This window comes from Carcharhinus amblyrhynchos, chromosome 2 (genome assembly GCF_965287045.1).
Source record: "Carcharhinus amblyrhynchos chromosome 2, sCarAmb.v2.hapA, whole genome shotgun sequence".
Lineage (NCBI taxonomy): Eukaryota > Metazoa > Chordata > Chondrichthyes > Carcharhiniformes > Carcharhinidae > Carcharhinus > Carcharhinus amblyrhynchos.
Window position 1 is genome coordinate 60766629 of NC_137325.1, and position 144179 is coordinate 60910807.

A 144179-nucleotide genomic window follows, 5' to 3' on the forward strand; every position below is an offset into this window, starting at 1 on the left:
CACAGGACTGTTAACTAGCTTTAACAACAAGGAGAAGCATTAAACATGGAAAAATTAGATTATAACACAATACTCCTTTAATCCCCCCTTAGTTTCACAATTACACATAGATTTTAAGGTCATCATGGATGGCAAAGCATATCTTAAGCTACAACAGTCTGCGTAACACAATGTCCTTTTAAACACAATGTGGCTGTGGTCAAATACACAATCCACTCCGAATCTCAAGTGAATGGGCCTGATTTTACCATTTTCATTTTAAGTGCTGAATCTGGGTGTACAGATCCGACTTAGAAATGTACTTTCAGGTACCCCCATACGCACTTAGCCTGAAAAAGAAACTGTGGGTCTGAATTGCACTGTGGCGGGCGGGGGCGGGGGGGGGGGGGGCGGGGGGGGGCGGGGCGGGGTTTGGAGAGGGCGGTGCTTAGCACGCCCGAAATGATTGGAGCTCTGAACTCCGCATGCGCAGTTAGAAAAAATTTTGAGAAAGTGTACCTGTGTCAGATTGCTCTCAGGCTACAAAAGGTGGAGGAAGCGGCGCGGGAGCAAAAACGGAAGCAATGGCCCCCACAGATATCACTGTCCCCCTTATCCACCCCCCCCCCACTACCCAGACCGATCAGGACCCCCTGCTGCCTTGTCCCCCACCAATCGCCCTCAAAGTGGCAGCGGAACCCTCTGCCCCCCACCCCCCCCCGCTCCCTCACCAGAGATCCACCTGGCCTCTCCGCTCCCTCCACCAGTGAGTGATCGGGCCTCCCCCACCCCTTCCCACCAGAGATACATCTTATCTGCTTTCTCTTCCATTCCTCCTCCCCAAGTCACAGAATGGTCTGGCCCGCCTCTCCTCACCCCCACCAACCCCCAACCCCCACCACCCCCACCGATCTGAATCAGAGAGCCATTGAAAGCTCTGAACTTATCTCTTCAGCAGCTGTAGCACCGAAAACAGACTTTTATTCAGCGTGTCCATTTTGGTGCGATTCCACATTGGTGAACGCGGTGGTAAAGGGGGAAATGCTGATAAAGTTGGGTGGGCAGTCCATTAATTCAATTTAAATGCATTTAAGCTGCTGTTGCACCCGTTTCGGGCCTGAATCGGATCACAGCCATTTCTGGGCCTCAGTAAAGTGGCCATCTGTGCAGATGTGAGCGCAGATCATGTTAATGGCTTCACGCCCAACTTTACCACGTTTTAGCACCCAAAAACAGGCGCCACGCAATGTTAAAATCATGCCCAATGTCTGTGGATTTCTCCTCAGAAACCCCCCAGATGATGTCACATGAAGTTTCCAAACTCCACTCCTAAAAAACAGCTTTAAAATCTTTGTTCACAACAATACTTTCTATTCATGCTTTGCATTCCAAAATTCCGTCCCAGTTTTTCAAATTATTCATTTAAGGGAGAGGTGGTAGATTTAAAGCTGAAATGAAGAGGAACTGCTTATTGCACAGGGTGGTGAATTTGTGGAACTCGCTGCCCTGTAGCGTGGTGGAGTCTGAATTGTTGAATGGCTTCAAGAAGGAGATAGGTACATTTCTAATGAAAATGGGATAAAGAGATATGGGGAGCAGGTGGGAAGCTGGATTTGAACTCAGGAAGAAATCATCTATGATCTGATTGAAAGGCAGAGCAGGCTCAAAGGGCTGAATTTGCTTACCTCTGCTCCTAATTCCTATGTTCCCAAACAAAGCTTCTGTTTCATTTCTAACAGTGATCCCAGTTCAGGTGTTATATCACCCCCTTTAGGATTTCTTTGTCTTATCTATTCACAAATACTTGAACTCTAGATTTCTGAACTCAAGTAAAATGGCATTAACTGTTGGATTTACCTCTGAAATTTGCTTTGACTTTAAATTGGGTTACTGCAATTGTCTATTTAATTCAGAACACTTCGTTTACTCTTGAATTTTTCTGAAGAATGTATTCGTCTCTGTTCTCTTAACTTCAGCTATCTTAAGACATTCTTAGAGTGTAACCTATGGACCCACATCTAGAGTGTAAACAATTGACCCACACCTAGAGTGTAACCTACTGATCCACACCTAGAGTGTAACCTACTGATCCACAGCTAGAGTGTAACCCATTGACCCACATCTAGAGTGTAACTCACTGACCTACATCTAGAGTGTAAACACCTGACCCACATCTAGAGTGTAACTGACTGACCTACATCTAGAGTGTAAACACCTGACCCACATCTAGAGTGTAACTCACTGACCCACACCTCGAGTGTAACCTACAGACCTACATCTAGAGTGTAAACACCTGACCCACATCTAGAGTGTAACTCACTGACCTACATCTAGAGTGTAAACACCTGACCCACATCTAGAGTGTAACTCACTGACCCACACCTCGAGTGTAACCTACAGACCTACATCTAGAGTGTAAACAACTGACCTAACTCACTGACCCACACCTAGAGTGCAACCTATTGACCCACAGTTGGCTCTTAAGGATGTTTGTTTGATAATCCAAAGCCTACACCTCTCCTTATAACTGGCAATTTTGTTTTCAAACCAGATAAGTAAGAAACTTTGATTTGAAGGAACTTGGTGATGAGCGTGAAGGGAGAACCTTCCACATATCTGCAGCTCTATGGTGGAAGAAAACTTTAAACTTAGAACACTTCTTCTGGGTTGCAGTAACCCTCCTGTAATTCTGGATTCTAATTTGATTTGATTTATTATTATCACATGTATTAGCATACAGTGAAAAGTATTGTTTCTTGCTCACTACACAAACAAAGCATACTGTTCATAGAGAGGAAAACGAGAGAGTGCAGAACGTAGTGTTACAGTCACAGCTAGGGTGTAGAAAGATCAATTTAATGCATAGGTCCACTCAAAAGTCTGATGGCAGCAGCAAAGAAGTTGTTCTTGAGTTGGTTGATATGTGTCCTCAGATTTTGTATCTTTTTCCTGAAGGAGGAAGATGGAAGTGAGTATGTCTGGGGCGCGTGGGGTCCTTAATTCTGAAGGCAGCGAGAAGTGTAGACAGAGTCAATGGATGGGTGCAATTTTTGCAGGGTGCAGGAACCTCTGCACACCATTAAAACCAGCCTATAAAGAAGGAAGGAATATGGGGCAACAGAATAACACAGACTGATAGAGAGAGAGTAGTATCTGACTGCAGCATGGAGAAGAGAAACAATGCAATAAAAACAGAGTAAAGTATCAGAGATACAGGAAAAAAAGAGGCACACACCATTCTATCAACTCTATAAAGCATGCACTGTATTTCAGGATAAGGGGGTGCAGCACAGTTTTACCAGAATAATGTAGTCTTAAACAGTTGAATCATGACAACAGATTGCATCGACTAGTCTTGTATTCCTTGAGTATAGAAGATTAAGGGGTGACAAAATTGAATCATTAAAGACGATTGAAGGATTTGATACAGTAGAAACTAAGAAACTGTGGAAACCCAGGGGAGGCATAACCTTGAACGTTAAGCTGGGCCATTCAGGGTGATGCTGGGAAGAGCTATTCATTTAAAGGGTGCTGAAAATCTAGTTTTGCAAATTAAAGTTTTGCTCAAGTTTTTCAGGCAAACCCATTTCCATATTACTGAATGAAACATCTTCCATGAACCAGTGCAATCAGGCAGTGTTTTAAAATACAAAAAAATTATTCATTTAAAAATGTTCTTTGATACATTGAAGTGTGGTGCAGTTTAATCAATATACGTGAAACTCAGTTTCTCACAAAAAAGCTCCCATTTTAGGTAACTGGAAATAACTAAAAAAACCCACAGAGCCATTTGCTAGTTATATTAGTGTCTAGCATTCCGAGCTTTAATAACTGAAAAAGTAAAATTTAAAAGCTTTCAGAATCTTTTTAATAGCGATATTGCGCCTAAAAAACCCCAGCTTGTTTTTAAGAGTCTCATGAAAGCCCCATAAAAGAGTGCAGTTAACAAAAGTTCACAGTTGTGATTAATTCAATCTAGGGGCATATCCAATTTTGCGATGGGTTTGATGTTTTTTAAACTCGAGCAAAACATTGCGGACATTCAATTAATTCTAATTGTAGGTTGCTGTTAAAGCTCTTTGATCTTTTGCACTGAGATCTGACCAATTTTATGCTAGCAATAGCCCAGCAGAAATCTCAGGCTGTGATATTTTATCCTGTAGTGTACATCAGGGGAAGCTTCTGAATGAATTACATTGATTACAAATCACTTTATTCTTTGCCCAGCAGAAATTTCATTTCCTTTTTAAACATGTAAACAGCTGCTTCCAAAAACAAATGGGCATCAGCTTTCAGATCTCCATGTTTCTGCTTCTTTAATATGAAAACCTTATCCTGTACCTTTCATCAGTTGAACCATCCTGACTTCATTTAATCACTGATAAATATTGACATTTCCTGGCTCCTGAACAGCTTGCAAAGAACCAGGTTCACACAATCATTACGAGCAATTAGAGCCACTTATGCTGAATTGTTGGTCATCGTTCTCAGCAAATATTGACACCAAAGAAATTTAGTTTAGTTAGATTTTTGAGTGAAATACTTGGAGAAAATCTAAATTATTCAATTTAATTGATCACATCAGTAATTCTTGTGCCGTGTGGATGGACTGATTAACCTGTCTGCATGATATTGGAACAGAAAATTTAATTATATTAAATACTGAGTTAGCAGTTGTTTAGTCAATTTTATACAATGTTGACACAACAGATTGATGCCTTGGTCCATTTACCCTCCTTAAATGGCAAAATTGTGTTTTCTCAATACATACAGATTAACCTAGTCTGTTAGAAGCAGTAGTCTCCTCCTCCTCCTCCTCTGACAGTGTAGCAGGCTGACACTGAGAGGTGGTGAACCACATAGGCCATTTTGAAGTGAAATCAAATCAACTTTTGTTGCTGCTAATTATATTGCAGGAAAGACAAAATGCAAAAATTATCAGTTAAAACCTCCAGTGTGTGAAATAACAGTTAAAAAAAGGCTGCCAACTATGAGAGGAAAAAGCCTAACAAGCTTGGAAAATGAAGAAATTGGCTTGAATTTGTTTTAGGATTTTCTTACTTAGCACTCTTTTTGTATTGTGTAATGAGAGGGGAATAATTGGTCATCTAATTGTGCGAGGCCCTTTAGGGATGAGCGATCATAATATGATTGAAGTTTTCATCAAGATGGAAGGTGATGCAATTGATTCTGAGGCTCGGGTTCTGAGTCTAAATAAAGGAAACTATGATGGTGTGAGGCATGAGTTGGCTATGACAGATTGAGGAACATTACTTAAAGGAATGACGGTAGATAGGCAATGGCAAACATTCAAAGAGCACACGAGAGAACTGCAACAATTGCTCATTCCTGTCTGGTGCAAAAACAAAACAGGAAAGGTGGCCCAACCATGGCTGAGAAGGAAAATTAGGGGTATTAGATCCAAGGAAGAGGCATACAAATTGGCCAGTAAAAACAGCAGACCTGAGGATTAGGAGCTGTTTAAAATTCAACAAATGAGGACAAAGGGATTGATAAAGAAGAGGAAAGTAGAGTACAAGAGTAAGTTTGCAGGGAATATAAAAACTAACTGTAAGAACTTCTGTAGTGCCAAGAGACCTTTGAATGGACCTACCTCATATTAAGTGGATCTTTCTCTACATCCTAGCTATGACTGTAACACTACATTTTGCACCCACTCTTTTCTTCTCTATGAATGGTATGCTTTGTCTGTATAGTGCTGAAGAAACAATACTTTTCACTGTATATTAATATATGTGACAATAATAAATCAAATCAGAATGTTATACCTCCAAATTTGCTGAAGACACAAAGCTGGGTGAGAGACTGAGCTGTGAGGAGGATGCAGAGACGCTCCCGTGTGAAGTTGAGTGAGTGGGCAGATGCATGGCAGATGCAGTACAATGTGGATGAATGTGATGTTATTCACTTAGGTAGCAAGAACAGGAAGACACATTATTATTTGAATGGCTATAGATTGAGAGGCAAATACGTAATGGTACCTAGGTGTCCTTGTACACCAGTGGCTGAAAGTAAGCACACAGGTGCAGAAGGCGGTGACATAGGAAAATGATATGTTGGCCATTTAGCGGGCTCCCTGCTGCATGCCACGGTGTCTACAAGTCTCCGGGGCCAGGATTTATGGCATGGAACTGATTTAAATATTAAAATGACCATTTCCCTATCTTGAGCGGTCCCAGGAATGAAGTCTCTGGGCTCGCTAGCATGTGTCTCCCCCCCATTCCTCTATTCCCACCCCCACCCTCCCATCCCCACCAGGAGTGGTTCAATCCAGCAGGGTTTATAATTGCTCCCCACTAATAGGGAGCTGGTGACTAACTCCACTGGTGTGATGGGAGACAATTGAGGCCTCCCCAGGAGTCTGGGGCGGGTAAGGGGGGTGCTGCCTCCTGTCCCTGGAGGACACTGGGGCTGGCCTGGAGGCATCCGGGAGGGCACTGAATAGTTGGGGGGGGGGGGGGGGGTCACACGGCCAGCGATGCGGGGTTGTGGGGCTGGCCAGCGATCAGGGAGCTGGCAGTGTGGAATCACTGCGCATATGCTGATCTGCATATGCAGATTGACACATAAACAGTGGTCCTCTCAGAGTTATATTGCTGGCCTTGCCAGTAGGAGTAGGCCCCATCTCCAAATTTCCAGTATGAACCTCCCTGAGGCACTCTGCAGTGCACAGAATATGGGAAATTCATTTTTAAAATCCCACTAGAAAAGCCAACAGGTTTTACTCCAGTTCTCACATGAACTCGCCACTTAGAATTTTTTTGGGAGAATCCTGGCCATTGTGTGCAGTTTTGGTCTTCTTAACTGAGGAAGTGTGTTCTTGCTATGGAGGGACAGGTGCAAATGTTTATCAGACTGATTCCTGGGATGGCAGAACTAATTTATGAGGAGAGATTGAATCGGTTAGGATCGTATTCACTGGAGTTTAAAGAATGATGGGGGAATCTCATGGAAATGTATAAAATTCTACCGGGACTGGACAGAGTAGATGCAGGAAGGATGTTCTCAATGTCAGGGGAGTCCAGAACCAGGGGTCAAAGTCTGAGGATATGAGATAAACCATTTAGAACTGAGATGAGAAGAAATTTCTTCACCCAAAGAGGAGTGAGCCTATGGAATCCTTTACCCCAGAAAGCAGCTGAGGCCAAAATATTATTTGTTTTCAAGAAGAAGTTTGATATAGCCTTTGGGGTGAAGGGATCAAAGGATATTGGAGGAAAGCAGGAACTGTTCACTGAGTTGTATGATCAGCCATGATCATAGTGAATGGTGGGTTGGGCTCGAAGAGTTGAATGGCCTAATCCTGCTGTTATTTTCCATGTTTCTACATTGTTGTAGAGATCACTGTTGCAGCACATGTGGCACAAAACCTGGTCTTTGCCTTGTCATAAGTCAGACGGAAGTTGTTTTTTTCATGGAACAGCTATGACTGTTGATCTTGGGTGTATACCTATATTAATAATATACAATACGCTCAACTCCTGTTGAATGCTTCTTTTGTTCCATGTTGCCTAAATCTTACAACAGTATATTTAAAGGGAGTAATTCTGAAAATTGGAAAATCCTGGTGGATCTTTGCTTGCCAGGCAGAGAAAATCAGAAGCTGAGTTGCAAAGTGCCCGTGATGTTTTGCTTATTGATTGGGAAATCACAGACTATAAGTATTAAAATTCAGAATCTTGCTGGAGCAGGTGAAATCTCCATTGCCAATAAGTATCTGTAAAATTACTTTTAGTCATTTACCATTTAAAAAAAAATTATTTAATACCATTCCTCCCTTTGTTGCGGATCTTTTAGCTGCCCTTTTAGTTTTTTTCACTCTAGCCTCCTTCTTCCAGAATCCAATGTCTATAGTTGTCACCCAGGATATCAAAGTACCGCAGTTTACCTCTTTATCTTACTTCATGTTGGAAGTGCTTACAATAAATATTTCTTGCGACTGACTGTTTCATGCACTGATGGGATCGTGATTAATAGTTACCACATGCTGGTTTTTGAGACAGGCTCAAGGTATGGAAGAGAAAATCAGTGAAAATGTTATGATGTAGCAATGAATGTAATGTAGATAAACAATGTAATAATATCACGGTATTTACAGTCATCTCATTAAGCATATATGTGGTATCCTGTAAGTTGCAATGTTCAGGTTAATATTTTTAGTGGTTTTACAGTTCCAGCTTCTCCTTGGATAATCACATTGATGTTTTGGGGAGGCTTCTACACTTCAATGATCCTTTGTGAAATGTCATTGGAGCTCCTTGCTCCTGGTAGGGCACCCCATGGTGTCAAGTTCAGGGAGAGCTGGCAGACCAGATGTGGCCCAAAAATTCCTCAATTTCTCAAGAACAGCTGAAGGAAATGGATGTAAAGGCTGTTGTGCCATGGGGTGGCCCCAGTCACTGAGGTTTAATATATCAATGTCCCCACAATAAACAAAGTCATGGCAGGCTTCTACCAGCAGAGCAGGCTGGAAGGACTAAATGGCCTACTCCTGCTTTTAGTTTCTATATTTACCAGGATTCATTTGCCAAATCCTGTGGGTGATGGAGAGTTGGTGATAGTGACAGGGCTGTAAATCTGGGAGTCTCTAGCCTAGGATCTAAACACAGGCAACAGGTGCAAGAAGGCAACAAAACAGAAAATGCTGGAAATCTCAGCAGGTCAGGCAGCATCTCAGAAGAGAGAAATTAGAGCTAATGTTTTGAGTCTGGAGAGTCTTCAAGACACTTGAAACATTAGCTCTGTTCTCTGTCCACAAATGCTGTCAGACCTGCTTAGATTTTCCAGAATTTTCTGTTTTTGTTTCAGATTCCAGCAGCTGCAGCGATTTGCTTTTATCATAGATGCAAGAATATGTTGGGATAGAAGTGTCTTTAGCCAGCAGAATCTCAATCCGCTTTGGGATACTCTCTGCTCACTCCAAATGGGACAGTCTCGAAAAGGTGTCCTAAAACTAGATTGTCCCACTTTCTCCTGGCTAGGCAATTACACTGTGCGGGATTACCATCCGTGTGCTCAAAGAAATAGACATTTTGCAACTTGGAATGTTAAAGCACTCATGGATAATCTCAGGAATGACCGTCCAAAAGAAGAACTGTAATTGTATTACATGAACTATCAAGTCTCCAAACTGACAGTGAGACCTGCATTCCTGAGGAGGGGAACTGAAGCAGGGGGATAAACCATCTATTGGAAAGGAAAGGCTGATTGTAAATCTCATGTTCACAGAGTTGATTTTGCTATGCAGAATAGGACCTCAGATGCGTTATATATTTTACTAGTTGCATGATTGCATTAAGAGCCAGTCACATGATTTGATGATGATGTCATTAGGATGTTTTACAGGCTGCTGATTAGTTTCAGTTTGTACTCTGTGCAGGCAAGAACTCCTAAATATGTTGTTTTTAGTTTCAATTTACATGTGCAAATCACATATTTTCTTTTTTGTTTAAAAATCACAACCCTTAACTTAGGACATTACAGGATGCACTGCCAGAACTTCCCAATTTTATAATTTATATTGCACCTACAGCTTGGCCACAGCCCACATACCATTGTCATCAACGCTTATGCCTCAATTCTTTACTCTGATTAAGATGTTAAGGAAAATTTCTACTCTATCCTTGTTGAAGTCCTCCCTCCCATCCCCAAAGATGAAAAGATCATCTCTCTGTGACTTTAACGCAGGGTTGGCCATAGAGAGGAACCATTGGAAAAAATGGAGTGAAAAAAGCCAATGCAATTGGTGTCCTCCTTACCAATCCCAGTCTTAAAATTTCAATTGACACTGTATCCAGTCTTTTGTGGAAGAAAATTCTACATTTCCAACACACATTCTGTGACAAAAGTACTTCCTGAGTTCACTCTTAAATGGCCATACTCTAATTTTAAGAGTGTGGTTGCTTATTTTAATTGATAGCAGATTGATTTGTTGAATCCCTGTCCAAATCTCAAGTATATTTGAAGCTAATTGAAAAGAATATTGGGTGAGGTTTTTAAACAGGCAGCAAAGTAGCTATTTTATACCTACAAAAGTTAAAAGTCCCTCCCATTGAACATTAGATAATATCAGGGCAACACATTGGGGTATCAAAAAATACTCAATCCAGAATTTTTTTTTGCTGTTAAATACAATTACATCAAATGCCCACCCAGTGATTAGATCTTTGAAAAGTACTGTAGGCACACTGATTTATTTTCAGCTTCATTAATCAGGCTGCGGTGAAATCTGAGACTCATTTGCTTTAACCTGAAGACTGGGGCCAGTACACTTATGATGCAAAAGTGATGAATGTTTGGATTTGAATTTTCTGCTTTGTTCCTTTAGTAAACAGCGACATGTTGGTAACTGATTTATGAGGGCATAGACAGATGAAGCAGGCAGCACGTGGTGGACACAATTTAATGTAGAGAAGTGGACCGGAATCAAAGATTGACCAGAATTATACTGAACGAGCACTAGGCAGTCTTCAAGGCGAAGCTGGATCGGTTCTCATGAGGACAAAAGATGGGGCATCCAAAGGCCCCTGAACGACAAAGGAAATAAGATTAAAGTAAAATAGAAAAGGAGATTTATGACAAATATCAGGTACAGGATAGGTCAATAAATAGCAGAATTCCGAAAGTGTAGGGAAAATTAAAAAGGATGCAAGAAGAGCGAAAAGTGAGCGTGAGAAAAGAGCAATGAGTAACATAAAAGGAAACAAAAATCGTTTATAAACATGTAAGAAAAGGAGTGTTAAAAATTGTTCAGGCCAGCTAGGGAGAAGAAAGGGCATGTTTTTGTGGAGGCAGAAGATATGACTGAAGCACTGAGTGAGTAATTTGCGTTGGTCTTCACAAAAGATTTTTGCTAAGTTGGGATGATGAGGGAACAGTTTAAAAATGGCAGCAGAATCTGCTTCTGGGATTCCCAATCCCATTCCTGTTGTTCAGAGTTTCAAGAATGCCTTTTAAAGGTGTGGGCTGGTTCAGGTGGTGAGCCCACAGCTGGCATGGCCAACTGACCAGTTGCAGTGCAAGGATAGATATGTCCTAGATCTCAGCATAGGGATTTCATAGAGTTAGGCCAACTTTTCAAAGAGTTGTGGTTCATGGCGCCTCAGAATCCCTGACCAAACCTTTTGAAAGCTAAGTCCAAAAGATTTTCCTTGCTTCCTATGGCAGGCTATGCCTCTACATTCTCCTCAGAGCCCTTCATGCTCCAATGCCAAGTTATGGCACTTCCATGTCAATTGACCCGCTGTATACTGCACAGAACCACAGGGCCAATACGATGTGTAAATGCAAGCTATAGAGCAGTTATTTATTCATACTTTCAATGTTTAAAAAAAGTCTCTTTATCATAAGGCAATAAAAGTATCAATCATCCATACAGTTTAACATATCAATAGCCAAAACTGCAAACACTTGAAATCTCTTAACTTTGTTTAAATAAACACCATGCAATTGACAGTGGAGATCAGAGAGTCAGAACTGTCAACCAGACAATATTTTCCATGGGGCTCAAGTATTTTATCAGAATACTGAACTTTTGGGTCTCAGCCAAATCTTATTAAGCATTAATGGCATGGAAGTGCCGTAGCTTGGTATGGGGGCGAGATGTTGCATGGATGAGGCATTGAGAGCGTATGTGTTGTCGGGGGGGAGGTAAAGAGCTATGAGGGGTGAGGACTTAGGGAGCTGAAGTCCCACAGAACTGAGGCATGCCTTTTAAATTGCCAGCCTTGGCACCTGGCAGCCCCTGTGACTGTCTTTGATGTCTTTCCCAGGTTGCTTGGCTAAATTGTAGCATGCACCTATGGCAATGACAATCTCATCCTTGAGTATTTTCTCCAGAGGTGAGTGTGTGAAGTCAGGAATTATTCTGATTCCCATGACAAAAAACAGACCAATGTCACAGTAAGGAAGGGGTGGGGGGAAGTTAGTGGTGGCATTGGATATGGTAAAAATGAAAAGGGGCAGCTAAATAGCTTGCCATCCCTACAAGTTTTTAATGTTGCTCCATCTGATATGTCCTAAATTTCTGTGGGAACCTAGAATGAAGACTGTAGAAGCTCTAACTGCAATCTTTCAATCCTTCTCAGTTATAAAAGAATCTGGTGTTGTGAGACTTCTTATTATGGAAGAAGTGGCAGAGGACTGAAGGATTGCAAATGTTACACCATTGTTCAAAATGGACAGAGATAATGGTAACCACAAGCCAATCAGTCCAACATCAGTGATAGGAAAACTACTGGAGTCATTTCACTTGGAGAGTCATAAGGAGACAGTCAGCATTGATTTGTTAAAGGCAACGCCTTCCTGACTAACATTATTATGTTCTTCAATAAAGTAACAGAGATGAAGGTAATGCAGCCAATATGTATATCGATTTTCAAAATGCATTTCATTAAGTACCACTGAACTGAAAATAAATGCTGTTTATGAGATAATGGCAATTTGGGATTGCAATTAGCTAAGGAATAGGAGATAGATAATGTTTGATGGAAGTTTATCTAATAGTGGGGTCTGCCAGGAGTTGGTATTAGCTTCATCACTTTTCTTGTTTTATAGAATTGATCTGGATCTTGGAGTAGGGAGTATAATTTCCATTTCAAACTGTGGTGATGATACGAAAGTTGCCATCGTAGCAAACAGTAAACAGAATGGCTGCAGATGTCCAAAGGACAGTCAGGCTGGTAAAATGAGCAGATTTGTGGCAAATGCAATTGAATGCAGATAACTAAATAAAGTGAAACACTTTGAGAGAGGAGAGGCAACGTGGAGTGGCAGTATGATTGAAATGATACAATTTTGAGGACGTGCACAAGAGCAGGGCGACCTATGGGAACATATTCACAAATCTATGTGTGTGTGGCTAGGTAAGTTGATAAGGGAGTTAATTAAACATATGGGATACTTGGCTTTGTAGATTGTGGCATGGAATCTAAAAGTCATGCTAAGCCTGTAAAAACCTCAGCAAGGTCTTGGAAGGGGTTCAGTAGAGGGGGTTGGTGGATTTACCAGGATGACACCTGGGATGGGATATTTTTATATAGTGAGTTTGTAGGAACTGCGTTAGTTCTCCTCATTGCATGGGAAGTAAAGGTTAACCTACTAGGTTCAAATTCATTCAAAATATTAAATGAATTTAACAAACCAAGAAGAGAAATTGTTTCCTTTGGCAATGACATAGCCAGTGGTTATAAATTGTTTTAAAAAGTTTAGAGGGGAAATGAAAATAGTTGTTTCACACACATTTCAAATGCACCTTCTGAAAAGGAGGTGACATCAGATTCATAGGAATTTTCAAAAGAAAATTGGACATGAACTTGAAGATAACATATTCCCACAACCCAGCTTTTCTATAAGTTTGAGCACAGGTACCATGGATTGGATAATGTCTGGCTGTAAAAGTCTTGTAAGTGCAAGGTGACTTCTCTTGTTATGAATGAGGATAGGCAACATTTGAAAATGGGAACAATTTTAAAGGGGATTTAAAAATAAAGATTTTTGGGTGCATACAAACAAATCTTTGAAGGTGTTATCCAAAACCGTTTCCAATCCTTGGCTGTATGAACAGAGGTATAGATCACAAAAGCTAGGGAGTTATGATAAACTTTTATAAAATACTTGTTAAGTCCATGCTGCTGTATTGTGGTCAATTATGAACATTTCACTTTGGCAAGGAAGTGAAGGTTTTAGGGCGTGTGCTGAGATTTACTAGACTGCTACAGCCCAAGCCAAAATGATGTAATCTGAAGTTGGCCATCTCACCCTGGAACTGCCCAAAGTCCTCTTAATGGTAATCTCCAGGGGAAGCACCTCTTAGGAGCACCAAGATAAGGAGATATGGCATTCACATGAGGGGTGCATAAGGCTTTGTGCATGCAGTCAATGACACCTTGGAGCATGAGGAAACCTCAGATACACTATTCCTGTTTCTCATTGGCAACAGGGAAGATCAACTATTTTACTGGTATACAGAGCTTCAGTTATTTCCCTGATACATCAGTGCCCTGAGCTGTAAAATGCTGCTAATGTCACCTGCTGCAGCCTGAAAGTAGCTGATTTAATTGAGATTTGAGAACACTGTTAACCTGGAAAGCTGCAGGCAGTACTCTGCAGCCCTTGCTTTGTGACTGCAGCAGTTATTTCTTAGTAACAATCTCTATAGCAAAGATGCTTTTTACATTGCTCATCACCAAGTTTGAGGTAGAAGGGCTCCCTGAATACTTGCTGTTAATATGGCCTCCTGCTCCTCTTCCTTGCTATATGGTGTCTCCCTTCTTGCTCCTCACCTGGTGTGGGGGTTGGAAGGAAGACAGAGGACATCCTCGTGAACCTGCTCCTGGGATTGGCCAGACTCACCATAAACAGGCCCAGGCAGCAGGCAATCCAAGGGGTCATCCAATCTGACTGTTTGCCCCTCTACCATAGCTACATTTGTGGCTGGGTGTCTCTGGAGAGGAAGTATACAGAATCCACTGGCACCATTTAGGCCTTCTGTGTCTGTTGGGATCTGCAGGGACTGGGATGTATTATTGATTCTCTTAATCACTTCTTGATTTGATGCTTTAAGTTTCCTTTACACATTGGTTTATTTTGCTTCGGGCACGGTTTGTCCTCTTTTTAAGGGACGGCCCCTTTTACTTTGCCCTTCAGTTTATTTGATTTAGTTCATTTCGTTTGTCAAAAAGATGCCTTATGAACCCTATCATAATTCTGTTATTATCATTGTGGGTCTTAGATGGGTCTGGATTTAGAGATAACCTACGTGTATAAACTGGACTTTATCAGCTCTTTCCTCCACAAGAGTTTTTTTTTGCCTTGAATAAAGATTTTGTTTTGCTTTCTCTTTTCTGCCTGTCTTCTTAGCTGCAATCTTTGATGGGGTCAAATCTTTCCTTGATTGCAAAAAATCTAAATGTCTCTGAGACTCTCACAACAGTGTGATCCTAAATTAATTCATCTTGCATGGCTCAATATTCACAATTTTCTAATTGATATAGTTCATTCATAAACTATGAAGAGTTTGAGGAAGAGTTCTTGGAATGTTGCCAGGATAGTTTCCTTGAACAGTGTATGCTGGAGCCGACGAGGGAGCGAGCTATCTTAGATCTGGTGTTATGTAATGAGGCAGGTAGAATTAGGGACCTTGTTGTGAAGGATCCTCTTGGGAAGAGTGATCATTGTATGGTGGAGTTTCTGATGCAGATGGAGGGGGAGAAAGTAGGATCCCGGACCTGTGTCCTTTGTTTGAACAGAGGGGAGTACGATAGGATGAGAGAGGAATTGGCAAATGTAGATTGGGGGTGCAGATTGGGAGGTAGGTCTGCTGAGGAACAGTGGAGGATCTTTAAGATCTTTCTTGGTGCTCAGCAGAAATTTATTCCGATGGTAAAAAAGGATCATAGGAAAAGAGATAATCAGCCATGGATAACAAAGGAGATAAAGGAGAGTATTAAATTAAAAGCTGATGCGTTTAGAGTCACTAAGAGTAGTGGGCAAGAAGAGGATTGGGAGAGGTTTAAATATCAACAAAGAATGACAAAGAAGTTGATAAAGAAAGGAAGGATAAACTATGAATCTAGGCTAGCGCTAAATATAAAAAAGGATAGTAAGAGTTTTTATAGATATATAAAAAGGAGGAGGCTGGCTAGGGTGAATGTTGGACCCTTAGAGGATGAGAGGGGGGATTTAGTGGTGGGGGATGAGGAAATGGCTGAGACCTTGAATAACTTTTTTGCTTTGGTCTTCACGGAGGAGGACGTGAATAGTTTGCCGGGTGTTAACGATGGAAAGATGGTAGGAGTGGAGGGCCTGAATGAGATCATTGTTACTAGAGAGGCAGTGCTTGACAGACTAGAGGGACTGATGGTGGACAAGTCCCCAGGACCGGATGGAATGCATCCAAGGGTTCTGAAGGAAATGACAGAGGTGATAGTGGATGCCTTGGTGATTATTTTCCAAACCTCGCTGGATTCCGGGGAAGTGCCGGAAGATTGGAAAATGGCTAATGTTACGCCGTTGTTTAAAAAGGGTAGCAGGCAAAAGGCAGGGAATTATAGGCCGGTTAGTTTAACGTCTGTTGTAGGAAAAATGCTTGAATCCATAATCAAGGAGAAAATAGCGAGGCATCTTGAGAAGAATTGTTTGATAATGAAACCGTGCTGCGTCTGCTCTAAGGGGAAGTCATGTCTGATGAATTTATTGGAATTCTATGAGGATGTGTCTAGTGTGGTGGATAGAGGGGAACTGGTGGATGTGGTGTTTCTCGATTTTCAGAAGGCGTTTGATAAGGTGTCGCACAAAAGGTTGTTACAGGAGGTTAGGGGGCATGGAGTTGGGGGTAGGGTGTTAGCGTGGATAGGGGATTGGCTGTCAAATAGGAGGCAGAGAGTGGGTGTCAATGGGAGCTATTCGGATTGGCGGTTGGTGACTAGTGGAGTGCCCCAGGGATTGGTGCTGGGGCCTCAGCTATTTACCATTTATATAGATGATCTGGAGGAGGGAGCCGAGTGTAAGGTGTCGAAATTTGCTGATGACACAAAGATAAGTGGAACAGCAAATTGTGCAGAGGGTGTGGAAAGTCTGCAGAAGGATCTAGATAGGCTGTGAGTGGGCGAGGACCTGGCAGATGGAATACAATGTTGGCAAGTGTGAGGCTATCCACTTTGGTAGGAATAATGGTAGGAAGGACTACTACTTACAGGGCGAAAAGCTGCAGCATGCTACGGTGCAGAGGGACCTGGGGGTCCTTGTGCATGAGTCGCAAAAACCCAGCCTACAGCTGTAGCAGGTGGTCAGGAAGGCAAATGGGATGCTGGCCTTCATAGCGAGGGGGATTGAATATAAAAGTAGGGAGGTCTTGCTGCAACTGTACAGGGCACTGGTGAGGCCGCAGCTGGGGTATTGTGTGCAGTTTTGGTCGCCGCACCTGCACAAGGATATTTTGGCCTTGGAGGGAGTGCAGAGGAGGTTCACTAGGCTGATACCGGAGTTGAGGGGGTTGAGCTATGAGGAGAGGCTGAATAGACTGGGCTTGTACTCATTAGAGTTTAGAAGGACGAGGGGAGATCTCATTGAGACGTATAAGATGATGAAAGGGATGGATAGGGTAGAGGAGGAGAGGTTCTTCCCGCTCAGAAAGGACAGCAGGACTAGAGGGCACAGCCTCAAGATAAGGTGGGGGGGGGGGGAGGGGTGCAGTTTAGAACAGAGTTGAGGAGGAACTTCTTCACTCAAAGGGTGGTGAATCTCTGGAAATCTCTGCCCGTTGAAGTGGTGGAGGCTACCTCGCCACATATATTTAAGACACGGGTTGATAAGTTTTTGGTAGGCAAGGGGATTAAGGGTTATGGGGAGAAAGCGGGAAAGTGGAACTGAGCCACTTCAGATCAACCATGATCTAGTTGAATGGCGGGGCAGGCTCGAAGGGCTAGATGGCCTACTCCTGCTCCTATTTCTTATGTTCTTATTAAAGGAATCTATGCTCTGTCCTGGTCTTTAGGTGCACCCATTAAACTTTGCTCTCTCTCTCTATAATGGTGTTTTTGCAATGACTAAAATATGTATCAAAGGTTTTGGCAACATTTTTATATGTCAGTGCTTGGTTATGTCCTGTCTGACCATTACATCATCTATACCCTACTGCCTATAATGTAGAGTAAGGTACTAACCTGCTCCTCGCTTAACTTTTCTGCTAGCTCCAATGCTGTTCTGCAGCTGGTCAACTTGCAATACGAGTTCTGCCAATTTTCAGTTTGATCTGGGTCTTCTATTTGGTTGAAACACTGTTAAACGTGGAAATTTTCCACCTTTTTTTCATTGTTGCCTTCTCAGAAATTTGGTTGAAGATTTTCCTATGCTGTCCTTGTCCTGGAGTCTTTTCTCTTGCTGCTTCTAATGGTTGCTGGGCTCTTCACTTATTGCTCCTTTTATCATGTTTTTCCACCATCTGTTATTATCATTGTGGGTCTTAGATGGGGGAAGCATGGGTATAGACTTATAGATAATGCTTGAGGCAAAGCTGCTGCTAAACTCTACCTTTTATTGAACATTATACTATGTACAATTCAGCCTCAGCATGAAGCGACACATAGAACGTGGAGTGAGTTCCGTTGTTGTGAGCTCACATCATTGTAGCCTTTGGGCGAGATCTTACTGGCTGTTCATGCCATGCCCCTGCAGCATGGTCACAGAATCTGGCAGCTAGCCAAATCTCCGTTCGCTGCAGCAGAATGAGGAAATCCTGCCAGCATGAACAGTAACAAGATTCTGCTCTATATAAAGTTATCATTAGCCCTCTATACAACAATGCTCTATTTCGAGAGGTAGCCCTGCCAGGCCTCCAGAGTCCGAAAGTGAATAATTATGAAGGACGTAACAGCAACAGCAAGAAAAACCAGACTATTCTCCATTTGATAATTAAACTTCTAAATATCTACAATTTGACCAGCAACTAAAAATAATTCAACAATTTACCACTGGCTCCTGCATAATCCCTTTAAATACCATTAGAGTGGTATTCATTCATGGTATTAAGCATCATGTTCTGATGAATCATAAGCACAGAACACCCAGTTAACTGGTGCCATCCAAAATAACAATTGCAGTCTTAGTTAATAATTGTTCACCTCATGTTGCTGCATGTTCAATTTTTAAATTGTGAATACTCCATTGTTGTCAATATTTAAGGCCGAGTTAGATAGTTCTTTGGTTTCAATACATGGACAGCCAGCAAGGTGGAGATGAAAATCAGGTTTAATCAAATTGAATGGTGCAGCAGGCTCAAAAAGCTGTACGGTCCACTTCAGCTACCATTTCCTTTGCTCTTATGTCCCTCGTGCTCGATAGGTACACAGATGCTGAACTGTACAAAAGAAATGAGCAATATGTAGCCCAATTTAACTCGTAGTTATTAGTAGTGTTAATTATATTAGGATAGACACGTGGAGGGCATTGTTTAATTAGGTACATAGAGACCAGCCAGAACAGTTAGTGTAGGTGAGGAGAGCGAAGAGGCTGAATAAGAGCAATAAACTGTCTCAGCAAAGAAAAACTCTAGATCTTTGTTTTGACTTCACCTTAGGATCTGTTAATAGTGGTCTCTGAATTTTTTTTTGTTATCAGAATGAATCAGCAGGATCATTGGTAAAATGGTTTTGTCTTTACAAAAACCATTACACCAATTATTACATTTATTTATTACATCATTCAAAAGCATATATAAATGAGAAGAAGTTCAGTGGAAAAATGATTTTAAGATGCAGTTTTTTTTAAGTAAAATAAAAATTAGAAAAGACTATAAATACTCAACTGGTCAGGCAGAACAAAGTTGACATTTCAGCTCAAATGTCCTTTCTTCAGAACCAGAAGATGCATTATGACATATTTTCTAAAGTCTAGCAATTAGTTATGACTGCATATCTATGGAGTTCCTGTATCTTTTCAGTATCAATAAAGTGTGCAATATTTTTATACTATCCCATTGAGATATTTTGCTTTGGAAGCTTTGCTGTATCTGAGAGATGGGCAAATTGCCATCACAAATACAAGAACAGCAGGACTGCAATGAATATCACAGACCACATTGCTGACACTGGAGAGACCCACAGTGTTAAAGAGTTATTTATTTTTAAATTATGTCTAAATGTTGCTACAATCTTTAGTTAAAGTTGTATTATAACTGGTTTTATCAGTCTTTGAAATGGCATCAGTCACACAAAATAACTGCAAATGAAGTCTGTCTTTCACAACTGTTGTAAAAAGTGGGATAAAACATTATCAACTTAAGTTCCTGCAAAATAGAAATACAATTTATTTTAAATCCATTCCATCTTTGAAAACATAATTGAATATTAATTTATTACATTTTACTTATTGCAACACAATCAATATATAGGCCAGGATTTTTTTTATATTTCAAAATTCAACTGTAGTATAGACCATATATTCTGGATCTCGGCTTTGATTTATTATCGAAGAGATTAAGCAACAGCTACAGAGGAAACTTATATTTTGAGAAAGTGGAGTGCGATTCTAAATGCCTGAGGATGACAAACAGAATTAACATTTCAGGTTGATGGCCATTGGATGACTTGACAAAAGCTCATTAACTTGAAAGGCCCATTTCTCTTTCCTGATACTGCCTGCCCTGCTGAGTATTTCCAGCATTTTCTGATTTCATTTCAGCATCTACAGTATTTTGCTTTTGCATCCCACACCAAACTGCAGCTACAGCACTGGCATCTATCAAATAATGTGGAAAATTGACCTATTATTACTTCTGCACAAAATACAAGTGCCAACCAAATATCCCACATTCTTAATCATCAATAAAGTGATGAGAGAAGCTGTCAACAGTGCTACAAGTAGCACTTACTCATCAATAACCAGCTCACCATTACACAGCTCAGGTTCTTCCAGATTTATTATTTCCAATGCTCATTACAGCCTCACACTTTTTGGTATTAAAATTCAATTTCTGTTGTTCACTACAGCCTCACATTTTTCTGTTCAAAGTGTGAACTCTTATTTGTCTGCCCATTCTGCCAGCTTATTTCCTGTTGCAGTTGATTGTATAATTCTCACCATTTGCCACACCTTCAAGCTTGGCGGCAATGGTAAATTTCAAAATTTAACTCCCTACTCCAATATCAATGTATATTAAGTCAATTATATACATCAGAAAAAGGCAGTGTTCCTACCACTGACTTCACTGGCTACCATTTATTGCAACTTGCTGTTTTTCCATCCTTTAGCAGATTTTTACTCCAAGTTGATACTGACCCACCTCTCACTTTTCTCTGCCAAAGGCAGATCTGACCCACAGTGCCATGCCCTCCTTCACCATGGGTGTGGGAAGGAGGCAGGTCCCAAATCCACTCCAGCCACAATGGGAATCAACACCCATGCTGCTGGTTCCAAAAACTGATCCAATTGAGATAACTGATCACCCAAGGAGTCCAAGTTGCAGTGGCAACGTGTACTTTTCCAGGCAAGTTATAATTTGGAACTATGAGTAGTGATTGCAAAGCCTCAATTTTTTTCTTCAAAACACTGACCAGGAATTTGCCCCACTCTATAGACTGCCGGTGGCTTTGTAGTGGAAGGACATGCAGCAAATATTCAACCTATTTGGCCACATTATGAACACACCTTCCTTTGCCCTCAAGTCCTGTATGGGACTTCAACCCAGAACTTCTGACTCAGAAGCAGGGTGCTAGACATTGCACCATAAAAACTCCCTTCTATTCCATGAAACATAATTTTGTTAACTGTTTGTGGTAGTTCATCAAATGCTTTTTTTAAAATCTACCACATACCTCCTCAACCTTCTGTTACTTCATCAAAAAATTCAATTAGTCAACTGTTCTTTACAGTCTCCTTAAATCAAACCTCTTCAAATTGTTTAACTCTTCCTTGTATTGTTGTTTCCTTAACCTTACCTGCCACTGAAACTGACCAGGATGTAATTACTAGAGATTTCCTTACACTTCCTTGAGCAAGGGGATCACATTTACCACTTTCTAATCTTCTGGCATCACCTCTCTATCTAGGGAAGTTCGGAAAATGACAAGCCATCCGTTATCTGCATCCCCATTGCAACTTGGGAAGCAAATCACCTGGACCAAGTAACTCAATTATGTTAAGCATAGCCAGCCTTTTCAGCACATCCATTACCATCTCTACTTCTACCACTATTTTATCAGCATCCTCTTCCACAGTGAACGCCATTGCAAAGTACTTTGTCAAATGCTTTTTTAAAAATCCTCTTCCTCTTCAGTTTGGGAGTAAGTCACTTTCTTGTCCCCAACAGACTTCAGCCCAGTTACCTTCATTCCTTTAGATTCAAGGGAATGTAAGCTCATTTTACCTGATCTCTCCTTATTGGACAACGCTCTCACTACATCAACCTAGCGCACCCCTCCAAGGTAAGCATACCCTTCTACAAAAGCAACATACTGGGATGGTGGAAATCTGAAAGAGAAACAAAAAAAAATGCTAGAAATACTTTGCAGACCTGGCAAATTTGCAAAGTGAGAAACTGTTCCAGGTTCATGACTTGGGTGGAAATTAATTGGGTTGTTTCTTTAGGAAGCCTGGTATAATTACTGGGTAATCACTTACTTTAATAACAAAGATCTCAATCAATTAAGGTCCCAATAGGGAAGAAAGCCTGTCCACAAAAGCTGGTGGCCAGCCTCTCTGCAGTGCCAAAAGGAGTTGTGGTCACTGCAGGTACTGCACTCAGGCCTGCAAGACAGATTGGCCATGTACCCAGACAGGAGATTATGGGCAAGATGGGTCTAGTGGGAGGCGAGATTTGGGGGAGGGGGAGGGGTAAGGGGTCCAGAGGGCAGGGGATTAATGTTGGCTTCCTTGAATAGTCATGAAGTGCCAGAACATGGAGATCATCCACCCCCAGGTAGGGCACTAGTAAACCTAAACAGATATACTGTAAAACACACTACGTGGTGATTCCCGTGTTCATCTCTAGGTGAATTAAAGCAATGTTACATTAGGTAGCTACTGAAAAGGCCTCAATCAGTCTCCAGCTGGGAAGGCTGCCACTGAACATGTCCAGAGCTTGATTGGGTCAGCAAATTGGCAGAGTCCCAACCTTACAACACACCCATCTGATCAAGTGGCACTCCCACCTATGAGTGCACCTCGGGGCTGCGTTAAGTTCTGCTCCTCTCTTTTGACAGAAGGACACCTAACATGACATCAGCTCCAGGGAAGGAACTGGGAATTTTTACTTGACTGGTCCTGGATCTAGACTCTAGTTTGTCAGTTTAAATAGTGATCTTATGGTCACATATCTGGGCACCTCAGTCCTGTTGAATACATGTCATACACCCTGTGGGAATGCCAGGATGTGTACGTAAGGTGCCACCAACTGAAGAAGTTCAGACTCCAGATCTTTACCAGCTGCTGCCATCACCGCAGGGCATCCATGAGACCAAGAACAGATAGCAAGGTTCAGAAGATGGTCATTTGGAAGCTTAATTAACAAGCAGAAAGGGAACGTGTGCTACCAACAGATAATGCAGGAATCCACAGTACATCTAGTTCTCTAAATTGGTATGTACTTCTGAATTACAGTTGATAGTAATTATCATGAGCTGAGACAAAGAAAATTCAGCTGTGAACTACGTAACTTAAGCAGTTAAGGTGGATGAAATGGACAGGAAGTTTCAGCAGTTAAAATGGACTGCAAGTTATAGGTTAGACAAGGATCCAATACAGTTCAAATCTTAAAGTTGCAAAGGAATTTGTATTTATGTTCAAGTTGGCCAAACTAAAATCTTAGGAAGGTATCACAAATCAAGAGACCAGGTTCAAGCGATCAAGAAAAGACCCCAGAAGTCCTGAAGTTTATGGGAAAGACAGATTAACCCATAATATATCGTACCATGCCTTTTCAGTATCAATCTTTATTATCCAGTAAACCTCGTTCATATTCTAAATGAATTGGTCCTTTTTAACCATATGGTTATTCCTTGAGTCTAAATTGAAGAGCAAATATCTGTGGCAACAAATGAGATCCCAGGATGGTATCTTGCCTCGCTGCTGTCAGAATTGAGGATACATCTGAGGTGCTACAGAACAATGAGGGGGGAAGGCAAATAGCCGCAGTTGTGGTCTGTATCCATCCCAATGATATAGGTAGAAAGAGGCACAAGATGCTGCAAGCAGATGTAGGGGGCTAGCAGACTATTGGAAAAAAATGAGGGACAAGGTCAGTTATTTATAAAATTGTGGATTTCTCAAAGATAGTCAGCATGGCTTTGTTTAAGAAAGGTCAAATCCTACCAATTCAATTAATTTTTTTGAAGCGTTATCAAGTAACATTAGCACCTTTGATGTAGCAAGACTTTTGAGAAAGCCCCCGCCACCCCCCATCATACTGGGCTCGTTGGATCCAAGGGCAAGACAGACCCAAAATGGGCTCAGCCAAAGATATTTTTTTGTCTCTTGGTGGGGTCCCTTAGGACTAAATCAACTGATTTTTATGGTGCATATATATTAATAATTTAGACTTAGAGGGCATGATCAGCAAAGTTGCAGATGATATGAAAATTTGTTGCATAATTGAAAGAGGAAAAAAGCTGCAGACTGCAGAAAGATATCAATGGCTGGTCAAGTGGGTACAAAAGTGGCAAATGGAATTCTGTCTAGAGAAGTGTATGGTAATGCATTTGGGCAGGGCAAATTAAGCCAGGGAATACAAAAAAAACATAGGCAAGATACTGATTAGCATAGAGGAACTGAGTAGAGAACTTGGAGTGCATGTCAAAGATCTCAGTATGTAGCAAGATAGTTAGACAAGGAAATTAAGGTGTCATACAGGATACGTTTATTAGCCAACACATTTAATACAAGAGCAGAGAGATTATGTTGGAACTGTATAAAACATTACTTATGCCACAGCTAGAATATTACATAGTTATTATGGCCACATTGCAGGAGGGGTGTGATTACATCAGGAGTAGGTACAGAGATGAGTGATCAGGATATTGCCACTACTGGAAAATCTTTGCAATTAGGAATGCCTGGGTAGACTAAAATTGGTTTTCTTTGGAAAAGAGGAAAATTTAAATGAACGTTGAGAGGTTTAGATAATGGATAAGAAAGATAAATTTCAAATTAGTGCAGAGGTCAATAAGCTGGGAGCATAGATTTAAAATAACTGGCAGAAGGATTAGAAAGAAGTTGATGGGAAATTATTTCGCTCAGATGGTGGAGTGTGTCTGGAACTAAAGGCCCATAAAGATAGTTGGGGCAGAGACATTTGAAAAACACATGGGTAGGCACTTGAAGTGTTGCAATCTACATGGCTTTGGAACAAGAGCTGGAAAGTGGCATTAGTTTTTTTTATTGTCCAACAGACCCAATGGGCAAAATGGCCTCCTACATTGCTCCAAATTTCTATGATTCTCATATTCTATTTCTCCTTCTTATCAATTTCTTGGTTATCCTTTGTCAATTTGAGAAACACTTCCAAATTCTTAGGCTTACTAGTCTTTTGGCAATATTTTAAGCTTCTTTTAATCTAATATCATCCTCAACTTCTAATTGTTTTATCACTTTTCCAGTGAAGTTTTTAGTCTTCAAGGAAATGTACATTTATCAATAATTATTTCTGTAAATGTCTGCCTTTGTTACCTGCTGTCACATCTTTTAATTTCCAATCCACTTCTTCTATTTTGTTCCTTATAATTGTTTAAATTCAAAGCTTATTCACATCACTTGAAAACATACAAAGTTCTTGCATCTTAGTCATTCTTCGCCACAAAATTCTTTACTATAACATTGCTAATTAACTCCATCTTATTTCAAAATCAAGGAACAATGAGTCATTCAAAAGAACAAAAATGTTACACTGCATTGAGGTGTCTTGAGTGTTGGTATCTATCAGTTTTGATCATTATTTCATCAAAATAATTTCCAATGTTAGTCAGTCAAAGGTAACTCTTCCCCAACAGGCAACAGAGTGGAGGGGAGAAGTTAAAGCCATTGCAAAACACATATACACAACAGTTGATTTGCAGAATTTGTGCAGCATATGAACAGATAGTTTCCTATTTCTCTGCTATTGATTGGAGAATAATGGATGATAATCCATTTAGGTTCATAGACATAATTTTAACCAACCCACCCAACAGGACTAGGCCAGCTACACAGTCAAAATTGCCTCTGAAACTGTATTCCGTTTTATTCATGTCTTCAGGGGGAGGGGGGAGGCAGGGAGAGAAGAAGAAATTGTCCACCACTGCCAATCTATTTAGTGAAACCTGGTCCATAAGGCAAGGGAGCTGTGAGGATACAAGAATTATTCTTCTGGAGCACTCCTGCAACTCCATAAAGTCTGGGCCATTGTCCAGACTCTAATCTTTTTCCATCCATGAAATCCTTCTGAAACTTCCCGCCTGAAATTTATAGGAGCGCCAGCTGACCTGCAGCTGCAGACACTCATTTGTTTCAACCTGTTGAATACTCGAGGATTAAAACAGCCTTGGACCTTAAATTGATTATCAGGGGAGGGAATGTGACATTTACCCTGTTCTCTACCAAATCAACTCTTAGTAAAACCTCCCAATCATCTTTTATTTATGGTTGCCCAGATTAAGTTAATACACTGCTAGCTTTGATGTTAAGGAGAATGTAGCAAATACTTGGGAGATGGGAAAAATAGAAGAACAAACAATTTTTCTATCTTTGGTAGCCAGTTCATATGAACAAAAAGGTGGGAATCCGTTCTCTTCAGTTAACAATTAGATAGATGTACTTTGAGACAATGGAAAAGCTGTAAAACAACAGATTTAAGGAAGGCTCTGAATAATATTTGCTTCTAATTATAAAATTAAGACATTTTTGAAATTGAGAGTACTTTGAATGCTATTAAAGAAATTCAACACTTGGCTATTAACATTTTTCAGATCATGAGTATCAGGGTCCTTCATTAGACATGTCTGGTTGTGGCAAATCAGGTCCTCCTTACATGAATGTGATTTTAGATCCAATGTTGGTGTTAAAAGCCAATGTATTTCAATCCATTAAAAATGAAATGAAATTCAGAGCTCAAGTAACCAATGCTGTATCACTTGTGCTACAATGTATTTTTTAGAATTTTAAATATCTCAAATCAGCAGCCAAAGCTACAGAAGCAAATAAAGTAAATCCTGGAAATTATCAACTGAATAGGAAACACGGTCTGAAAGGGAACAACTATCTGTAAATAAGAGCATCCATGTTCCATATGCCATTTCTTTTAAAAAAGTTTTTAGCTACTATAAAACATATATTTCCTGCAACCAGAGATTCTAATTATTTCCACTCTATGCTTGAGGTTGGACTTTCATTTTCTGCTTGGTTTCCTCTGGTTTCATTCTGAGAGAGATTCCAAATAGCTCCAGGCAGACAACAACTCTGAGGGAATCACTTGAGAATCATTTCAGAACCTGGGTGATCTTCAGCTGGTATAGTCAATGAAAGTATTCAAGAGGTGCAACAGGGCAGCTCCAGCAAGTCTGGTTTTGGCTTCCTGAGATATTAATATAATTTATGTACATAAAAAATTGCACAGCTGGGCAAGTAAGCTTAGATTGAGTCTCAGTGTGCAGGAGATAAACATACTTGTGTTGATTTTTCCAATTCAATGAAAAAACATTAATTGCATAATATGCATTTAAAATATTAAGCTGCTAAAAGACTCGCGTCTAAGCATGACTTTAAACTTTCTTAATTATAAACATGACCCATCGGTAACTGTCTATAACTTGACAGGTCAAATCTTATTGTCCGAATATAGCTTATTTACATTACTATAAATATAAGCAGCATGCATCTCATGCTTACATGTGTTTATTTCTCTTTCTATGGAAGGGTAAAGCGATGGTTGGAAGCTTGAACTTGTAGATGAATCGCCAAAAAATATTAACTTTGATTGCTGGGCATGCTTCCAACTATGTCAGCAGACAGTAATACCTGATATAAATGTAAAAAGTACCACAGCTGAATCCAATTTTGATCATACCCAATGTCGGCAGACATGCATTTTCTAGCAGGGATTACAAGATAGCAAGCAGGTGCCAAACTCTGGCTAATTTTCCTCTTGCCTGCCTCATGAGATATCATGGTCTCCTGTCACTTGCCCACTGACATCAGTCATCTTAGCATCAATTTGTATTGAGCTCGTCATCTTCTGATTTGTAACGGCATAATGTTATACCAATTGTTGCATTTATATATTGCTAGGTTGTTGGAGCAGCAATTCTAAAGCCAGGGAGCGAACTGGGGTGAGGACATTGATTTGTTGGTCAGTTAGCTGCCTTCTTCATATTTACATCTAGGTGCACTACACCTCAATGCTCATTTCCAAATCTGATTCCATAAACTCTTAGTCAGCTTTGGGATATGCACATCAATATACATGTGTGAAAAGTTATTTTGAATCAATACAGGAAACATACCAATCCTTTACTTGTACAACTAAAAGTCGCAGAAGCTCAATCATTTACTGTTTTGATTAGGTCTTTGTCAACTTAATGCACACAGTCATACGAAAACATCTAGTGACAGCAGGAACTCCACACTGCTTTGTACAAAAACTGAACATCCCCATCCATTGCCACAAACAGGTTTCATTCATGGACAAACCAAAACTAAATAAAATCTATTGTGATTTTTCAACTATTGCTCATTAAATAAAGATTCATGATCAGTGTTTTTAATTACAATATGTGGTATCCGACAAACTGACATTCTAAGATCAATTTTCCAAAGAAAACGGTAGTAATTACAGTGGTTACAGACCAGTGGCTGTACAACTTTGGTAGAGATCAACATTCTTTGAATTTGTAATATGAAAAGGGGCCAATGATGTCTTAACAATAACTGATGGAACTTAAAAAGTATTTTGAACAGCTCATCCGTAAGTCCTAATATTGTCTAAAGTCTTAACAAAACATCAAAATTAAGATGCAATCTGAGAATTCTCTGCATCAAAAAAAAGCAGCCATAGATATTTTAATACAATACTCTCATCTGACTAAAGCATGACCACTGATACAACTGTGTTTTGAAACAGGTAATTGTAAAATTTGAAACCATCAGGGGCTTAAAGCCCTCAATTTGTTTTAAAGGTTACATGTTTGATCATTTTGTAAATTTTAAGCAGGACCTAATGCTGTATAATATTAAAGTAAAAAAAAACTGCCCTATTACATAACCCACAAAATACACTGAATTGAGACTTTAAATTCAAATAAGGCAAAACAGTCACTTAAAAGAATTTTGGGTTTCACTCCCACACTCCCTGCAAAATAAAACCTGTTCCCTGTAATTACAAATATTCTGCCAATTCGTTCCTTATTCCCTGAATAAAGACAATTCCGTTGTATCTGGTCATCATTCTACTCAGGTTTTAAAAAATGCTGCAAGTCTCTAGCATGTTTTTCCCTTACATTTTTCAACAGTTTCAACCCTTGCAAGTTGGCTGACATTACAAGCATTTTCAAACTTTGACCATACACAGTGAACACAGACAACTAAAACTTAAACCAGCAAAGAGGTATCACTTAATATTTCAGTAACAAATCTGGATCGTGTGTGACCCATCACGTCATATTCTTCAACCTTTTCCACGTGAATTTCCTATCTACTGTCAGATATCAATAGTTTATTGTTTAAGCTACAATAACAAAGCTCATCAAGAGTTCTGACTAGACTTATGCAAATAAAAGACTGTTGCATTTAAAACCTGTTATAGGAATGCTTGTCCTATTCCCCTCCCATCCCCTCCACCCCAACCCATTCCCCTTTCAATTCAACGAGAAGCAGCTCATTTCCATCGGAGACAAATGTCGGTAGGACTGGTAACCATCCAGTTTATGTGGCGTATTTCTTGGTCCACTGTCTTGCTATTTTGTCATGTTCAGCCCTGTTAGTCATATACTGCGTGGCTATGCTCCCAACCAGAGGGTCCGCTGCATTGAAACAGAAAATATTGATTACCAATTTACTGTTGGATAAGATACAAGTTTTAACCATTCCAGTTTCTTTTTCTCTAGTTCCCATTTGTCTTGCCACAATCACAGTCTTGAAGTAGTAGCTTGCAGCTGAGCAAATCCACATGGCAATGAATGTGATCATACTTCATTTACTGGCCTCACATTTGATTGCTGATTGCCTATTTAACTGTGTGACCAATCATAAAGTTCTGTGTCCTCATTTAAAGACCATAGCGTTACACATTCACAGATAATACTGCATAGTAACCCAGAGCAGAAATCTCAACTGATACTATCTTTTGACAAAGGATGGGGGGGAGCGAGGGAGGGAGAGAGAGGGGGAGAGAGGAGGGGAAGAGAGAGAGAGAGAGAGAGAGAGCGCACTGCCATGTTGTCACAGCTATCTCAACTTAGATGGCAAATTTACAGCAGCTAAATGTGATTATGTAGATTAAACAAATGGCATAATATTCTACAAGTATAATTGATAGCTAGAGTTTTTAATACTTGTTTAAGACTCACTTAATAAAAATTGTCAACACTTTAAACAAGCTACAAATCCTAACATCATCATATATGTCAATGTGATAAAGTATCTTTTATAAACACTAACGAGATATTTAGAAGAACTCAATCCTTATTTTGTTGCTGTATGTTTTTGATTATTTTACTTTCCTTTCCAAAGTCTCCTTCTAGTACAAACCCCGACACACAGACTCAGAAGAGATCTGTTTCTCAGACATCTGGCAATACTGTGCCTTGAATAATCCAGGACTTTCCAATTATCTTTTTCTACCCTTACCTGTTTCTTTAGGCAATTGTACAGGAAATCAGTTGTGAACCTGCAAAACAGCACCCTCCCCTTCACAGGTGCACACACACACAACACTGGAGCACACTTCCCTTCTCAGCAGCTATCATCGTTCGCTGGAGCGAGCAGACAGAAGGTTGCACAGAATAAAGTTAAGGGGAGTTGGGGGGGGAGGAGGAGATCGGGACGGGGGGGGCGGAGGAGGAGATCGGGACGGGGGATGGGGAGGAAGGAGGAGGGGGCAGAGGTGAGTGGGGGGGGGGGGGGGGGGACCCAAAGGCCTCAGCCCCTAGCCCCTGAATCTGCACAACAGGTTTGAGGTTCTTGCTCCCAGTGTGGCCAAGAACGAGGGCTACAAAATTGACGAGCAAATTGCCCACGGAACAGTGGTGCAGACACAGGACAGAGAAATGTCGTGGTAATTGGGGATAGTGTAGTTAGGGGTATGGACACTGTCCTTTGTGACAAGGATAAAGAATTCAGAAGGGTGTGTTGTCTGCCTAGTGCTAGGGTCCAGGATGTCTCATCTGGGCTGCAGAGGAACCTGGAGTGGGAGGGTGAGAATCCGGTCGTTGTGGTACACGTGGATGGCAACGACGTAGGCAAAATGGGAACTAAGGATCTGCAGAGGGAGTATGCAAAGCTGGGAATCAAATTAAAAAGCAGGACCGACAAGGTGGTTATCTCTGGATTACCACCTGAACCATGTGCATATGGGCGCAGGCTATATAGGATTAAGGAGATGAAAGGGTGGCTCAGGGATTGGTGTGGGAGGAATGGGTTTGAATTTATGGGGCATTGGCACCAGTATTGGGGCAGATGGGATGGTCTTAGTCTGAACCATGCCGGGACCAGAGTTCTGGCGAATTGTATAACTAGGACTGTAGACAGGGCTTTAAACTAATTAGGGGGGTGGGGGAAGGGGGGAGAGGGTGCAGGGGTGGAAGAAATCACAAAATCTAAAGTAAAGGAGACGGTACGGGCGCGGGAAAATGTTGAGGATGTCCTAATAATGAAAAAGGAGTAGGGGGGCATGAGAGAGGTTAATAGCGTTCCTTCGAATAAGGTCCAGATGAAGGCTGGTATAAAGACACTTTTACCTGAATGCACAAAGTATTTGAACCAAAGTGAATGAGCTGATGGCGCAAATCAGCACAAATGGGTATGATCTAGTGGCCATTACGGAAACGTGGTTGCAAGGTGACAGGGACTGGGAGCTGAATGTCCAGGGGTATCAAGTGTTTAGGAAGGATAGGCGGGAGAAAAAGGGGGTGGGGTAGCTCTGTTCAGGATAATATCAGGGCAGTAGTAAGGGAAGATGTAGGCTCCAAAGAGCAAAACGTGGAATTGTTGTGGGTGGAGATAAGGAATAGTCGGGAGGAACACACTGGTGGGTGTGGTCTTTAGGCACCCAAATAATAACTTAGAGGTGGGGCGGGCTACAAACAAGCAAATAAATGATGCGTGCAGAAATGGAATGGTGATAGTTATGGGGGATTTTAATCTGCATATTGATTGGATGACCCAAGTCGGATGCGGTGGGCTTGAGGAAGAGTTCTTGGAATGCTGTTGGGATAGTTTCCTTGAACAGTATGTGATGGAACCTACGAGGGACCGAGCGAGCTATCTTAGATCTGATGTTGTGTAACGAGGCAGGTAGAATTAGGGATCCTCTTGTGAGGGATCCTCTTGGGATGAGTGATCATAGTATGGTTGATTTTTTGATGCAGATGGAGGATGGGAAAGTAGGGTCCCAAACCTGTGTCCCCTGAACAGAGGGGAGTATGATAGGATGAGAGCGGAATTGGCGAATGTAGATTGGGGGCGCAGATTGGTTGGTAGGACGGCTGAGGAACAGTGGAGGATTTTTAAGGAGATTTTTTTGGTACTCAGCAGAAATATATTCCTATGGTAAAGAAGGAATGTAGGAGGAGGGATAACCAGCTGTGGTTACCTAAGGAAATAAAGGAGAGTATTAAATTAAAAGCTGATATGTTCAGAGTGGCTAAAAGTAGTGGGCGATTAGAAGATTGGGAAAAATTTAAAAATCAACAAAGAATGACTAAGAAGGTGATAAAGAAAGGAAAGATAGACTATGAAGCTAAACTAGCACTAAATATAAAAAAGGACAGTAAAAGTTTTTACAAATATATAAAGAGAAGGCTGGCTACAGTGAATGTTGGACCCTCAGAGGATGAGAGGGGGGAATTTAGCGGTGGGAGATGAGGAAATGGCTGAGGCTTTAAGTAAGTTTTTTGCCTCAGTCTTCATGGAGGAGGACACAAATAGTTCGCCAGATCTTAAAGATAGAAGGATGGTAGGACTTGAGGGCCTGAATGCGATTACTGTCACTAGAGAGATAGTGCTCGATAGACTAATGGGACGGAAGGTGGACAAGTCCCCAGGACCGGATGGAGTGCATCCCAGGGTTCTGAAAGAAATGGCAGCGGTGACAGTGGATGCCTTAGTAATTATTTACCAAAATGCGCTGGATTCCGGGGAAGTGCCGGAAGATTGGAAAATGGCTAATGTTATGCCGCTGTTTAAAAACGGTAGCAGACAAAAGGCAGGGAATTATAGGCCGGTTAGTTTAACGTCTGTAGTTGGAAAAATGCTACAAATCTGTCATCAAAGAAGAAATAGCGAGGCACCTAGAAAAGAATGGTTTGATTGAGCAGACGCAGCACGGATTCGTTAAGGGGAAGTCGTCTTTGACGAATTTATTGGATTTCTATGAGGATGTGACTAGTGCGGTAGACAGGGGAACCAGTGGATGTGGTGTTTTTAGATTTCCAAAAGGCGTTTGATAAGGTGCCTCATAAAAGGCTGCTACAGAAGGTTAGGGTGCACGGAGTTGGGGGTAAGGTGTTACTGTGGATAGAGGATTGGCTGTCTAATAGGAAGCAGAGAGTTGGTATCAATGGGTGCTATTCTGATTGGCGGTTGGTCACTAGTGGAGTGCCGCAGGGATCGGTGCTGGGGCCTCAGCTATTTACCATTTATATAGATGATCTGGAGGAGGGGGCTGAGTGTAGGGTGACGAAATTTGCTGATGACACGAAGATGAGTGGAAAAGCAAATTGCGTGGACAGTGTGGAAAGTCTGCAGAGGGATCTGGATAGGCAAAGTGAGTGGGCGAGGACCTGGCAGATGGAGTATAATGTTAGCAAGTGTGAGGTTATCCACTTTGGCAGAAATAATAGGAGGGATTACTATTTAAAGGGTGAAAAGCTGCAGCATGCTACAGTGCAGAGGGACCTGGGGGTCCTTGTGCACGAGTCGCAAAAACCCAGTCTGCAGGTGATCAAGAAGGCAAATGGAATGTTGGCCTTTATAATGAGGGGGATAGAATATAAAAGTAGGGAGGTCTTGCTGCAACTGTACAGGGTACTGGTGAGGCTGCAGCTGCAGTAGTGTGCGCAGTTTTGGTTGCTGCACTTGCGCAAGGATATATTGGCCTTGGAGGGAGTGCAGAGGAGGTTCACTAGGCTGATACTGGAGATGACAGGGTTGGGTTATGAAGAGAGACCAAATAGACTGGGTCTGTACTTGGAGTTTAGAAGGATGAGGGGGGATCTTATAGAGATGTATAAGATAATGAAGGGGATGGATAGGGTACAGGTAGAGAGATTCTTCCCGCTTAGAAAGGATAGCAGGACTCGAGGGCACAGCCTCAAGATAAGAGGGGGGGGAGCAGTTTACGTCAGAGTTGAGGAGGAACTTCTTCACTCAAAGGATAGTGAATCTCTGGAATTCTCTGCCTGTTGAAGTGGTGGAGGCTACCTCGCTAAATATATTTAAGTCACGGGTAGATAGGTTTTTGATAGGCAAGGGAATTAAGGGTTATGGGGAGAAAGCAGGAAAGTGGCACTTCAGATCAGCCATGATCTTATTAAATGGCGGAGCAGGCTCGAAGGGCTAGATGGCCTACTCCTGCTCCAATGTTCTTATCTGGTACTGTATTGTTCAGTATTCACAAAAACTGAAGCAGAACAATATGCTTGCATTTTTCTTGATTGATTTTGGAGATTAAGAAATTAAAAACTTCCCCTGAAGAGATCAATTAAGTGGGATAGAGTCTGACAGAATTGACTGTATGTGCTGCACGGTCACAGTAAGAAGTCTCACAGCACCAGGTTAAAGTCCAGGTTTATTTGGAATCACAAGCTTTCAGAGTGCTGCTCCTTCATTAGGTGAGTCTAATGTTGTAAGACTTCTTACTGTGCCCACACCAGTCCAATGCTGGCATCTCCACATCATGCTACATGAAGAATGACTTCTGATGGATCAAGTGGCTTTTCCTCCTAGTGGTGCCTGACACCTAATGACATTATGTCTTTCCCCACTCCCCTCCTCCCATTATGAATGGCTCACAATCACTCGTGACCAGGCCATAATAGGAATTGATGAAATTAGATGAGATTATAGACGATATGTCCTCTTACCAGGATTGCAATCTGTAAGAAGAGAACAAATTGACAGAAGAACCTTGGAGATGGTCAGTGCTGGGCTCCAGTTATCCTTCAGGATATCCAGACAGATTACTCCTTGACTGTTGATATTGCAGTGATAGATCCTTGTTCGGAAAGTCACCTGTCAATTTTAATTAAAAATTAACTTGCTAGTCGAGAAATGAGAAAGCCTGATCCATTTAATATACTCCTAATAATATAGTCTAGAAGCATACTCAAACAAAGAACAGTAAAACAGTAGTTTTATGTGCCTTAGCTTATAAATAATTGAATTGACAGACAGGAATTCACTCATGATAATACCCTCATTTGTGTGAACTCTAGTTAGTGGACATATCAATATTTCCCATTGAAATGTGCAATGATCACAGATCAAAACCAACCCTATAAAATGCAGCTAATGATCATTCATGATTTGATTATGCATTCAGCTACTCTGACAGCCTGTGAACTGACATAGTAAATCACACTACAAAGTGTGCAATTATGTATAACAACCCATTAAAAATAGAGCAGCACTCCTAAACCCTGTAAATCGCAATGTCACTATAGTTTGTTTTTGGGATGTCAGTATTACTTCCATTTCATGATCACAATAGCCATGAAGCCTTTCTCTTTATTTCCAATGTTACAATAATATGCATTTGCTATGATTGACAGTTTATAATTCATCCAACTGGTTTAATGAGACTTTGGCACCCCTCCCCGTTATTTGTTGATTCCAGAAGCCAAATGCTAACAGTACAAGATGGATAATGGAACAATGTAAATAAATCTTTAAGTTGGTCAGGCATTTTGGAAAGTCCAAGTTTGATTTTCAGCATCTGAAATGAACCTCAATTTTGTAACTCCCAAAATCATGAAATACTGCAGGCAATTTACACAAACGTGGTCACAGTCCAAATTTCAACAATGCTGCACCAAGATGTAATACAGCCTTATTAAAATAGCACTTGGGAAACATTTAGTCTTAGGCAGCATTATGAGCATCTCGGTTACTGAGACTGACATTATCATATCCTGTTCCCTCAAGAGCAGTGCTTAAATTTAGTTTCAAATTGATGCTAGGCTATTTCAATTATTCTGATCCTACTGTACTTCAAAAAAAATTCTGTATCCATAATCTTCAGAGCATGTTCAAATCAGAGTAACTTCAAAAACAAAAGGGCCCAATTGCAGTGATAAACTTTAAACCATTTTAAGCATCATAACCAGGTTTCAATCATTAGAATCACCCTATTTGATTTTAGTGGTGAGGGTGTTTGGGGGGGGGGGGGGGGGGGTGGCGTGGGGGAAAGCACAAATGAACCTCAGAACACAACATTGTAACCATGTTGTTTTGTGTTTGTTACTTTTATATTGAACAGTATCTAGTCACTTATAGTCCTACACTTTTATTTTAGTCAGAAATTAGGTGTGACTGATGTCCTTCAAATGTCTGATAACATTTGCAAATATAGGAAAATGAAGTTGCCTCTTGATTTAAAATATGAATTTCATTGGTTATTCTTTCTCAAAGGTGAATATAATTTTATAGCCCAACATCTTATTCTCATCTGCATCAAGTTTTCACAACTTCCAGAGAGCAATGAAACTATTAACTGCCTGCCGATAATGTCCATTTTTAAGTTCATCTGTGGGGGAAGTGGTGAAAGAATTTCTATAATAAGTCATTGAAGTGCATTGTGAACAGTACTTCCTGGCCAACAGGTCATAGCATTGGACTTGAACCTAGAGCTTCTGGTTCAGCAGTAGTGTGCTACCACTGCACACCAAGACCTCCCCACAGTGTCCATTCACCTCAGAATCCAACTACAGCTTTCAGCCAAATCAAACCATGGTGAACAACCTCCAGCTGCTCAGCAACAGAGTTGCAAGGCAGGTCAACTTAAACCAATTGTAAGTTACTACCAGTGATACAAGCAGGTGTCAGAAACTTTAAAATGGCACTTCATTTACCAGTATCTCTGTCGTTTTATTAGCTGCAGTTTTTCACTTTGAGATCGAAATCTTCTTCACACAACATAAATCCAATTTGCATTCAAAAGGCATTTCAGTTTTTATTTTTTTTCCAAAGTGCAAAGTAAATGTCAGTCATTTTCTTGTTATTACCCTCATACAGGTTTCAGTACAATCCTTCATGGCAGCAATTCTGAACCATTTAGAAAATATATCCATAGGTCAGTCAGATATAGCAAAAAAAAACAAATGTAATCAAAACACAGCACTGTATCCAATCAATATAGTTTCATGTGTCAACATTTACACTGATTAGAAGTGGCAATGCAATATCAGCTACCAAAGTAGAGTCCAAGATATTTTTCAATTACATTACACCCTCTCATTATCCAAATGCAATCGCATTAAATGGGAGTGAAAAAACTAATATCTGGGATGACTATGGCGGGTAGAATAATGTCATGGCGGGGGGGGGGGGGGGGGGGGGGCGGTTGGTGACATTAAAACAAAAACTAACCAGAATTTCCAATTCTCCAACTTGAAAGGAGTGTGAGAGACAAATGTATCAGGCTCGGCCATGATGTCCTCCTACAATCTAATAATTTCTAGGCATCACTACTTAAGACTCTGTACATGGTTGTGGCAGGAGGCAAATGCTCACTATATGCTGAATCATACCTCAGGGTGTACCTTCACGACAGGAGGGGAAGCAACAAAGAAAAAGCAAAATAATTACTGAACATTGGAAACTTCATTCTATGATGAGTTACCTTTTCAGGTATTTGTAAGTATAGGAGTTTAGACAAAGGATTACGGGTATGTGTGTTTATAAATGAAACGGTACAACTAGACTTGGACCGGAAATGAGGCTAAACAAATGTTAACTGGTGAGTTGTAAAAGAATTTTTCCCATCCCAAATTAATGATACTTGGATTTTGGAGTGCAGAGTAAAATTCCAAAATTGCCTATGCAAGCAAACATGGCAAAGTTTAGGATAGTGCCAATTAACTTGTAACAGCACCTAATAAGCTAGCAGAATGGGCAGACAGCAGGTGGAATTCAATACACGTCTAAGTGACATGATGCATTTTGGCAGAAGAAATAGGGGAGAAAATGTAGACTTAATTCTAAAAAGTGTGCAGGGACCTGCACGTTTGGGTGCATAGATCTCTGAAGTCAGCAGAATATATAGAGAGTAATTAGAAAGGCATATCAGATTCTGAGCTTCATTAAAAAAAAGTACAAAAGCAGAGAATTTAGGTTGAATCTTTATAAAGCTCTGCTTAGGCCACTGCTGGAGTATTGCATCCTGTTCTAGTCACCACACTTTAGGAAGCATGCAAAGGGTCCTTGAGATTTACCAAGACTATGGGATACAGTTTGATAATAACCTAGAATTCACTGCCCATGAAGGTGGAGGAAGAGCAGACTATCAACGATTTTCAAAAGGAAAATGGATGGACATGACAAAAATAAGCTTGCAGGGCTATGGGGGTAGTGTTATGAAAAACGGGACTAAGTGGATTTTGTACCAGGAGCTGCAATGACATGGGCTGAATGGCCTCCTCTCTGCCATCATGGCTCTGATTTTAATTTTAGTTCTGGTCATTCTTTTCACAGCATGCAATGTGCTTATTACAATAAAACAATAAAAAAGTCTTGACCAAAAACATTTCCATTTTTTCTACAAATAAAAGTTGACTTTAATCTAAGTTTTTTTTAAAAAGGCAGATTGGCGTTCAGACTTAGAAGTGCTATAAATGTGGAGGAATCATGCATGTGAGGAAGAAAAGTTAGCCCTCGACATAGCCCTCGAATATCAATGGTGAACACTACACCCATTTCTAATGGTTTACAAAGCACTTTGAAGCAAAGCACTGAGAAACCCTGGAATATTACTACCACAACAATAGCACACTAAATTGAACTTTTACCCTTCTCCTAGGCTCCTTGGGTGGAGCAGAATCCTTTCTTGGTAAGAGAAACTGATGTAAGCAGCAACATTGCTGCTGCATTTTATATATACTTAGAGCCCATCTGTATCACCCAGTGTGAGCAGTGGTAGAACTCTATCCCAAACTGGCACTAGTAAAACCTCAACACTTATGAATCACATCTCAAATACTCCGAAGTGACTGTTATAACACAGCTTTCAGAAACAAGCACAGACTAATGTTGAACTATTATGGCAATAAGTTATAAATAAGTTAGTCATATGGTTGCATTATAAACACACTCAAACATACGAAACGCACTGTGAAAAAAGTCCCCTTACCTTGGGTGGTTTGAAAGGATATTCCGCTGAAAACACAATGTCAAGGAAGAACACACCACCTTCATAAACTGACCCAGGGGGCCCCAGAATCGTTGACCTCCATTCATAAACATTATCGCCTTTTGGTCCAGCACTGAAAAGTAAAAAGGAAACTGAAATAAATTTTAAAAAGAAGATTAATACTGGAAAAAAGCCCACAAACAATGCATGTCTTAATGCATGCTTTATAAGAGATCATTGGTTATTTTTGTTTTGCAGAAACAGGAGCCACTTTATTCCTTATGGCTAGAGCATTCAATAAGACTATCTAGGGGAAAGAAGCTTGTAAGTTTTAGAACACCATGTGGCAGACAGACAGGAACAGGGTGGGGAGGGGGTTAGGGTGGGCAGGAGTGGGATGCAGACAGAACCAGTTAGAGAGGAAGACAGACAGGATTTATTTAAGCTACAAGCTGTAGACAAGTGACCTTTCTAAAATATGAAGATCCAAAGTTTCTACCCCTCATAACAATCCAATAGAATTTCAGAATATTAATGACAAAATCTACATATTACACTTTGATATTTCCACAAGGGCAACATCACTGACAAAAAAAGTTGATCATCTAAGTTTATATTTGTCCCATTAATTTTCAATGATGTTCTTAACCAGATATTTATGCAACTCTTTTAAAAAAAAATCAATGAGATGTAGCCACTAGTGTGGAGGGAATGATCTATTAATTGTATTTTGTACTATGTCATCTAGTTCTGTAATCACATAAATTAAACAACCTACATTGTCTGCATTGATGAATCAGAACGTGACTGGGATCACAGAATCAAAAAAACATCAAGCAGTCATGATAACACTGGTGCTGGAGAATCAAAGCAAAGTCTTGACATGATGGCAAGTATCATTAGAACATAGACCTAAAATTGTTCAAAATCTGCTTTGACGGTGGATCCCTATTCCAAAATGGATGGCAGGGTCTTAAAGCACAGAAGGAAACACTATGTATATATCTATATCTATCTAAAGTTGTTTGAATAATGAAAATGAGCCAACAAATTGAAACCAGAGAACATGCACTATTACTTTATTTTGTTGTTTGTTGTACAGGTAATTACAATTATAAATCTATTTTTGCCCTCGGAGGAGCTCTATTATTAGAATCATGTAGGTTTAAGGTTTAAAATTGAATGACTAGCCCAAGGAGGTCAAAATTTTATAATATTTTCTTCAACAATAGGATGTTGAATTCTTGATATCTTTTTCACAATTTAATCAAAAGAATATTTATCCCAGTATACCCTTGCCCTGTTCATGAGATCACAATGGATTAAGACAACCATCCAGGCCATTTTAATTTATGCTGCCAGTAAAAATCCTGAAATCTCTCTCTGCAGCCAGCATCCAATTTTTAAGTTATCCCAGGTTTTCATACAGGGGCTTTATTCATAAAATCAACAGCTAAACATTCCTGGAAAATGTAGAAGTAGTCTGACCTCTGCAGTTTACAAAATTGTTTGGCTAGTGATTCGAGAAAACAACATTAAATAATCAACGACTTCCATTAAAAAAAAAGTGAAAAGCTGGACATAAACAGAAGATTAGATATCTTTGAGGGGGAGAAAAATGGTTTTCCTGTTAGCAGATGCTGACTGGCCAGGTAAGTAGCTGTAATTCAGATTTTCAGTATTCACAACTTTTTATTAATCAATGACCTCCATGTTTTCCCTTGAAGACCAGACAGCAACTTGGCTGCACATTCACATGCAAGACTTTGACCTCATTACTTAATGTCTGGCTTTGACAATTATCAATTCCTTTTTTAAAGAAGAACTCATCATAGATTTTTTTCCTCCAGAATGCAAAAGTTTGTTTTGGAACCTTAGCGTTTACATTTGACCAAAGTATACAAGAGAAGCATGAAAATAATTTCCATTTTAACCTGCATTCCTGACGTTTCAATTTTTTGCTCTGTATATTCCTGAGAAGCTGAAATATCTATTTAAAACTGCATTAATGATGGCTTGCAACTGTAACAGAAGATGTCAACAACAGGCAGGTGTTTTGGTCTCCTTACTTGAGAAAAGGATATACTAGCACTGGAGGGGGTGCAGAGAAGATTCACTAGGTTAATTCCGGAGTTGAGAGAGTTGGCTTATGGAGGAAGACTGAGTAGACTGGGGCTATACTCACTGGAATTCAGAAGAATGAGGGGAGATCTTATAGAAACATAAGATAGTGACGATATGAAGCAAGGAAGTTGTTTCCACTGGCAGGTGAAACTGGAACTAGGGGGCATAGCCTCAAAATAAGGGGAAGCAGATTTAGGACTGATTCAAGGAGGTTTTTTCTTCACACAAAGGGTACTGAGTCTGTAGAATTCCCTGCCCAGTGAAGCAGTTGAGGCTACCTCATTGAATGTTCCTAAGGCAAGGATATATAAATTTTTGAAAAGTAAAGGAATTAAGGGTTATGGTGAGTGGGCGGATAATTGGAGCTGAGTCCACAAAAAGATCAGCCATGATCTTACCGAATGGCGGAGCAGGCTCGAGGGGGCCAGATGGCCTACTCCTGCTCCTAGTTTTTACGTTCTTATGAAGCATTTTTTATTTGGAGAAAATCTGACTGAGGATTTTAAAAAAAAGACAATTGTTACAGACTGATTTCTGCTTATATTTTGCAGTAGTTTCACTCTAAACTTTCCCAAACACTCCCAGCGTTCCTTTGTACTTTCTCACTGATACCCAAAAAAGATAAAGTCAAGCAGGGTTAACACAGGTAAAAGTCAAGCAGGGTTAAAAAGGTGGAGAATAAGGAAAGCAAAATGGGACGGCAGAAGCAATAGAAAAGGGAAAATGAGGGGACAGCAATGCTGAAAGAAGGAGAATTCAAATCAGCAAGGGTAGAAGAATTGAGGCATGGACCTGGTTGAGTTTGTGCGGAAGGTATGGAATTATAGTTCGGGCAAGGGTTTAAGTAAAAGGGAAAATTAAGATAGGGGATAACATGTGAGGGGCAATGTGTGAGTTCAGGTGGGAAAAGAACTCTTGCTCAGGGGATGGGTACTGGTCTACGTTGGCTCAATGTAGGGGGTACCCTCCCCACTCATTTTTTAAAAAACTTTTCTATTTTTCTGTAGGGCCTCCGTTTCTTGCTCAAAAAGAGCTTCAGGACCAAACTTTCCTTGGGTAAAGGAGTGGGTAGAACTACAATCTTGAGTAATTCACAATTTCTCAATGGACAATGGTTTCATGGTCATCATAAATCTTTTAAATTTTAGATTTTATTTAGTGAATCTCAAACTTCACAATCTACCACGGTGGGATTTAAATCCAGGTCCCCAGAGCATCACCCTGGGTCTCTGGATTACTAGTCCAGTGGAATTCTACTACACCACTACCTCCCCTAAATTAGGGATTGTCATATTATTTTGGTTTCCAGATTTGTTGTAATCAATTGTTTTTTTAACAACACCTGCTTGTCAACACATTCAGACAGTGTCCCTTTTAACATCTTATAAATATAACAATGTTACTAAGTGAACAATTATAGAAAATATAAAGAGGCATGGAGCAGATTCCTGAGTAATGGCTTTTGACATATAGTACTGCCTACCTGTCCCAGAAACTGAAAACTTGTGATCCTTTCAGTTGTAAGGCACTCCCCTGGCCCCGATTTGACTAATTAGACAGGAGACAACAGCCACAATGCACACATCTATCTTTCCCCCTTCATAACCTGCTTTCAAGTCTGTCACTTTTCAAGTTCAGACTGAAGCCTTACTACATATTTTCTACAAGTATAACTCTATACTTTGAACTGAAAGGTAAACAGGGAAATTGTGCATTTGGAGTGAAATTTATTACATTGTTAAAACTGAACAAAAATTACTAGTTGAAACAAATCCTAGTAAGATTACCAATTCAAATTAGCTGTACAAGTTGATAATTTCATTCAATGCACACATGGTGCCTGTTAGGGATGCCCCCATCCCCATGTTGTTTTAAATTTATTAACTTTTAACAAGCAGAAATTTACATTCAAATTGGTAAAGGAAACGACGTGAATGCAAGTACAATCAAAACAGACACTCAGAATTTTATTATGCATGTTCCCCGTCCTGAATACTTCTCACTGAATCACACACCCGCCTTTCAAACTTCCATCAATAATAGCGTAAATTAGCCTCCAGGGAGCACACATATGTGGCCCTTTCCAAGACCCTGCCGCCTCAAAACAGAATTTAGTCAAATCACCTGCAGTGATCAAATGGAGAGGATAAAATCTAATTAGACAATTACTGTATCACTTAGCATGTGCATTTTCTACATCAGGTCAGCAAACCAGCAGCACGGGGAAAATCGCAGATGCAAAAATACATCCCACTACTTCACAGAATTCAAAGTTAATGCTCCATCTTTCCACTACTAAGATGCACATTTGTTTTAAAAAGAAAGCTTCTTTTAGGTGTTCTCACTTCTTGCAATTTGAACGTAACTTATGTAAAACACACTTCAGTAAGACGACTCATTGCCAAAATGAATCACCAGTGATTCAATGGATAGGATTAAACCTAATTAAACAATTCTCTGTCACACTTCTAGATTTCAAATATTTAGAACTTACATAAAAACTAAGCATCATTTAGTTCAACCAGAAGCATGCATCATTAAACCAATGATGCATCTCTTTAATGCTCTCAGTAAATGCGTATTCTTAATGCCAATTTATTTTGCCTGGCTGATATCCAGTATTGGATGAGCAGACATTGTCTTTGGCCCCAATGATGAAATCCATTCCCCAATCATCATTTGTATCCCTCTCCCTCCCAATCGCCTGAAGCTGAACCAGGACATATCCAATCTCAACTTCAAGATGAGCTTCTGTCCACTTATCTGCCCGATCAGCAAGACCATGTACTTCCACCTTTATAACATCACAACACCAGCTCTGCCTCAGCTCATCCGTTCTTGATACCCTCATTCTTGCCTTTGTTAACTCTAGGCATAAATATTCGAATGCACTCCTGGCTGGTTCCCCCTTCCACCCTTCATAAACTTGAGCATATCCAAAATTCTGCCTCTCTACCTTAACTCAGATTCTTGTTCAACTATTACCCATGCTTGGTGACCTATACTGGTTCACAGTACAACAAAATCTCAAATTTAAAGTAATTATCCTGGTTTTTAAACCACTCCATCACTGTAATTCTATCACCCTGTAATTGGAGCGAGGGGCGGATAATGGAAAGGTCAGTTGACCTTGGGTAGAATTTTCCGGTCTCGGGTTGAGTGACGCCGTAAAATCCTGCCCCATGGCTGGAACTCTACCACCTCGCCTGCCTTGGAATCAGCACAGGTAAGGATCCAACAAAGGCAATCACCATTGACCTCTGGCCGGAATTTCCAGTCTCACTCAAGTGAGGCCACAAAATCCTGCCCAATATTTCCAGCTAAGTCTCCAATATCTCTGCATTCCTCCAATTCTGGCATCTTGCACAATCATGATTTTGTAGTTGCTCCACCATCAGCATTTATGGTCTCCGCTGTCTTGGCCCTAAGCTCTGGAATTCACTTTTTAAATTCTCACCTCTCTTTCTTCCTTTTATGACGATCCTTAGATTCTTCCTATTTGACCAGGTTTTGATCAGCTGTCTTGATGACTTACTCTGTAACTCAATGTTAAATTTTGACGCTCTTGTTTAAGCATTTTGGAAGGTTTGCTACATTAGAAGCACAATATAAATCCAAGTTCTTGCTGATTAAGTTCACAATTACTTATGCTGCTGTGATTATCCAATTTGAAAATGACTGCATTGCTCAATTTTTAATTCACCTGTTAACTACTTTAGTTGGGTGCCTACTGCTTATAAGCAGAAAGCAGTTCTGGCCCGGATTTGGCCTCCAGGAAATTAGTTTAGAATGGGATGGTTTCAGCAAACCAGTTTGCTGGAAGCATGATATTAAACACCTGCCAGACAACATTCTTACCCTCACCTGGGCCCTGTTCAGTATCTGTCAATGGCAAAATCAAATAATATAGAAAATGTATTTATTTGAAAATGCCTAATCATCTTTCCATGCAGAAGTCATGGCTTCTATACGAGTCATATTCACTTTAAAAAATGGGCCATTCCCACATTGTGATTCCAGTGCCCTGGCTATTGGGCGATGTTATGGTTGACTTTAGTCTTACTTTTTTTCTCCTATTTATCATTCTCACCTGTTTCCCTGGCCACCCCCCCCATTTGCATTTTAATTTTAATTCAATATTTTTATCACAGCATAGAACTTTCAATTTCATCTGTTCATTTTGCACATTTACAGTTTTTAATCTCCGCATCAGTAGTTGAAGGATAGAAGGTCATTCCCATTATCCTTTTAGGATAGGTGTTTTGCTGTCTTTTCCAGAAAACTTTGAAACAAACTGGAAATTGAAAAGTCAAAGTCTTTATTGCAGACAAGTGCGGAGCCTGCACAAATGTGAGAGAAAAGGATAACCTGTGTAAAAATACCACATAGAACAGAATCCCTACAGTGCAGAGAGGCCATCTGGCATATTAAGATGCACCAACTCTCCGGTCGGATCCTACCCAGGCCTTGCCCTCTGCTCTATCCTTGTAACCCCATGCATTTATTATGGCAATCCTCCTAATCTACACATCTTTGAACATTAAGGGGCAATTCAGCATGGCCAATCTACCTAATCTGCACATCTATGAACTGTGGGAGGAAATTGGAGCACCCAGAGGAAACCCATGCAGACCCGGGGAGAATGTATAAACTCTGCAGAGTGACCCAAGGCCAGAATCGAACCCAGGTCCCTGGCACTGTGAAACAGCAGTGCCAACCACTGTGCCACCAGGGGAACAATATCAATTGTTTGTGGTTTTTTTATGTTTAAAAACATTATTAAGAGTCAATGTTCAAGTTGGAAGAACTCTTCTGAACGATTCTTGAGGCTTCATTGAAAAAATAAATTAGAAACAATAAATTTAGAGCATGTTATGGGATAATTTATTTGCTTGTGAAAATTTATTTTTCAAGGCTGCACAAGTTGATAATTTCATTCAATGCACACATGGTGCCTGTTAGGGATGCCCCCATCCCCACGTTGTTTTAAATTTATTAACTTTTAACAAGCAGAAATTTACATTCAACATTTCAAAATAAAAACTGAAGGCAGGAATTGAGGAAAGTGAAAGGGAATGTAAACAATATGCAGGAACACATGAGAAATGAAGCATAGTAGAATCAAGGAAAGTTTGGGTCCATTTTCCCGAAACTCTGTCCCCACAATACTGCAGACCCCAACAATGTCAATGTTTCAAGACCCCATCCCAAGGCCAGTTAGATTTCAAGAACGTTCTCCTCAGAGTTGCTGGGACAGCCCTCAGCCTCCATGACGAATGCACTCCAACCCTGCCATCTGCTCAATGCTTCAATTCCCGTAGCTCCCTCCAATATTCTAAGAACTCATTCCCAAGACTAACATCAGGAAATACTTCTTCATGCTGAGTGTGATCAACACTTGGAATGGTCTTCCAGGAAATGGGGGGGCGGAGGCACAAATCACTATACTGCCGTTGAAACATTTGCAAAAATGACTCGAATGTGAGAAGCAGCAAACAAAATCTTGTGTCTTTTAAAAGGTATCCTTTCCCATACCCACCTTATCCTTTTTTACTACAGCTGCTCAAACCCTGCCTCCCAGGGCACAAATTACACCAATACTATAAAAAAAGGGTTCTCAACTGGTGCCCGCTACAAGATTTCAAGGGACCCACTCAAAAAAAAAGGTTTGCGCCAATATAAGCTGCGGCTAAATATTGGCGACAAGACCCAGAATATTGCTGCTGCCAAGTGGATCCTTCCAGAAACACAGTGATTAGGGAACTAATGTTGAGCTATTCACTTAATCAGACACCCCTACCCCCGCTGTCACTGACTGTCCTTAGATTAAGCTCAGTTAAATATAATGTGATACTCAGGATAGCTTTATGCAAGAAAGGAAACACTGAGGAGGAGAGCGAGACAAGAAATTAAACTCCTTGGTTCTTTCTAGGAATGACTACAATTAAATATTTAGAGCTTGTGCTGGAGCAGAATAGGGAAACAGATAAACGAGAAAGCAATGTTTCCAATTAATCACTTTCAAGAGATAAATACAGGGTCCAGATATGTATTCCAAATGCTAATCCTTAAAGACCAATTCTATTGACCTGACTGCACATAGTTTAGGAGCATTTTATGCAATTTCCTCTGTTGCCAGATCTTGCCTTTATCGGCAATATGCACTCCCCGACCGGCAAGACACAGCCTTGATCGTGTGTGCAGCAAACGTGGATAAGCTGCTACTGAGGTCGCTGTCCTGTTCAGGACTGCTATCCATGTCCTTACAGCTGATGGCCCAATCAGAAAGCCAGAAGCTCAGCGGCACCTCCACTTATGCTGGCCACTGTTGAGGAACAAAGAAAAGTACAGCATAGGACCAGGCCTTTTGGCCCATCAAGGGTGGCACGGTAGCACAGTGCTTAGCACTGCTGCTTCAGAGCTCCAGGGACCTGGATTCGATTCCTGGCTTGGGTCACTGTTTGTGTGGAGTTTGCACATTCTTCTCTTGTCTGCGTGGGGTTCCTCCGGGTGCTCCGGTTTCCTTCTCCAGTCCAAAGATACGCGGGTTAGTTTGATTGGCCATGCTAAAATTGCCCCTTAGTATCCTGAGATGGTTAGGTTAGAGGGATTAGTGGGTAAATATGTAGGGATATGGGGCTAGGGCCTGGGTGGGATTGTGGTCAGTGTAGACTTGATGGGCCAAATGGACTCCTTCTGTACAATAGGGTTTCTATGGTTCTATGATGATTCTAAGTTTGTGCTGACACAGATGCCTCTAATTTAATATTTTCTTGCCTCCGTATGGTCCATTTCCCTCTTCGCGTATCTATCCAGATGCCTCTTGAATGTTGTTATAGAATCTGCTTCTACCATCTTCTCTGGCAGCATGTTCCAGGCATTCACCATCCTCAGAAAAACTTGCCCCTTAAATCTCTTAAAAAGTTTCCCCCTCTCACTTTCAACCTATGCCCCCAAGTAATTGACTCTTCAACCCTGGGAAAAAGACTTCAACTGTCCAGTCTATCCAAGATGTGGAAATGCTGGTGTTGGACTGGGGTGGGCACAGTAAGAGGTCTTGCAACACCCAGGTTCAAGTCCAACAGCTTTATTTGGAATCAGGAGCTTTCGGAGTGCTCTTCCTTCATCAGGTGAGTGGTTGATGAAGGAACAGTGTCCAAAAGCTCCTGATTCCAAATAAACCTGTTGGACTTGAACCTGGGTGTTGTGAGACCTCTTACTGTGCCCACTTCAGTTTAACGAATTTATTGGATTTCTATGAGGATGTCACTAGTGTGGTAGACAGAGGGGAACCGGTGGATGTGGTGTTTTTAGATTTTCAAAAGGCGTTTGATAAGGTGCCTCATAAAAGGCGCCTCATAAAAGGCTGCTACAGAAGGTTAGGGTACACGGAGTTGGGGATAAGGTATTAGTGTGGATGGAGGATTGGTTGTCTAATAGGAAGCAGAGAGTTGGTATCAATGGGTGCTATTCTGATTGGCGGTTGGTCACTAGTGGAGTGCCGCAGGGATCGGTGCCGGGTCCTCAGCTATTTACCATTTGTATAGATGATCTGGAGGAGGGGGCTGAGTGTAGGGTGATGAAATTTGCTGATGACACGAAGATGAGTGGAAAAGCAAATTGTGTGGACAGTGTGGAAAATCTGCAGAGGGATCTGGATAGGCTAAGCGAGTGAGTGAGGACCTGGCAGATGGAGTATAATGTTAGCAAGTGTGAGGTTATCCACTTTGGCAGAAATAATAGTAGGAGGGATTACTATTTAAAGGGCGAAAAGCTGCAACATGCTACGGTGCAGAGGGACCTGAGGGTCCTTGTGCACGAGTCGCAAAAACCCAGTCTGCAGGTGATCAAGAAGGCAAATGGAATGTTGGCCTTTATAGTGAGGGGGATAGAATATAAAAAGTAGGGAGGTCTTGCTGCAACTGTACAGGGTACTGGTGAGGCCGCAGCTGGAGTACTGTGTGCAGTTTTGGTCGCCGCACTTGCACAGGATATATTGGCCTTGGAGGGAGTGCAGAGGAGGTTCACTAGGCTGATACCGGAGATGAGGGGGTTGGCCTATGAAGAGAGACTAAATAGACTGGGTCTGTACTCGTTGGAGTTTAGAAGGATGAGGGGGGGATCTTATAGAGACGTATAAGATAATGAAAGGGATAGATAGGGTAGAAGTAGAGAGATTCTTCCCGCTGAGAAAGGATAGCAGGACTAGAGGGGACAGCCTCAAGATGGTTGGGGGGGGGGGGGGGGGGGGAAAGAGGAGGAGGAGTTTAGATCAGAGTTGAGGAGGAACTTCTTCACTCAAAGGGTGGTGAATCTCTGGAATTCTCTGCCCGTTGAAGTGGTGGAGGCTACCTTGCTAAATATATTTAAGTCACGGGTAGGTAGGTTTTTGATTGACAAGGGAATTAAGGATTATGGGGAGAAAGCGGGAAAGTGGAACTGATCCACTTCAGATCAGCAATGATCTTGCTGAACGGCGGCGCAGGCTCGAAGGGCTAGATGGCCTACTCCTGCTCCTATTTCTTACATTCTTATGTTATGTACTTGAACCTGGTGTTGTGAGACTTCTTACTGTGCCCACTCTATCCAAGCCTGTCATAATCGTGTAAATCTCTATCAGGTCCCCCCTTACCCTTGGATGCTCCAATGAAAACAATCCAAGTTTGTTCAATCTTCCTTCATAGTCCACACCCTCCAAATCGGGCAACATCCTAGGGGTAAATCTCTTCTACTTCCTTTCCAATGCATCAACTTCCTTCTGGTAGTTTGGCAACCAGAATTTACACCATATTCCAAATGCAGCCTAACCAAAGCTGACAGCAGATAGGCCAAAAGAATGTTAAAATACTTTATTACATTGATGGAGGGGAGCCAATTGCTGGTATTGGATGGGCTACCATCACTGCCCAAGGCCTCCTCTTTGAACAAATAAATACTTTGCCATATCACCCCCCCACAACCCCGGGCAACTGCCTTCACCACCTAACAAGGGTTTGATCAGCTTTTGATAAAACGCTGACAGCCTGTAAAGTGGTCCCATATTGGGCATTGTGGCAGGAAGCCATCAGTGGTTGGGGAGTTGATCCACAACACCTGCTCCCACCCCACTTTAACTATAAGGTAGGGTAACTTGCCTTCATTGCAGTGGGTGGGATTACACAGGGCCAATGGCAGGGTGTCAACCATCTTTATGTTCTCTATGTTTGAATCCAATACCATTTATCAAACTCATTCACTACCAACCAGAATTTGGGAAATACAGAACCTCATGTTCTGTTAACATATACCTAAAATTCTCTGCAGTTAGGTAAATAGAGACTGCTTGTCAGCAGCAGAGTTGGAATCAACATCTGGTTAGTCAATCAATGTTTGCTTTTACCCAACATCTTCACGCTGTGAAAAGAGTTCCTTTTTTTGCGTGACTTCTACGTCTACTTTGTTTGCGAATTAAGTAAATGCAAACTGAGGGAGCCTTTCTGCTGCATTGCTAGAATTTAGGAACTCAATGCTTTGAGAAATATTGCTGGTGCTAAACAACAATTCTATTTCACATTAAAACAAAAATCATATATTTAAATGAATAATTGCATTCTTTTTTATACTCAGAAGCGCTTTTGTTGTGTTACAGGAGTCTGTGCAATTTTTAAAACACGGGAAGGGGACCTTAAAGGCAAGAAGCTGAAAAAAAATCTCAAGACTGCTTCAACGTGTCCCATCTTTCTCTTATGAGTCTTTCAATTTCAGTCACGATAGGTACAAGCGTACACACACCATACTTTTAAAAATTTGATTTGGCTGTAAATAGCACCTTTTAAAAATCACATCAAGTTGTTGTTGTTCTGGTGTGGAGATGCCAGCGTTGGACTAGGGTAAGCACAGTAAGATGTCTCAGAACGCCAGGTTAAAGTCCAGCAGGTTTATTTGGAATCATGAGGTTTTGGAGCACAGCTCCTTCCTCAGGTGAATGAAGAAGTGGGTTCACAAACACAACATTACATAGACAGAGACACAATTACAAGATTGGAATGTGAGTCTTTACAGATAAAGGAGTCTTTACAGGTACATAAAGTGCAAGTGGAGAGGGGGATAATCACAGGTTAGAGAAGTATGAATCATCTCAAGCCAAGAGTTAGTAAGATTTTGCAAGCCCAGGCCAAATGATGGGGGTTGATGCTGTCCTCGTGTGCGGAATTTGGAAATGAATCATTATGATATTTTTAACGTTGCAGAAATTTTACTAAATGCTTCTTTCAAAAATATAATACTTTTCAAAAAAAAAACAAAAAACCTGAATTCCACCATGGCCCAAGATGAATGATTTTTCAAGCTCACTGCATTTATTGACTGTACATCTATTGACTGACCACCTCAAAGGCTGTGAAACTTGTGAAAAGGCACACTCCACTAGTGGTTAAATAGCCTGCGTTACAAAAATCATAGAGCAAGTAAAAAGAAATGGGTATTACATTTACATCATCTGCCATATTTTTCAACTTGCTCTTGATGTTGCTTCTAACCTAATTTCTAAAGATTTTCCTCATTGATTTGGTGGATAGCAAACAACACCCCCAAGAAAGAGGAGACAAAATAAAAGCCAGTCAAAATTTCAACCACTCGGTGCCATCAAGTGAAGTACGGTTATGTAGATGTGCAGAAGTTAGATAAGGATTTGATGGATTGCTTATCATAGAACACACTGATGAAGCTTACAAACTCAGATCACAAAGATAGAAGAACCTCCATTTACATATCATCTTTCCACAGACTCAAGATACCACAACATGGCTTATAGCCAAATAGCATGCAGTAACATTCTATAAACAGCAGTGGAATAAATGACCAGAAGTAAATTAAATACACAAACAGATCTTGGCACTGATTGAGGAATAAATATGGCCAGGACACCAGATGCTTTTCTTCAAATAGTGCAATGGAATCATTTTTCCACTTGAAAGGACAGACAGGGCCTAAGTTTAATGTCTCATTTCTGAGAGCACCTGACAGTCCTGGGAGGGTCAGTCTTGGTTATGTGCGCAAAGCACTGGAATGGAGCTGGAACGCATGACAATCTAATGCAGAAGTGAGAATACACTAACTGAGCTGACACACGAGGCAAAATACAGGACCTCAGCACCCTTGAAATTACCATGAGAAGGAGCCTCTACCTCCAACACAGCATGGTCAACTTAATTTAAGAAACTAAATTTTTAAAATATTCCAAGACAAATTCAAAATCTCATTTATTTTTAAGTTAATTCCTCCCACACGCCATCCCTCACCCCCGGCACCATCTTAAAAAAGAATATTTGGTTACACAATTTTTTGCCACTTTTCACAGTCAACAACAGCTTGCATTTGTATGGTGGCTTTAATGCAAGGCAGTTCATATGGGAATAGATTGCTCACTTGCACGGCAATAGATTTAGGAATACTGACCAAATGAGGATACCTTTAAAAAGGGTAGGAGGATAAAATGAAAAAAATAGTTTAGGAAGTTGCAGAAGACAGGGCCTAAACAGATTAGAATGACAAAAGTGAATGAAGAACGCTACTTCATAACTGCGACTGCTTTGACAAAATTATATTCTTAAACTGTACAGAGGAATTGCTGATAATATTACAATGCAAGACAAAAATACTTCCTACTACCCTTTCCACAGAATTTTAATAGGAGCATTGAGGTGCAAAGTTATCAGTGTTTCACAGTGAACTATTCCCAACTAGTCTAGAGTAAACTGTAAAGCAACTAGGGAACAATGTTCTCTTACAAGCCCTCAATTGTTTTAATATGTTCATTCATGGGATATGGGCATTGATGCTAAGACGAGCAATTATTATCCATCTCCAACTGCCCTCAAGATTGTGACAGCAAGCCACCCTCTTGAACTGCTGCAGGTTGTTGTACAGCTTTTGATACAGCTGAGGGGCTTGCTGGGTGATTCCATTAAGTCAAACATATTACTGTGTGACAGACTGGGAAAAGACAGCAAGTTTCCTTCCCTAAAGGACATTAGCCATTTGGGTTTTTATCACTTTTATTGATATTAAATTCTTATTACAAGTTTTTATTTAATAAACTGAATTTATATTCCTCTGGGATTTGGTAGAATTTGAACTCAAATCTCAGATTATTAGTCCAGGTCTCTGGATTATTAGTTCAGTGATATAACCACTGTACCACCGCATGTGCAGAGTGCTATCAGAGATGGAGCCGATTTCACGTACCCACTATTGAGTTTTGCTGAAATTCTAAAGAAAGGAGGAGAAATTTAGTTGTGTAAATGTGTTTCATATATCCATAATGATCCACATAAACCTTGAGCTGAATTATTGCATCTCACGTACATCTGTCAGATTCTGGACATCACACTTAGTTTAGATGCAAATTGACTTATGAAAAGTAACTGACCCAGTGCCTTAAATTAACAAGCACATTCCAACCTGCAATAAAACACTGCAGCTAAGTACAAAACTTCACTATATCACATGCCCATTCTTCAAGCAACAAATCATTAAATTTACTGTAAACAATTCTATAGAAAGTCCTCTCATTCTTCAGCAAATCATTTTTAATAACACCCAATGTGATTAAGATGTCACCATAGCCAAAAGGACCCCATTATCAAGACGTCTCACATACGTTTCAACCTTTTCAAATCTTGCATATTCTGAGAGTTTAGCATTGGCACAATGCTTGTGTTTTTAGTATGGTACATATTTAGGTATCATAAAAGCAGCTTAAATAAAACCAAATCAGTCTCCATTGAGAAATACTACTGAACTTCCTTTTATCTTAATGAAGTCTAACATGATGTTGAATATACTTCAATTTATGAGTGAAGAATTGTTTCTTTGTCAACAGAAGGCAAGAACCCAATGAAAAACTTAAAATTGCTATGGACCAGTGAATGATTAGTTCTGGCAAGTTTATTTTTCAAAACAGGTCAAAATTTCGGTTAAGTGGCAAAAAAGTTACAGTGGGCACGTGATGTTTATCTACAAAATTTTTCCCTTAAATTTAGAATTAACCTGATTTCCATTCTGTTAAAAAAACTGGGTGGGTTCTACAACGGGCAGGTAATCCATTCTGCCAACTTACCATCAGTGAAGTTAAAAGCTATTCACTGTGTGTAATGTATGAGAAATTAATTAAAATAAAAATATGGCATGCATTTTTAAATTACCACAGACAAGGACTGGCAATGTCAAGAGTAAATTCAAGGCTGTCCAACAACTTCAGTAAATAGTGTTATATTGTATTCTGTAGTCTGTCAACACCAATAAGTTTAATTACAGAAATTTCAATAGGTTAAATTTTTAAAAATTCAAGATGTACTTTGTGTCGATCCCATATACAATAGGTATCCACTAGAGTTATTTCGTTTAAGATAGCATTCAATAATTGTGCTGGGACCTTGCAAACTCAATTTCACCCGAGGCACTACAGTTAGAGATGCGCATCACTTGTAGTCTGCCTGTAGGGAACACAAGACAATTTATGAATTATTGTTTTGATAGTACATTTGATTTATAGCTGAAGATCAGGTTCACCAGTTTGCAACGGCTCAGTATCAATACAGCTATAAATATTTACATTTTTGTCATTTCAAGATGGAATATTATTCAATACTAACATGTGTCTCTAAACAAAAATTATACCTCTCTAATCATTCCTTTCTGATATAATTTACATTTCAAATGACAGTTTAATGATGAAAGCTTTAGAGTTTATCCATATGATTGTTTATTGCTTCATCAGCAATATAACAGTAGAATTTGGTTGTGTTGAATGATTTAGGGAGTTCTACGTTTTATTATTACAGCCAAGACCACTGACTTCATTTTAAAAGTATGGGACCCTGGCATTTTTATCCATTTTGAAGAATTTCATTCCATAAATCCATTTATTTTCAATATGAAAATTGCAAACCAACCAGCAGTTTTGTTTTCGTTGATCTCTACATACAAGGTGGGCATAAAAGGTTCAGTGATGTTTAAAGTGCTGGTAAATGAAGTTTATGGTGTTGAGTGTAGGGGTTCAGGATTTGAACTCAGGATGAAATCAATTCTGAGTTCCCTAAAAAGTGCAAGTGTTCAGATGTAATCTGTGCATCATTTCTGGCTGCTGAGGCCTAGCAACATAATCCACAAAGCCCGGCTGACAACTGTTCTTGGAGGCTGACAGCTCCCTCGGGAACTCCTCAAATTCTTAGTCATCCTTTCTCTTCTTCCACCGTTTTAAGCCTGAGCTAGAAATTAACTGCCAATTTAAGTTGCCAGTGTCCGCTGACAGAAGTTCTCACTCACTGAGTGCTGGATCTTTTCATAAATAGGCATCCAAATTCCAGGACTTTCCTGGACATCAAGACTAGACTTCTGCATTGAATAAAACTGGACTACATCACAAATTAAAGGAACTTAAATTACAACCCTTTGCTCACCATTGCTGTTAAGTGCTGAACTTATGACTAGTCGACTGGTCTTATTGGTTCTTCAGTTAATCTTTATTAATAAACAAACCCCATTTAATCCATTTAAGCAGCAAAAAAAAGGCTTGGAACCAGACAGCCTGGCAACAATAAAATCAAAAAGGCCTGCTTACAACTGCAGAGAACATGATTTAAATAAAAAACATTTTTAAAAAAGGTACACTGGCGTCACACATGTAATCTGACTTCAGATTTGGCCAAAGAGCAGCATTGCTACAAACAGCTATTCTATACTTCTACAAAATTCAAATTAGATAATTGGTCCCTAACCACTTGTATCTATATAGCACCTTTTAATGTAGTAAAAAAGGTCCCAAAATGCTTCAAAGGAGGATCAAACAACAGTTGACCCTGAACCACACAGGCAGACATTAGAGATGGCTTTAAAGAGCATTTTAAAGGATAAAGGCAAGATAGAGTTATGGAGTTTTCGGGAAACAATTCCAGAACTTAATGCTGTGGCAATTTTTATCAGTGAGGCCAACAATAGTGGAAAGGCTAAAATTGGAGCTGCACAGAAGACCAAACTTGGAGAAATGCAGATCTAGACAGCTGTAAGTCTGGAGGAGGTTGCAGAAATAAGGAGCAACAAAGCCATGGAAGGATCCAAAAATCCAAGTGAGAATTTTAACCATCAAAAAACTGCTTAACTGGAAGCTAATCTAAGTCAATGGGTATGTGATAATGAATGAATTGAGCCTCTCAGGTTTTGAATGATTTCAAGTATAGTGAGTGTCTAACATGAATGGCCAGCCAGGAGTGTATTGGAACAGTTAAGCGTGGAGTTAACAGTGGCATTGAACAAGGATTTCAGTTGCAGATGGGCTCTGGTGGGAAGAGCTGAGAGATATTTATGGATGTGGAAAGAGGTGGGCTTACTGGCACAGATACAAGGTTACAAGTGCATCTTGGAGGTTAAATAACACCAAAAGTGTTTAATGATCTGGTTCAGCCTCGGAGAGGAATGGAGTTGCCAGAGGGATTGGGTTGTGGCTTGAAGTCAATGGCTTCAACCTTCCCAATATTTAGTTGGAAGAAATATCTGCACGTGCAATACTGGATGTTATACGTGGAGTGTGACAATTTATAGACAGTGGAAGTGTCGACAGAAGTAGCGTTGAAGCAATGCTTCTGCTAAGCTGTACGGCTATGCAGCAATTCGAGTGACTGCACAGAAGTCAGCCCCTTTTAAGTTACTGCACGTGTAGTTGCTCTGTAAAATTTAAAGGACCTTTCACTTAAATTGTTTGTGCAGTTTAAAAATAACAATTAGAAGGTACATTGTAGTGAAAGAGTTGAGTGTTGTCACCATATATGTGGAAATTCACTAATTTTTCTTAAAAGGGTGCTGCCAAGGACCACCACGTAGATGAAAAATAAGAGGACACCGTGGAAAGACCCTTCAGGGACACCAAAAGTTAACAGTGCAGGAGCATTTGCAGAAACTATTGTAAGCAATATAAAAGCAAAATACTGCGGATGCTGGAATCTGAAACAAAAACAGAAAATGCTGGAAAATATCAAGCAGGTCTGACAGTATCTGTGGAGAAAGAACTGAGCCAATCTTTTCAGGCAGGATGGCCCTTCCGTCAGAGTTCAATTCTTTGGCTGTGACTGGATAGATAAGAATTGAAACAGAGTTGACTTCTCAGGTTAATGAGCTCACTCCCATGCTGACTTTTCTGTCCACGGCCTGTAATGGTGTTCCAGTGAAATTTCATGCAAACTTGAGGAACAGCACCTTATCTTTGGACTTGGCACTCAATATTGAGTTCAACAACTTTGGATCATAAACCTCTATCTTGTTCCATGTGTTTTTATTTTATTTATCTGAGTTGATCCTATCTTATTTCTTTCTTTAACATTTTTATGTTGCATTCACATTTTTTAAAAAACACAGCCATACAGACCTCATTTGGACACAACCTTTGTTTCTTTACTACATCCATTATCCCTCTCTTTGGCTATTGTATCATGAAGTTTTTTTGGTATTAATCTCCGCAACACAGACTTTTTGTTTATTAATTTAAATTTAATAATTTAACTTCTAATTTAAAAAAAAATTTAACAAATATGAATGTAATTAAAAAAGGTCAAAACAGCAGTTAACAAAGCATCCAATATCCTTGGCTTTAACAACACAAGAAGGTTATGTTGAGCTTGTATCAGTCACTGGTTTAGTCTCACCAGGAGTATTTAATCTAATTCTGAGAACTGCATTCAACCTAGATTCAATACCACTCCTTCATAAATTACCTTCCTCTCCATTCACTGTTCAAAAATTCGAATAACCAATCCAAGCCGATGACACACAGACAGGATTGCAGGATTTGATAACGAAAGCACATAAAACATCAAGCCAGCAAATTTCTCCTCTTTGTGAAGGTTTCTTACAAGAACATTCGTAAGAAATAGGTGCAGGAGTAGGCCAACTAGCCCCTCGAGCCTGCCCTGCCATTCAACAAGATCATGGCTGATCTGAAGTGGATCAGTTCCACTTTCCCGCTTTCTCCCCATAACTCCCTTGTCTATCAGAAACCTATCTACCCGTGACTTAAATATATTCAGTGAGGTAGCCTCCACCACTTCAATGGGCAGAGAATTCCAGAGACTAACCACCCTTTGAGTGAAGAAGTTCCTCCTCAACTCTGATCTAAACTGCCACCCCGCCCCCCCCCCCCGCCCCCCCACTTATTTTGAGGCTGTGCCCTCTAGTTCTGCTATCCTTTCTAAGCAGGAAGAATCTCCCTAACTCTACTCTATCTATCCCCTTCATTATCTTATATGTCTCTGTAAGATCCCCCCTCAGCCTTCTAAACTCCAACGAGTACACACCCAGTCTATTCAATCTCTCCTCATAGGCTAAGCCCTTCATCTCTGGTATTAGCCTAGTGAATCTTCTCTGCACTCCCTCCAAGGCCAATATATCCTTTCCCAAATGCGGTGACCAAAACTGCACACAGTACTCCAGTTGCGGCCTCACCAGTGCCCTGTACAGTTGCAGCAAGACCTCCTTGCTTCTTCTGTCAACCTTCCACCTGTTCCCTTCAGAAGGAATACAATCCTTGAACGGTTTGTTGATGCATGCAACCGAAAGTCTGAACTACGAACATCAGACTCCATTGTATAACTGCAGCGTGTGCATTATTTCTTCACAGGCACCACCCGATCTCAAATCGATTCCATGAGACCTAGACATTGTTCCACAGTAATAAGCTGCATTCTTTATGTTGGCTTATTCCACATATTATTTACTTCACTGAATCCTTGTCCATTCAACTACTGTTATGCACATGCGACGAGCTAATGAATCTGTCAGAAATAGTAAGGGCATTCAGCTACTTTCCTTCTCCACAATCACAAAGCTAACCTTCTCCTGCTCTAATCCTGTATCTTCCTTTAGTTTCTCTCCTAACTCTCTTTATGCCCTCTCCAAATAAATCTTGTCCACAAGAACCACCTCTTGCTCCCTCAATTCTGTTCCTACTATATCTAGACTTTCCTGGCTCTCATATTAATTGGTTTGTCAATGTTTCCTTCTCATCAATTTTTGTCCCCCTCCTCTCTGTTTCTGCCATTATAATCCTCTCAAAATAGACATCCGTGGCCCCTCTGCCCTTGCAAATATCCACTTCATATCCCTCCTTCCTTTCTTCTCCAAAGTTCTTGAATGTATTGTTGCCTCCCAAATCTATGTATATCTTTCCTTGAACTCCATGCTCGAGTCCCTCTATTCAAGTTTCCGCCTGTGCCACAGTATCAAAATGGCTCAAAGTCACAAGTGAATCCTATTTGATTGGGACAAAGGTTACAAAATTGTCTGCAGCCATCAATGCTGCTGACCACATCCTCCTCCTTCAAACCTGTCCTCCAGCATCCAGCTGGAAAGGATTGCACTTGTCTGCTTCCATTCTAATCTGTCCATCATAGCTTCAGAAATTAAAAGCAACTTACAAAGCAGATTTTAGTAGCTAAAGGAATACTTCTTTAATATGTACAAAAGTAGCAATTTAGCTTAGTTTGTTATGTATTCACTTTGAACATGTGGTGAACTCAAACCCCATTCTAGAAGTTTATACATCATCCAAGCTGACACAATGCAGTACACTACTGGGGGAATGCAGCACTGCCAGATTGAGACTTTCAACTAAGGCCCTGCCCACCTTTCTGATGCAAGGTATTGGCACTAACTGAAGACCAGAAAATTATCTCAGGGCCCTGGTCCATAAATGACTCTCATCAAACCATCATCACCTGCGCAAAGATATTTTGGCCTTGGAGGGAGTGCAGAGGAGGTTTACTAGGCTGATACTGGAGTTGAGGGGATTGAGCTATGAGGAGAGGCTGAATAAACTAGGCTTGTACTCGTTAGAGTTTAGAAGAATGAGGGGAGATCTCATTGAGACGTATAAGATGATGAATGGGATGGATAGGATAGAGGTGGAGAGACTCTTCCCACTCAAAGACAGTAGGACTAGGGGGCACAGCCTCAAGATAAAGGGGGGGTGGTTTAGAACGGAGTTGAGGAGGAACTTCTTCACTCAAAGGGTGGTGAATCTCTGGAATTCTCTGCCCGTTGAAGTGGTGGAGGCTGCCTCGCTAAATATTTTTAAGACGCGGGTTGATGGGTTTTTGATGAGACAGGGGATTAAGGGTTATGGGGAGAGGGCGGGAAAGTGGAACTGAGCCGCGACAGATCAGCCATGATCTTATTGAATGGCGGGGCAGGCTCGAAGGGCTAGATGGCCTACTCCTGCTCCTATTTCTTATGTTCTTCTGTTCTTATCACCAAACCAGATTAATGTATTGCTACTTGTTGGTGAATCTTATTATAAACAAAATGATTGCCACGTTTGGTTACATTGCACACTGAACTAATTCATTAAAAAAGTGCATTTCTCAGGTTGAAGAATGCCTTTGGAGTATTTGGCACCAACCAACCTGTAACACTGTCTATATTGTGCTCTACTATATTTGTGTCAATATATAGAGGAAGTAACCACAACACAGGATATGAACAAGATGTGTGGTGTTCAGTTGTGCAGTGGTTTGAATTCACTTAATACTTAGTGTGAAAAAATTAATTGGCATCTGCCTTTTTTTTTCCGATAACCTAATTCTGTATCTTTATAACCATATCTATAATAAAAATCATGAATTTAAGCAAAAACACTATCTTAAATAAGATCACAAAGGAAATGCTAAACATTTCCTCCTGCCTAGTTTTCCTCATCTCACCTACAGATCGTAAGATAGCTACAAGAAATCTTAAGACTTTTCTTTTTGAGCTGCAAAACACATTAAGGACACAGTCATAAGTAACCAATGTCTCTGATTGAGTTATTTTCTTTCACATTAGTATACGAGAGAAAGTCAACAGAACTGGAATTGCCTATTTTCTACTGAAATCATCAGCATAACGATCTTCTTGTAGATATAACAGATTTAATCAGTAACAGAAGTTTGGTTGTGGAATAGTAAGCGGTGTGATGGCAGGGGATAAAAATTGTGAAAAAAAAACAATTATCTTAAATACTATTTTAGATCAGACCTGGCCAGGAGGTCCCAGATATAATTTTTGGTCTGTGCTGAGTTTTCTAAACCAAGCAGTTTTGGTTACTACAAAAGACTGGAGCATCCTCTGGGCAAGAAGAAAACCAGGTCGAGTTCATTAACTCTACTTTAAATGCTGGATAAAGTTTATTCATTAATCACAAGTAGGTTTACATTAACACTGCAATGAAGTTGCTGTGAAAATCCCCTAGTTGCCACACTCCGGCGCCTGTTTGGTCAATGCACCTAACCAGCACATCTCAGAATGTGGGAGGAAACCCATGCAGACACGGGGGAACGCGCAGGCTCCACACAGACAGTGACCCAAGCTGGAATCGAACATGGGTCCCTGGCGTTGCGAGGCAGCAGTATTACAGAAAATCTGTCCAGTCTAATAGACTGAGTTTCTTCAGGGATATCTACATTTACATCCCATACTCATCCAATCTGAGGTTAACATGAATAGATCTAAAGGAAAGTTTATTTAATAGTGTCACAAGTAGGCTTATATTAACATTGCAACGTGGTTACTATGAAAATCCTCTAGTTGCTACACTCTGATGCCTTGACTGAAGGAGAATTTAGCACGGCCAATGCACCTAACCAGCTGTGGGAAAAAACTGCAGCACTTGGAGGAAACTCACGCAGACACAGGTAGAACATGCAAACTCCACACAGACAGTGACCCAAGCCAGGAACTGAACCCAGGTCCTTGCAATGTGAGGCAGCAATATACAATATATAGAATAAAGATAAATACTACATTAAAATTTATACGCCCGTCACAAGGCTTCCGTGGCCTGCACCTAAGCAGGCCAAGAAATGAAATGCTCAGACACTCCTGTGGAAACCAGGGGTTAAGAAAGAGTGTGTTTTATATCAGCAGAAACTGAAACCCAGGAATGGTAATTGAAGGGAAGTACCAGTTGGACACCCAGCGAATATTTTTTTTGAACAGTTTACTTCATTTTCCTCACCAGAGGCTTTAATTCCTGTTTGCTCATAAATTCATGCCTACTGAGCACTCTGATACCTTATCCAAGTAGCAATTTTTCATGTGTTAGCATAAACAGTGAATGTTGGCAAACAATTTGATCACGAGGGGCTGACAACAGAAACAGATCCCGTCTTTGCCCGATGCCTGCATTTACGCACTCTCTGGCAGGCATCACTGCAGCGAGACAGGAACTTGAACCCTAGCCAACACTCCTTGCTGCCAACTTAATTATGATCAGCTTACAGCAACGACTGGAATAGTATTTGGTGCTTATAAACCTTAATAACTTAATACATTAATGATTTGAAGAATTTATCTGGTGAATGCATAACTTTTTCTTCCTGCTTTTTGTTCTAAGCTTTCTACTAGAGCTGATTAATTTCCCATTCCCCAGAGTTCAAGCAAATCTTTCCTGAACTTAAGGCCTCAGGGGGATGGGTAGGCTTTACCAAGGTGCTCATTGCTGACTGGGGTAGGGGTTTAAGACTTTTGGGTTTGCCCTAAAAAAAAGGCCAACACCCACCTTATTACAGGTGGAGGCTGTAGTTGTAGCAATAATTAAATGACAATTAAGCCACGCCCCCAGCAAAGAGAAAGTACAACTGAAGGGGCCTTGCACTTGTAAAAACTCGAGTGTAAGCTCCACAGCCACCATCGCCACTTAAGGCTTGTGATCCCAAAATCTTAATCCAAACCCATGATTTGAAAGCCCCGTCTTGGTGCTTATGGTAGTGAACAAGCAACATAATAGGCCGAAACCTCACCGAATTTTCAGTTCCACGAGACACTCGGGAAAGGAAGTATAATAGGTAGACAATTTCACAATTACCAGTTTATCACCCATTCCTGAAAATTAATTCCCCATGCCCAATGTTACCTTGGCAGAATCCCCCTCCAGCAATGTTCTTGGAGTTACACCTCCGCGCCCCCCCCCTCCCCCCCGACCCCCACCCGGCTGCCCCGTGGTGTCTTTCAGAGTAAAGAAACTGGTAGCTTAAAAGTTTTCTTGAAGGTTATTTTTACTTTTTTTGGTAATGTAGTCACATATAAGTATCATCTATATTTGTGTTGAATTTTTTAAGTGTTTCTTTGAATATAAGATAGCTTCAATAGCAAATTGAATCTTTTGTTCATGAAAAATTCAAGAAGCCCACAGTAATTGTTCATGTACTCCAGAATTAGTATAATTAAAAATGAATGTAAAGGTAACAATCAATATTCTTCTAGATCTGTACCAGTACTACTTACTACTGTTTGTACCTACTTTATTGGTGTTTCCCAATTGCAATTTCTCTCAAATTTTGAATTTTTGATGGGCTATTTTGAACCTCTTGATGGTGAATTCATGTCCCCATTTACCTTGAGCCCTAATTATCACTGTCCTGAAACTCAGCTGGACCAGAGGTCAGAGGCTTGGAATTTTGTGGCAGTTAACTCACCCCCGACTGCTAAAGTCTATCGAAAGCACAAGTGTCTTCACTTGCCTGGATAAGTGTACACCAACAACACTTGAACAGTGACGAGCATCCTGGAGCTCATGGGCCACGTGTGGTCCATCAGGTTTCTGAGTGCAGTGTGTAAGATAATTTGTTGACTTGCCCTTGTGCAGGACTGCCAGATTACATTCATATTCTTCCGTGTATCTTTATTTCTGCCGAACGACTAGTGATATACACATAAAAGGGTATGGGAGGTGGGTGCCGATTTGACTGTGAAAGTTACGCGCCCTGCATCCAAAATACTTATTTTGTTTATACTAGTTCTATTAATATATGAATGATTAAATCATACAAAATCAGGGGTGAACTAGCCAGATGGATTCAGAATTGGTTTGGCCACAGAAGACAGAGGGTAGTGGTGGAAGGGTGTTTTTCTCAATGGAGCCTGTAAGTGGTGGTGTTCCGTAGGGATCAGTGCTGAGACCTCTGCTGTTTGTAATTATATATTGGAAGAAAATGTAGCTGGTCTGATTAGCAAGATGCGGATGATACTAAGATTGCTGAAATTGTAGATAGAGAATATAGCAGAAAACAGATAGGTTGGAAAATTGGACAGAGAAATGACAGATGGAATTTTATCTGAACAAATGCGAGGTCATGCATTTTGGTTGATCCAATTCAGGTAGGAGCTATAAAATAAGTGGTAGAAGCAACAGGGACATAGACACACAGATCTGGGCATGCAGGTCCACAAATCCTTAAAAGTAGCAGCACAGGTGAAAAGATGGTGAAAAAAGCATATGGCATGTTTGCCATCATTGGATGGGGCATCGAGTATAAAAGTTAGCAAATTATGTTACTTACATAAAACGTGAGTCAGGCCACATTTGGAATACTGCGTCCAATTCTGGTCATCACACTACCAGAAGAATGTGGAGGCTTTGGAGAGAGTGCAGAAAAGGTTTACCAGGATGTTACCTGGTTATGGAGGGCATTAACAATGAGGAGAGATTGAATAAACTGAGATTGTTCTCCCTGGAAAGATGGAGGCTAAGGGGAGGCCTGAAAGAAGTTTATAAAATTGAGAGGCATAGATAGGGTGACCAATGGGAAGCCTTTTCCCAGGGTGGGAATGACAATTACCCAACATGAGTGGGGATGTGTGTGTGTGTGTGTGTGTGTGTGTGTGTGTGTGTGTGTGTGTGTGTGCGCGCGTGCGCGCGAGTGGAGATGTACAGGGGGAAGTTTTTTTTTTAAAAAAAGTGTTGGGGACCAGGAATGCACTGCCAAGTGAAGTGATTGAGCCAGGTTTGCTAGCAACATTTAAGCCTTATCTGGACTATTTAAGACACATGAACAGTCAGGGAATAGAGGGATACCAGTGGTTGGTCTAGACAAGATAACATAATTGGAGCAGGCTTGGAGGGCTGAAGGGCTTGTTCCTGTGCTATACTGTTCTTTGTTAAGCCTTTTCTATAACTCATTATGAAATACTCATCAAGCGTTGAACGTTTTCAATCTTATTCATGGCGTCATGATTTGTGAACATGCCCAATTTCAATTTTATGGCCCGCTGAGATGAGGGAGGGCCACTCGTGGCCCACTTACTAGCCTAGGTTGCCTATCACCGCTCAAGAAATTCGATACTGTCCATGACAAAGCAACTCATTTAACTGGCAGCCTATCCACCATCTTAAACTTCATTCACTACTGACACAGTGACTCCAGTGTGCATCGTATCAATGATATCCTTACAGCAACTAACCTGGCTTCCTTCGAGAGCACCTTCTAAACCTTAACACCTCTGCCACCCAGAAGAACAAAGACAGCTGATGCCACTGACTGCAAGTTCCCACCCAGGCCATACACAATTCTGACACAGAAATACAAAGCCATCCCTTCATTATCACTGTGCCAAAATCCAGCAACACTTGTGGATTCTGTGCATGGTGGATGAGCCTGTAATCAGACAGACTGCAGTGGTTCAAGAATGAGTTCACCAGCAACTTTTCAAAGGCAATTAAGGATTGGCAACAAATGTTGGTCATGCCAGTGACACATACATTCCATATACAAGTACAAAAATGTCTCTGGGGAGGAAAGAAGAGGATGGGAGAAAATTGGCAAGAAATAATCACTTTAAACATTAAACACAAGCTGTTGGTCCATGCTGCAGGTTTATCTGGCTATTGGGGAACAACCATATATTATTTAACTCAGTTGCGTTACAACAAGGCCTTTTGGAGATATCATATGGCAAGTGTTTCAAATGCAAGTTATAATTTGAACATTCAAGCACAAACAAGTATGTAGCAAGAGATAGACTGGTAAGTAAGTTTGGCCAGCAATATGTATTTAAGAATTGTCATAGTCCCAGGTTGCTCTCTCTTTTGAGGTGGGGGAGCTGACTGATAGTGATTTAACTTGAGGATCACCACACCTCAGGCAAGGGGCAAGGATGAGATGGCGGTGCCTTCATAAATAACCTGTTTGACAGTCAACACTTTGTGACGTGCATACCTGGGCCATTTACAAGTTCTACCACGGCGGTTTTCTTAAGGTGTGTCTTTCTCCTATAACTGCTCTCCTCAGCCCTGTGGATAATGTACACAGCACTGACATTGAACACCACTTCCCATCAGGCATGTGGCACTGCTGTGAAATCTTGATGTTACAAGCTCAAGACAACTTAGGCTCAAGCAGTTCTCCATCCATCAGGAAGGAGTCTTTGATTCTGCATTGATCCATCACACACTTCACTTTCTGTCTCCACATTAACTTTATCATGAACTTGTTTACATCAGCAATTCAGTTTGCCCCCAATAAACATCTTATAATCCTAAGCAACAAATTAAATAGTTGCACTTTTTAAAGCTGCAACTCTTTTAAGATTGACAAATGAGGACTTTTCCTTGCTACTGATTATTTCATTAAAGAACAGTCAAGATCACCAGTTTGCAATCAGTGCATTCAATTTCACCAAAGTACAAGTCCAGCACTAACATCATTACATACACCTACACTCAGCTGAATGTATGGCAGGCAATATTAAAATAACCTTTGAGAAAAAGATTGCAGTTAATCATAGAAACATAGAAAATAGCGGCAGAGGAGCTGGGAAGTCAGTGCAGACCCGATGGGCCATATGGCCTCCTTCCACACTGCAGGGATTCAATGGATACCTCCAGAATCTGGAAATCTATCTCTTTCTCAAATATACCTAGTGGACTGGCCTCCAGGTAGAGAATTCCACAGGTTCATCATCCAAGTGAAGAAATTCTGCTCATCTCAGTCCGAAATGACTGATCCTGAGACTGTGAACCCCACCCTGTTTTAAACCCCTCCTGCCAGAGGAAACAACATCCCTGCATTCAGCCTATTCAGACCCATTGGAACTTTATACATTTCAATTAGATTCCTCCCATTCTTCTAAATTCCAGTCAATACAGGCCCAGTCAACCCAATCTTTCCTCATATGACAATCCTGCCATCCCAGGAATCAGTCTGGTGAACATTCACTGCACTCCCTCTACAGCAACAGTATCCTTTTTTAGATAAGGAAACCAAAACTGCACACAATACTCCAGATATGGTCTCAACATGGTGGCACAGTGGTCAGCACTGCTGCTTCACAGCTGCAGGGACCCGGGTTGAATTCCCGGCTTAGGTCACTGTCTGTGTGGAGTTTGCACCTTCTCCACACGTCTACGTGTGTTTCCTCTGGGTTCTTCCCATGGTGTGAAAGACATGCTGGTTAGGTGCATTGACCTGAACAGGCACCGGAATGTAGCGACGAGAGGAATTTCACAATAACTTCATTGCAGAGTTTATGTAAGCCTTACTTGTGGCTAATAGATAAAAACTTTACTTTACCAAGGCCCTGAACAGCTGCAGTAAGGGATCCTTGCTCCTGTACTCCAGTCTCCTTGCAATGAAGGCTAACATATTATTTGCCTTCCCAACTGCTGCTGTACCTGCATGCTTGCTTTCAATATGGGTGTACTAGGACACCCTAGTCCCTTTGTACGTCAATATTTGCCAATCACAATTTAAATAAAATTCTACCATTCTGTTTCTTCATTCAAAGTGGATAACTTCACATTTTAATTTATCATTGTCACATGTAATTCTGCATGTATTTGTTCACAATTTATCTAAGTCACTTTGAAGCCTCTTAACATCCTCCTCACCACTCACCTTCCCACCAAGTTTCATGTCATCGGCAAATTTGGAAACATTACTTTTGGTTCCCTTGTCCAAATCATAAATATTTATTGTGAATTGCTGGGGTTCAAGCACTGATCCATGCCGATCTGTTTATTCCTACTCTTGTTTTCTATCTGCTAACCAATTCTCAATCCATGCCCAAGTACTACACCCAATTCCACGTGCTTTAATTTTGCACTGACCTCTTGTGGGACTTCAAAATGTGCCTGAAAATCCAAATACGCCACATCCACTGGTTCACTCTATTCTAATGAGAAGGTTTGCCCAAGATTTCCCTTTCATAAATCCATTTTGGCTTTGTTGAACACATTGATATTTTCTATATATTTCTGCAGAAAAGTGTTTGCATTGTACAGCTTTGATTATTAATGAATTATCACTTTTAACTGCATCCTTCAATGTGTTAACTAATTTGACACTGCAGCTTTGTAAAAATTCTTTGATAATTGTGGGTATTACTGCTAAGGTTACATTTGTTAATCATCTCTAATTGCCTTGACAAAATGGTGGGAGGCGTGGGGGAAAACTGGCAAATGACGATGTTTCCATGTGTTTGCTCCCCATGTCCTTCTAGATGGAGGAGATGGCAGGTATGGAAGCTGCCATCAAGGAGCCTTTGAGAGTTGCTACAGTGCATGTTACATATAGTACACAATGTTCTGACTCAACATTCACTCCATCTATCATTGAAGTCAAGTGGTGAATGGGGTGCTATTGGGCTGCTTTTTCCTAGATGATGTTGAGCTTCTTGAGAATTGTGGGAGCAACACTCAACCAGGCAATGCTGAATATTCAATCACAGCAATTTGTGTCTTGTAGTGGATGGACAGACTTTGGAGACTCGAGAGGCAAGGTATTGGACTCAAAATTCCCAGTTTCTGAACTCTCTTGTAGCCACAGTATTATTGTAGCTGGTCCAGTTCAACTTCAGCTCAATAGTATCTCCAGTGTGTTGATAGTGAGGATTCAGTGATGGTAATGCCATTGAAGGTCATGGGGGAAATGGGTAGATGCTCTCTTGTTGGAGTCAAGAACATAAGAAATAAGAGGAGTAGCCATTTAGCCCCTTGAGCCCGTTCTGCCTTTCAGTAAAATTGTAGCTGATCTGTTTGCGGGCTTAGCATTCATTTATCTTTGTCTCCACAAACCCTTAAAACCCATATAGATTTATAATCTGCCTAACATTCAAAGACTCAGCCCCCTACTGTTTTCCAGGGTAAAGAATTCCAAAGGTTAACAAATCTTAATAAAATTTCTCATTATCTGTCTTAAATGGGACATCCTTATTTTGAAACTGTTTCTGCCCATCCCCCTGAAGAATACTAACTTATCAGCTGACAGTAGAGGCAATTAGTAGGTGGTTTCCTTGTCCATACTTGACCTAGTGCCATGAGACTTCATAGAGTAAGGAGTCAATGTTGCCAAGTCCCAGGACAACTCTCTTCCTATTATGTATCACTGTGCTGCTGCTTCCCTTGGATGGGACAGTACATTCCTAGGAATGGTTGTAACAGCACCTGGGACATTATCTGCAAGGTATAATTCTGAGTCTGTTGCTTGACCAGTCTGTGGGACAGCTCTCCCAATTAATGGTACAAGCCTCCAGATGTTAGTACGGACTATGCAGGATCTGGTGTGTTGTCATCTCTGATGGCTAAATCAATGCCAGGTGGTCTGTCCAATTTTATTCCTTTTTGACTTTTCTGTAGCAGTTTGGTACATTGAGTGGCTTGTTAGACCTTTTCCAAGGACAGTTAAAAGTCAACCACTTTGAAAGTGAAAATGATAATTAAGTATAAAATATTTTATTTTTCATTAATTAAGCTATCAAGGTTAAAATATGCTGTTGTTTTGCAAATGGACAGATCGATGCAAGTATTATTTCACCTTTTCCGGAAGGTGCAATACCTTAAAATGGGATTCTCAATTGAACTGATATTTAAAATAAATTGAAAACATACTGTGAAGTTGCCTGGCAGGCAGACAGTATATCAATTTATCCAGTTGGATCCCCAGGAGAAAAATCATTTTTTTCCCTTCTGTGATCCAACTTCAAGGTCTTATCCTGCAGGCAAGTCAAGACAGCAGGGAAATGGTTTAGCTCACGTTGGTTCTCCAGAATACACTCAAGAAGGATGAGATTTAAATCAGTTGCGTAAAATTGTAGCTGTTGTGATGTCTAAATGAGACAACGCAGAAAATGTTATTTCAATTTTATTTGAGCCAAAACACCAAAGATATTAGGGACTCCTAAGCCACACAAGTTTATTTTGGACATTTCAAGGTCAACTATACACAAAGAAGAAAACAATGTGAAACTGCTCATCATGAAAACAAAAGCTGGAATTTTACTGCCTCGCAGAAAGGAATTCTCCATTGGCCTCAGGTGGGATTTTACAAGCCTCGTCCGAGCAAGGTCGTAAAATCCCAGCCAAAATATTTACATTAAATTCGCAGGGAATCTTAACACTCTGATTTCATAGGGGGAAAAAAGTCAACTCTGATACAAAAGTGAGATACTGTGGATGCTGACGATTTGAAATAGAAAAAAACCCAGAAAATGCTGATAATAGTCTGCCGAATCTGAAGACAGAGTTAACATTTCAAGTGGATGAATATATTCTGTCTTAAAGTCAACCTGACATAGGCATGCAACACAAGATGCTTTGAAAATTTTCCTTCTCTACTTGTTATAGTAGTTCTTGAAATTGGTATGAACTTCCTGCTGAAGCCTGTAAGCTTCTTGCTAGGCTACTAGTTTGTTTTATAGATAATTCTTTGCAATCATCTGCCACTAGGTACTCAGAACAGTATCAGACCTGATCCAAAAAAAACCTCAGATTATTAAATGCAATACTGGTATGACTTGTGTTCAAGTCAATCTTGTGTAAAATTCGACCCCATGACATATCTAAAAAACTGAATTTTTCATCAGTTCGTTTTGTGATCAATTACTTAGGTCCATTAATTTAAATGTATATATAGGAACAAAATGATTTTCCTCTGTCAATTCCAGAGGAATGTTCCAGCCAATTGACTTGTGTCCATCAGGACTCAGCCAGCTCAGTGAGTACTGGTATTAGTGCTACTGAGTCACTTCAGGTGATGAACACTTAAGTCCCCTACTCAAGCGTACATATGCCCTTGCCACTCACAGTGCTTCTTCCAAGTGGTGTACAATATGGAGAAGTATCGACTCATCAGCTGAAGGAGGGCAGCTGGTGATAATCAGTAGGTTTCCTTGTCCATATTTGGCTTGATATTGAGAAACTTCATAAGGTCAATGTTGAGGAATCTCAGGGCAACTCCCTACCAATTATACACTATTGTGCCACAGCCTCCACTGGAACGGTTAGTGGGACAGGACGTACCCAGGGATGGTCATGGCAGCATCCAGGGCATAGTCATACTCACAGAATAATACCTTATATGCAATGTCAGGCTGTTGCCTGAGTAATCAGTGAGATGGCTCTTCCAATTTTGGCACACAATCCAGAGATGTTGGCAAGGAGGACTTTGCAGGATTGGATGTGTTGATGTTAATTCTGTTGCCTAAGTTATGCCACATGATCTATCACAATGCCTTCAAGAATGAACAATAAGGCAGCTCAATTTAAAGTGAAAACTGTAGCATTAGCTGAGAAGACTAATAACAGTTCAGCAGCAAGAGAGTTTAATGTTTGAGAGAATAGTTGGAGACAGACCAATAGAAAAAAATGCCAATGAGTAAACATGCCAGTGGAAAAGGACTGAACAAATAGAGAAAAGAAAGTGGCACAATGGGTTAACAATTATCAGCAAAATGGTATTATCATCCCTGGTACTATCAAATTCAACTCTTCAGTGAAGTGAAAAACAATGGCTTTCCAAAATTCAAGGCCAGTGCTGGATCATGCACAAGATGCATGAAAAGACACAATTTATTATTCTATCAGAAAGCAACAGCATCTGTCACCCAAACTCAAAAGTAAAACAATCAAGTTTCACATTTTGTCATCTGACATCAAGGAGAAGAACGTGAGATTGTGGAAATATGGATCTAACACGAATAAACTTCAACATTCCAGCAAAACAAGACCATACCAAATCCAGAGAAAAAGTATCCTAATAAAGACATGATTGACCACAAGATTCACAATAATTCCAACTTATACGGGATAAAACTAAAAACAGCAGTGATATTCTGGCACAAAGCTCCCAGAAGAGAAATTTCAGAAAGGCACTGTCGTCCTTTGTTTAAAAAATTTGATCCTGGGATGTGGACAGCACTGGCTAGGCTAGCGTTTATTGCCAACTCCAATCGCCCCTGTTTAGAGGGTATTTAAGAGTCAATGACATTGCTGTGGGTCTGGAGTCCAGCAAGGACTGCAGACATTAGAGAACCAGATGGGTTTTTACGACAATCAATAATGGTTTCATGGTCCTATTAGACTTTTCAATTCCCGAATTTTTACGGATTTCAATTTTCAGATCTGTGGTGGTGGGATTTGAACTTGGGTCACCAGAACATAATCCTGGGTCTCTAGGATATTAGGTCAATACAAATGCCCTACCACCTTCCCCTGAGCAGGGCTTCACATGCACATGAAAGGCTGGATGAATCACAGAATCCCAACAGTACAGAAGGAGGCCATTCAGCAATCGAGCCTGCACCGACAACAATCCGACCCAGGTCCCATCCCTGTAACCCCACATATATACCCATGTTAGCCTCCCTGACACTAAGGGCAAGTTTGCATGGCCAATTAACCTAACCAGCACATTTTTGGACTGTCGGAGGAAACCCACAGACATGGGGAGAATGTGCAAACTCCACACGGACAGTCACCCAAGGCTGGAATTGAACCCTGGTCCCTGGTGCTATGAGGCAGCAGTGCTAGCCACTGTGCCACCGTGCTGCCTCAAGAAAGATGGATAAACATGGCTACAAGAAATGGATCAAAGAAGTGTGGAATTTGAGACTAGGTAGATGATGCTCCTCTAGGATATGTTTAAATCCCATTTTGATGACACTGTAGTCTACGATGCAAGATCAACCAGTTGTTCCCTACGAGTGTTATTTAACCCCGCATGTGAGTATAAATAAATTTCTCAAGTACAGCATAGGAAAATGTGGAACAACTGGATGTTGGAAGGCAAAAAGCATTCACTATGGGCAGAATATGCAAGTACTCTCATGCGCAACATTGTGTCAAGGATCATCACTACGTGCAATAAACTTGATCCCAATACCATCAAAAGATGTTCTTGGGTGATGGATAAGAATAGATTGTCATATAGATCAGCAATATGTACTGGTTAGGATATGGTTACTATGGTTGAAGCAAATTCCAGGAAGAATAAATGGGGCCAACTTTCATATACCCGCTATAGTGTTTAGGTTGAAAAACATGGTAAAACGCAAACGATAATTTGAAAATTAAGTCCTGCTGGTTAGCTACTTAATCAATTTTTAAGCAGGCCTCAAAACACCTGGCCACCTTTCATGCCACAACAGGCTTCCTTCTGTATTTAAACTGGGGTCATGTGTCTATCTTAAGGACACCACCACGATTTTTAATGTACTAATGGGCTGACTAATTGTTGACATAAGTGACTCACCAGCAGTTCTTAAAAGGGGCAATTTAAATTTTATTTTTACATTTGTGGGATCAGAAGTAGGAGTTGTCTCACTGCATCACAAAAGTATTTCAGCCTGCTACCAGTTCCTATTCAGCATTTGAAAGGACAACTGCAAAAAAAAACATTCAGGGGCAAGGAAGAGAGCAAAGTTAAAAGGCACATTAGTTTCTTGGAAACTTTTAGAGCATTTTGTACTTTTATTTATTCATTGATGGAATGTGGACACCAGTGGCAAGGCCAGCAGTTATGTATTATCTGTAATAGATCCTAGAATTCAGCCTCCATTGCCCATTTTTCATCTTACAAAGAAAACAGTGTTCAATGAACCATTCTGTTACTGGTCGTAGGGGAAAAAAATGACTGAAATTAGTATACAAAATAACAGTTTTAAAGAGAAGTCTCTAAATCTAACCTCTATCTGATGGGAAGCTGAGCTGAACCGTGTTCAACCCAAAGTCCTATTTATACCTTCAGTACAAGGCCCATTTCTTTCAAAGGCCTTCAAAGTTCTTTGCATAGTTTGAAGCCTTCAGATGATGTTCTGTGCATCATTGTGCTGATCTAGGAAGATTTATAGTTTTACCCATAACTACCAGAGTTTATAAACACCGGCATACCCACAGGCACTGCCCCTCTATACTCTTTCACACTGTTCATACTGTTTAAAAGTCCTCGCGACCCCAATCCACCAACCACTGTGTGTATCATGAAACATATTAAAATAGCACTTTTGTTTACTGTTCTTTGATTTTCTGTGACCACTTCTAACCAAACTCAGAGCTGCTTGTACAAAATTTTCCGTTAAATAAATACAGCAATTGGTATTTGTAAAAAAAAAGGCAAGTCTTTGTGTGTGGAACTGTACTATTAATGTTGCTTTCATATCACTCATCAAAACCCTGCTTCAGGGCACCCTGTCTGAAAGCTAACCTCTGTTACAAAGGAGTTGGCAGTTAAATGGCTGGTACAGAAGAGGTTGTCCACTGCCATTTGTGAGTAATACTTATACCAAAATAGTCATTACTCGCGTTTTCAGAGCAAATACGGAAGCACCAACATACCATTGTAAGCTTTTAAAGCTTTAATATTTAACCAAGGAGAAACTACAGTTACCTTGGAATAGAGGTTAGTATGATGACAAATGGTGTGAAACTTCAAGCTGAAACATGGTTTAAAATGTCAGAAACATCTTACTCTTTGAAACTCACTAATGGATCCCAATCTACACATACAAATATACAAATTATGGAGTAGGCCTGAAACCTGTTCCACCATTTGAAAGAATTGTGGCTGGACTGATTGTGGCCTCCACCGTTCGATCCCTCGTGAGTCCAAATCGATCTAACTCAGCCATAAAAATATTTAATGGTCTCGTCTCCACTGCTCTCTGGGGAAGAGAATTCTGCAGACTAATGATCCTCAAAAGAAATTCTCATCTGTCTTAAGTAGGAGACTGCTTATTTTTAAACTGTGTCCCCAATTCTAGTCTCTCCAATCAGGGGAAATTAGCATTCACTCCAACTCACCGTTGGCTCTTATATGTTTCATCAGATCATCTCTTATTCTTGTCAACGCCAATGTTTACATTGCTTTACTTTTCCTCATGAGACAACTCCTTCCTTCATTCCAGGAAACAGTCAGGTGAACCTCCACTGCACTGCTTCTAATGCAATTATATCCTTTCTTAAATAAGGAGACCAAAACTATGTACAGTACTCCAGATTTGATCTCAATAATACCTTGTATAACTGAAGCAAAACTGCCTTACTCTTGTATTTCATTCCAATAAACACCAACATTCCATTTGCCTTCCTAATCACCTTGCCATACCTGCATACTAACTTTGTGATTCCTCCTGTCCCACAAAGTTTTGCAATCTTGCTCAATTTAAATAATATGCTGCTTTTCCATTCTTTCTGCCAAAGTGGACAAGTTCATTTTTTCCACATATTATACTCCATCTGCCAATTTTTTGCTAAATAATTAATATAAAAACTGTAAATAGTTGCAGCCCCAGCATTAATCCTGTGACACTCCACTGGTTATGATTATCACTGTACCTTTTTCATAGCGCCCCCCCCACCATTCTTTCTTCCTGTGTCTCCCACCCTATTGCGTAATTACTGCCAGCAGGCCTATAAACTATTCCCATACATGACTTCTCATCTGTGCTATTTCTTTTTGCCACTCACTGATTCTACATCTTAATCTTTACAATGAAGGTCACCTTTCAATTCTACTAATGCTGCCCTTAGTTAACAGAAGTACCCACCACCTTTTCCTAGCTTCCTGTGCTTCCAAAGTGCCAGGTACCCATGAATATGTAGCTCTCAGCTTTTACCAACTTTTAAATACATCTCTGTAATGGCCATTATGTCATTATTATTTACTTCTATTTGAGTTGACAATACTTCCTTTTTATTACAAATACTACATGTATTCAGATAAGGAGACTTTCATACAGGATAGGATTTTCTGGCCCCGCCCACCATCAGAATCACCCCATCCCGATGAAAGTCAATAGATTCTGCACGGGCCACCAACTCCCACCATAATGGTGCTGGAAAATCCTGGCCACTGTCTTTTTACTATTATTGCAGCCTCGGGTCTTTCTGCTGGTGAACTTAAGTTTGTACACATTGTCCCTTCTTCCCATGTTCTGATTATCATTACCCTTATTGCTAACTTGCTCTATGATCCTTTCCTCTCTCTTCAGTTTATCCCATCTTCCCTCACTTGATCCCTTGCTCCCTCTCTATCACTTAAATTATACAATTAGGGTCACTAGTCCCAGCTCAGATCAGGTGAAGGCCATCCACTGTAACAGCACCCACTTTCCCCAGTACTGGTGTCATTGCCCCAAGAATGAAAGCTGTTTTCCCATGCCAATTTGAGCTAAGCATTCAATTCCCCAAGATAAAAGCAAACTGCCACGAATACTGGAATCTGAAACAAACAGAAAATGCTGGAAAATCTCAGCAGGTCTGACAGCATTTTGAATCTACTCTCTAATCTTGTTTTCCCTAAACCAATTTCCTCAGGTAATTCAGAGATTATTACTTTTGAGGTTCTTATTTTTACTTTAGCCCCTCACTGCTCATACTCCCTCAGTGGAACCTATATCCTCATCCTACAAAGTCACTGGTGCCTACATGGACAATGTCAACTGAAACGTCCCCCTCCCATTTCAAATTCCATTCTAGCCCAGAGCAGATGTCCTGAGCCCTTGCCCTGGGCAGGCAACGCAGACTTTTTGGACTCTCAGCTGCACAGAACTGTGTCCCACCTTCTGTTCCCCTGTCCCCTCCCTTTCTCCCTCCATTAAGCGTCGCAGTATGTGAAGTTTGGATTCCGGCTAATTAGATCAGAGTCGAAGTTCAAGTTGCAGACGCTTACTGTAGATGTTTTCCCTGGGATCACAGTGGTGACCACAAGCTCCCACATACTTCAGCAACAGCACATCACCTGTCCTGCCATCTCCACACTTATTTAACAGATTAATTAACTTTACTACTTAAATTATAATTACTGACTTTTCTTTGGGTCTATTATTATTTCAACAAATATTATACTTTCCCCAATTAAATTTTCCAATTTTTGATGAGTAATTGAATATATTCAGTAGCCAAGCATCTACCTGTCCGTACTGTCACATCTTGATTTCACTTTCCAAACACGACCTCCAATTGGCTCCTGGTCCCAAAGTCTTACTGATCCCCTTCCTCCCAAAGTCTCGCTGCTTTATGTCCTCCTTCCTTCTGAAGTCTCACTGCTTTATAGAATCCCTACAGTGCAGATGACACCATTCAGCCCATCAAGTCTGCACCGACCACAATCCCACCTAGGCTCTTTTCCCATAACCCCATACATTTACCCTGCTAATCCACCTGACACTAGGGTTAAATTAGCATGGCCAATCCAGCTAACCTGTACATCTTTGGACTATGGGAGGAAACCAGAGCACCCGGAGGAAACCCACACAGACACGCGGGAAATGTGCAAACTCCACACAGTGACCCAAGGCCAGAATTGAACCCAGGTCCCTGGTGCCGTGAGGCAGAAATGCTAAACACTCTGCCACCACAATGTTCCCTTATGTTCCACACTTCTTGAAGCTTCGCTTTTTATGGAACTTTAAATGTTCTGATCATACGTCAAAGATTTGATAATCACAATAAACAATAACTGTGAAGGAAAGAAACAACTACAGAAACTAAGGCAAAATTGTTTCCTTTTCCCTCCTCTTGACCATGTAAAAAAGGTGCCAAGTGCCATCCCAAGAGTCATTCTTTATGAGAATCTGGATTGAGTACTGGCACATAATTTGTGTCACCTTCCTCCCGAAGCCTTGCTGTCTCCCTTCCTCCTGAACTGGTGCAGCAACAATGATCTCTCCCTCAATGTCAACAAAACGAAGGAGACTGTCCTCGACTTCAGGGAACGTAAAGGAGAATATGCCCCTTTCTAATCAATTGGGACAAAGTAAAAACGGTCAAGAGCTTCAAGTTTTTCGGTGTCCAGGTCACCAACAACCTGTCCTGGTCCTGCCATGCCGATGATATAGTTAAGAAAGCCCACCAAAACCTCTACTTTCTCAGAAGACTAAGGAAATTTGGTACGTCAGCTACGACTTGCAGTAACTTTCACAGATGCACATAGAAATCTTTCTGGTTGTATCACAGCTTGGAATGGCTCCTGTTTCGCCCAAGACAGCAAGGAACTACAAAAGGTTGTGAATATAGCCCAATCCAGCATGCAAACCAGCCTCCCTTCCATTCACACTGTCTACACTTCCCGCTGCCTCGGAAAAGCAGTCATAGTTAAGGACCCCACACACCCCAGACATCCATTTTCCTTCCGAAAAAGGATACAAAAGTCTGAGGTCACGTACCGACTGAAGAACAGCTTCTTCCCTGCTGCTCTCAGTCTTTTGAATGGATATTGCATTAAGTTGGATCTTACAGTCTTGCATTAAGTTGGATCTTTCTCTACAGCCTAGCTATGACTATAACACAATGTTCTGCACTCTCATTTCTTTCTCTATGAATTGACTATATAGCGCACAAGAAACAATACTTATCACTATATGTTAATACATGCGACAATAATAAATCAAATTAAATAATTTTTTTTAAACATGCTATTTTACGAGAAGGCATCAAAATGATCTCTAATCTTGGCTTCATGCGCATTTCAGGAAACAAACTCTCAAGTTCTTTTACAATATGAACCAGACATGCTTTATGACAATTCTAATGTTCCTGTTAGTTTCTTTGGTTATGAAATAAACGTAATACAACTCAACTTCTGAAGATTTAACTGTTAAAGTCTCGGAAATGTCCTTCTGCTGAGTGCTGGGGAAAAAACCATATTTTCTTGAAGCACAGAGGAAAAAATTCTGACAAAAACAAACCACAATTGAGGATCAGCCATTTTTAAAGTTTAAGTTTACAATTTTTGAACCCATAATTTCTGAAAATAATGGTGCTCACCATAGTCCATCACTTAGCCAGCCTCCCATTCACTGACACTGTCTAGGAAAAGCAGCCACATAATTAAGGACCCCATTCACCCTGGCCATTCTCTCTCCCACTTTCTTTGGGAAAAAGACACAGATGTCTGAGATCACGTACCAACCGACTCAAGAGCAGCTTCGTCCCTGCTGTCAGGCTTTTGAATAGAGTTATTTTGCATTAAGTTGATCTTTCTCTACACCCTAGCTATGATTGTAACTACATTCTGCATTTGCTCCTTTCCTTCTCTATGAATGGTATGTTATGTCTGTATAGTGCGCAAGAAACAATACTTTTCACTGTATATCAATACACGTGACAATGGCAAACCAAAAATCAAAAAATTCTAGCAAATTGAGGAATAAAACATTGCTGGTCGATTTGCAGCACTTTGTTGTTAGCATTGCCAATGCAGTTTTGTTTTTACAGTGAGATTCTCCATTGATCTTCGTGATGGTCAGGAAATTACTGTGACATTCTGAATTATTCTTGCTACAGCCATTTGGTAATTTGTGTCATAGAAGACCCAGTAATGTTGTGATTTATAATCCAGATATGTCACTCAAACCTGGAGGCCCATAAGGGAACCAATGAAGTTGCAGTCTTCCTTCAGCAAGTAACAAATTGTTCTTAGAACTTTGTTTTTTATTCCTTTTATCTATCTTGGCAGTCTTTATTTTACATCCTTGCTATTCCCACTCTTGCTAGTGTCAGAAGGGATTAACTTTCAGCTATTTTGACACACACAAAAAGGGCCAAGCATTCAAATGCAAACCAGATAAAATAAAATGGATAAAACTTGAAAATAACATTTGGAATAGAGTGAATAATCTGACATGCCATGCAGTGTCATGTTTGGAAAGAAAAAGAGTCCCACACCAATGGAGTGTTCCTGTCATCATTTGTGGGTCTATTGTCAACAGATTAAGAGATTTTGAATGCCGTGATTAGTCAATAACTCTATTACCATTGAATCATGCGACTAGCAGGATAACAGAAGATAAACTAGATGGACTTTGGTCTTTTTTCACCTATGCTCCTATGAAAGTATACAGTAAGTGTTCGCACTAGGTTTTCCATTGTTCCTGACCATAATGGACAGGGTCACTCAGTGGTTCTATATTTCAGAGGTCATGGACATCTGTACATTTTATACACAAATCCCACCATTAACCTCTCAAGGTCCAAGGCAGCAAATCAGAGACAACTGGGTTATAATATCCTTCTCATCTGCTTGCTCTTTTCAATTTTTTCTTATTTTTGATTGCTTTTTTTTTTAAAACCCTCTCAAAACCGCTTTTTTTCCTCCCCTCTTCATTTTTCTGCCTCTATATTTGATCCTAATTCATCCTAACTTCTGGCCCAAATGTACAAATAAGTATCCAGGCTGCACAAGATCCAAAATTCAGATTTTGAAACCCAAAACAATAATGAAGTTTTTATGGGTTAGTATAACTCCCAGTGGCGTGACAGAGAAACTATAGTTCAAGCCACAATATAGCTCTCATCAACCACCTGCTTGTTGGACATATAGTTCACCACATCACAATGATTTGGACAAAGGTAGTGGTGAGGGTTAGATAAGAACATTTATCAAGGCACTTATGGTCCTTTTGAATAGTTTATTATAGATTTGAACTGAATGTAATTGCTTTATTGATGACAAATACTGTTCATAGTAGGAAAATGTTCAAGTTGCTTACACATTTAATTGTTAACCAAATCCTAGGTGAAAAACCACAATCGTAGAATATAGAACACTACAGCGTAGTACAGGCCCTTCGGCCCATGTTGCGTCGACCAGTGGAACCAATCTAATGGCCCTCTAACCTAAACAATTCCGATATTATCCATATGCCTATCCAATGACCATTTTGAATGCCCTTAAAGTTGGCGAGTCTACAACTGTTGCAGACAGGGCATTCCATGCCCTATTACCCTCTGAGTAAACAACCTACTTCTGACATCCGTCCTATATTTATCACCCCTCAATTTAAAGCTATGCCCCCTCGTGTCAGCCATCACCATCTGAAGAAAAAGGCCCTCACTGTCCCGCCTATCTAATCCTCTGATCATCTTGTATGCCTCAATCAGGTCACCTCTTAACCCTCTTCTCTCTAACGAAAACAACCTCAGCCTTTCCTCATAAGGCCTTCCCACCATACCAGGCAACATCCTGGTAAACCTCCTCTGCACCTTTTCCAATGCTTCCACATCTTTCTTATAATGCTGCAACCAGAACTGTACGCAATACTCCAAGTGCAGCTGCACCAGGGTTTTGCACAGCTGCAACATGATCTCACGGCTCTGAAATTCAATCCCTCTACCAATAAAAGCAAACACACCATTCACCTTCTTAACAACCGTATCAACCTGGGTGCCAACTTTCAGGGATCTATGCACATGTACACCGTGATCTCTCTGCTCATCCACACTACCAAGAGTCCTTCCATTAGCCCAATACTCTGTAATCCTGTTACTCCTTCCAAAGTGAATCACCTCACACTTCTCCACATTAAACTCCATTTGCCACCTCTCAGCCCAGCTCTGCAGCTTATCTATGTCCCTCTGCAAACCGTAACATCCATCCTCACTATCTACAACTCCTCCGACTTTAGTGTCATCCGCAAATTTACTAACCCATCCTTCTACACCCTCATCTAGGTCATTTATAAAAATGACCAACAGCAGTGGCTCTAAAACAGATCCCTGTGGTACACCACTAGTAAATGAACTCCAGGTTGACACCACTAGTAACAGAACTCCAGGTTGAGGCATCTGGCAATAATGTGACTTCAGGTTTAAAAGAATTCCTTGCATAAAGGTTCAACTATATAGCTAGAAGTTCTTACAAGCAGCTGAGCAGTATTTTCATCATCACTAGCTGGTTAATTTGCAGGATATCAATGAAACCATAAAAAGGAATTACCAGTTAAACCTCCCGAACTACTATTTGTTATTCTTTACAACATAAATGATAAGTCATCAAAAAATTTTGAAAACAAAATAGTTTCAGAGCAAATTAAGTCATTTTTAAGAAAAGGTTGGTGTCACATCATGGAATTAGTCATTGATGACAATCAGCTTAAAAAAACATTGCCTTGTGTTTCCCTCCCTTGCCTAAAGGGCATGAAGACAATTGCAGCAGGCCTACAGCTTACTCAACACACACCAGGCTTTGAACCTGAGTTGGTATTTTTCGTGTGGTATGAATAATTTATGCAATTTACATTATAACCATATCAATTACTGCCATGATTAACTGCATCAAGAACTTATATGCATCACAGGCAACATAAATAATAATACATTTCAAAAAGCATAAACTGCATCCTCCCCACCCCCCGCCCCCACACACACTGTGGATTCTAGCCTCATTGTGACAAACTTGAGAGTCTATGATTTTATGTATTATAAATGGAGTGATCACCATATCCTTTACGAGCATAGGCTGCATCTAGCGGTGATTTAAAATGAGAATCACCACACCTCAGGCAAAGGGCAAAGTTGGGCAAATGAAAACAGGTCTTCATGCTCAATCTCAGCAGGTACAGGAATTGAACCCATATTGTTGGCATCATTCTGCATCACTTCCCACCTGTCCTGCCAACTGAGCTAAACCGACTCCAGTGTTTTTTAAAGGGGTAACCAAGATAGATGAGGGTAGTGCAGTTGATGTTGGACTTTAGCAAAACCTTCGACAAGGTACCACATGGCAGGTTGTTGCCTCAGCTTAAATCTCAAGGGATTCAGGGTGAGGTAGCCAAATAGTTACAAAATTGGCTTGAAGACAGGAGGAGGTTATAGAGGATTGTTTTTCAAACTGGAGGCCTGTGACCAGTGGTGTGCTTCAGAGACTGGTGCTGGGTCCACTTATGTGTCATTTATATTAATGATTTGGATCAGAATTTAGTAGACATGGATAGTAAGTTTGCAGATGACACCAAGATTGGTAGCATAGTGGACTGTGAAGGTTATCTAGGATTGCAATGGGATCTTGATCAATTGGACTGACGAATGGCAGTTGGAGTTTAATTTAGGTAAATGCGAGGTGATGCATTTTGATTGATCAAGCCAGGGCAGGACTTACTCAGTTGGGGTAGGGCGTTGGGGAGAGTTACAGAACAAAGAGATCTAGGGATACAGGTTCATAGTGGACTGACTGGTGAAGGCGGCATTTGGCATGCTTGATTTCATTGGTCAGAACATTGAATACAGGAATTGGGACATCTTGATGAAGTTGTACAAGACATTGACAAGGCCACACTTGGAATACTGTGTATGGTTCTGGTCACCCTATTACAGAAAGGATATTGTTAAACTAGAACAAGTGCAAAAAAGATTTACTAGGATGGCTCTGGGAGGTGATGGTTTTGAGTTATAAGGACACTGGATAGGTTGGGACCTTTTTCCTCTGGAGCGTAGGAGGCTTAGAAGTGATCTTACAGAGGGCCATAAAATAATGAGGGGGCATAGATCAGCTAGCTAGTCAATATCTTTTCCCAAAGGTAGGGGAGTCTAAAACTAGAGGGCATAGGTTTAAGGGGAGAGATACGAAAGAGTTCAGAGGAACAATTTTTTCATGCAGAGAGTGGTGAGTGTCTGGAACAAGCTGCCAGATGTAGTAGAGGCAGATACAATTTTGTCTTTTAAAAAGCATTTAGACAGTTACATGGATAAGATGGGTATAGAGGGATATGGGCCAAACGAGGGCAATTGAGACTAGCTCAGGGGTTAAAAAAGGGTGGCATGGACAACTTGGGTCAAAGGGCCTGTTGTAAACCTCTATGACTCTAAGACAGCTAGAGTGAGTTATGAGTCATTAATTCAATTGAATGGTTATAAAAACATGTAACTGCCAGAGATTCAATTGCTGCCTCAATCTTACTGTCAGCTACTATTATTGTTACTGAATTAGAAATCTTTTTTGAGCAATACAGAAAAGTATATCTTTCAAGGAGAAATGCAGATAGGAGCAAGAAAGGCAAAGAAACAAATAACTATCGATGGCATAGCATTTGAGATTCAAGGTGCAGTGCTACACATTACTTTGCCCCTCCAGCAATTAATTACTGAAAGTAACACAAGACCTGAAATTAATGCTACAAAACCACAAGATAGAAAGCTATAGCTGACGAGATTAGGGACCTGCAGTCATTGCTGCATTCATAGAAAACCATAAATTTATAATGCAGGCACACACACAGATATTTTCACAAGGACAGCTAAACCAATTTCTACATCTGATGGCAAATACACAGAATTTGTACTAGCAATTGGAATGCGCATTTTTTTTTGACTTAGCAACTCATTTTTAATAATGAGGCCCATCACCCCACTACAGTACAGAGACAGGAATAAATACCGCAGGGGAAAAAAGGTCCTCACTGTCAAAGTAATCCAACAGCCAATTTTCATCACTTTGAAACAATAAACATTGAAATAGACTGCCACTAGTAAAAACACAACTAAATCACCCTTTTCAATTAGCAGTAGCACAAAGACTTAATTTTATCCTTAGAAAAACACAAAGTGTATGCTATAACACGAACAAGATACAACACCAAAGGCTAGACAGCTGACTGTGGTGGTGACTTGTCATTATCACTATCATAGGAAACAGTAGAGGAGGTTTACATGGATGATTCTGGGTATAGAGGGACTACCGTATGGGGCAAGATTAAATAGGGTCTATACTCCTTGGAGTTCAAAAGAATGAGAGGTGATATGATAGAAAAATATAAGATTCTTAGGGGGTTAAACAGGGTAAACGTTGGGAGGATGATTAAACTCATGGGACAGTGTAAGGACAAGAGGGCATAATCACAGAATAAGGGGTTCCCATTTAAGATGGATTTGAGGAGAAATTTCTTCTCTCAGAGTAGCAAACCTTCGGAATTCTTTACCCCAGGAAACTGTGGGGGCGGAGTCCTTGAACATTTTCAAGGCAGAGATCGATAGGTTTTTAAATCAGCAGAGGAATTAAGCGTTACGGAATTAAGACAGGAAAGTGGACTTGAGTGTTAGATCAGCCACGATCTTATTAAATGGTGCGGCAGGCTTGTAGGATTAAATGCCTACTCCTATGGTCTTGTAACATGGGAAGAGGAGGAAGAGAAAAGAGGCAGGGGTAAAGAGAGTCTATTTCCATTAGCAGCTGCAAAAAGCAGCAGAGCAATAAGGTGTTTGTGGGTTGCGTGCAATATATGCAAACAGTGGGAGGTTGTTTCCATTTGTGATCGAGACCATGGATAAGGAGTGGTAATGTGACAGGGCAAGGTTGAAGAGATGACTATGGATATAGTTAAAAGCATTTATATGGAAGGAGGGGTTTAGAGACGATAGGATGGCAGTGAACTCTATGGACACTGGCCAAATGGGGCCAAGATGGAGATTCAAATCACTGGGCAGGGAAGAGGCGCTCAGTGGAGAGACACATGTAAATGAATGAACAGAACTGAGATGCTTGATGGAGACAAAATGATTTTGCGATAAGAAACGTACTACCACCACAGCAATAAACAGAGGGTGGTTTACATTGTTGTTACGGACTAAGGAAAACAGAGATGATAGCATGCATTTGATGACTACCTTGATTCCAGATATTATGTAGCACATGTTATTAAAATCTACTTCCTGGCTTAGGTGATGTGATGGATTCTAACAGATCAAAGCCTGATTTAGGAAGACACTGAGGTACATCTAATGTTATTGCTTTGAAATTAAGGTGAAAGTGCAAAAAATTGCTTACTTTAAATAACAAAGTGGGAAGCTGTTTTCTTCAAGAATTTGCAACATTCTAATCCACTGCTCATTCACTTGCAAAATTGTATGTGCGTTGCGTGCATGAGTAGATGTGGGGAGGGTATTGGAGAAACAAATCAAAATATTGTGCATAAATCACTTTAGTTAAAATTGTTTTGTGTTTCACCTTAGCGATTTAGGTTGGTTAAAAAAGGGCACAGCGGATAGAATTTTTTGAGGAATAATTAGTCATCAATAAAATAACAAGTTAGTTCTAAAAATCTTACCATCACATACCAGCGTAACGGATGAAGATTAAAAATCTATTTAACAGACTAATTTACACAGCGGCAATTTTCTTTTACATTACCATGTTGCTCATAAAATGGTAGACTGCTCTTTTTAGGGGAGGCAGTGGAGTCACGGAATTGTCACTGGACTAATATTCAGAGACCCAGGGCATTGCCCTGGGACCCAGATTTAAATCTCACTACGACAGAATTGAATAAGAATCTTGAATTAAAAGTCTATGACCCGAACAGACGCCAGAGTGTGGCGACTGGGGGAATTTCACAATAACTTCACTGCAGTGTTAATGTAAGCCTTACTTGTGACTAATAAATAAACTTCATCTTTAATGATAACCATGAAAACCATTGTCAATGTCCTTTAGGGAAGGAAATCTGCCGTCCTTACCTGGTCTGGCCTATATGTGACTCCAGACACACAACTATATGGTTGACTCTCAAATGCCGCCTCAGGGGCATTTAGAGATGGGTAATAAATGCTGTCTCAGCCAACAATGCACATGTCCCATGAAATTTAAAAATATTACATTGAACAATTCGTAGTTCAACAACTGCTGACCTGAATGTTTCTGCTTCAGAGTGTAAAATATAAAAGAGTACATCGGAAGAGATCTAATCCAACTAAATGGATTCTGAGCATTCTGGACTGTTAAGAAACTACTATCACTCTGCCAAACAAAAAGTATGAACTCAATAATTCACCAAAGACATACGAATATTGCATCTCAATTTTACAAAGAGCCAAATCCTCATTTGGTTAACGATTTTCTTCCCTTTTCCTCATCTGGCTGTTGGCAGCTCTGATGCTTTAAACGAAGCAGCATTCTTAAATGAGCAAGTTTATACAGCAGATGCTGACTGTGGCTGGATATTTGGTCATAGGAGCTTTGCAGGCAAGCAAATTCTATCCTATTCTATCTATCTTCTATCCAAATTTCCAGGAAGGAGTCATCGGGCAGTGATCGGGAGGGAAGTAAGTTTGACTGATTTTCTTCTTTCTATCACAGTTGTCAATTTCAAATGTGATGCATCCTTAGCTGGTATCAGCTAGTTCATTTGAGGACTGAGAATTAAATATTGTACTTTCCTAGGCTGCATGGCTCAGTTCAACAATAGATATGTATTTAGAGATATTCATAAGCTAATGAAAGATTAGTCATTTTTCAATTTCAGGGATAGGGTCTGAATTCCAACACAGATACTTCTATCAACAAGATGACTGCTAAGGAATTTCACGGAGTTTAGAATTTGTTCAGACTTAAAACTTGATGTATATAATTTGAAAAATGCTTCAGGATGCTTCCTGGTCTGTGTCAAGTTAGCTGAAGGCAGGTTTTGGGGTGTTACAATTAGCCTCAACAGATCTGTTCTACAGAGGAGTGAAAAAAAACCTTGTTCTGGTTCTTGGTCAGGATTCTGTGATCATCCTGGAAAATGCACTGATGAAATTTGGGCAAGGATAGGATTGACCTCAACTGCTGATAACCACCTATAGTCACAAGTGGCCAACATCACAGAGAAGCCAACAAGCAGTAAGTACATCAATATTTGATATGATTAACACATGCTATGCATCAATACTTGACTGCCCTGCAGCAAATTCTAGCAATCCTATCTTAATCTGATTTGCAGTTGATATGTCAGCCTCAGACTCAATTCTAGAACAATCAGAATTTCACCGAAAGAGCAATTAATTTCCACCATTTGCATTCACGACTGTTGTCAACAATATTCCTTTATGTAATGCTTATCACTGAATACATGGGTGTGTGCGCATATGAGTGCATGAGGGAGAATTAAAAATTTACGGCTACTTCGTGAATATAAACGTCAGTAGCACATCATACCTCAATACTGCATATTTAATCAGAAGTTAAGCCTAAAAAAAGCACAGTTTATGGCACAAACTAAAAACAAAATAGAGTTAGATGTGAAATTTCTAAACGAACTTGGAGCAAATGCAAACTTGAATCAACGTAAACTTAAAAGATGTTATTTTGAAGGCATATTAATCTGATCATACAGATAGAATTACATTATAGGTAATAACAGAACAAACTGTCCCCAACAAAGCACGCATCACACAATATTTTGCAACTCCAAAGAATTCCTCTACCTTCTGAGACTTACAATCTGTACAGTAAGTCAAGACAGAGATTGCAATTCTGCAAAAACTAGCCTCTGCACCAGTATGTCTACAGCGTAAAATTCAACTTCCCCATTCAGAAGATACAAAAAACCTTCAGATTTTTGTAATAAATACATTTTTCCTAATTTCTGCCACACCCTTGTCCTAAATAAAGCCCAAATGCATCAGTTGCGTCAGATAGGGTCATCTTTAGTAGCTTGTTACTAGTTTACTCAAACGCTGCAGTTTATGAAGAGTTTCTGTTATTAGCAAAGATAAACAGTGTACAGCAAAATGAATGGAACCACCAAGATTTCGTCTTCAGGACATGACATTAATGAATTATGATGGTGACATTTGAATTATAAACTGGACAACCTATGCACCACCAGTCATTTCATGTATTTTAAACCATATTCAGTAGAAAAATGAACTTCGCCCTTAAAAACTGTACTCATAGCATTTTCAGCAGACTTTCTTACTTACTTTGAATGAGGAATGGGCCAAAGAAAGCGGCAGTCAGATTTATAATATACACATTCCCATGATAAAAGACTCTAACCTTTTTAAATGGGTATCTGTTGTTCAGCTATATCAGGCATGAATGTTATTAAAGTAGCATACCCCAGGCATAGCATAACAGTTCTCATGAGGTCAAAACTTGTGTTGCAACAAAATGCACATTACAAACTTGCCATGTAATAATACAAAAGGAGCTAAAGATCCACACACCCTTATTTAATAACATTAGCATACAGCAAAGAAAAATAATTACTGGGTGGGACACCAGCCTCAATTAGCACTGTTTTCATTAGAATTGCAATGAATCCGCATCATTTTCAAAGTCAAATCATACCTAACAAAAATGTTTAGAATTGCTCATGTGAAGCTTCACTACTTCTTATTTTAATTGATCTGCCTACAACTAGCTGGGGTGGGGGTGGCTTCATGGATTTCCAAATCAAACAGCAGTAATTGTTCTTTGCTTGGGCTATAACATAACGGCAAGATAATGCTCATGTTTGACAGAAATACCCAGTTCAACATTTATATGCTGTTGCAAATATCAAAATTTCTTCTTGGGGACAAGGAAAAGAATTTAGCAGCATGGTGCTTGTAATTGGCCTTACTGTCTGCACAAATGTTAATTACAGGATATATTGATTCCTGCAATGTTATAACTGAAGACCTTGTAATTAGGGTTTCCAGTTTCCTACTCAACTCCACCCTGTGCCCTCAGCATTTGTTAATGGCCAAATTTGGGCAGCCCCATTTGAGACGCAAAGCTCAATTTTACTTTTCATGCCAATTCAATAATTAATGGTAAAATGTTCAAATGCTCATTTTCTTTGTCCACCAGCTTTGGTACTGACTTGAGGCAATTTGAATCACATTTCAAAACAAATTCATATGCAGCACTCGTTTTAACTCTCATCCTTCTAAGTTATTGTTTTGGAAGGATACAGTTAACAAGATTGTGCACAATTATTCCTGTGTGGATCATCAGTTTGTGATAAACTTGTGCAACTAAGTCATCAGAAAATCGATTTGCTATCCTCCCAAATAAAACTGAGTAAGTCATGTAGCAAACCACGTGTTACCCCCAACCTCTATAGTTTGTTGTTCGGTACAATGAAATCATCAGGAAACTGACGTTTATAGAACTCTGCAGTATCTATTACTCTTGCTCCCAAAGCATAGGCTCACCCATCACCCCAGGATTATGAGCTATTCCACTTTTAATTCATTGCGCACATTCAGTTCCATGCAAGTCTACTGGCTAAATATTTATTGTGTGGGTTGCATGCAAAATTCCTGCAGCTATCCAATTAGCTGTTTACAACTTCTCAAAGGATGTTAGTTTTTTTGTGAAAGGACTAGTTGTTTAAGTTAGCAAAAAGTATTTTGAAATGTTTATTAATAACCAGTTTAGAAAAACTTTCAAATCCCAATGCAATTTTGCTTATCAACATTTTTCCTGTTTGGCAAAGCTTATTTTAAACTGCTCTGCTTATTGATAAATCTAGGTACAAAAATGTTTAGGAACAAAAATATTTCCAAACCACAGTCATACAAAGCATCAGTTATATTTTTTAATGTTTCCAGTTTTCCACATGCCTTGTTCTCAAAACGTGTAACAAAATAAATTTGACTAATGTAGTGTCAAAAAGAAAAGCCCATCCAGTTTGACTTTGTTGGGGGTAGGGTATGTTCATGCTTTGTCAGAGAGGAGAAAAGAACAATTTTGCAGTTCAAGAAGTTCAGGAAAATTTTCTTCAATATAGAAATCTTTGTAAGTTGTGCTCGGGGCATCAGCTTCATTTCTGATTACAGAATGAAGCCTCTGACACCAGAAACATTTCAGCAGATGTGCCAATATTCAAGGTGGATGTTGCCCAAACAAGTTATTTCCAGAAATCATTTTAGGCCTTCCTCTTAACCCTACATCATCCTCTATTAGCATTTGCAAACATCTTACTCTCACTGAACTGAAAATGCAGCTGGATACAGACTTTGTGATCTGCCAATCAAAGCAACTGTACAACGCAATACTGGAATCAAATAATGACATGGTGAATTTGTTGCAAATCAATTAGAGAACAGAGGAAAATAGTGTAAATTGCTAGTATGTTAGAACTGAGAAAAGGCAAGAATACAAAACAAAGTACAAACTAGTGACGATTTAGCTTTTCATTCTAGAACATATATCTAAATGGTTGTCCAACTAGGCTTATGCCTTTAGCCACAGACCAGTTTAATTGCATTTCAAAAAAGTGTTTTTTTCAACTGTCTGACCTCTTGAAATTGGCCTTCAAGAAAGTAAAATTAGCAAACACAATTTGCACACATGAAAGAAAGGGTTTTAAAAAGAGCATCACCGATCAACATGTTATAAACTTGATAAAACAGTTGTAATAATCACTAACCTATGCAAAGTGGAATGCCTTTTACAACAGGCTTTATGTGGTGTGTACTACTGAGCACCATTTAGCAAAAACAGCAGTAGTGCACTTGAACCTTGGTGTGTTGAATTACCTGATCTCAGCTGAGTTCAGTACTACAACTTGCTCCAATGTCAACAGGCTAGGGTGGGTAGATTATCTGTTTGACTGGTTCTTTAACACTTAAATAATTTGCTGTACTAACTGTTTAGATATAACAGATGAGGTTTGGCCACTTAGTTGGGATGCTTAACAGTGGCTCAGCAAGAAATGACCATCAGAAGTGGGGGATGACAAGAAATATGCAAAAGGATTGTATTTTAATTAGTGCACTCTCCAAATCTAGAACCGATTTTCAGCATTTTTTGATCTGAAATCACAGAACCATAGAATCCCTACAGTGCAGAAAGAGGCCATTTGGCCCATCAAGTCTGCACCAACTCTCAGAAACAGCAGCCCACCCAGGCCCAATCCCCTGCCCTGATTATTTACTACAGCTAATCCACTAACCTACTCATTGTGGGAAGTAGTCAGAGCACCCGGAGAAAAACCATTCGGACACAGAGAGAACATGCAAACTCCAGTTACACAAGGCCAGAATCAAACCTAAGGCAGCAATGCTAACCACTGTGCCATGCAAATTCATAATCTTGTTTATTAAAGGAATCAAAATTTGGGGAATACAGAATACATTTTAAGAAAACATTGCTCCTGAACCATTTTCAATTGAAAATTATCTTTGGCAGAGCCTCAAGCTTAGTCTTATACAACTAAAATGCTCATTGGGTGGAATTATATCCCACCAAATTCAGATATTTGGTCACACATCTTTTCCACCCAATACCACTGCTAACAAAGTTACCTCAGGATTAGCCGCAAAAATTTGAGGAGATTTTCAACTCCTGATCTGGACAGCACTGTTCCTTAAATTATCTCTTGTACTTGTACCAAAGTCAAGGGATATAAAGAGCATCACTTTAATGAAAGGGACCCAGTACAGTATCATCATGTGAATATTACCTGATTCCAGAGACCAACTTCAAAGAAATAGCACTTGTAATTATTTTCCAACATAAAAATGCCTATAGCAAAAATAGCCAGAATTAAAAGCATCAGTGCATAAACACTTCATTTCCTGGCAAAATGTATTTATTAGAAGGTGAACAGGTCGCCAACAAATAAATGCTAATTCAGCACAATAGCCAATTTCGCAAGAGATGATATTCGGAAGGACTTTTTTAAAAAAAAGAGCCTTTATTGTCCAATGTTTGCCCTTCTCAAAAGTGCTGAGGTATAGTTTTCCTGGTGCCAACAGATCATAGCTACTTGACACAATTCAGCATTATTCAATTGTCATTGTGGACAATAAGTAGGTTATTTATGGCAACACAAACAAAATCCCATTCTGTTCTCACCTGACAACCACACAAGCACATGTTCCAGCAAGAATCACTAGACAATAATCAGAACAAGAGGCTTTATTAAATTTTTCCCTTTCAAAACTATAATGTTCCATTGCAAATCTGTTTTATTTCTGCTTTAAGTGCCTTATTTATCCTCACCAACTCTCAATTATGCTTCTTTGCCCCTTTCAGCAGATCTGCCTGATTTACAAGTGAAGATAGTCAGAAAATGTAACCCAGGTTTAAATTAATACTGCTGTTAAAGCATTATCGATTATGCAAGAATTTTCAAATTTGTTGCAAGATATTGTGCAATCCAATTTTCTCATAATTGACCATTAAGTTTTAAATCAAGCTTAAATTTGAATTATATACGAAGGAGAACGACGCTTAAAATAAAATTTGGAACAATAAAATTTATTCTTGAATTAGGATCAATGCAAAAGAATGAATGGAAAATCCCTAGGTACATTTAATTTTAAAAATTACACTTCAACCTTAAAGGTGAAAAATCAATCCATTATTAAAAGTAGCAGCTGTGTCTGTAATTTTGTTGTAGATGGAGCTTCCTTTCTGATCGACCTATTAATCAAGCTTGCTAATCACACTGCACCATAACAAAACAGACAGAATGTCCATCAATTTGGATATTTAACAGCGGTCATCAGGTACCAACCCAGCACCACCTTTGCCTTAAGGAGTATAATTAAGTCTGTATTTGAAAAATCTCTCAATTTGATGTATTTTATTCTACTTGATCAGAGCGCCAAAGATTATTAAATCAAGGCTACATGATAGTATATTGAGAAAAAAAATTGCACTTGATAGCACCAGACAAATTTGGCAATAAATCATACTGATATTATTGGTTTAAATCAAGTGTGCATGTGTGATCAGTGGCATTTCCCTTGGAGGCCACTACCTCAAGCTCCCCATTCATCCTCTGTATGTTTTTCCCATCTCCTGACACCACCCATAATCTGGAGGCACAACAAACAAATACTACTGTGACATCTCAAGGTCCATCACAATTTCAGCACAAACGAACTGAGATATCAACTGTATTTTAGTTTGAAGTTACTTGAAAACCAATCCCAAACCTAGTTTCCCCCCTTTAACCAACATGGAGCCAGACTTTCAAATTAAGTTCATTTTTTTAAAAAAACAGAACTTTTCCCAAGCAAATTGATGCATGGACAGGATAGCCTAATGTGCCTATTTGTTTGAGTCTCAGTAAATGGATCCAATTGAAATCATCACTTGACGACGCAGATGATTCCTAAAATATTGAGAATGAGAAGAATTGACTTTTGTAATGAATTATCTGGAGAACTTCTTCACAAAATGTAATGTCCTAGAAACGCACAATGTGCCAGACTGAAATGTGATTTATGGGCTTGCACACATGTATGCACACCATCAAATTCAAATTTGAAATTTTGCATTTGACCTATTTTAGATCAACCTAAGCCAGCCATGAAGTTAGTTCCAAACAAATTTTACTCTAATCAGCCAAGGTATTTTCAAGTAGGTACTGTATGGAATAAGGCCACAGCTAAATCCCCACTTTATCAGAGTTTGAATTAATATTGAATAAACCACATTTATCACATAAGCTTGAAGTGTCATCAATACTTCAATCCCCTCCAGTCTCATTTGCAACATTCAGTAGAATAGGAACTGCCCAAAGTCATTATGTCATTACTGTCTATCAATGACCAGAGACAGAACAAACATGCATTGCTCCACTGATTTATCCATGGTTAAAACTGTGAACTGAATATGCATGCTGAACTGTTTTGTAATTCAGCAATATGTTGTAATTAGCAATAGTATTGAACATAGCAAAATAAAAGCATACAAAGTGTACTTTACATTGCTAGGAGACTTGCTTAGATGGCCAAGATACAGTGAAACAATGTCATGAACCAAAACTACATTGTACTGCTTTTTTTTTAGCCACGGGAGTAAGCCATTCAGCCTCTCTAGCCTGGTCAGTTATTGATCAAGATCATGGCTGATCTGTATCTTAACTGCATTTATGTCACATTTCATGATGCCATTTAAACTGCTCTGTAGAAAAAAAAATAGCCTCATCTCAATCACAATAGTTATAACTGCTTATCCAATTGACACAATTCATTGTAAACAACTAATGCTGAGTAGTAAACAATCAACAGAAAAAGTACATCAAATTGTGTGCATCAACATCTTTTCCCAAAGATAGGGCAGTCTAAAACTAAGGGCATAGATTTAAGGTGAGAGGGGAAAATACACAAAAGGGTCAGGGGCAATTTTTTCACTCAGAGGGTGGTGAGTGTCATCTGGAACAAGCTGCCAGGGGCAGTAGTAGGAGGTGGGTACAATTTTGTCTTTTAAAAAGCATTCAGACAGTTACATGAGCAACAAGTGTAGGCAATTGAGACTAGCTTAGTGGTTAAAAACTGGGCGGCATGGACAAGTTGGGCCGAAGGGGCCATTTCCATGCTGTAAACCTCTGACTCCACAGAAAACATCAACTGCCTTTGAATATAATTTGCATACAGAACACAATCTCTTTTCTCTCAATAAACTAAACATTTCTTGCACAGAATCAAATGTTACTGAACTACACAATTATATCACTTCCTTCTAAACCAGCTATTACAGGTCCCTAATTTGGTGCTAACTTCAAGTAGTTTGTATCATATGTATTATATAGATCAACTCCATACAAGTGAACATTTATAAGTGAAAGCTTTTTTTTGAGAGGGTAAGAGGAAGGAAGATAAAGGGTATCTGTGGCAATAAAGTTGCATACACTGTAGTTGCCTGTGTGTATTCATAATGGTTCATTGTGGCATCACAAACTAGACAACTGAATTGACATTTTCTATCTAGTCATCATTGAAAGTTGCTTTTTTTTACTGGATTGGAGGGTGTTCATGCCCCTGATCTGAGTCATCAGCAATCCCAAAGTAAAGCTATGACAGGCTGCCACAAAGACCCACATAATAACAGGCAGTACCTGTATTCCACTGAGTCCAGTAATAACAACTTGAAGAAAAAGCTGTCTTAAGAAAGCTATTACTGCAGCTCTCTCCAGTTTTTGATATGTATGAATTAATAAACTGCATTTTGTAACTTGCAATAGGTTGACACTGGCTCAAAATTATACTGCAGTCAACAACTCTGTATATCACTTAAAATATCACCACTTTGATGCAGCCTTTGTTGGAAACCTGCCGATCAATGTTCCCTGCTGCATGGCTGCACAGCAACTGGGGGAGTGTGCCTCACAGTGAACAGACAGGCTGCGAACAAGCAAAGCTCCCTTTAAAATTCATGCAGATAGCCAACCAGGCACAGCAAAAAGAAGTTAAAGGGAATCATTGCTTCCACGAGTTTAGGAATAATAAATTTATAAAGAAATCTGTGCAGTACCATCTAGGATGACACTTATTATTGGGGTTAACAATCAATACAGCTAGTTTTATTTTAAAAATAGGACCATGCTTGAACATGGTCCTGAAATCCTTTGTATGAATAATCTGATTTTTTTAATGCAGTTAAAACATTTAGCAATATTTCAGGATCTATATTTCATGGTATTCTCCTTATAAAAAGGTACTAACTGTTATGCTACTGAGTGGGCCACTCTGACCAGAAAAGTCTTTTTAGTCAGTCCTAGTTAGATTTGGTCTTTGCTGTATTAGCTGATTTCAAGCAAAGGGAGGCTACTGTCAGTCTCAGTGACTTGGGTGAAGGAGGCTTCAAAGAAAAGTCAATGACACCTGCTAAAAAGCCAATGCTTCTGATGTGGACAGGATCAGACATTGCTGTGATTCTTTCTATAGAATAAGACCAACCTTCATTGCGAAACACAAAAAGAGTGGTTTTTTTGAGCGAGGCACCACACCCCATCATCAGTCATCACTTTCAGGGAGAAAATATAAACATTTGTTAACTACAAGACAGTAACTTTGAAAAACATCATTTTTCCCCCTAAAATAACAAGTTGGGAAGAAAATCTTAACAATTAAACCTCAAGTTTCAATTAAGCAATACCAGAAGCATATATTCACAGAGAAAAGAGTGATGTGTACAGTCACTACGATCTGGTGATAAGACTAAGTTATTAAAACATAACACTGCAAGCTATTGGAATTTATTTTCAGAAAAGATGCAACAACTTTTTAAACAAAACAGCAGGAAGACATTTCCAATATTTTCAAAACACATACACAAGCTCTGTGGTTGCAATATAGAACAGCCCACCCCAAAAGTACAAGATATAACAAAATAATTTACTGCAGTCAGACAGCAATTGCAAATTTCACATTTAATATAGCTTGTCCAAGATATGTAGACTTGCTTCAAACACCACCTCCCAATGGGCAGACGATAACAAAATAATACATCATTGTCCCAGCCACAATTGTGCCTCATGTTCTGGCACAGGAGGTACTTACAATGAAGCCAAAACAAAAAATGAATCACTGGAAGTACTCTGCTTCCTAACTAGTAATCCAACGCGAACAGTTCTTGCTAGTTTCAAGCACATCAACCTGTCCAGCTACACATAACTCCCAACAATGCAGAAAGCTAAAGATAACTCCAAAGAAAGTCCAACCATAGCATCTTTATCTGCACCCCTTTAATCTCCACTATCTCTGTAATCTGAAAGGAATCTGAAAAAGGTCATACAATAAGGCAAACTTCAGACAGTTAATATCCTCTTCCAGAAAAATAAAACTGGACATCTGGGAGCAATTTACAAGGCTGTAATTTATAAAGAGTACAGATTACAAAAATCATAAGAATCAAGTTTGAATGGTATCCAACTGTTTGAACTCTGACATTTGATTGTACGGATAAATGCATTTCGATGTTTAAGTATCCTTCATCCCCATATTTTCTTTCTTTTCTGATTGAGTTGACTCAGGCTGGGTACGATTCCACCGGATCGTACATCATTCAAGTAGCTTTCCAATCAGAGGTCACTGCAGAGCAATCAGTAACAAAGAATAGAACAAAGGAAATTCCGCCTTAAATATGCGGGCAACAAGTTGAAATTAAGTGTTTTGACAAGACCATTTCCTGATCCACATAAGTCTGTACTATGCCAGATGGCGCATTTACTTACTGTAGAACTTGTATGAAAATTTCAAATTGATTCTAGACAAAATGGACTTTAGCATGTTCTATTCTTATAGACATGCGCTCTAGATGTACTAATCTGCAGCAGCTGCAAAGCAAATTCTTCAAATTTCCCCCATCTTCTTTTCTCCTCAATCCCATTTTCATGATTCTCAATGAAACTTACTGCCACAAAGACAGAATAATCTCAGTTGCAGATTGATTCACATTATAGTCAAAACTGTTCGGTGCTCACTAAACAGAAATCGAGTTTCTGCACATTATGAGGACGATTACTCCAGCTGGTTTGATACAGTAGAGAAAATGAACTCGCTCACTGTGAAGTGCTCATCTCAAAAGGTCACAACTAGTGAAACTGAAATGACAGCTAAGACTGGCATTTTAAAACATTCACTCCAAATAAAAATTTTAATGTTCATCCATGAAAGCAGCATCAACAAAGCTACTGAAGTTTTCTGATCTTTCTTCCTACTTAAGTCAAAATAATTATTCCAAAAAAATCCCATTTAAAGAACAACTTAACATGCTTTAACTCTCAATAAATAAATTGGCACACTTCTTCTAATCATCTCTAGTGGAATCATAGAATCCCACCATTCGGCCCATTGAGTCTGCACCGACCACAATCCCATCCAGCACCTATTCCCATAACCTCACATATTTATCCTGCTAATCCCCCTGACACTAGGGTCAATTTAGCATGGCCAATCAACCTAATCCGCACATCTTTGATTGTGGGAGGAAACCCATGCAAACACAGGGAGAATGTGCACACTCCACACAGACAGTGGCCCAAGGCCGGAATTGAACCGAGGTCCCCGGCAGCAGTGCTAACCACTGTGCTGCTCTTGCGGAAGAAAAGCAGAAAACTCTAAAGATAATGTTCCACTTGGAAATAAATCAGATTTAACTCAGCCACTTAAAGCCAATAACATTTTTCAGAAATGCTTGGATGATTCACAGAAGGCTGCAGGGCAACTTTATTAGCTTCCAGTATTAAAACAATATTTCTGTCAACTGACCACAAATTACATGTTTGTACTTTATATGTACAATAACAAGGTTCTTATTTTAACTATTAATCACCAACACTCATTGAGCGTTGCTAAAAAATCCCCTGAAACTTTACCACAGCTAGATTTTTAATTCTGCATTAAAACTCTAGTGAATCATGCCCGATCTCCTGCACTTATTTCACATGATGAAAATATTTAGGCTTTGTTAGCTGAAGCACTCTTTCTTGACAATTAAAACCTTCTAGTTCTTACTGCCAATGTCAACTACTAAAATTCCCATATGCAAATATTAAAACAACATTTACAGTGTCAGCTGCTTTTATTGACTAGTACAAAAATACAAGCAATGAAAACTAAAATAGAATCTGAAAGATCGCACTGTTGGCTTACACTACAACAGTTCCACTTTAATTCTCTTTTGAACAAATTCTTGCTATTTCAAATCACATTAGTCTACACACTTTTAATAGTTCAATTCAATAATGTCAAGCAGCTCCTTTATAAAAATAATTACTCTTCAGCCAACCCCAGCAAAATTGCAACTCATAATGGAATATCGTCACCAACATAGTATCTCACCTGGCCATTCATGTGAGCTCAGATAGCATGTAGACATCACTGCAAAGACCAATCCCATCCTCATGCATGTGCTTTCTATTTGAGTTACTGAATAACAAATATGCAGCTCGATGTTGGGCTACATTTCCGCCTACATATTAGCTGTAGGGAAATTGTTCATTATTCTGCACGTTCTTCTGTCTCAATTAAAACCAGCTAATTTAACACAAGCCTGGAATCAAACTAGAATCTGCTTGGTCCTCATGGTTTAAGTAGATTAGCCAATACACTTAATGGGAGATTTCAGCAACTGTAATTTGAATGGACTGATTATGCAAAGAGGATGGACATTACTGTAGTGTTCAGACTAGTATATACAGAGTAATAAACTGACTAGTAAAATAAAGCAAAATACTGCAAATGCTGAAAATCTATGAAATAAAAACAGAAAATGTGGAAAATCTCAGCAGGTCTGTGGAGAAAGGAACAGTTAATGTTTCAAGTCCAAATGATTCTTTTCCAGAGTGAAGAAGTCATATGGGCTCGAAATGTTAATTCTGTTTCTCTCTCTGCAAAAGCTGCCAGGCTGCTGAGTGTTTCCAGCATCCTTTTTTTTAAACTTTAAACTCTAAGCAGTGCTAGTTTAACAGCTGGCAATGATAACTGTTGTTAGCATTTTGTTCATTGGATAACAGAATTCAAACTTTGAATTGGGGGTTATTTTTTGTTTGATGAAAAGGGGAGTGAACATAGGAATACAGATAAACCACTTAACTCCTTCAGCTTGTGCCATCATTCAATTAGATCACAGCTGATCTGTGTCTTAACTCCGTCTACCCATCATAGTTCCATGATCCTTAATACCTCTGCCTTATGGTTAAGATCAAGTGTCAGATCAAGCCCAAGATGGGGTGCAATGCCTCATCTTGTCAGCTTAGATCTTGTTTGTCTCCCTTATGGGAACTTTGAAGTGGAATCAATTAGATTTTGAATTGGCTTTTGGAGCAAGCAAGGAATGGATTTGGGTTTGCACGGTCCATTCTGAGCAGTGGCTTTGTAACTTCAAGAACAGTGTAAAAATGTATTCAGTCTCAGATTTGAAATTTTTAACTGACCTTAAAAGGAGAAATTTCCAGTTTTCTACTGGCATTTGTATAAAGAGGTGCTTCCTGAAATCACCTCCCAACAGCTGAGCTCAAATTACAAAGTTCTGGCCACTTTTCTGAACTCCAGCACCAAATGAAATAGAGAAGAGCAGTGAGAGAATCATCTTCAACACCTCAACTAGATCGGTCTTAACCTTTCATACTCAAGGGAATACAAGCTCGAGTCTATGCAACATATACTCATAATTTAACTCTTAACACTGATATAATTCTGATGAATCTGTATTCCTGAGGTGCAATGGTCCTTTGAGGAACTTTCGTACCTTTATTAGCTATGTCATTATTCAGTAACAAAATCGATAAGTTTTAGTAAATTTATTAACTGACTATTCACCAGTCTACCAGAAAATCACTTTAAAAACAAAAAAAATCAATCAATAAACTTCTGATTTTCCAAAGATTTTGCACCTATTCTGTCAAATTAGCTAGCTAAAAACACAGATCCTTCTACGGCTTTTAAACAAGTGTAAGTTTTTTCAAGCTGTCAGTTAATAGCCAAAGTTATCATAAGAAGTAGATCAGTGTAGATGCAGGTCAGAGAGAAATTCACAAACTTCTAGTTAGATTCAAAACTGTTTCCAGAGGTTTCAGTTTGGCTAGATAGAAACTCCTGCCAGCAACTAAACTGCACATGTAGGAACCTTCGAATAATAATGCCATTTAAGTACTTCAAAAATATTGGTCAAAAATCCACCCCAACTCTCACTATGGTATCTTAAACATACAGAGTACAGTTATCACAAGAAGCAGTCTTCATAATCTTTCCATTGTTGGTTCTGTATTGCACAATGTAAAATATTTAAAAGTAAAATTCAGATGCCCAATACAGAAGCATTGATGAACTGGAGTTATGCAATGAAGCACCTGTAGTAAGTTCAACTACATCACTTCGAACCTGAATAAACCCTGTACTTTTCTTCTTTGTTGTACTTCATTCTCATTTCAAGGAATCCACAAAGGCTGAATAATGAAAAAGGAAGTCTGACAAACTTCACTAAAATGATAATCAGTAGCAGCATGAATCACAGTTCATATAATATTCAGGAATTGGCTACCTGAAGAGGTTAACTGTAAATCCTACATCATGCATATCAAGATTCACTTCTACTCCATTGTTGGAACTGTTCCATACCAAAGTCCTCAGCCTTGTCCGTATTCTCAAAGTGCAAATAAAAATTGAAGAGCAGATTCAAAATACTCTAACTGGCATGATGAGACTAGAACCAGAGGACAGAATCTGAGAATAAGGAGCAGGCCATTTAAGACTCCGATGAGGAGGAATTTCTTCACAGAGGATGGTGAACCTTTGGAATTCTCTACTCCAGAGCACTGTGGAAACTCAATCACTGAGCATGTTCAAGACACAAATTGATAGATTTCTGGATATTAATGACATCAAGGGATATGGGGATAGCAAAGGAAAATGGGATTGAGGTATATTGTTAGTTGCGAGCTAACTGAATGGTGGAGCAGGCTTGACTGGCTCATATGGTCCTGTTTCGATAATAGTGCTCAGTTACATGACTGGGCCCCATCTTAAGCACCCAAGTCAAATTTAACCTGCCCAACTGCCTTCCAAATAGTCAGCCCTTTCAAACTTGAGATAGCTTTGCTAACATGACTTTCTGCACCAAGTCATCCATCAATCTGGAGACTTCATAGCAGATAATATTAAAATTTAGTAAAACAGTCAACTTAGTGCAGCAATTCAACTTAGATTTGATTACCAAGTCTTTATTCCCAGCTTGTGGTATTGCCATGGTTGACTAACTTAATGGTTTTGAACTCACTGTCAGCCATTTACTTCCCATAATTTAGACAGAAAACATATCTAGTACATATTTTTGTTTACTCTTTTAGGAACGTGGGCATCACTGCAAAGTCAGCATTTGATGCCCAACTCTAATTGCCCTTGAACTGAGTGACTTGCTAGGCCATTTCAGAATGCAGTTAAGAATCAATTACGTATGCACGTATACGTTGCAGGAGGAGGCCATTTGGTCCATTGAGCCTGCACCAACCACAATTCCACACAGGGCCTATCCCCATAGCCATACATATTTATCCTGCTAATCTCCTACCACTAAAGGGCAATTTTGCATGGCCAATCAACCTAAATTGCACATCTTTGGCGTGTAGGAGGATAGCAGAACAGAGAATGTGTAAACTCTACAAAAAGTCACCTGAGGCTGGATTTGAACTTGGATTCCTGGCGCTGTGAAGCAATAATGCTAACCACTGTGAAGGACCACCAAAAGCTAGAGTATGATGTGCATTCCATGCCAATATCATTTCTGAAATTTAATTAATATCCTCAGACTTTTATTTTAGATCCAAACTTCAACAGAATAACTTTGATAGTCTCACCGATAAAGCATTGGAATCTGCATTCACAATACAATTGCATGCTCTAACTTGGACAGAGATAGAACAAATGAATCAGTGGCTGATCCTGCAAGGAGCTGCACTATTTTAAATAAATCAGAACTAAGAGTGAAATGAAAGAACTCCTCAAGCTGCAAGTGACCAAACTCAAATGGAAGCCATTTTTAAAATTTCTTCGCAATTTTATAAGCATAGGACACATTGCTTTCATTAAGAAAACAGCAATGAACCAAGAAAGAAAGAAAGAACAACAGGTGAATCATTCCATGTATCCAAGGATTTGACATCTCAATAACATAATCAGTTTATATATTATTACCCAATTAATAAGGGGGTGGCACATTGGCACAATGGTTAGCACTGCTACTTCACAGCAAGAAGTCTCACAACACCAAGTTAAAGTCCAACAGGTTTATTTGGCAGCACTTCTTACTGTGCTTACCCAAGTCCAACGCCAGCATCTCCACATCATGGCCGCACAGCGCCTGGGACCTGGGTTCAATTCCAGCTTGGGTCACTATCTGTGTGGAGTCTGCACATTCTCCCCTTGTGTGCGTGGGTTTCCTCCAGGTGCTCCCACAGTCCAAGACAGGCTGGTTAGGTACATTGGCTATGCTAAATTCTTGCTCAGTGTACTCAAACAGGTGCCAGACAGTGGTAGAGTAGGGGATTTTCACAGTAACTTCATTGCAGTGTTAATGTAATTAGTCAGTACTGATGTAATGTACGTCAGTACTATTTTATGATGTCAAGTACGTTAAGAGAAAGTCAATTGTTTCAGTGACAGGAAAGGGAAAATGTTTCTAGCCTGTGTCACACAGCAATATAAATTGATCTTGTTCTTGTGACACTAGTTACATCTGTTTATAAAATATGCATTTAGATTTTAAGAACTGCTTGAGTTTTTTTAAAGTTCCAAATAATTCAAGTTATTTTAAGTGTTTTAAAATCACCCACTGTATAGGAACTTGTTACTATGTTGACAGTACTGATAAAAATCATTTCAGGATAAACGGTTCCCACTTTCAGCACCTGCAATGATGGTTCAGACATGTCCTTCCAAAGAAGAGTTGGAATATCTATGCTACAACATCCACTTATACAGAATGCCCCCAACACCACAAAAACACAATAGTGTAATAGCACCAACTGAGATGGACAAGAACTCCCAGGAAGTTCAACATTGAGGGGAACCCCGTCAAAGGAAAGTTACAGGCTTCCAAAATGAAACTTTAAAAAAAAACTTCAGTTAAAAGTACTAGCATTTAAATTCTATTTGGTTCTGAAGTGCAAAATTGGCCTCAATCCTAATTCCTGGTACAAAGCAACCATCACTACCAAATACCCTTGATTAACGAACCGGGTTTTTCAATCAGCAAAATCGCACTTATCCCAAACCATCGTCTTTTAATGCACGTATCAAAGCAGACAATTTTTTTTGTTAAACCAACAAACCTGCAGTTCGGTGGTGGATCCAACGTGATATCAGCCAGCTCCTTCTGGATCCTGTGAAACACAGAACAGGGATTATTTAAAAAAAACTCAAGAGTACAATTCGGAATCGGCACACTACACCCCGGTCACATCCTCCAGAGGATTCATAACTAAAAAGTTACAAAATTAAGTGAAAATGAAGCAAAGACGTTGACCTCTGCTGAGGAGAGAGAGAGAAAAAAAACATGGCCGCTCCTCCGAGCTCCAAGAAGCTAATACAGTAAAATTTTCCAACTCTACTCCTGCACTTCTTGTGCCAACGCATCCCACCAAAGCCGGACGGGTGGAAACTAGCCAGCCGTGAGAATGCACACTCGGGGACAGGGGGTCAGAGGATGGGGCCGTTTTTTGGCACAAAACGATTTTAGCTAATATGCAAATGAGCCTGTGGTATTAAAAAAGTCCGGCGTGTCGCGAGGGAGGGAAGGGAGAAGGAGACGGGTGAGGGAGAAGGGGAAACAGGCCGGCCGCCCCCTGACCCCCGCTCCCCCAATGCCGGGCTGCCTCACGGAGCTCGCGGGCCACTGGCACTCCCCCCACCACCCCCCTCCCGGAGCTCGTGCTCCAACTACCCCGTGCCGCCTCTGGAATGTTCCCCGAGCTCGGCTGTTTCCCCCACTTCCCCCTCCCGGAGTTGACGGCGCGGGGGGGGGGACCGCACTCACCTCTTGGCGCTGGTGGTGAGCAGTTTGGGGTTCTTGCTCATGGTGTTGTTCTTCGCTTCTCTCTTCCTCTTGCTGCCTCCTCCTCCTCCTCCTATGCCGCCGCTGCTGCCGCCACCGCCACTGCTGCTGTTGTTGTTGTTGCTGCCGCCGGTACTGGTGGCGGTGATGGTGTTGTTGTTGTTGTTGCTGGTCTCTTTCTCGGCTGCTTGTGAAGAACTTGAAGACGAGGAGGAGCTGGTGCTGGCCCTCGAGTCGTCATCCGACATCTCCGCCGCTGGCTCGCTGTCACACACTGACTTGCACTGAAACACGACAGTGTCTCACCCACCCACCCCCACCGACACACACACACACACACACACAAACTACACACCAACAACAACAGAAAACCGGAAAAAGAACAGAATTAGGACAAATAACTTAACATCTCTCTTTAAAAAAAAGATAGAAACAAACAGCCAGACATCAGACTAGTACCTGAAGAGACAGGAGTAGAGAGAGAGAGTGAGGGATACAATGTCAGTAAGAGTGAGTCACAGTGTATCTGATGTAGTGTAACACTCACAGCAGCAACGCACTGACTGACACACACTCACTCACCGAGCAATATCCCGTCACCGGCTCTGCACCGCAGCCCCCCCGGGGTGGTCGAGGGGAATATCCTCAATATCAAATCTGACACAGCCGACAGATACTTTTATCATCTCCCGGGGGGAACAGGGCGAGAAACAAGTGCAAAATATGGATTCGAAGAAAAGTCACCTGACGGATGTTGACTTCTGTACTCTTTATACTTTTCGTTTTGTTTCTCTCTCTCCTCCTTTTCATGTGTTTCCCTCTTTGTTGGATTGTTTTACTCTTTCTGCTTGTTTGGTGATCGGGGACGAGGGGAGGGGGTAATTGTCGCCGACCTGGCGGCTGCCTGGGCTGGTACAGGGTCAGACGCGTGTCTCAGTCAGACAGAGACACAGAAAAGGGAACGGAAGTACACCAACCACAGATACAGGGAGGAGACAGGGCTGCTCCGGGACTTTCACAAGGTACAGTAACTTCACAACAAATTGCGGCCTCCAACATTTTAAAAGCACGTTGTCTACTTTGGGATTAAATAGTTCGGTTTCTTCGATTTCAGATTATGTTCTGACCTTCCGTAGGGCTTCCCTAAAGGAGATACTTTATTCTGTCTCCTATAAGTTTATTACAACTTTATAAAATCTTTTTAAAAAGACAACTTTACTAGTTCATTGAATGAAAGGGATGTATATTTTCAGAGATGTTATGGTGATTTAAGGAGGTTCTGAGTTTATTGCATTGGAAAGAAGGAAATAAGCTATATTTACATAGCGCCTGGTCTCTGACCTCAGGGGTTAGAGCGTCCCCAAACACTTAACAGCTAATTACTATTGTAATGCAGAAAGCGGGACCACCAATTTACTATGAGCAAAGTGATAATGACGAGATAACCTGTTTTAACGCACCGGTGAAGGACTGGATATTGGCTCCGGCACCTGACAGAATTTCCTTTTGTGATATTATCATAAGCAAACTACCAGGAATGCCGAAAATAATGAAAGTAGCAGGGTCAAATCCACTGGACCAAGTCACTTCCAGAAAAAAGGTATTTTTGCAATGTTCTCTCCATTCGTGAACCATTAATTTAGATCGGAAAACTGCTTGCCACTTGGTTATTTAAACTGAGGAAGTAAGATCTGAGAATTCTCGACCTGGTAACTTTACACCTGTTGTGAAACTGAGTGTCTATACTTAAGGATAAAGTGATAGAACACTTTGAATGTTTTCAGTTGATCAAGAAAGTCAGCTTGGATTCTGAAGCACATGCCTGATTGAAATTTTGGACAGGATGGTTAAAGTAGTAAAGCGAGAAATGCCAATGGATATTATTTAGATGGACTTCAAAAAGGCATTTGGGAAAAAAAATCCTCAAGAGGAAAAGGGGCATTGACAAGTAAACGTGGAGAGGATATTTCCTCTCCTAGGACATTCTAGAACAAGTGGTCCTAGTTTTAGAAGGGATGGTGGATTTTAATAACTCGGATGAGAAATTTTTTTCTCCCACAGTGAATCTGTGGAATTCACTACCTAAGTGTGGTTGTGCTGGGACTTTGAGTAAATTTTAAGGAAGAGGTAGACAGTTTTTTAAATTAGTGTTGAAGGACTATGGTGAATGAGCAGGAAAGTGGAGTTGAGGCCGAAATGGGATCAGCCCAAGTTCAAGAGGTAAAATTGCCTAGTTCTTATGTACATCTTGTGTATAAGAGTGTTAGCTAAAGTTGAAGTTCCTGGAACTGAAAACTAATAACTGGCTGAATGGCCGTGACAGGAAAAATGAGTGTATTCTAATTGACTGTGACTAGTGTTTTTTTTTTGCTGAGGCCTCTACTATTCACTATATTGTAGCAAAGGTTTAGATGATGGCCCATAGTTGCTGCATTGGAAGCAGGAAATGGAAGTATAACATGACAACGATGTTGAGGTTGCACTAAAGTTTGATTCTGTTACTCAAATGTGGTGATTTCATTGTCTTTCTTAGCACCAGTGTCAGACTACTTGCTGTATACTTCCCTGGACTTTTCCTATAGTAGCTGTTTGCATGTTTGTTACTCTAGCACTAGTTACCTTTCTAATAAACTTAGAAATATAATAGTGAAAGCACTGAGCTCTTCTGGTGTCTGTGGATACAATTAACTGAACTGGTGGGTTTTCACTTCTCCAAATCTGCATAAGTTATCAATTATCTCCTATTTATGTTTAAATGTTTTGTTGTTTTCATTTTTTAATATTGTTTCCTCTTATGTCATGTCAATTTTGTACTCAAACCACAAAGCAGACAAATAGGTGACATTTGGAAGCCCTTCGCCTAAAAAAAACTCTAGATGTTGGAAGAATAAACATTTTCATGACAGACTGAATCCTTGCTTGGGTAAGGATGAAGAGGGTTGGGGAGAGGCTTGAGGGAAGTTTAAATGTGGCCCAAGAGCAGTTTGGCAGAATGGCCTGTTATGCTGTAAAATACAAGGCCACCTTGGAGAATGCTTGCCTGAAGATTGGAGGCTGAATGCCCTTGACTGCTGAAGTGCTCCCTGACTGGAAGGGAACACTCCTCCCTGGGGATTGTTGCACAGTGTCCATTCATCCATTGTTGTTGTTTGCATAGTCTCACTGATGTACCACTCCTTGTGATGTCCTTTCCTGCAGAATATGCGGTAGACAACATTGGCTGTATTGCATGAGTATGTATCGTGTTCCTAGTGGGTGATGGTATCATTTGTGGTGGTATCCACATCGATGATCTAGCACATCATTGCAGAGGTTGCTGTGGCATTGTTGTGTGATGTCATGGTTGCTGTTTCCCTGAAGGATGGGTAGTTTGCTATGAACACTAGTCTATTTGAGGTTGGGTGGTTGTTTTGAAGGCAAATAATGGGGCTGTGGGGATGACCTTTGCTTAATTACCTGTAAGACTGGCATTCCAACCATTCTTCACATTTCAATCTGTAATTATCTTGCAATTGTGTTTTTTTTTGCTCATATACACCATGTTTGTGAATCTATGCTCAAAATTTGATTTCATATAAACCTGTTGACTTTAACCTGGTGTTGAGACTTCTTACTGTGTCCACCTTAGTCTTATGCAGGCATTTCCACCTCGGGATCTTGAGGAATATGAATCAAAGGCAAGTATATGGAATTCAGTACTAATTGAATGCCAAACCAGTTTGCAGGGCTGAAGTGCCTACTCCTGTTTCTATGTTTCTCAAAAGTAATTCTTTTGGGGAACCCTTGTGAGATATTTCAATGCAGCAAGGTGGTAAACAATAGTTTCTTTGCATAAGCCTTAATTTCCCAAAATAATTGATGTTTGAAACTTCCTTTCTGGATACACATGCTATTTAGGCTTGGGACAGTTTTGTCATTTTCTTTTAACGCCTGAATGAATCTGTGGAGGGGGTGATGTGGCAAGGTTTCTCCTTGTTGCTTGATTTTATTTGGTTAATTATTTCATTGTGGTTTGTGGGACCTTGCTGTGAGCAAATTGCCTGCTCTGTGTCTTATATTGCAGTAGTTTACTACACTTCAAAAGTACTTCAATGACTGTAAAGCACTTGAGGTCATGAAAGCTGCTTTATAAATCTAGCTCTTCCTTTTGCTACTTGTTTCTTACATTGGCAATAGACCTATTGTCTCTGGCGATTGATTTAACTGACTGGCAGGCAAATTTCAATAGAGTTGTGTCTGATCATACTTTGGGGACAGAAACAATAATAGTGAAAGCTAGCAAGCAAAGGCCCAAAGAAATTTTGGGGTCCTTGTGCGCAGATCACTCAACATGATGCTTGAGTACAAAATATAATGTTTTTTGTATTTAAAAAAAAAAGTGGGCTTTTTATAATTTTTCTATAATTTTATAGAATATAAATAGAAGAAGTATCGCTACGGTGTTAAAGTCCTTCTTAGACTTCTTCTGGGCACTGCACCTTGGGTATAATGGTCTTGAAGGAGTGCAGAACAATTTCAACAGAATGTTAACAGGGTCTCTAATTTATGAGGAGATATAGCCTGGAATGTTTTATTTGAATGAGATTTTAGCATTTTGAAAGAATTGGTAGGGTAGATAAAGAGAATCCCTTTTTCCACTAATGAGGGAATCTTAAGGGAATGTAATCTTAAAATTAGAGCCAGGCCGTTTAGTAGGAGAGAAATTAGGAAATGCTTTATCACACTTAAATGTGGAGTCCTTTCCCCAGAAAATGGATGTGAATGAGTTTATTTTAAATTTGAAATTCGTAGTTCTTTGTTAGCCAGGGCAATTCAAAGAAGGTCTGGAGTAAGATTCAGTAGTATTTGTCGAGGTTCATACCGAGCAGCTCAGTGACACAGGACTGTGTGCTCTATGGGCTGTTTCCAGGGATGCACACTAATACAAGTATCAACTGCTGCTGGAGAGCCATCAACTCGGTGAAGCACACACTTTGGTTCGCCTGAAACTTGCTGATCTTCCAGCTGAAAGATTTGTCCTCAACCTAGTGTTGCAAACTGGCACATTCCAAGGTCCAGGACTATGCGCTGAGGGATGCGCTGAAGTTGGGGCAGCTGCTGCAAAGGCACAATGGGGAAAGACCTTTCAACCGAGGGCCTGGGGAACTGCACAATATCCTTGGCCTGTGTAACTGTGTGCTAATATGAAAAATAACAGCACTCAGTAAAATCTGAGGCATGTATATAGTTTTAGCAATGGAATGTAATGTCATGTAAATATGTGTAGCATTGTAGTGGAAAAATTATTTTTTGCACTGTTGATAATCTTTGTTGTTTTGCAATAGTTTTGATATTTTTATGAATAAAGTATATTTTTGAAATGAAAAATTAAAAAACATTGAACCAACATAGGTGTATGGCATAGGATACCAATAAAGCCATGATTTCTATGAATGATGGAATTGGCTTAAGGGGCTGAACAGCCCACTTTTGCTTCTGTATTCCTAGTTCGTGTGGGCTTAATTAGGGATACAAGGAATCAATACCATCACAAATTTGCACCTTTTTTAAGCAGGGAAATCAGGACATTATGATTTTTTTCTTGTTTTATTGTCTTTATTAACCCAAATATTGTCAAGTAATTGCTTTTCTCCATTGTAACTTTGAATTGTCAGAAGTAGACTGTATGGGGAAAAAATAATTTTAGCATGAGGTGTTGTCAGCTAGTTTATTTAATAGTTTATTAAACTATTTATGGAGTTTAGGCTGAGGGGGGGATCTTATAGAGACGTATAAGATAATGAAAGGGATGGATAGGATAGAGGTAGAGATTTTCTTCCCGCTTAGAAAGGATAGCAGGACTAGAGGGCACAGCCTCAAGATGGGGGGGCGCAGTTTAGATCAGGGTTGAGGAGGAGCTTCTTCACTCAAAGGGTGGTGAATCTCTGGAATTCTCTGCCCGTTGACGTGGTGGAGGCTACCTCACTAAAATATATTTAAGTCACGGGTACATAGGTTTTTGACAGACAAGGGAATTAAGGGTTATGGGGAGAAAGCGGGAAAGTGGAACTGATCCACTTCAGATCAGCCATGATCTTATTGAATGGCGGGGCAGGCTTGAAGGAGCAGGAGTAGGCCATCTAGCCCTATTTCTTATGTTCCTACTGTATAAGGGACTAGTAAAAAATCAGCAATTACTGTAAATATGGTTTGAAAATAGACAATTTTGGAAAGATTTTGCAGGTTGAACTGCATCCGTGGAGAGAAAAAAAGTTAATGCTGGAATTCTCTGGCTGTTCATGCTCTGCCATTGCTGGCAGAGAGGACAGAGAATTTGGTGCTCAGCCAATTTCCGTTCACTGCAGCAGGACAGGAGATTCCAGCTGGCATGAACAGCTACAGAATCCCACTGTGTTTCAGACCTTCCATCAGAATTGGAAAAGGTTAAACATAATGTGTTTTGAGCAGATAGAGGTGGATATGGGGGAAGCAGAGTGTGGGTGGAGGAGCAAGGAAAAAAGAATTGTTTGTGATAGGCTGGAAGTAGGAATGACTAAAAGACAAAAGGGAGAATGGTGGCAGTCAAAGGTGGAGTAAAGCCCAAGCAATGGGAGAGCTGCCTCACGAGTAGTCAAGCTACAGATTGATGTTGTTTGCGTGATATGATTGAGTACAACTGTCCTAGACACCACCATCACTATCCCTGGGTATGTCCCTCCACCGGCAGACAAACCCATCAGAAGTATATAATCATGAGGGAGTTTTCGTAGGAGTCTTCAACATCTCCTTTGGACCCCATGAAATCCTTTTGCATGGGGTTACAGATTGTAGGTAACCTCCTACTTTACCACCTATCGTTCTTCTCAGTTGATTAATTTGTGCACCGCTGCCTCACAGCACCAGGGGCTGGGTTAAATTCCAGCCTTGAATATACAACCTTGCTGTGTTGGCATGGCTTTCTCTGGGTACTCTAGTTTCCTCCCACAATCTAAAGATGTGCAGGTTAGGTGTATTAGCCATGCTAAATTGCCTATTAGTGTCCCAAGATATGTAGATTAAATGGATTAGCCATGGTAAATGTGTGGAGTTACTGGGAAGGAAGAGGACCTGGATAAGATACTTTGGCAGAGGGCTGCTGCTGATTCAGTGGGCCGAATGGTTCATTTTCTGCACTAGCAATTCTGTAAGATGTAGGTAATCATTTATCACTGACGTCAGTCATGTGTTAGATTCAAAGAGGGGTTGGAACACTGCTCAGAAGCTGTAACCAGTTTCAGTGTGGTATTAGTAATCAAGTGTTAAGCACAGTATGATTATTGTCTTCTTCCCCATCACCTGGTGATTTGGGGCTCCCTAGATGCTGAATACATTGAGAGTAGCAAGGATACAGAATGTCTAAGGGTGGGAGGAAACGCAAGTCCATCACCAAGAGTGGTTTGGTGGCACCACTACTGACCAAGCTAGCTGAGTTTTAAAGGATGTAGCTGCTAGACTGGGTTTGCCGTAGGTAGTGAGGGAACCAACAAGGGGAAAACTGTATTTAACATCATTGTCACTAATCTACCTATTGCTCTAATCAATGCCCAAAATTCCATCTTCACATTGATACCTCTCATCACGTTGTGTGTGACATTACCACCCTGCCAACCAGGATAGATTTCAAATTGTTTGAGTAACTCAAAACTGAACATCTAGGAGATGTTGTGAGCTGTCATCAGCAGCAAAATTGTACGCAAGCACATTCTGTGATGACCTGGTATATCCCCCATTTTACCATTACCAACAAGCAGAGATCAAGCCTGATTTAGTGAAGAGTAAAGGTGAGTATGTCAGGAGCAACAGCAGCATACCTAAAAAAAAAGCTGTGAAGCTACAGCACAAGGCTATGTGCATGCCAGACAGCAATAGCAGCATGTCATAGACCAAGTGAAGCCACACCACAACCAACAGATTAAATCTAAGCTCTATAGTCCTGCCACCACCAGGTCATGAATGGTGGTGGACAACTGAGCAACTAACTGAAGGAGGAGGCTCCTCTATTGGGAGATCCCAGCACATCAGTGCAAAATACAAGGCTGAAACATTTGCAATCATCGTCCTGAAGTACTAAGAGAATGATCAATCACTTCCTGCACCTGTGATCCCCAGCGTCACGTACCAGTCTTCAACCAATTCTATTTGCTTCATGTGATATCAAGAAATGGCTGAAATCACTGTATACCGTAAAGTTTTGCTATAAAAATCTTTCAAATGGGCACACAAAATCTAATTGTGACTTCAAAAATTTTGTCACTCCCAAAAACTTGCTGAGTCCACCTGAAAGGTAAGCCTCTGAATGTTGGAAGCTACTGCAGGAGATAAACCAAATCTCAAGTTTCAACACCTTTGGAAAGAAGGCATTCAAACAATGGACATGTAATAATGAGACTGATCTGAAACACCATCTTTAAGTATCTTTTTATCTCCATCTGTTTTTAATTTTGTATCACTTTTACAGTTATTAACTCAAATAAATTTTGTAATTAACTTTTGTTTAAGGCTAAAACTTGTCTGTTAGGTTATGTTCAGATTGAACCTCTTGTCTATACACAGACATATACACATTCATAGTCCATGGACCATTTTAAGGAAAAAGCCTCTTATGTGATTATGACAAAAGGCTATGGGCCCTGTCACATTCCAGTAACACTACTGAAGACTTGTGCTCCAAAATTAGCCAGACCCCAAGCCATGTTGTTTCAACAGAGCTACAAAACTGATCTCTACCCAGCAATGTGGAAAATTGCCCAGGTATGACTGACCTACCCACAAAATATAGGTCCACAAATCATTACCACCCCAATAGTCTACTCTTGATCATCAGTAAAGTGGTTTTATCAAGCAGACTTACTCAATAAAACCCTGTACATTGACATTCTGCAAGAGCCACTCAGCTCCTGACTTCATTACAATGTTGGAGCAACCATACAAACATGGACTTGTACATTTGAGGTAAGGTGAACTTGATGAGAGTGACTGCCCTTTTTATCAAAGCAGCATTTGAATGAGTATGGCATCAAAATTGGAGTCAGTGGGAACAAAGGGGATAAACTCTCTGGTTTGAGTCATACCTAGCATAAAGCCAGATAATTGTGGATGTTGGAGGTCCTAGGACATCATTGCTGAAGTTTCTCAGGACCATCTTCAACTGCTTCATCAATGACCCTCCCTCCATCGTAAGTTCAGAAGTGGGGATGTTAGCTGCGCAATATTCAGCACCATTTGTGACTCCTCAGTTACTGAAGCAGTCCATGTCCAAATGCAGCAAGACCTGAGCAATATTTGATATTGACCAGAAACTGAATTGGGCCAGTTATATAAATAATGGCCTGTAATTTCCAGCCCAAATGCCGGCTTAAGCTGATTTGTGCCCTGTGCATGCACATCAGGACAACGTGGAAGTCCCTGCGTGTGTGTGCTGTGAGTGCCCATCTTGAATCTTTTACTGAAGTTCTGAAAGCTGCTGGTATTAAATTGCTGAGCTCCAATTGTGCCAAGACTTCCGTCACTTAGGTGAATTTTTGCCCTTATTTATGTGCACTGTTTTTGTTTGGTGTAGAAGTAGGCATCTTTTGGATGTGTTTTTTTTTGTGTAGATGTTTTAAAAAGATTTTAACATGTATGTAATACACAAACTGAAAGATTTAAAAATTTTTTTCAACTTTGACGACTAATTCCAGTGGAAAAAAAAGTACGGTCATGTGGATGTTAGTATCTGGAATAAAGTTCAGCTGAAGTGCATTTGGATTTTTCAATATATTTATTAAATGCAATTTTAAGAGTCTTTCTGATGCAATGTTGATCCTCATGTAACTTGAAAGTGTATTTCTTAAGTTAATGTCATAAGGGAGTTTAGTTTGGGTCCTCCTGCATTGTGTGAAGTCCACAGACAATTCCACTGAAGACCGAAGGCTGCTGCTCCGATTGGCCGTTCCAGCATAGCTTTTCAGGACAGGTAAACACCCCAACATGTGTTGTATTTCTGGTGGACCAAAAGCTGCCTGCCAACAATTGGCAGTTATGAGCCAATGTGACTACAAGCACAGGTCAGATGCTAGGTATTCGGTAGCGAGCTCCCCAAAGCCTGTCCAGCATCTACAAGGCACAAGGCAGGAGTGTGATGGAAACTCTCCTCTCACCTTGATTAGTGCATCTCCAATAACACTCCAGAAGCTTGAGACCATCCAGGGTGCAGCCCATTTGACTGGCATCCCATCCACTACCTTTTAACACCTTACTCCCACCACCAGTGGCACACAGGCAGCAGTACGTACTATCTACAAGATGCATTATACCACCTCACCAAGGCTTATTCAGTGGTACCTTAAAATCTATGAAACGAGAGACTGCTCTACCGAGGCCCACACTGACCATGCCAATCCACCTAACCTGCACATCTTTTGAATGTGAGGGGAAATCAGAGTACCTGGGGGAAACCGCTACCGCTCAGAAGGACAAGAACACCAAATACATGGAAATACCACCACCTGCAAGTTCACCTACTAGCCACTCACTGGGTGAATATCCTGGAACGCCCTGCCTAATAGCAGTGTAGTTGTATCTACACCACATGGACTGTGGCAGTTCAAGAAGATGGCTCACCACTAGTTAAATAGCAGTTATGGATGGACAACATGCTGATTTAACCAGTGATCCCCACATCATGTGAAAGATTAAAATAAAGAAACAAAACATGGGTGTAGTGGAACAGTAGATTATAATCAACAGAATCATTACCAACACCTGGTGCTGATTTTTCAAGGCTCCAAGATGGCATGTTGGAGTTGAGGGCAGGCTGAAAGCAACCAATACTAGACATTGATTCCAGAGCTGGCAATAATCACCAGGAAGGCCAGTACAAGAATCCCACTTCGCACCCCGTTGAGATTAGTTAAACTTAAGTTCATTTCATTTGGGGCTTGTTGAAGGGGGATGATGGGATATTTAATGGAGCACTTGGGCTTTAGAACATAACATAAGAACATAAGAAATAGGAGCAGGAGTAGGCCATCTAGCCCTTCGAGCCTGCCCCGCCATTCAATAAGATCATGGCTGATCTGTCGTGGCTCAGTTCCACATTCCTGCCCTCTCCCCGTAACCCTTAATCCCCTCTCTTATCAAAAACCCATCAACCCATGTCTTAAAAATATTTAGTGAGGCAGCCTCCACCACTTCAACGGGCAGAGATTCACCACCCTTTGAGTGAAGAAGTTCCTCCTCAACTCCGTTCTAAACCGTCCCCCCTTTATCTTGAGGCTGTGCCCCCTAGTCCTACTGTCCTTTCTGAGCGGGAAGAGTCTCTCCACCTCTATCCTATCCATCCCATTCATCATCTTATACGTCTCAATGAGATCTCCCCTCATTCTTCTAAACTCTAACAAGTACAAGCCTAATTTATTCAGCCTGTCCTCATAGCTCAACCCCCTCAACTCCGGCATCAGCCTAGTAAACCTCCTCTGCACTCCCTCCAAGGCCAAAATATCCTTGCATAAGTACGGCACCCAAAACTGCACACAGTACTCCAGCTGCGGCCTCACCAATGCCCTATACAGCCGCAGCAAGACCTCCCTACTTTTACATTCAATCCCCCTCGCTATGAAGGCCAGCATCCCATTTGCCTTCCTGACCACCTGCTGCACCTGCAAGCTGGGTTTTTGCGACTCATGCACAAGGACCCCGAGGTCCCTCTGCACCGTCGCCTGCTGCAGCTTTTCGCCACTTAAGTAATAGTCCTTCCTACCATTATTCCTACCAAAGTGGACCACCTCGCACTTGCCAACATTAAATTCCATTTGCCATTTCCTGGCCCATTCGCCCACCCTATCTAGATCCTTCTGCAGACTCTCCACACCCTCCGCACAATTTGCCGTTCCACCAATCTTGGTGTCATCAGCAAATTTCGACACCCTACACTCGGTTCCCTCCTCCAGATCATTTATATAAATGGTAAATAGCTGAGGCCCCAGCACCGACCCCTGGGGCACTCCACTAGTCACCATCTGCTAATCCGAATAGCACCTATTGACCCCCACTCTCTGCCTCCTATTTGACAACCAATCCTCTATCCACGCTAACACCCTACCCTCAACTCCATGTCCCCTGACCTTCTGCAATAACCTCTTGTGAGGTACCTTGTCAAACGCCTTCTGAAAATCAAGAAAGACCACATCCACCGGCTCTCCTCTATCCACTGCCCCAGACACATCCTCATAGAACTCCAATAAACTTGTCAGACACGACTTCCCTTTAACGAAACCGTGCTGCGTCTGCTCTATCAAGCACTTCCTCTCAAGATGCCTCGCTATTTCCTCCTTGATGACGGATTCTAACATTTTACCTACCACAGACGTTAAACTAACCGGCCTATAATTCCCTGCCTTTTGCCTGGCACCCTTCTTAAACAACGGCGTAACATTAGCCGTTTTCCAATCTTCCGGCACTTCCCCGGAATCCAGCGACGTCTGGAAAATAACCACCAAGGCATCCACTATCACCCCCGCCATTTCTTTCAGAACCCTCGGATGCATTCCATCCAGTCCTGGCGACTTGTCCACAATCAGCTCCTCCAGTCTGTCGAGCACCGCCTCTCTAGTAACAGTAATGTCATTAAGACCCTCCAATCCTACCACCTTTCCATCTCTAACACCTGGCAAATTATTCATGTCCTCCTCCATGAAGACAGAAACAAAAAAGTTATTCAAGACCTCAGCCATATCCCCATCCCCTACCACTAAGTCCCCCTTCTCATCCTCTAAGGGACCAACGTTCACCCTAGCCAGCCTCTTCCTTTTTATATATTTATAAAAACTCTTGCTATCCTTTTTTATATTAAGTGCTAGCCCAGCTTCATAGCTTCTCCTACCCTCCTTTATCAACTTCTTTGTCAATCTTTGTTGACATTTAAACCTTTCCCAATCCTCTTCTCGCCCACTGCTCTTAGCTACTCTAAATTCCTCCGCTTTTAATTTAACACTTTCCTTCACCTCCTTCGTTGTCCACAGCTTATTACCTCTCCTCCTACGGTCCTTTTTAACCATCGGAATAAATTTCTGCTGAGCACCAAGAAAGATCTCCTTAAAGATCCTCCACTGCTCCTCAGCAGACCTACCTTCCAACGCGCTCCCCCAGTCCACATTCGCCAATTCTTCTCTCATCCTACCATACTCCCCTCTATTCAAACAAAGGACGCGTGTCCGGGAACCCACTTTCTCCTCCTCCATCCGCAACAGAAACTCCACCATACAATGATCACTTTCTCCAAGAGGATCCTTCACCGCAAGGTCCCTAATTCTACCCGCCTCATTACATAGCACCAGATCCAAGATAGCTCGTTCCCTCGTCGGCTCCAACACACACTGTTCCAGGAAACTATCCTGGCAGCATTCCAAGAACAACTCCTCGAGCCCACCGCATCCAACATGGGTCGACCAATCTATACGTAGATTGAAACCCCCATAACTACGGCCGTCCCATTCCTGCATGCCACACTTATTTGCGCGTTAACAGCCCGCCCCACCTCCAGATCATTATTCGGGGGCCTATAGATGACACCCACCAGCGTCTTCCTCCCTTTGCTGTTCCTAATCTCCACCCACAACGATTCCACTTTCTGCTCCTTGGCTCCAATATCATCCCTTGCTACCACCCTGATGCTGTCCTTAATCAGCAGAGCTACACCGCCCACCCCCCCCCCCGCCTTTTTCCTCCCGCCTATCCTTCCTAAACACTTGATATCCCTGGACATTCAGCTCCCAGTCCCTGTCACCTTGCAGCCACGTCTCTGTAATGGCCACCAGATCTTTAGCAGCTACCAGTTTCAGAACAGTTGAAGTGGAGTGGGTAGAGTGTGGAGGCAGTTGTGGCTTTGTGGCATCAACACAGACCCGTAGGAGGGTCAGTGGGGCAAATGGGTATGGGTGCCCTTGGTGCATAGATGGCAGGGAGAGTGGACACTCAGCACCCAAGCTTTGAAAACAGGATCAGCAATCCCAGTATTGTACATACAAAAGAACAGGGGTCAATGCTGTCTAGGATAATTAACTGACCAATACTCAGAAGGTAGGCTGCAGCTAGTAATGGAGCATAATTGTCAGAGTTTAGGCCCCAGCAATGAGGGGAATATCTTTCACATCTCAGAATCTCTATTAGAAGAACAATGAAGAGAGAAGAATGGAGGTTGACTGCTCACCCCTGTATTGACTGCTAAAGAGCAAACTAACTGAAATAACTGGGAACCAGTTTCAAGGCAGATGGCCATGGAGATCTGTGACCTCATCACTGAATGCCTTGTAGCATAGGTCACTAAGTACTGCCAATGGCTGCCCAAAATACGATGGTCTTGAACTTCTTCACTTCTGGCAACCAATCTTCAGAAGGAACCAATATTAATGGCATCTTTAAAAATGGGGAGGTGATGGCCTGGTGCTATTATTGCTGGGCTATTAAGCCAGAAACTCAGCTAATGTTCTGGAGACCCAGGTTCGAATCTCGCCACAGCAGATGATAGAATTTGAATTCAATGTTAAAAATCTGGCATTAAGAAACTACTGATGACCATGAAACGATTGTTTGAAAAACCCATCTGATTCACTAATTTCCTTTTATGGAAGGAAATCTGCCTTCCATATCTGGTCTGGCCTGCATATGGCTTCAGAGCCACAGCAATGTGGCTGACTCTCAACTGCCCTTGGGCAACTGGGAAGGGCATTAAATGCTGGCCAGCCATCAACACCCATGTCCCATGAATGAATATTAAAGAAATGACTGCAGCCCATTGCATCCCACTGGTCGCTAATGACCTTTTACCAGAACTGGACAACACATTCATTTAACGATAGACACAACCTCAACAGGGACAGAGAACATTGGTTTTCTCCTCCGATGCTGGATTCTCCTTGCTGCAGGGTATAATCGATTACACCTATATGGCTTTTATTGACCAACTACTGCGTTCCATCAAAAGTTAGGGCTCCCCTCTCAATATCCAACTGATCTGCAATCACAACAAGAGCTCCCATCATATGTGCACACTCTCCTGCCAAGTGCCATAACCCCTTGGACTGACTCAGTCTAATCTGCCTCAGATCTTTCCTCCAACTTCCCAATGGAATGGATGCCAGGGGACAAGAGATATCCCTTGAAGAGAAGGCTACTGACACCGCTACAGAAACCCCTGACGCAGGCATAGAGATAAAATAACCTATGCTACCTGCTCACCAGGACAACTATTGAGCCTCCATTTGGCCTATGGAGGTGTGATTCTGACACCAGAACAGATTTGTGGCACCCAGGAAGGCTCATTGTCATTGTGATGGTCTGTTGTGTTTTCCATAAAGTTGTCCTCCAGAAAGGTGTGGATAATAGCTTCAGAACAGTGAAGCAAGGTGGCAGAAGGAGGCCACCTGGCTGTGCTACAGGTTTACCTGCCTTCCCCCTCCTCCCCTCGTACCTCCTCCTCGCAGGAGCTGTCTCCTTCCAGGACTTCAGAAAGGGAGAAAAGAAAAAAAATTACAATCGCATTACTGCAGAAAATGGTATGCTGGTGCTATGAGAATTCATATCAGTTCATGGAAATGGCAGAGAGAGATTGCCACTGTAGTTTGCTCATCCCAGTTGTGTAAAATGTTTTAAGGACCTCAGGAAAACAAGGAAACTGAGCACAAAAAGACATCAACTTGCTTCCAGGGACTAAAGAAAAAAAGTAGAAGAGCTGACCATCAACAGCAACCAGAGAAGTCGTCTTTGCCTTCCTCCTTCTCGACTTCTTCCCCATCTTCTTCTTCATCCTCCTCCTCCTCCTTCATCCTTCTCTTTTCCCTCTTCAAAGTGGACTTCCCTCCCCTTGATGACCTCCAGCATTATATCCAGGTCAGCATCACCGAAGCAGGCCTCCAGCTCCCCTGAATCATCTCATTTCCCTTTGTGCGGCTATGGCACGAATTGCAGATCTCTGCCTCAAGACAGTCTTGGTAATGGCTGTCATTAGGTCTCTAAATGAGTCTGACACTTCATTTGACCCACCTGCATTACTGCTCTAAATGAACAGCAAACGTGTTCGTAACAATTAAGGACTGACCCCAGTGAAAATCTGAACTTTAATCACGCCTCCCCTCCCATCCACAAACACAGACCTGGCTCTTGTTTTCTTGTCCTGTGGCAATTCAGCCCCTACTGTTTGGAAAAACATGAGGTGGTTATGATTTCGAATTATAGAGGTTAGTGTCCAGACAGCTGTAAAGTGCCTGATTGAAAGGTGAAATGAGTTGTTGGAACAACAGGTTGAAGAAGAGGTTAAAGTGGGATTGGAAAGGAGAATTAAAATGGCAAGAGAGTGGATTCTTAGGGTAACACTTGCAGATTCAATGGAGGTAGTCAGCAAAGCTATCACCATTTAATCTCCAAATTGGAGGAAACCCAAAATGAGCAGTGAATACAGTACACTAAATTGAAAGAATTTTAAATCGATTGCTGCTTCACCAGGAGGGATGGCTGGGGTCTTGGATTATAAGGGAGGATGTGAATGAGCAGGTGTCTCGCATGGGAAGGCACTGTGGTAAAAGGAATAAGTTTCGGGGTTAATTAATGGATATGCTGGGATGTCAGAGGGAGTGGTCCCTTTTCTAAAACATGGATGTTTATATTTTCTGCATTCTGTGTTTTCATGGTTTTAATAAATATGCTTGGCACTGTGAGAGGCTGGATAGACTGGGACTTTTCTCCCTGGAGCGTGGGAGGTTGAGGGGTGATCTTTATAGAGGTCTATAAAATAATGAGGGGCACAGATCAGCTAGATAATCAATATCTTTTCCCAAAGGTAGGGGAGCCTAAAACTAAAGGGCATAGGTTTAAGAGGAGCGATACAAAAGGGTCCAGAGGGGCAATTTTTTCAGAGTGGTGAATGTCTGGAACCAGCTGCCAGAGGTAGTAGTAGAAGCCGGTACAATTTTGTATTTTAAAAAGCATTTGGATAGTTATATGGGTACGATGGCTATAGAGGGATATGGGTCAAATGCGGGCAATTGGGATTAACTTAGGGTTTTTAAAATAAAGGGCGGCATGGACAAGTTGGGCTGTAGGGCCTGTTTCCATGCTGTAAACCTGTATGATTATGACTTAAAATGTCAAATATCATGGTTAAAGGAAGGGCAGGACTGGCAGCTGAATGTTCCTGGGTATAAGTGTTTTAGGTGTGACAGAGGAGGGTTGAAGAGAGGTGGTGGGGTGGCGCTATTAGTAAAGGAGCACATCACAGCAGTGCAGAGGGAGGATAATATGGAGGAGTTAGGGATTGAGTCGCTGTGAGTGGACTTGAGGAATAAAAAGGGAGAAATTACGATGCTAGGGGTATACCATAGGCCACCCAACAGCCCAAGGTCAGTGGAGGAAGGTATTTGCAGAGGCATTTTAGATAGGTGCAGAAAGAATAAGGTGGTTGTAGTGGGTGACTGTAATCTTCCTGGAGTGGAATGGAAGGTGCCTAGAGCTGGGGGTACAGATGGGGAGGAGTTTGTAAAATGTGTGTTGGAAGGGTCCTTGGAGCAGTACGTAACTAGCCCGATTAGGGAGGGGACTATGCTGGATTTAGTGTTGGGTAATGAGCCGGGGCAGGTGGTTGAGGTAGGCGAACATGTGGCTAACAGTGACCACAAGTCTGTCTACTTTAGGATAAAAATGGAAAGGGATGAGTGCCATCCGAAGGGGAGGGTGCTGAACTGGGGGAAGGCGAGCTATAGCTGGATTAGGAGGGAGCTGAAGGACACTGGGAGGGGTTGTTAGCTGGCAAGTCCACGGTTGGTAAGTGGGAGGCTTTCAAGGGCAAACTGATAATGTTGCAGGAAAGGCATGTGCCGGCAAAGAGGAAGGATGGGAAAGGCAGGATTAGCGAGCCTTGGATTACAGGGGGTATCGAAGACTTGGTCAGGAAGAAGAGGGAGGCATATGTTATGTCGAAACAACTGGGAACAGAGTGCGCTGGAGGAATATAGAGAGAGTAGGAGGGAGCTTAGGGGAGTTAGGGCGAAAAGAGGCCATGAAATGGCTTTGGCTGATAGGATTAAGGAAAATCCAAAGGCATTTTACTCTTATTAAGAACAAGAGAGTGGTTAGAGGGAAAATTGGTCCTCTTAGGGACAAAGGAGGGGAGCTATGCATGGAGTCTGAGGGAATGGGGGAGATCCTGAATGAATACTTTGTGTCGGTATTCACGAAGGAGAGGGGTTTGGTGTCGTGTAATGTCTTGGAGGGAGCTGTAGATCAGTGGAAGGAAATATCCATTACGAGGGAGGAAGTGCTAGGGTTTTTGGGTAGCATAAAAACGGATAAAGCTCTGGGGCCTGATGGTATTTATCCCAGGCTGCTTAGGGAGGTGAAAGATGAAATTGCTGGGCCTCTGATGCAAACCTTTGTCTCTTCTTTGGACACAGGTGAGGTCCCAGAGGACTGGAGGGTAGCTAATGTGGTACCGCTGTTTAAAAAGGGTAGTAGGGATAACCCTGGTAATTATAGACCAGTGAGTTTGACATCAGTGGTAGGAAAATTATTGGAAAAAATTCTTAGGATGTATGAGCATTTGGAGCATTGCGATCTGATTAGGGATACGCAACATAGCTTTGTTCAGGGGAGGTCTTGCCTTACGAATCTAGTAGAATTTTTTGAGGAGGTGACAAAAATGGTTGACGATGGGCAAGCCATTGATGTCATCTATATGGATTTCAGTAAGGCGTTTGACAAAGTCCCTCACGGTAGGCTGGTAGAAAAGGTTAAGGCACATGGGATACAAGGACAGGTAGCTAGATGGATTGAAAACTGGCTGGGCAATAGGAGACAGAGAGTAGTAGTGGAAGGGTCCTTTTTCTGGCTGGAAGTCAGTCACCAGTGGTGTGCCGCAGGGCTCAGTATTGGGACCTCTCCCCTTTGTAGTATATATAAACGACTTGGAAGAGGGCGTACGTGGTGTGATCAGCAAGTTTGCAGATGACACCAAGATGGCAGGATTGGCGGATACTGAGGAAGACTGTCAGGTGACACAGCAGGATATAGATAGGTTGGTATATTGGGCAGATAGATGGCAGATGGAATTTAATCCTGACAAATGCGAGGTGATGCATTTTGGAAGGAATAATGCAGGGAGGAGTTACGTGATAAAAGGTAGACCGATTAAGAGAATAGAAATACAGATGGACCTGGGAGTGCAGGTGCACAAGTCTCTGAAGGTGTCAACACAGGTAGAGAAGGTTGTGAAGAAAGCTTACGGAATGCTAGCCTTTATAGGAAGGGGTATAGAGTATAAGAGCTGTCGTCTAATGCTTCAGTTGTACAGAACGTTGGTTAGGCTGCATTTGGAGTACTGCGTCCAGTTCTGGTCGCCTTACTACCAGAAGGACGTGGAGACCCTGGAGAGGGTGCAGAGGAGGTTTACCAGGATGTTGCCTGGCATGGAAGGACTGAGTTACAAGGAAAGGTTGGAAAAACTGGGGCTCTTCGCCTTAGTAAGACGGAGATTAAGGGGGGATCTGTTAGAGGTGTAGAAAATAATGAAGAGAATAGATAGAGTCAACAGTGGTAGGCTTTTCCCTAGATTGGGGACAACTATTACGAGAGGTCACGATCTAAGGGTGAGGGGGGAGAAGTATAATTTGGATACTAGAGGAAGGTTTTTCACGCAGAGGGTCGTGGGGGTATGGAATGCGCTACCAAGTAAGGTGGTGGAGGCAGGCACGTTGGACTTGTTTAAGGTTTACTTAGACACATGAGTGAAACAGGGATGGAGGGTTGTAGTAGACGGTATTAAAAAGGGTCACAGCCTCGGGACGACACTGGAAATGTGGTATTACATGTTAATGTTTTGTCTCTGGAGGAGGGAACCGAGTGTAGGGTGTCGAAATTTGCTGATGACACCAAGATTGGAGGAAAGGCAAATTGTGCGGAGGGTGTGGAGAGTCTACAGAAGGATCTAGATAGGCTGGGCGAATGGGCCAGGAAATGGCAAATGGAATTTAATGTTGGCAAGTGTGAGGTGGTCCACTTTGGTAGGAATAATGGTAGGAAGGATTATCACTTACGTGGCGAAAAACTGCAGCAGGCGACGGTGCAGAGGGACCTTGGGGTCCTTGTGCATGAGTCGCAAAAACCCAGCTTGCAGGTGCAGCAGGTGGTCAGGAAGGCGAATGGGATGCTGGCCTTCATCGCGAGGGGGATTGAATATAAAAGTAGGGAGGTCTTGCTGCGGCTGTATAGGGCATTGGTGAGGCCGCAGCTGGAGTACTGTGTGCAGTTTTGGGCGCCATACTTACGCAAGGATATTTTGGCCTTGGAGGGAGTGCAGAGGAGGTTTACTAGGCTGATGCCGGAGTTGAGGGGGTTGAGCTATGAGGACAGGCTGAATAAACTAGACTTGTACTCGTTAGAGTTTAGAAGAATGAGGGGAGATCTCATTGAGACGTATAAGATGATGAATGGGATGGATAGGATAGAGGTGGAGAGACTCTTCCCGCTCAGAAAGGATAATAGGACTAGGGGGCACAGCCTCAAGATAAAAGGGGGGCGGTTTAGAATGGAGTTGAGGAGGAACTTCTTCACTCAAAGGGTGGTGAATCTCTGGAATCCTCTGCCCGTTGAAGTGGTGGAGGCTACCTCGCTAAATATTTTTAAGACGCGGGTTGATGGGTTTTTGATAAGAGAGGGGATTAAGGGTTATGGGGAGAGGGCGGGAATGTGGAACTGAGCCACGACAGATCAGCCATGATCTTATTGAATGGTGGGGCAGGCTCGAAGGGCTAGATGGCCTACTCCTGCTCTTATTTCTTATGTTCTTATGTCTCTTTTTAATCCACAGGTGTCGGTCCACCTTGTTGTCAAACGAGGGGCATGCACACGGTGGGTCATGCGTGGGCTGCTCTTGGAGGTTTCGAGAGTGGCCTAGTACTTCGTGTTGTTGTGTGTGCTTAATCCTGGACCAGCAGACGGGCACCACAACAGCTCAGTGACTATCACTGCTTGCTGTGCAGATACATGGATTTGGGCCTGTGTCTGTGGGAGTTTGCGCATTCTCGCTGTGGTTGCGTGGGTTTCCTCCGAGTGCTCCGGTTTCCTCCCACACCCCAAAGATGTGCTCTTAGGCTGATTGGTGTACCAAATTGACCCTACACTATTCTCCCCTGAATGTGGCTACATTAGGGGTACCATTCGCATAAACACGGGGCAGGGTAGGTGTAGGAAAATGCTTTGTTGAAATGGCGGCGCGGGCTCATTGGGCCGAAGGGCCTGTTTCCCATGCTGGGTTGTTCTTTGTTCTTTATCATTCAGTCGTTGTGATACTCTGCAACTTGAGGTTTAGTGGTGGCACTGGATAGACCTAGTGGCCAAAGAAATTTCTTTTTCCAAAAATTCTGATCCTAACATACCATAATATTTTTCCTCGATTATCGGTGTAAGTGAAAATACACCTCGAGACTTGGAATGGAGAATCTCTTTTTAGGCAAGCTTTTCATTCATCTGCAGAACCCTGCACCTCAAGATTATTGGTGGTGACAACCTAACAAGCAGCTGATGAAACTCCTCAGTTTAACTATTCATCTGCCTGTGTTCTGATGGTTTGGAGTGGAGGTACTTGAAAGGATGGTGTGAATTTTCATTTTTCTGTAATTTAGTTCTGCTGATACAAATCGGGACATTCACCGTTGTAAAGTTGTAAATGTATTTCATGAGCAGCCTCCCCCACCCCCACCCACAAAAAGTCATGTTAGTTTGTGAAGTGAAATTGAAACATTCCTGTATTGTATGTGTGAGTTCTGTGCACAGATCAGCGTATTAAATGTGCAAAGAATTATAGGACGTTGTTAAAATTTGCATTCTTACAGAGGCACAGCAGTTAGTACTGCTGCCTCAAGGCTCCAAGGACCCGGGTTCCATTCCGGCCTTCGATTCTGATTTTAGAACTGAGATGAGGAAGAATTTCTTCAGAGGGTGGCAAATGTATGGGACTCATTGCCACAATAGGCTGTGGAACGCAGATCATTGAGTATGTTTAAGACCGAGATAGGCCCTTGATTGGTAGGAGAATGAAGTTGAGAAGCTTATCAGCCATGATTGAATGGTGGAGCAGACTTGATGGGCTGAATGGCCTAATTCTGCTTCCATATCTTATGATCTGTGTGTGTGGAGTTTGCGTGTTCTCCCTGTGTCTGTGTGGGTTCCCCCGAGTGCTTCTGTTTCCTCCCATGGTCCAGAGATGTGCAAGTGGTTAGTTGGATTGACTATGCTAAATTGCTCCTTAGAATTGAAAGGCGTGTAGGTTAGCTGAATTAGCCAAGGTAAATGCGCTGGGTTATGAGAATAGGATGGAGAGGGGAGCTGGGTGGGATCCTTTTTGGAAAGTTGATACAGACTCGATGGACCAGATGGCCTCTTTATGCACTGTAGGGATTCTATGCATCTAATTAATTTGTTAAAGGGGCTGTCAGCAACTTATGACTGAATTTAAATTGTGTTTCTTGGATTGTGAGAGGTTTTTCTTCTCAATTTTGTGCATGAAATGGTTTTGGGGTTATTCATTCCAGCTCCCACCTTCATAATTATCAACAATTGCAGACTTGCCCTGACTAGTCTAACAAACAATGCATGTGAAGGTATTGATTCACCTGTATGAAGGTGACAGAGTTTCATCACCTGTTTCAAGGCAACCTTCAGCTGAGGGCAGTCATAGCACTGCTAGAAACTATTGTGGTCATTTTTGGCCTGGATTCTTTTGCCTTCGGTAATCTCCATGTTTCTACAGTGCATCACTAATATCAGACTGTCTTCACTACTGTGCCAATATTCAATTGGAAATAGCGTGAGAAAACAGTTGAATTCCCTAGACTCTGCGTTCCTTAAGTCATTCCATTGATTGTTATATATGTAGGTTTATGCACAATAGTAGGCCATTTGTACCCAAAAAAATCACTGTGCAGCTTTTTTGTGACTATCCAAATAATATTGTGTAGATTAGTGCTTCTATTAGGAGAAGGGAATGTACATTGAGGCCTGGGTGTCCTCTTACACCGATCATTTGAAGGTAAGCATGCAGGGTGCAGTAGGCAGTGAAAAGGCAAATGGTACATTGGCCTTCATAGCGGGAGGATTTGCATTCAAGAGCAAGGATGTCTTGATGCAATTATACAAAGCCTTGGTGAGGCAACACTTGGAATATTATCTGTGGAAGGATGCTCCAAAGAGAGTGCAGAGAAGATTTACCAGACTGATTCCTGGGATGGCAGGACTGACATATGAGGAGCGATTGAGTCATTTATGATTGTATTCACTAGAGCTCAGAAGAATGAGTGGCAATCTCATAAAAACCTATAAAATTCTAACAGGACTAGACAGTGTGGTTGCAAGAAAGATGTTCCTGGGATGTCCAGAACCAGGAGTCATAGCCTGAGGATACAGGACTATTTAGGACAGTGATCAGCAGAAATTTCTTCACCCAGAGAGTCGTCAGCCTGTGAAATTCGCTATCACAAAGTAGTTAAGGCCAAAACATTGAATGCTTTCACGAAGCAGTTAGATATAGCATCTGTGGTGAAGGGAATCAGAGGATATGGGGGGGAAGGCAAAATTAGGCTACTGAGTTGGATGATCAGCCATGACTTCCTCTTCCTATTTTCTACGTTTCCTTTCTATCCATGGCATTCTCTATTCAATTGGGAAACCTGTTTTAAAGAGGAGCAGATTGTAAGTCCAACGCAGGTACAGTATTAATCTGAGTATTACTCCAAACGTGAAAAATGCTGTAGCATCTTTTTCATGGGATCTTCATTGCAAACATCTTTGAAGTTAGTTTACCTGCCAAAATGGATAACAACATTTCTGTTATGCATTACTACATCAGATGAATCCTCCATGTTTTCCATCATGGTTAAAAACTGGTAGGCGCTTTCAGCAATTATTCTAACCATCTTTCATTCTAAAGAAGAAGCTGAGCCCTGGGGATTAGAATCTCTGTCCTTAATATGGAGAAGGCACTTTGCTTCCTGTTCTCTGTATCATTGACAATTACTCCTGTGCACTTGTTCCTGTGTTGCAACTATCCTCCAACTCACTTTCTACATTGCTTGTAGTGAATGGCTCTGTGATTTTACTCAGCAGGTAAGATTTAGTAATATGGCGTCCTGTGAATTGTCTTTTTTATTCTGGTCACTAGCTCTTGCCTCAGCTTCATCCATTATAGCAAAATGTCACAAAGGTTTTGCATCATCACATGAACTTTAACATATACCTGCAGCACTGTTTAACATTTGTTTAGTAACCTGAGGAGGGGCTAGAGATCCTAATCACTAATTTCTACTTCCTCTTTTAGATGCCATGTGATAGATGGAATAAAGAGATTTCACAATCAATGAATCAGATCAAAGCTCTGCAGTCCTGCCAGATCCAGTCATAAATGGTGGTGGACAATTAAACAACCGACCAGAGGAATAGGCTTTACAAATATCCCCATCCTCAATGACTGGGGAGCCCAGCACATTATACAAGAGACAAGACTGAAACATTTGCAACCAGATGATCCATCTGAGGTCCCCAGCATCGTGGATGCTAGGCTTCAGCCAAATCAATACACTCCACGTGATGTCAAGAAATTGAGGAAGACACTGGATAATACAAAGGTTATAGGCCCTGACAATATTCTGACAGTAGTACTGAAGAGTTGTGCTGCGCCCCTAGTCAAACTGTTCCATTAAGTGATTCATTGCAGAGAGACCAAACATAGATTGTATAACTGCTTTCCAGGGTAGCTTCCACCTGTCTGCAAGCAGGACCCAGGCCTTCCTGTTGCACGCCATTTCAATATACCATCCTGCTGTCATGTCCACACATCCATACTCTTGCAGTGTTTCAGTGAACCCAATTCAGGTTGGAGGAACAGTACCTGATCCTCCCATTGGGCACTTTACAGTTTTCTGGACTGAATGTTCAGTTAAACAACTTCAGAGCATGAACTTTCTCCTCTACCTCCATTCCATTTCCATTTATTTTATTTCATCTTATCATTTTTTAAAAATTATTTTGTAAATTGTATTTTCTTTAAATTTTCATTTCTTCCATCATTTTTAAAAAAAATCTCACTTTCCATCTTGCCACCCCCCCACCCCTTCCTTCCCTCCCCCAGACCTCACACCCAATCCCCTCTCTTCCTTATCTCAGGTTCTTCTTTGACACTCTGCTTGCCTTTCTTTTGCCATTTACACGTTCTATTCTCTGTAATGATCACTATCATCATCATCCTTCTCAGCCTTGATCACCACCATTTACATTCCCTTTTGTCTTTTTATTGATGACATCTTTGCCAATTACCCACCCTCACTTTACAGTATAAATCTCAACCTATTTTCTTTGTTTTCATTTCTGACAAAGGATCGTTCTAGACTCAAAATGTTAGCTCTGTTCGCTCTCCACAGATGCTGTCAGACCTGAGATTTTGCAGCATTTTCTGTTTTTGTTTCAGATTCCAGTATCTGCTGTAATTTGGTTTTATTTGTTCTGGTACAGCTACAATGTTGGCATCTATCTGGCAATGTAGAAAATTGCCCAAGCATGTCCTGTCCAAAAAAGGGAAAAACCTAACTCAACCAATTGCTGTCCCTCAATCTACACTTGAAGGTATAGTTGACAGCAATATCGAGCACATTTGCATATTGATAGCCATCTCACAGCTGGTCACTTTGGATTCCACCAGGGTCCCTCTGAGCTCTGAAGAAGGGTCATCCATTCAATGTTGGCTCTATTTTTCTCTCAATAGATGCTGTCAGACCTGCTGAGATTTTCTAGTACTTTCTGCTTTTGTCCTCTTAGCTCTTGAATTCATTACAGCCTTGATCGAAGGACAAAAGAATTAAAATCAATAGTTGAAATGAGAGTGACTGCCCTTGTCATGAAGACAGCATTTGACCGTGTGGCATCAAGGAGCCCTAGCAAATTTGAAGTCAATGGGAATTGGGGAAAATTCTCCACTTGGTTGGAGCCTCCTAGCGCAAAGGAGGATGGCTATGGTTGTTGGAGGTCAATCATGTCAGTCCCAGGATATTGCTGCAGCAGTTCCTCAGGATAGTGTCCTAGATCCAATCATCTTCAGCTGCTTCATCAATGACCTTCCCTTCATCATTAGATCTGAAATGGGCAAGTTCACTGATATTGCATTGGTACTGAAAGATAGATACTGAAGCAGCCCATGCCTGGACCTGGACAAGACCTGGACAACATTCAAGCTGGGCTTTTTAGTGCCAAGTGACATTTGTGCTACACAAGTGTCAGGCAATATCCATCTCCACCAAGACAGAATCCAACCATTTCACTTTGACATTCAATGGCATAGCTATAGTTGAATCCCTCACATTCAACATCCTGGGCATTACCGTTGACCAGAAGCTGAACTGGACGAGCCATATAATTACTATGCCTACAAGAACAGGTCAGAGAGAACTTGCCTCTGACTTACCAAGGCCCACCCACCTTCCAGGCATAAATCAAGATTGTGATGGGATACCCTTCACTTGACTGGATGAGTAAAATTTCAACAGCACTTGAAGCTTGACACAATTCAGTACAAAGCAGCCCCCTTGACCAGCACACATTCCAGCACTGTGTGTCATTTACATCATGCACTGCATCAACTCGAGGCTCCTTTGACAGCATCCAACCTTGCAACTTCTACTATCTGGAAAGACGAGGACAGTAGATGCGTTGGAGCACCATCATCTGCAAGTTCCCCTCCAAACCACATACTATGCTCACTTGGAACCATATCCTTCACTGTTACTGGACCAACATCCTGGCCCTCCCTCTCTGAGGGCACTGTGGGTGTAGCTACACTATGTGAACTGCAGTGATTCAAAAAGGTGGCTCACCACCATCTTAAGGGCAACTGGGGATGGGCCATAAATACTCGCCTAGCCAGTTGTACCTAACGTGGCGAGATGCATTTCACTTTTAATATGTGTTCTATTCCTGCAAAAATAATCGTATTCACTGAGTGGTTCAGCTTGATAGTTTATAATATCCATGGTTGTTGGAAAGACAGAAATCTAGGTGCTGGGGAATGTACTGTAGGATGTAGTGCAAGTTATTGGTATGTGAATAAAAGTGAGATTGTGTAGATAGTTCACAGAATCCCTGCAGTACTGTAGGAGGCCTTCAACTCTACACCAGTGATGATAATTATGAATGCTTCCTTTGAAACAATTCAGCAACTATGGTTCATGGTGAAATCATTGTCAAGTACCTTTTTTTGTGCCTTGTGAGATTATTAGACATTTGCATCATCAGTGATCTCATGCTCGAACTCACATTTTGACTGATCCAATTATGAAAAGAGGACAGCCTTCCTCTGTCTCACTGCAACAAGGCTTGTTACCTGCTCCTTCAAGCTATGATGTCCTTCTGCTAGTATGGCTGTTTATGTGCTTTTCAGTTCAGATTGCAATATATTGGAGCAAAATTCAATAAACACTAGTCCCCTTAGGGTTTAAAGCCATTTAAGATTGCAATAGTGTGCACAGATTCTCAGCATTGAATAGGAGAAATGAATTACACCTGGTGTTTGTTCAACTCATTCAGTTCAGCTGGGTTCAGCAGTTTTAAAGTTGAGCATGTCAAAGCTCAAGAGTAGAGGAAAGAAGTGTGGCATTTTTCTTCTGATTCCAACTGCTGAGTTGTCCTTATCTATATTTTGACTCAAATAAAACCAAAAATTGCTGGAAGCGCTCAGCTGGTCGGGGATCATCTATGGAGAGGGAAGCAAAGTTAATGGAGGGAGAAATTCATTCATTTTTATTTTGGCAAAGCGTATCATGGGCTGCTACCTGCATGGTTTCTTTCAATTATGTTAATGAAGAAAGCCATGTGGGTTGCTTGGGTCGGGGCTCGCAGCACTTCCTATTCCAAAGAATTGACCTAAATCTGCTCAATGCCACTACAAGTGGTGCTACGTAAACAAATTTCTTTGCCCAAGGTTTCAAGCCAATAATTTTCTGTCAAAATCTTTGGCAATATCTAAAATTGGGTGGAATGAAATTTCTGCATTCTTAGTTAAGTAAAGCCTGTGAGCACAAATTCAATGCCTTAATTCCTTCAAAGAGTGAGCAGTCGCTAAGTCTATATTATCAAGCTTTCACTGTTAATGAGACAGGCATTATATTGGAAAACCTGTTTATTATTGTTGACTCATCAGGCGATTAATTGCTCCCAAGTTTTTTTCTTCCAGTAACCACTAGGTTAAATTTGAGATTTCTGATCCTTTTGCTTTCCTTCTTGCAGTGTCATGTATCATACGCAAAAGTGCAAATGAATACTTGTTTCCAGCTGTTCTGATGTTCCCTCAGAATGCAGAATACTTTAAACTTTGGGAATTACCTCGGATCATTCTTAAACATTTTTCATTTGTTCTGTTGATCCATTTAGAATTATATATCCATAATTCAATTTGTCCGGGTAAAGTAGATGGAATTTAAATAAGAAAACTATTGAAAGAAATGAAAAGTCCAAGAAACCATCTCAGAATAGAAACAAGTATTAAGAATCCTGTTGAATTTAATGCCCTTGACAGGCTGGCATATACAGATAGCAAGGCGTTACACTTGTTTATAATCTAGTGCCCAGTCACTTTCACCACCAGTTGTTTAATAGTTAAATTGGATTTTGTTGGGCTTGGCTTCACCACATTAAATGCAGTTTATTTTGAGCACATTTCTACAATCCAGTCAACTCGCTTACAGTGCAAGAAGCATCTGTGTTTTTAGGTGGTTCCTTATTTATTATAACCAATTACGATTATTCCTTCCTACTGCTATGTGCATTTAAATGTGATCGTTTACCTTCATTGTAAACTAGCACCCACAAATGTACAATCGCATAATTTATGCATTGTTTTCGACATACACCATCTTAAAAAGATGCAGCTACTGAAGTGGTTGGTTGAGTTTATCTGGAATGATACGTTGCTACCAAACAGTAACATTATATAATTGTTTTGTTTTAATCCAGTCTTAAAGTTAAAATGTACTTTTGAATTCCAGGAATCAAATTAACCACATTCTGCACCCTGAATGAGCTTATTTGTATGGCATGACTGGATTGGGGCCTCACAATGATTTTCCAGTATTCACCTGGTTTAGCCTTTTGTGAGTTCCAACCTTGCACAGGGAGCTTGAACATACAAAGAAATTTACAGCACAGGAACAGGCCTGTTGGCCCTCCAAGCTGACACTGATCATGTTGCCCGACTGAATTAAAACCCCCTTTCCTTCTGAGGACCATATTTCTCTATTCCCATCCTATTTATGTATTTGTCAAGATGCAAAGAACAAAGAAAATTACAGCACATAAACAAGCCCTTTGGTCCCTCAAGTCTGCACCGATGTAATCTAAGAATTTGGCAGAGCAGTACAAGAGTGGATGCTATATTGTCAGAGGTGCCTTACTTTGTGCGAAACATTAGTCTGAGGTGCACTTCCTTTGTTTTTGGGTATTAACATTATTGTGGTTCTAATTGCAGAATAAGGAATTTTCTTGCCAACCTGGACAACACTTTCTTCAACTAACACCGCCCAGTACTTGTTCATCCTATTGATCTTTAGTGGGCTTTGTTGGCTGCAAAAAGACTTTGGTTGTGTAGGCAAACACATTGTTGCACTGAAAAATAATTTAATGAATTTGGAGTGTGTTAAGACGCTTACTTATCTTCACTGTTTGCACAACCTTTGTATTATCGTGAACATTTATAATGCGTAGGTTAATGCAGGGATTTGCTAAGGGCAACAAATGTTGCACAGATATTTATGGGGTTTTCTTTTGATGAAGTACTAGCAAACGGAATGTTGTGGATATTCTTTGGGAATACCTCAAATACCTGATTGTGGGAGTGCTTTTACCACACAGACTACAGCAGTTCAAAACGAAGACTCACCTCTGTTGTCAAGAGCTGAGTCATTGGAAATGGTATACCTTGGACATCATTGCTGTATCCAGTATTTATTCTCTGTAGATGTATATGTAGACTTGGGTGTAGATAAAATAATCTCAACTTCTGCTGGCAGTATAAAAATGAGATTTTGCAAACAGTGAAGAAGTCTCTAAAAGTCTTTAGAAATAGGTTAATAGAATAGATAGAAAAACTGCAAATTTGCGGTTTGGTGTGGATAAAGGTGAGGATATATTTAAATAAGAAACACTGATTGGAATATAGATTCAGTACAAAGCTGCTGAAGGGTGTAGATGTGTACAGAGAGACTGGAAGTTCAACTGCATATTTCCATGAAGATATGAATGGAGGTAAGTAAGGTGAGCAGGAACTAATAATAATTGTTGTCTAACCAATAAGCCCAGTACTGTGGTGGTGTAGCTGTAAGAGTCCCATTCTGGGAAAAGCGTTAAATTCGTAGGGCTGGACTTTTCAGGATGGATTGAATGGAGTCATATGTGCTCAATTCCTCCTCCACCCCCTACATGCGCGCACACACGCACACTGGACCTGGGAATAAAAGTTCAAAGTGAGGGTAAAACTGTTGGTCGTTAATTGGCTGGGATGGTCCTCCTCCATCATTGAAGGAAATTTCACCTTCCAGGACTTCCAACCAATTGAATGTTTACTGGGACTGCAGCCAATCCTTGAAGAAGGTGCTCAGCGATAGATTTTCAAGTGAGGCTGTGATTTTGCTGGGGCTATGTTTGCAGGCCACAGCAAAGCAAAGTGATGGTGAGGGGGGCTCACTGTGTATGCGGCGAGGTGATGTGGAGGGGTGAGTAAACCTTGGGGTGGGAGCTGGTTCCTCTGAGCGCAAGTGGCCTATAAAGAAGGTTTTCCCCCGAATGACTGGTCACCAACCAGGTGCTGAAACCTGCCAGGCTGCACGCAGGCTGCAGGGGGCCTTTTGGAACAGCGCCCATGATATGGCACTCAACGTTTTGCAGCTCCTCTCCCCAGTGCCTGGAATTATTGAAATTTTTGATAAAGTAAATGTAAAACTATTTCCTCTGGGGAGTTAACAATTTAAAATCAATACGGTGAGGAGAGAGTCTGGGACTCTACCTAACTGAAAGCCCTTAAAAAGCATCAAACATTGGTGCTATATTTTCAGAGTGATGTGATAAGGCACCACATGAATGTAAGTTTTTCTTGTCGTTTCAACCAGCAATGCGCTGCCTGTTTTTTCACGCAGTCAGTTAGGATAGGCAATTCCCACCTCCATGATCATCCTCAACACCAGTGTCCCACAAGGCTGTGTTCCTACTACTTATACACCTTTGACTGTCTGGCCAAATTCCCTTCAACTCGATTTTCAAGTTTGTTGATGATACAACCATTGTGGGTCAGATTTCAAACAATGATGAGACACAGTACAGGAAGGAGATAGAGAATCTGGTGAGCTGGTGTGATGACAATAATCTCTCCCTCATTGTCAACAAAATGAAGGAGGTAGTCATCAACTTCAAGAAGTGTAGTGGAGGGCATGCCCCTGTTTATGTCAATAGGGACAAAGTAGAAATGGTCGAGAGATTCAAGTTTTCAGATGTCCAGGTTACCAGCAAAATGTCCTAGTTCCTCCACGCGGACACTGTAGTTAAGAAAGCCCACCAGTGCCTCTACTTTCTCAGAAGACTAAGAAAATTTGGCATGTTTGCTACAACTCTCTTAAATGTCTACAGATGCACCAGTAAAGCATTCTTTCTGACTTGTGTCACAGCTTGGTATGGCTCCTGCTCTGTCCAAGACCACAAGAAACTACAAATGGCTGTGAATGAAACCCAGTTCATCACTCAAACCAGCCTCTCAACCATGGACACTGTCTACACTTCCCACTGCCTTGGAAAAGCAGCCAGCATAATTAAGGACCCCACGCACTCGTGACATTCTCTCTTCCACCTTCTTCTGTTTGAAAAAAAGATACAAAAGTCTGAGATCACGTACCAACTGACTCAAAACAGTTTCTTCCCTGCTGCCTTAGACTTTTGAATGGACCTACCTCACATTCAGCTGATCTTTCTCTACACCCTGGCTATGACTATAACACTATATTCTCCAATCCTTCTCTATGTATGGTATGCTTTGTCTGTATAATGCGCAGGAAGCAATACTTTTTACTATATGCTAATATGTGAATAATAAATCAAATTAAAGTTTGTAATTGAAATGTTTGACATTTGTAGGGAAAAGACGGGTTTTTTTTTGATGCACATGTTTGTAGAATAGAATTCCAGGGGGCTCCTAATAATCAATGATAATTCTGGGGTAAACACTGGAGAAACTAGTTGAAATAGACATTTACATTTTTCCAGGATTTACACAGAAGCGGTAATTGTGTCTCACTTTACACAAACAAGGGCAAGCATGTGATTGTTCAAACTACAGCCTTACTCTCCATTGCAGGCAAAACCTTGCCAGATAGACCAGTTCCAACAAAAGCCAATAAAAGGCTCACTGGAAGTTGTTATGGCTTCAGACCTAATAGGAGAACTACAAAGTGACTTTGCTGAGACAGATGCAGGAGAAGTGAAGGGGACAAACTGTAAGCCTGTATGCCACTTCTTTAAAGCTCACCAAGGTATACCACAGTCAGCCAGGATGAAATTTTGAAGGTATTAACTAGATTGGGGTACCATCCTTTTACCATCCACTGCGCAGGCACTACGTCAAACAGATTGGAGTTCTCTCAGCCAACATCCCTAGTTCCAAGCCTTTGCAAGATCTTCACCTGCCACCAGTTTCATCATCACATTGCACCGAAGATAGATATCAAGGGGCTCACTTTAAAATTTAGTGACAAAACATTTTTGGTAGTAATATCGTAACATGCAATTCCAGTATTTACTTGATGATTAATTTGAACCCAAAACCATGTCAATCTTTAAATCTTTGGCATTTGATTGAATTATTTATTAGCCCTAGATGACACCATCTCCTAAAATAGATAGTGAGTATGTATCATCAGACAGAGGAACATCAGTGAATTTCATGGCGGGGTGAGAGAGGTGGGGGTTGGTAAACGGAGGGGATCTCCATCTCACCTGCTTTAGATCTGATAGAAGATCTAGAGAAGTCCTGAAAAATATCATAAATGCCAAGACCATGTGGGTAAAGAAAAATCGGTACCAGAAATAATTGTTAGTGTCTTAAATTTTTATTTAGGGTTAAAACACTTGAGAAAGTATTCTGTGTAATATTTGTTTCTGTCATGTTTTAATTGCCCAAATTTAAAAAAATATTGTCTGGCTTGGAAAAATGGAATTTTCCATGACTGCTTGTAATCTAAATGTTAACAAAAACAACTTGCATTTATATAGCACATTGAATGTAATGGAAAGTTCCAAGGCACTTCACAGTTGCAAGTAATGAAAGAGGAAGTTCAAAGGAACTGATAAAAATAAGTAAATAAAATAAAAGCAAATTCAAGTGGTTTGAGTGGTTGGCAACAGAAGTAAATGACATCACCCAGATGACTTTATCTGCACATGGTTTTCTTGTTTTTAATCTATTTGTGAATGAGAGAGTACAAGGGCTCTCCCAGATGGCTCAGCTCTAATCAGCCTTGATATTAGCAAAGACCACTGTAACTGACCTTGCTCCTACTGGGCTGTGTACCAGTGGGAAAAATTCAAGGAGCACGACATCTGTTTCAAACATAACCCACTCGTGGATATTAACGAGACCAGGATCAGGATGGCTGTGAGAATCAAAAACCAATCAATGCATTGTCTAGTTTGATGAGTTAAGAATATTGGCAAGGCCACGTGCCCTGTAGCTAAAGAGAAACTTGTTTTGCAATGGGCTCGTTGTGTTTCATTTATGTGTCATAAGCATTGCAGTAAATTTTACTTGTGGCAATCTGTAATAGCTGCACCTGTTTTTTTTTAAATATCAACAAATTTCTTATATTGTTTATGGACAGCCTGGAACTGGAAAATTGTTGTGTTCCTTATCTGATAGCTTAGCCTTGCCCTTTAAACCTACTATCCAGGTTACTCCCTTTTGTAGTCTAGGTAACTGTGGTTCTTTGTAATTATACATAATTGCAGTTGAGGTCAACTGTAGATCATAGCCTTGGCAAGTTGATAGCAGTCTTGCCTCTGTGTCAGAAGGTTGTGGGTTCAAGCCCCACTTCAGAGAATTAAGCATAATTGAGGCTGATGTTGATGTATTTTACCAAGGAGGGGCTGCAATGTCAGAGTGCTGTATTTCAGATATGTTACATTGAAGCCCATTGTGCCCCCTCTGTTGAATATAATAGACTGGTCTTTTGGCTAAGATGAAGAATTGGATCAAGCCCAAGATGGAGTGCAATGCTTTATCTTGTCAACTTGGACCTTGTTTCACTCAATGGGGATCGTGAATTGGATAAAATCTGAATTTGATTTTTGGAGCAAGCAAGGAGATGGATTTGGGCTTGCCTGGTGCACTCTGTGCATAGGCTTTGTAACTTTAAGAATGGAGCAAAACAGTTCTTTGAGTTTGATTATAATAGATCCTGGGGCAAAATTTGAAGAGACGTGAGTATTTTGAGTGATTTGGTCAACAATATTTCAATTTTGGTGTCATATTTCCTGGAAGGTCTAAGGAGCCATGTGTAAACCCACTTTCTTGTGCAATGCCACTCCATTAATTAACAGAAAACATAAACGTGAAGAATTACATCTTGTTTCGGTACAGTTTCACAGGCATTTAGAGCCCTCAATTCAATCTTTATGCATAAATTTGGATAGTGAGCCTTCTCAAAGCTTTTCAACCACAGAGGGCAATCATTCACCACAAATATGCACATTGCTAGGGTCGCATGAAAACAGAGATTTGTTATTCCTCTTCCTTGACTAGGATGCTGTGACCAATTGCAGCAGCCTGACTGCCATCTTTGCATTGATTAGCTTCAATTGCTGATTTGTGCTAAGACTTTCCTGTTGAAATGGTTTAGTTTTTCATTGAACGGTGTACTTATCCATCAAATGATCAGATAGCAGCACATGTTTTAATTTAACTTTTAGAGTCTTCATTTTAAATGATTCTTGCATGGAACCCTTGTCCCCAATGGTTTGCAGAGGGGTAATCAGTGCAGAAGTCATTTTGTGACATGGTCTGAGAAGGTTACTCTTGCACCAAAACATTCTGCAGCACTGGATCAGTTTATGTAGTTCTTTCAGAGACTGATTGCAAGCTGGATGTTTGTTTCCTCACACTGCTAAATATTAACTGATAACTAAGATATTGCCGCCAGAAATGTGGAGCAGATATAAATAAAGTAAATTCACTAGACTCATGCTCTGAGTAGATAGTCATGTTGTATGGAACTGAGTTGTAAAACAGTCCTTTCAAACCTGGTTCTCCACTGAATGCATAAACACTGAATTTACCCCATCTTGCAATATGCTGATGTATTACTCCCTTGCTTTTCTTTGACTCCCTTTCTAATGGTGTATGTAAGAATTTATGTAAGAGGCTTTAGTTTTTAAATCTATCCTACATCAACATGACTGTAGAGAGTTTCAATCATTGTTTGGTTTATTTGAGTAACCTGGATAATTTTGGATATTTACAAAAGACAAAGAAGGGCAATTGTATGGACAAAGCGCTCACTTATCAAATAAATGCAGCTGGAATAAATTTATATAATCAGAGTTACTCAGCTTTGATACTTTCAAAGAGTTTATAAATTCAAAACAAAATTGAAGAATTAGAACCATAAATAACTGTGGCCAGGAGTTTTCAGATGGTGATTCAGATCAGAGATTTGATAGAGGTGTATAAGATTTTGATGGGTATAGATGAGTGAATGCAAGCAGTCTTTTTCCACTGAGGCTAAGAGAGGAAAAAAAACCAGACGGCATGGGTTAAAGGTGAAAGGAGAAAAGTTTTTAAAGGCAATATTAGTGGGGGCTTCTTCACGGAGAGAGTGGTGGGAGTGTGGAATGAGCTGCCGGATAAAGTGGTAAATGCGGGGTCACTTTTAAGAAAAACTTGGATGGGTTCATGGATGAGAGGGGTGTGGAGGGATATGGTCCAAGTGCAGCTCAGTGGGACTAAGCAAAAAATGGTTCGGCACAGACAAGAAGGGCCCAAAGGCCTGTTTCTGAGCTGTAATTTTCTATGGTGGAGTTTCCCATCTCACTATCCAAGGAGTTGGTGGTGAACACATTTTCTGTCAATACTGGCAGCTCCACAGGCGCTTAACTCAATGAAAAACATTTGTTGGTTGGGGGCCAGACCTCCACCTCTCATTTGGGAGGAATTCCCATCTCTGAGATGATGAATGGGATGGATAGGATAGAGGTGGAGAGACTTTTCCCGCTCAGAAAGGATAGTAGGACTAGGGGACACAGCCTCAAGATAAAGGGGGGGTGGTTTAGAATGGAGTTGAGGAGGGACTTCTTCGCTCAAAGGGTGGTGAATCTCTGGAATTCTCTGCCCGTTGAAGTGGTGGAGGCTGCCTCGCTAAATATTTTTAAGACGCAGGTTGATGGGTTTTTGATAAGAGAGGGGATTAAGGGTTATGGGGAGAGAGCGGGAATGTGGAACTGAGCCATGACAGATCAGCCATGATCTTATTGAATGGCGGGGCAGGCTCGAAGGGCTAGATGGCCTACTCCTGCTCCTATTTCTTATGTTCTTATGAAAGCTGCCAGCCAATTTGACTGGCCAGAAACTCTAGGTCCAGCAGCAGCAGCAGAAGATGCAGTGCCCAGGACTGGGACTGCAAGCAGTTCTCAAAGGCTGAGAACTGGGAATCCAGGACCAGGTAGATTTTGGGAGGGCAGGGGGTGGGCTTCAGGATGGTGGGGGGGGGGGGGGGGGCGGGGGCGTGGAGGGAAGCGATGAAACGAAGGAGAGGGTACACCTGCAACAGCCAGACCTTTGGGGCATAGCACCTGATATTAAAATAAGACGAGTGCTGGAGGTGCCTCCCTCCATGCTTCCTCCCCACCCCTGAACAACTCCTGCCAGAAAATTGAACCAGGGTGGGGTATGGTCCTTAGGCAATCTTCAATTAGTCACTAAGGGCCTTAAGAGCGAGGGCAGAAGGCTGGCCTAGGCCTCAGCGGTCCCATTAAAATTGCGCCGTGTTTGGGGAAGGCAAGAGACCAGTAAGAAGGCCATCCAAAGAATTTAATGGCTACCCATCCCACCCCACCGCTCCCTTACAAATTTGCCAGCAGTGGAATGTAAAGTTCTGTAACATAGAGGGATATGATATAATAGTTAAAGCAGATTTAAATTTAAATTTTCACAGAACTGAGAACTTTATTTATCTGGTTAAGACAGATTTGTGAATGATGGGGAGGGATTAAAAGAGAGAGAATGCAGCCAAGAGGGTTGATTTAAAAAAAGAATCCATATGGATAGGTCAAGAAATAGGAAGAAGAAATGACAATTTGGTGTACATTACATGCCATTAAACTGTGGAGATGAGATAGAAATGTTGATCTGTGGGTGATTCAGAGAGATGTAGAACTAGTGATAGTCATGCCAGGTGATTTTATGTATCTCTGGGTGGGAGATTTTAAAAATATTTCCCAGATATGCGTTTTTGTTGCGCAACATAAGGAGAAGGATTGGCCAATCTAATTCTGAGAAATATTGCTGATGTGAGAGTAGAACAAGTGGGAAGTAGTGACCACAACATGAGAATGGTAAGGGATTATAGAGAGTAAAAGATAGGGGTACTGGACTGGAAATCTCATTGAGAGGATCTGCACAAAAGTAAATAGGTAGAAAATTTGACAGATCAAAAGGGGGCAGTCTTCAAATATAAGATACAAAGTGCATAGCCTAGGTACCTCCTGAGTGTCTCTGAGCTCAAGGGTTCAGGCCCCACCCCAGACTTGAGCACAAAATCTAGCCTGACATTTCACAGGGCTATTGAGGTACATTACATCAGTGTATAGTCTTCAAAAGTAAGCTGTAAGCACATTGGAAAGCCCCGAAGTTGTAAATGGTGCACGGTAAATATGAGTTCTTTTTTAGTTACAAGTTAAATATATTCTTAAAGGAAGTACATCAAAGGACAGAACTTTGTGGATCTATTAGTGTCACAAATTAACACTGATGAAGTTTCAGTGAAAATCCCCCAGTTGCTATACTCTGGCGCCTGTTCAGGTACACTGAGGGAGAATTTTGCATGACTAACGTACCTAACCAGCACATCTTTCAAACTATGGGAGGGAACCAGAGTATCTGGAGGAAACCCATGACATGGAGAGAACTTGCAAACTGTACACAGACGATGACCCAAGCTGTCAGTCAAACCTGGGTCCCTGGCGCTGTAAGGCAGCAGTGCTAACTACTGTGCTACTATGCTCCCAAAGAGATTAAAGCTTAAAAAGGAAGTATATGTTAAATTTAGGGAGACCAGTATTAAATATAATCAGAGCTAAAAGCTGTCTAAAGTATAATGAGCAAAATAATATAGGAGAATTCAGATGAAGGGAGGAGTCGAACTCTAGAAAATGGAGATAAGGCAGAAAATATTTTGCAACAGTATGTATCAATGAAAGTAAAAGTGAGAATAAGAAGAATACTAGAGGAGGATGTGGAACAATTGATGGAGATAAGTACATATTAGAAATTGGTAGAATTTAGGTCACTGGGTTCAATTGCACCCTTGGCAGGAAAAAGACAAGATGATGGAGGAGGTCTAAGAAAAACATCTCAAGGTTAATTAAATATGCAACTCTTTATTGCACAGTGGTTGATGCAACACTTTCATTCAAGAAATGTGAGAAAGACTAATTGTATAACTGTAGATAAAAATGTTGTAATGTCAGTTGTGGGCAGATTCTTTGGGGCAGAAGTTTTCTGACTAATTTTGTTTTTCAGATGTCAGGACCATTTTTCCATCAGCAACCCATACTACAATTGACAGGACTTCAAGTCCTGTCTTCTGGGAAGCATCCAATTAATAATCCATCTCAGGGATGACCATCTAATCAGGATTGTGTGGGAGGACCGACTCAGTAGCATGCCACTGCATGCAGATTTAAAGGGACACAGCTAGCCATCACAGTGGGTGCACTGAGAGAACAGACACCTTTTCAGCAGACACCTAATGTAAAATCTGGATGGCAGATGGGGAATAGCTGTATCTGCTTCAGTGATGCAACCCTGAAGGTTATATTGCAGATGGTGAGGAAAGGGAGTATGTTGCTGTTACCAGAGGCAGGTGAAGGAGGCTAACCAGCATGACCAAGCAAGCAGT

The 144179-nt window shown here is 40.8% G+C and overlaps 1 protein-coding gene across 1 annotated transcript; it reads right to left on the bottom strand.

The window, feature by feature from the left end:
• Positions 1 to 23790: 23790 nt before the first annotated feature.
• Positions 23791 to 105909, bottom strand: LOC145354903 (ubiquitin-conjugating enzyme E2 E1-like). The gene is made up of 5 exons (XM_080206523.1): positions 104935 to 105909; positions 104231 to 104281; positions 39023 to 39155; positions 34761 to 34908; positions 23791 to 29480 (listed from the first exon to the last, which is right to left on the bottom strand). The coding sequence occupies exons 1-5, from the start codon at positions 105198 to 105200 to the stop codon at positions 29383 to 29385; spliced, it is 696 nt and encodes a 231-aa protein (XP_080062649.1). The 5' UTR covers positions 105201 to 105909; the 3' UTR covers positions 23791 to 29382.
• Positions 105910 to 144179: the final 38270 nt, after the last annotated feature.

Bases quoted from the DNA above. Each gene is read 5' to 3' on its own strand.
- LOC145354903 (XM_080206523.1), bottom strand. From the start codon at position 105,200: ATGTCGGATGACGACTCGAGGGCCAGCACCAGCTCCTCCTCGTCTTCA. The intron at 39,156-104,230 runs GTTTGTTGGTTT...TTTACTTTTCAG, and splicing joins GATCCACCACCGAACTGCAG to TGCTGGACCAAAAGGCGATA. The intron at 34,909-39,022 runs GTAAGGGGACTT...TAAAATTGACAG, and splicing joins ATCCTTTCAAACCACCCAAG to GTGACTTTCCGAACAAGGAT.